The 118,439-nt window shown below is 42.8% G+C and overlaps 3 protein-coding genes across 8 annotated transcripts; 1 reads left to right on the top strand and 2 right to left on the bottom strand.

Annotated features, from left to right (window-relative positions):
* Window positions 1-467: 467 nt before the first annotated feature.
* Window positions 468-10,950, bottom strand: CNOT8 (CCR4-NOT transcription complex subunit 8). The gene is made up of 8 exons (XM_033140352.1): window positions 10,827-10,950; window positions 8,270-8,439; window positions 6,827-7,009; window positions 5,175-5,368; window positions 3,857-4,018; window positions 3,046-3,190; window positions 1,784-1,894; window positions 468-1,591 (listed from the first exon to the last, which is right to left on the bottom strand). Exons 3-8 carry the CDS (start codon window positions 6,941-6,943, stop codon window positions 1,442-1,444), a joined length of 879 nt encoding a protein of 292 aa, XP_032996243.1. The 5' UTR covers window positions 6,944-7,009; window positions 8,270-8,439; window positions 10,827-10,950; the 3' UTR covers window positions 468-1,441.
* Window positions 10,951-22,618: 11,668 nt separating this feature from the next.
* Window positions 22,619-40,726, top strand: FAXDC2 (fatty acid hydroxylase domain containing 2). Of its 2 annotated transcripts, XM_033140350.1 has the most exons (9): window positions 22,619-22,711; window positions 28,625-28,681; window positions 30,660-30,751; window positions 30,843-30,946; window positions 34,009-34,130; window positions 34,836-35,041; window positions 35,939-36,044; window positions 38,610-38,776; window positions 39,860-40,726. In XM_033140350.1, exons 2-9 carry the CDS (start codon window positions 28,628-28,630, stop codon window positions 40,014-40,016), a joined length of 1,008 nt encoding a protein of 335 aa, XP_032996241.1. In that variant the 5' UTR covers window positions 22,619-22,711; window positions 28,625-28,627; the 3' UTR covers window positions 40,017-40,726. The 2 variants fall into 2 exon arrangements, with proteins under 2 accessions (XP_032996241.1, XP_032996242.1); XM_033140351.1 differs by lacking the exons at window positions 22,619-22,711; window positions 28,625-28,681 and adding an exon at window positions 30,385-30,508 and having other exon boundaries at window positions 39,860-40,725.
* A 1,600-nt stretch (window positions 40,727-42,326) lies between these two features.
* Window positions 42,327-109,704, bottom strand: LARP1 (La ribonucleoprotein 1, translational regulator). 5 transcript variants are annotated; one of them, XM_033140348.1, is made up of 19 exons: window positions 109,107-109,704; window positions 75,976-76,037; window positions 70,720-70,785; window positions 64,170-64,344; window positions 63,670-63,810; window positions 63,361-63,504; window positions 62,379-62,541; window positions 60,873-61,017; window positions 60,179-60,353; window positions 57,837-58,006; window positions 56,146-56,499; window positions 53,254-53,377; window positions 52,245-52,450; window positions 52,001-52,107; window positions 51,558-51,709; window positions 50,227-50,371; window positions 49,874-49,983; window positions 49,197-49,324; window positions 42,327-47,577 (listed from the first exon to the last, which is right to left on the bottom strand). In XM_033140348.1, exons 1-19 carry the CDS (start codon window positions 109,594-109,596, stop codon window positions 47,332-47,334), a joined length of 3,303 nt encoding a protein of 1,100 aa, XP_032996239.1. In that variant the 5' UTR covers window positions 109,597-109,704; the 3' UTR covers window positions 42,327-47,331. The 5 variants fall into 5 exon arrangements, with proteins under 5 accessions (XP_032996239.1, XP_032996236.1, XP_032996237.1 ...); XM_033140345.1 differs by having other exon boundaries at window positions 63,352-63,504; window positions 109,107-109,703; XM_033140346.1 differs by having other exon boundaries at window positions 63,352-63,504; window positions 64,170-64,341; window positions 109,107-109,703.
* Window positions 109,705-118,439: the final 8,735 nt, after the last annotated feature.

Below are 118,439 nucleotides of genomic sequence, written 5' to 3'. Positions count from 1 at the left end.
GACCTCCCCTCAGTTACCATATTCTGTAAGAACAGTGGTACCTTGGTTCTCAGAGTCAATCCGCTCTGGAAGTCCATTTGACTTCCAGAATGTTCGCAAACCAATGCACGGCTTCTGATTGGCCCCAGAAACAATGCCAACATGGACGTTCAGCTTCCAAAAACATTTGCAAACCGGAACACTTCTGGGTTTGCGGCATTCGGGAACCAAGGTACCACTGTACATTATATTTGCCACAAGTCTTAGGAGCTGTAAGGAGACAGAAGCCACTAGCTGAGGGCGGGGTGGAAAACAAACCCAAAGATCCTGGTGCCCAAAAACTCACTTGAGTTAAAACTACTGAAAAGGGGGGGGGGGCTAGCTTATCTCACACAAATCAGTTGGCAGATTAAGGCATGCTGCCAGCTTTGCTTTTGATCTAGGAGACAGTTTTTAAATACAATTTCAAAAGAAGTGTGGAAAAAGTCTCATGCCTTAAGAAAATTCTTTATTTTACAAAATTAAGAACCAATCATATATACATGAGCATTTAACTGCAACTAGTGAATACTTTTACATAATGGGGAGTTACTAAGCTTGTTAAAAATACCACACTACCAAGATTTTCTCTCTCCCTCAAACAGATTTTGGTTTTCAAGATTGTATGAAATTTGCAAAACTTAAATGCACTTTTAGTCAGTAACCATTTAACAATTTTGGGTTGCTCTTTAAAGTACTATAAAAGGGTCATCTAAAAGCTGAACTACCCTTCATTAATAGGTACGTGTGATTTTATCCATTTACTGAACAACTTGGTAGAAGGGTAACTTGGAATTAATTTTCGGTCCACATTGTTATTGTAGTCTCAATCATGCAGGCAGTTTTGATTCTATGGTGGTTAAGATGAAGCATACTGCTATATGACACATGGCCCGGCAATCTAAAAGGAGAAGCTAGCTATAATACAAGCCAGCACAACCCTTACGGCTGCTACTAAGATGTAAGCATCTCATGCATTATGTCTCCACCACCAGGGCCTAATGGATCACTTTCACAGAATTACTTGCACAAAAGATAAAAGCTAGCAGAGGGCTTAGGAACACATCACCCTCACAGAGAGCAAAAAAAGTTTTAAAATAAGCTTTCAAAAGCTAAATCTGCAAGTGCATGAGAGAACTGCAGCACTGCTCAAAGTTCTGAAATGACCTGCACCTTGCAAATTCAGCAAGTTTTAAAAGAAAACAGAGGTATATACACTGTAGTTTGTATCTGTTTTTACTTAAGAGCATGACACTCTACCAGCCATTATGAAACTGCTGATTGGAATCAGCCAAGATTCATAGCAAAGATGCCTTTTGCCCTCTGTAAAAACGCTAGTTCTTCTGCCATGTTTGAGATGTAACACTTTAAAGGAGGAAGCTTGCTTCCATGGACCCATGTTCTGTTGAACAGCATTCTGTTGTCACTGCTGCAAATTGTTGATAATAGCCAGAATACTCATTTTCTCTTGAGCTGCTTCTACATCTTCACTCTGTTTCTGAGCCACTCCCGTACCAAGGCCATACAGTCTCCCACAGTACTTTGCATCATCAATTGTGTCCTCAAAGAACAACTGCAAAACGGAAAAAATACATGTCACAAGTTGTGTCATATGGTCATTTCAGCAGTGACAGACCAACTGCAGAAACCATGGAAAGGGAAATTGTGTCTAGTCAAAGGAAAGTTGGAGATGCCAAGGTGGTTAGAATTTGCTGGCAAGCCACTGCACACTCTCACTATTTGGTAGGAGGCAAGACACACCTACCTCTTTCATTCTGAAAAATGCCATCCCTGTGAGTAGCGAGTCTGATCCAGCTTGGTGCTGCCGTCCAATCCGCTGTAAATCTAGCTGGTCAGCAACTTCCTGAAGGCCTCCCTGCAAGAGAGAAGAAATCAGACCTAAACCACCTCACCTCCTTGCCTTCTCTGCCTATGACAATTTGAGAACTCACAGCATTTCACAATAATTTCAAATCAAAGGCAAAGGGTTAGACTTGTATTTATTAACAAGGTTAACCCTGGACAATAATTTATACTTATACCAGCAAGCTTTAGAAACTACAATACAAACACAGAGCTTTCGGCATATCTTAGTACGTGCCTCAGGACTGGCATTTCGAGAATTGCATCCAAACTCAATTTGATCAACCCTTGAGTCATAAATTTAAGTGAATAGTAATAAAAGTGCAGTTCACAAAATGTAAAACAAAACAAAAAATTCTAGTGGTTGTCAGAGGCCAGTCGCAAACGTATTTCAGAGTACCACATCAGAACACAGGAAGACTCCCTGTAACACTGATTGTGAAAACAGCTTGGTGAATGAGGCATATGTGCACAATGATTCACAAAGAAGAAGGAGTGAGTGCACACTTCTGCCATTTGTACTGAATGACACCACGGTACAATAGGTTGCCACTCACACAATGGTTTTTGATTTCAAGGAGTATGTGACACTGGTCATCAAATAGTAGGCCAGTAGCAGGGAACCTTTTTTCCTGTGGGCCATATTAACAGTGGCTGAGGCTGAGTCAGCTATTTTTCTCCATCATTGTTTCCCACACCCTATACCCATCTCTAAGAAAGCATAAAAGCAGGTTGGTTTTATCTACTTTCAGCTGTCCCCAACCCCCCACCAGCTCAGTCTCTCTTTCTGTCCCTTCTTCAGCTCTATTCAACCCTCCATTGCAGTTACTAGCCCACACTCCCTCTCAATGCTAGGAAGATTCCACAACCCCCCACCCCAATCTTGGCAAAGCTCATCTGCTCTGCTATCAGGGAGATTTGGTGGTCTGGTTAATAGGAAGGAAGTGGTGGGAAACTGAAGATGCTGGTCATGCACCCAGCCCAGCACTAAGATGGGAGTTGCAATTCAAACAAATTCTAATATTATTATACTATTTATTATTTTAAAAGCCATAAATCTACCAAATAATCCCTATTTCATTTCAGCTCACTTTGTTTACATCTATACAAAGCAGCAACCAATGTATCTCAATTTGGCAATTACAGTAAAATCAAGTATTGTACCTTCAGGTTTTTACAGCTCTTCATGAGGTACTTAACGTCATATATAGATGGAAAGAAAAGGTTCAAGATATGAAAGAACTCGTGTTCTTCTTCTGGAAGCCTTGAATCTGTCAGAAGTTTTACCATATAACCGAAGTCATAGCCACTGAGGAAGGAATGGTGCAAAGACAGATCAACCAATGGTTTAAATGCATTATTTTCAAACCTGGCTGGTACTACTAAAATGCTGTTACAAGGAGATATCCTAGAGGCAGTTACAACAGTACATGCTCAACGCTCAACTACTGCGGATTTCTGGCAGGGAAAGAAAATTTCACAAATAGCGTCTTTTTGGAATTCATAGTGAATCATGTACTTAATTCAATCAACCAGCAAGCACTTGAGTGCTGGTAGTTCTGAAAACTAAACACAAGACAACGCTTCACATAATTGTAGGATTGGAAGGGACTCTGAGGGTCATCTAGTTCAACCCCCTACAATGCAGGCTTTGTTCTGCAGGGGGCCGACTAATAAGCTTATATTTATTTGCAAAGGGCACAGAACAGTGATGCAGAAGACTACACTGTGGAGTCTTACTTTAGCACTAAGAATTTCATCACCCTTCCCATCTCTCATAATTACCTCCCTCAATAACCCGTTCAAGTTAAGGGGACTTTAGCAGAAGGGGAGGGCGGAAAGGCCCACCCCCCTTTGTCAAAGGCCCCCAACATAAGTTTTATGGGATATGCAAAACTCTACAATCAAGCATAAATTTTTCACAACGTAACGTAAAAGTGGCTAAATGTTAGAAGTGAAATGCTATTTGACAAACCTGTGAAATGAAAGCCACTTGACATTGTCACAGAGCACCACACCAGAGGTCATAAGTAGTTCAGCAAAATGCAAAGTATCAATCCCTTCCTCTTCATGCTTCTGAAACTGCAGTCCAGAGCTTGCAAGAAGGTCTATTGAATCTTGAGAATACATATCTTCCCTAGTGAGAAAGGCAAATAAATAATATACATCAGGTCTTCACTGTACCCAAATGGATGCCTAAATGAATCAATGGAACTAAATGAATCAATGGAATGAGGCTCAAGACAAATTCCAGATAAAAACAAGAACCACTAAAAACATAGGAAAAAGACAATCATTTGAAAGCAATTATATATTGATAGAATTAAAAGTATATACATATATAAAATCTGTGTAAAACATGGAAATAATTACCAACAGAAACAGCACGGCACTAGCCCTTTCAGTCAATTCCCAAAAGCCTCTTGGAGCAAGAACGTCTTAATCCCACCCCCCACCCCCACCATGCTTCAGAAAGACAGCAAGAAGGGAGCCAGTCTAGCTTCTCTTCGGAAGGAGTTCCAAAGTCTGGGAGGAGCCACCATGAAGGCCCTCTCCCATGGCTCCACCCAGCATGCCTGTGAGAGTGATGGGCCTCCCCCTAAGTTATCAAAACCCAGACAGGCTTGTATGAGGAACAGCTGTGCAAAGTGAGAGCACACTTGCAGACTCTCCAGTATAAACTCCTCACTGGGGAACAAGAGACGAAAGTCCACAAAGAAATAGGAGATTGGGAGTGTGTAAGTACAAAGGCCCCAGAATGTTTTGAGTAAATGCAGGGCCACTATGTGTACATTTACCATAAAAAATGCCAGCTTCTTGCCATATACTTGGGATAAAAAATGGAAGACATTTTTGTTTTGACAATATTTTCCAGCTGGATAAAAAAGTATCTCCTTTAGGTTTAAAAACAATAAACATTTGCCTTGAATTGTTTTTTGTGCTGCTTGTATGGCATATTTGTAAACTACCATGAGAAGCATGTAAAACGTAATTCGTAAATTAACAAGTTATAATGATACTTACAAGAAATACTTTTTCCTGATTAGGGTGAAGGGCCTGTTAAAGACTTAACGCCCAAACGATTTTGCAATAATCCTAGGTTTAAATGTTATTTTTAATAACATTTTGACAAAAAAAACCATCATTCTGTGCTGGCACACTGATTTGAAACATAACCCCTTCATATTGAGATGGGATTTTTTCCTAGCTGGCAAGAAGCTCTTCTATCTCTGTGGGAACAACCTTTCAGAGCAAAACTCTGTTTCACACACACCCCAACTTTGAAGACTTACGTAAGGTTGAACTTGAAGTTAAACTGCCATGTGTTGATCCCAGCAGGGTATTCGCCTTTCTCATTTGTGAAGGTCAGGCCTAGCTGGATGATTTTCAGCAGATCAACATTGCATCGGAGCAACTGATACTGATAGTCTATAGAGCTGCGAAATTCACCTATAGGTCGAACAACAACTCCAGGAAACTCTGTGTCCTAGAAAAACAAAGGGGAAGTCCAACCCAAACCTTAAGTTCTACTCACAGACATAACAAACATTGATACAATAAACACCACAGACTATCTTCTGAATTCTGCAGTTGCCTGCTTCGTAGCATCAGCGTCTCAAAAAGTTAGGCATGCACAAAATAATGCCTATAGCCAACTGCAGTTTCTCTCTCTCTTTGTGGCCCTTTTCATTCTTTGGGGAAACATCTGGCCCTCCCCAGCCATTCTAAGATGGGAGATGAAGTGAGAGAATGCCTGCAACACTACAACTGTATTACTCCTTCTCCGCCCCCCCCCGCCCCGATTCAGAGGCACATGGTGACTCAGATGCCCTTGGCAGCTGTTCTTCCAGCTTGTTGCATGCAGCCAGCCAGCTATGCTGCAAAGCCCAATCTGTACACTATCTGCAAAGTGAATCCTTCATGTGCCATTGCCCCTGAATTCAACGGAAGGAGTAGAGATAAAAGGTGACGAGGGACAGGGGACTGAGGGACAACAGGAATGCAACCCAAAAAAAGCAAACCTCAAACTGATTCTGCTCCCCTAACTCTAAGCCATGTTCCGGAACATGTGAACTGTTCCTGTCTGTGAAATACAATTATTCAGTTTGCTTTCACATAGGATTTGCAGAAACTAAAGAGGAAGGGACATGGCTCTTCCGCACATGAAATCTACATATTTGCAGATGCTGGAACTGAAGAACCCATTATCTTGGGTTGTGGTCACTCATATATAATCTATATAATCTACATAAACTACAACATTTTAATAACTATGCTATGGTGCACACTAAAGACATATTCACATACCATATCTTTTATCAATCTGGGCTGTCATATGAGTTGGCTGGGAAGGAGCTTCTCTTGGGTTTAACCCAGGGGTAGGCAACCTAAGGCCCATGGGCCGGAAGGCAGCCCAATCGCCTTCTAAATCTGGCCCACGGACAGTCCAGGAATCAGCGTATTTTTACAAGAGTAGAATGTGTCCTTTTATTTAAAATGCATCTCTGGGTTATTTGTGGGGCCTGCCTGGTGTTTTTACATAAGTAGAATGTGTGCTTTTATTTAAAATGCATCTCTGGGTTATCTGTGGGGCATAGAAATCTGTTCATTTCCCCCCCCCACCTCCCCCCAAAATAGTCCAGCCCACCACATGGTCTGAGGGACGGTGGAGCGTCCCACGGCTGAAAAAAGGTTGCTGACCCCTGGTTTAACCTCACTGCAAAAGGAACTTTGTACTTGCTTATAGCTTCATCCCCTACATCCCAAACCAATGCTCATCTAATATCTCAATCTGTATTAAGGACATTGAAAATCCTCCTAAATTTCCTCAGGTCTTATATCACATCTACCGATTAGCTGAACACACTAATTTAAGCTAAAATAACACATTTGTCTACATAAAAATCCTATATTTAGGAAGTTGAATACTGGAAAACATATTTACCATTGCAATGTAGCTGTAGCTAAGAACTATTTCCCGAATTTTTCTCATTTCTTCTTCTAGATTATTTGCCCATACTTCGCAGATCACCTGACTGTTTTCTGCAAGTGCTGCTGGCATCCTGAGGGTTTTGCACCACAATCACAAGAGCAGGGTGGGAGCGCCAAGATGTCAGGATAAATCACCCTAAATATGCAGGGAAAATGACACGTGCTTATTCCAGCATGATATTCATTTCAGAGAAAAACTTAAGGGACAGGGAATCCAATCCTATACATGGTTGCTTAGACATAAGTCACAGATGGCAGAGTTCCACTCAAGACTTCCCCTTTCTCTCACTGTGTACCCTCAAAATCTGCTCCAAGGGTCCCCCCAACCCCCAGAACAGATTCTGAGGAAAGCAATAGCAAAGCTATAGCCACTGTCTCGTGACCAAGAATATCAGTGGTTTATTACAGTATTTTGTATCTTCTTTAAGGGTATAAACACTAAAACTATTACATTTTTTACATTTGTGTTTTGGTGTTGCGAAAGAGGCATTTGTGTAATTCTTATACTGACTGGAAGACAGATTCGCTTTCACCAGCAACACCCCAGAGACTATGCATAAGGATTGTGCCCTGGAGCCTTGAATACTACAGTAACTAGAGATAGAAACAGGTGTAATAAAGTTTAAGGTCTTATATTTATATATATAATGTTCATAAATGTACCAAGCAAACACATACATAAATATATAAACCGCATGTCTGAAGAAGCACAGGAAGACAGTCCTGAAACCATTTTGACTCCCAAACTGTCCAAATGTTTCTCTGCAAGGAGGGAGGGGGTGAGGGAACCTTCCCATTGTCTCAGGAATTAAGTGATTACCATCTCAAAGGAATGGCCAGATTACCAGAAAAGGCAATCAGATAAGGCATTCAGGTAACATGCCAGACAGGAGATAAACACTGCACTCTTTCTGTTGTAGGCCGCCTTTTCTGTGGTGTAAGTATGATGTATCTGGGGCTGGTATTGGACTCCAGGGCAGGCAATTTAAAATGTCTATATAAGGGCAATCACACCTTTGTCCTTAGTCCTCCTCCTCTCTCCTGCATGTGGGGGGAGCACCGTGTTGCAACAGCTTTCATAAAGATCAGGCTTACTAGCTGCCTTGCTTCTCTTCTCTGGTTGGCCTGTTATTTTCGCCTACCGATGGAGAACCTACAAAGGACTCTATAAGGGCTCTTGTGTACCCCATAAGGGAGTAAGGGCAGATTTTGTTTACAACACAGGATGTATTCCTTCAAGGCTCCATATATTGGCCACAGGATGTACTTTTTGAGCAGGCATTGTACACAATTCTGCCACTGCATACACATTCTCCAATGCATCTTTGATATTACAATTTAAATAGATCCATTCCACACAATGCAGGAATTGGGCCTTAAGTGTTATGGCACTTACCCTTTGGAATTTCCTTCGCTTGAATAGTAGACAAGTTGTCTTTTCAGTTGTCTTTTCAACAGCCTTTTTAAGTTGATATTTTTTCCAGTTTGATTTTGTGTATATCAGTTAAGATATTTTTGAAGATATTTTTGCTGTTTTGCCTCTTGTTGTTTGCTGCCCAGGTTCCTCTGGAACAAAGGATAGGATATAAAATTAGTAAATAGATATGCATCTTGACCAGAGAATGTACAAATAGATGTTAAGATATGCACATTCCTAAAAGACTGGTGTTTACAGATTAAGTTTTTTAAAAAGAAGTTCAAAATGCACAAGGTATGCATTGCTGCTTCTGCCTCCTGAAAAAGTCCATTGAAAATCACTCTTCTTTCTTCCTATGCAAAGGCAAAAGACAGAGAACTTGGGAGAAAATATTTATGCTAGGTTCACAGAACAGGGTTATTCAATGCGGCCAAGTTTGTGGGTGGCACCAATTTTTTTTATAGTAGCGAGCACCAAAACAGATCACAAAGCATTTCAAAAGGATCTTTCTGAATGGAGTGAAACAACAACCTAAAATTGGCCTCCACAGTCACTTATGGACTCACTATTAAGCCCATATTCATGGAAGACAATCTTAACTCAGCTAAGAGTGATCGCCAAAGAAGGAGGATGCAAATGAAGTTCACGGTTAAGAGAAGTATGATGAACTTTGGTGCAAAAAAATATCAATTTCATATATATACCAATGGGGACTGAACTGGTAGTAACTAACCAGGAAAAAAATAATACAGGTTTATAAAAACTATACACGGTATAGAGAAAACAGAAATAAAAACACATTTCCCCCTCTCTCATGATAGAATGTTAAACTATGGAATTCACTACCACAAGACTGGTGATGATATTTACTTCCAGTCTCAAGGTCTAGTAGTAGCTTGGCTTCCTCTCTTATGGTGCTATATTTCACACTATTTTGTCTAACCTTTTGACAATGAAAATATAGGCTTCTCAGAATTGCTTGTTGTGAAACAAGGATTTTGTTTTAAGCCTGCTGCTCTCAGTGTCCCTAAAAACAACCAAGTGAACATTTTTTCACTATTTTATATGAATCTGCCAGCATCTTTTTCTAAACCCAAGTAACCTTCAGTAAAATTATCTGCCCTAAAAACCATGCCATTATTCTGAACATTCTTCTTGCATTTCCTTATTTATATTTGCTTTTCAGAGTAGCAGAAACAGTACTAAAAATGCATAAAAATCAACAGGATCATTTTTGTCTCACAAGTTTGAGAAAAACAATCTTTGCCTTCCTACAGATGCTTCAAACTGTGCTGTTTCCAAAATATCCTCTCTATTAAACCAAGTTATATCTTAGATATTAAGAAATTTCATTATGTATAATCATTTTTAACCCAACAGTCTTTAAAGAAAACCTCACACAACGATCTAAAAATTCTTAAACTATGTTCACTATTTCCAAGTGTATTGTATATTATTATGTTTGTTAATTATTCATCACCACAACACTCGAGTGTTACATCTAAAATAGGCAATACATCATTTTAATCAGACTGCTCCACCTCACCCAAGTAATACTGTTTACTGATCAATCTACTTCACAAATCCAACAGAGCAGGATTTCCTAATTTTGCTCTGAATCATCCCTCAAACCCCTTTAACAAGGCAATTCACCCAGACATTTCTCTGCTAGAATTAGTTCCCTATACTCCACCCTAGAAATGAAGAAATATATGTATTTTCTTGCAGCCTTTGCTCTTCCTGTTTGGTTCTCTCTTTGCCCAGGAACCCACCATCCCTCCAAGGCCCACCCGCATCCAACACCCTCCTCCATTCGTTTACCAGTACTTTTCTGCTATTTCAATCCCCCCAAGCAGAAGTACAGACTGGAGTAAAAAAAAACAAAAAACCCCATTTTCTGCTTAAATGCGAGGCCTCCTTCGATCTCCGCAACAGGGAAGGAAGCCGGGGGTTAGAAATGTACGGAAACAACGACGAAGAAACAAATCGGCTTAATAAGAGCACAATATTCTTACATGCGAGAGATTCTCGGCGAGTTTTGTCGCGACGAAATCTAGATCGACCTGGACGATGCGACTTCGCAGCAGAAGCCTCTCTCGTCCGTGATGCCTTCCAACGGAGAGGAGGGAATATTCTCTCTCACGAAAGAAGCATTTGCAGGACAACTTGCGTGCGTGTTTCTCCGCCCGCCCTCTGCGATGCAAGAAAAACCTCTCCGCGCGGAACTTCAGGCCCTCGCCTCTATGCGCCTTGCGCGGGAGGAGGTGGAAACGACGACGCCACAAACCTCTTGAGGTGCTGGAACCCCTGCTCTGTCTTCCCCACCTTGGGAGCTCTGGAGCCACGCAAGGGAGAACCGAGGGTTAAAACAAAACAAAAAAAACCACCACCACCCACCCACAACCAGGAAATCCGGTCTGCGAACAAAGGCGCTTTCCCGCCCGAGACCCTCGAGAGGCTCCTCCCCCTCCCCGACCTCTCTGCCCTCAACCTCCCCCTCCTGGCCTCAGGCCTAAATGCGAGCCCAACGCCTCACCAGGAGCGCGGGGAAACCGAGCGTCGGGCCGTTGCTCCTTTCCGCCGCTTTGGTCTTCCTCTGGTAGGGTCCCTTCTAGGCTACCAATATTCCATCGCTCGATGGTTCGCTGAGCTGGGCGTCTTTCTGTGTGTTTTTCTCCCTACACGCATGCGCTCTAAGCAAGCCTTCCTGGGACAGGAAGCATCCGGCTTTCCGTAAGAGACACCGGAAAGAGGAAAGAGCGCATTTTTTGCGCGTGAGCACAGCCGGCAGCGGCTCCTCCTCCTCGCTGCGTTCCCTGCGCGCCTGCGCCTGGGAGGCGTTGGGTAAACCAGATGTACAACGCGTGTCCTGTTGAAAGGGATGGCTGAGTTTTTTTTAATTATTATTTATTCGTTATGGAGCAGGATTCAACGGCGGCAGCGCCCGCCCAGAAAGGAGGAGAGGCAGCTGTGAAAGCGATCGAGCTGTTTTGTTTTGATTTTGGCAAGCTCTGCTTAAGCAACTGAGGCAACAATCCGAAAAGCACCCTGGTTTGGGAATAATAATAAGCCCCCTTGAACCCCGTTCCCATAAGATTTATTCCCGAGTGAGCATGCATGCTAATGCGCCATGACTGTAATGTTAAGCACACTTGAGACCTGGTTCTGGACCTTGAAGTAAATCCATTTCAGGTCACTTGGAGTCATTCCCAAGTAACTGCATTACAGTGCCATTTTGAAACCATAAGGACTTTGCTTCCAAGGTAAAGTGAGATCATTCTGCGAAATAGAGCCTGCAAGTTGAAAGTTTCCCCCTCTACGATTTGTTGTTTTTGTTTAGTTGTGTCTGACTCTTCGTGACCCCATGGACCAGAGCACGCCAGGCACGCCTTTCCTTCACTGCCTCTCTCAATATTATTATCATTATTATTAATATTTTACTATTTATGCTAAGTTCCAAGAAGCTATTACCTTGAGTTTTAATAGGTTATAAGGTTTTATTGATAACCATATTTGTTGTATTTTTGTTGGTGTGTGTCTTGGATGCTATGGCCAGTCGGCTACACAAATAAAGTTTGAATTTGAATGCACAATTTTACTCATCAGATATCATGCTGTTAAATAAGAATTTCAGCTATACAATAAAAATTCATAAATGCACACATATCTAAATATATGAGCCATGTGTCTGAAATGGTATAGGAGAGCAATCTTGAAGCCATTTTGACTCTCCCAATGACCTCAAATGTTCTTCTACAGTAAGAGAGGCAAATGGGGAAAGCCTTCCTATTGTCTTTTTGCTTGCAAATCCTGTGTTAAGGTTGTGTTTGCGTATGAATAGGGTATGACCTGGACTCAGGAACTAAAGTATTAACCATCACAAAAGAATGGCCAGACTGCCCAGGTAATGCAATCAGTGACCATTAGATATCCAGGCAGACAAGATTTTTACTGTAGACCAGTGTTTTTCAACCACTGTTCCGCGGCACACTAGTGTGCCGCGAGATGTTGCCTGGTGTGCCGTGGGAAAAATTGAAAAATTACTTTATATATAGTCAATATAGGCACAGAGTTAAATTTTTTAACATTTTCTAATGGTGGTGTGCCTCGTGATTTTTTTCATGAAACAAGTGTGCCTTTGCCCAAAAAAGGTTGAAAAACACTGCTGTAGACCGCCTCCTGTGATGCTTGTGGTGAGTGGGGACCCTGCTGCAACAGTTTATTTCCCTTTAATAAAGATCAGGCTTACTAGCTGCTTTGCTTCTCAATATACTCTGGTTGGCCTCTGTTATTTCCTCCTACCGATAGGGAACCCTCAAGGACTCTATGCGGGCTCCAGAATACCCCATAACAAAAAGGGAGCAGTTTTTTCTTATAACAATGCCCACACACACACAAATGCCGCCCAAAAACACATGGTAGCAGTAAAGGCTGTTGCCATAAGCTGTTTTCAGCACAGTCTCAAACCTGCCATAGTGGTATAAAAACATTTGGTTTTGTACTTGGGCTGATACATTGCTATCTTAGCCCAATCTGCAACAAAATTCATCACCCACATCTATTTTTGCTTCCTATTATTCCTTCTGTCTGCTTCTCTTAACCCTTAACTCATAAGGCTAGAAATGTTCAACTCCCAGTCACCACAGACTGTGGGAATTATCTCAGCAACATATGGAGAACCAAATGTTCCCCACCCTGAAGTAAATGACGTAACCCCTGATGTAGTGATGGCCACCACCTTGGATGGTTTTGTTATAAGAATTTTAAGGTCTCAAATATTAAATAAATAGTCATAAATGCACACACATATAAATATATGAACCACATGTCTGAAACAGTACAGGAAAAAAGTCCTGAAACCAATTTGACTCTCCCAATTTTTAAAATGATTTTCTTGTTTTACAAAGGTATATGCAATGTCTCTCTCGTATTTTTCCATGTCACATTTTTACACATCAGTTTCGTTTGCTGAGACATTTGACACTCCCAATTTGACCTCAAATGTTTCTCTGCAAGGACAAAGGAAATGGGAAAATCTCCTCATTGTCTCTTTGCTCACAAATCCTGTCTTAAGGGCATATCTGTGTATGAATAGGGTGAGCCTGTGACCTGGATTCAGGAACTAATGGCCAGACTGCCCAAGTAATGCAATCAGTGCCCATTATCATCATGGTGTATCTGAAGAAGTGTGCATGCAGGGGCGTAGCAAGGTAAATTGGTACCCGGGGGCAAAAAAAAATTTGCCACCCCCCCCCCAGTCATGGGAAGGTCAGGTGGTACCCGGTACGGAAAATTTCTTGTCAACCCCCCCATTGATTCCCCCCCCCCCCTGCAAAAATTGTTTTACGTTATTTCATATTTTCTTACAAAGGAATAATAACAAGTAATAATAAAAAACTTATTTATATCCCATCCTCCCCAGCCAAAATCGGGCTCAGGGTGGCTAACATCAGATATATAACATTGGTATAAAATCAAACAATAATTAAATTACCTCCTAAAAACATCTCAAAATCAAATTAAAGTCTAATTAGATGGCTTTCCACAGGGTTAGGGTTGGGAACAGTAAAGTGTACTCTGAACTGAAATTTCAGCCTTTATGACATAGGAAAACAGCCAAGTGAACAGCTATTTTGGTGGACGAGGGTCAAGATATTAACCGATATGGATGAAATTTCATATATAGCTATATAATCCCTAGTATAGTAAGATAAGACCTTCGGAGCAGGTATTTTCCAAAAAAAAATTAAAAAAAAATTGTTCCTTGATAATTTGTCACCCCCTCCATTATGGAACCCGGGGCGTACCGCCCCCTCGCCCCCCCTTGCTACGCCCCTGTGTGCCTGCACACGAAAGCTCATACCAAGAACAAACTTAGTTGGTCTCTAAGGTGCTACTGGAAGGATCTTTTTATTTTTTATTTTGTTTTCATTATCATCATGGGTACCCATCAGTCAAAGGGAATAGATATTATTAGTCAACCACAGAAGTTTGAAAATGTGGGCTCCAATTGTGAAAAGCGTCAACCAGTCAGACTCTTGTGGAGAAGAAAGCCTAGACAGCGCTTTCTTCTTGATGGGACTCTGTCAGCCCTCAGAAATAACCCTCCTGTTAGAGATCTTTATTTCTCTGGGAGTGAATAAGTTTTGTACTTAAGGTTTTAAAATGTTAAGAAACGTTTTTCCTGTGGTTAAATTGGCCTTAAAGCTAACATCCCAGCTAATATTAAATGTGCAGTTTAAAAATGTAAGCTTCCTTCAAAGTTTTTGTCCGAGGGAGCCATGTTTTCAGTCTGATCAACTCAAACATGGTAAATATTGAGGAATGTGTATACCTACCTGTTTTTTTCTACAGTAAGGGGGGCAGGATGAAAGAGAGAGTTGTAACTTTGAAAATGTTTTGCTTTGTAAACTCCATCTATAAGAACGTCCATGGTCCTTTTGAAGAGGAGTACTGTATCTTAATCCCAGTCTCCTTTGCCATAGTTTAGCCTCTTGGTATACTTAATGTTTCCTGCTGCAAAGTAGTTGAACACAAGATGCTTTTACAATTAATATGCAATGTCTGGCTTTCATCAGCCTTAAGTAGATCTCCTTAGAGTAAAAGGTTTTTTGAAAAATCTTAAAATTGTTTGTAAGGCAGAGCTTCCATGTTGCTGTGTCCATAATATTAACCCATACATAGTCTTCCCTTTTAAAATGTTTTTCCCCCCTCTTGTTTTGTGTCTCTGAGCTTTTTCCTTCCCCATCTTCTTACTTCTATGCTTTAACAGGTTAATTTACTCCCGAGTAAGCTTCCTTTAATGAGGAAACTGCAATGGATGGGGGGCAGTGTCACTAGGAACTCCGTTTGGTATGAAAGGTGCTCAGCCCTTCTCACTTTCCTATGTGTGGTTGTTGTAACTACAGTGGTGCCCCGCTAGACGAAAATAATTCGTGACAGCCGCGCTTTCGCTGGACGAAAAAAAAAAGACGAAAAATTTTCGTCTTGCGAGGCAACCCCATAGACGTTTTCGTCTTGCGGGGCAGCCTCCCGCTAGACGAATGCCTTCGTCTAGCGAGTTTTTCGTCTTGCGAGGCATTCATCTAGCGAGGCACCACTGTATTGAATTACTTCTATCCCTTACTGTAATTGAGTCAGAAGATGCAACACTAATTGTTCAATAAAGCCATGATTGGCTTTTCTTACCAGGCACTCAAGGAAGGTAAGGGGTCATTTAAAAAAAACAAACCAGATTTCTACTAAAGCCTCAGCGTTAATGGATCATGTTTCTTGTATTCAGAGTTTTCCCACTGAGTTTGTCTCTTGAGTAGTTTTTAAAAAAATGAATTTCAGTGAATTTTATCAGGTTTTGTTTTGCATGTATATGCCTATGCATTTTAGGAACAGCATTTCCTGACAGAGATTTTCACAGGAAATAATTTTCCCTTTCAAACAGGATTCATGAACCTCTAAGAAAATTTAGACCCACATAAGCAAAATGTTTAATAACTTGTCGATTGTGTCCAAATTAACAAAAACTTTGTCCCTTCGTTTCTTTCACAGCCAAACTAAGTGAAGACTAAGCAGAAAATAAAAGTAGTAATTATATGGGGAAAGTGATAATAATACAGTGGTACCCTGGGTTGCGTATGTAATTGGTTCCAGGTTACAATTTGTAACCCGAAAAGTACGCAACCCGAACAAGCACACGAAAAACCCGGAAGTAGCTGTTTGCGCATGCGCGAATATGTCTGCGCATGCATGAACTGCGCAGAACGCTTCTGTGCATCCGCGTGTGCTCTGGGCTGTGCTTCTGGGTTACCGGAGTTCGTAACCCGGAGCGTATGTAACCCGAGGTACGACTGAGTGGTACCTCAGGTTAAGAACTTAATTTGTTCTGGAGGTCTGTTCTTAACCTGAAACTGTTCTTAACCTGAGGTACCACTTTAGCTAATGTGGCCTCCCACTACCGCCGTTCCACCGCTATGCAATTTCTGTTCTCGTCCTGAAGCAAAGTTCTTAACCCAAGGTACTATTTCTGGGTTAGCGGAGTCTGTAACCTGAAGCATCTGTAACCCGAGGTACCATTGTAACTGCATTTTTTCATCATTTTTGGACCTTCTTGCTGAGTGAAAAGCATAGAATACTATTGAGAAAATGTTCGAGAAAATGCAACATGTGTTATTTTATGTGATATCCTGTGTCCAGCTATGTGCACTGCTACACTTGTGAATAGCCTAAAGACATGCAAGTCTCTTCAAATTTACACAAAGGCATCCATTTACAACATACCAGGTTATTATTTGTGGGGCAATTTTTTTTAGTAAAAATTATAGCCCCAGAGGGGGATTGTGATGGGAATTATAAGGTCTAAGATATAAAATAAATGTTCATAAATGTACCAGGCAAACACATACATAAATATATAAATCACATATCTGAAACAGTACAGGAAAAAAAGTCCTGAAACCATTTTGACTCTCCCAATTTGACCTCAAATGTTTCTCTGTAAGGCCAAAGGAAATGGGAAAACCTCCTCATTGTCTCTTTGCTCACAAATCCTGTCTTAAGGGCATATCTGTGTATGAATAGGGTGAGCCTGTGACTTGGATTCAGGAACTAAAGTATTTACCATCACAAAAGAATGGCCAGACTGCCCAAGTAATGCAATCAGTGGCCATTAATAGGTATCCTGGCAGACATGTTTTCTGCTGTAGATTGCCTATACTGTGATGTATTGGGAGGGTGGTCTTGAGCTACAGGGTGGGCAATTTCAAAAGTCTATATCATGGCTTGCACACCATTGTTCTGTGTTCCTCCTCCCTCCTGCGTGGGGCGGGGGGGGGGTGAGCACCCTGTTCCAACAGTTTAATAAATATCAAGCTGTTGGCCAAGCATTCAAAAGGAAGTGAGATAGTAGTAATGGGGGATTTCAACTACCCTGATATTTGTTGGATGTCAAACTCAGCCAAGAGCATAAGGTCGAACAGATTCCTCACTGGCCTTGCAGACAATTTCATTGTCCAGAAAGTGGGAGAAGCAACAAGAGGATCAGCCATTTTAGATCTGGTCCTAACCAATAGTGATGACCTGGGTAGTGGGGTAGAAGTGGCAGGATCATTAGGTGGGAGTGACCATGCTCTACTGGAGTTTATTATACAGCGGAAAGGAGCAACCAAGCATACTAAGACTCAAATTCTAGACTTTAAGAAAGCCGACTTCAGAAAACTTAGGGAAATGCTGGGTGAAATCCCATGGACAGAAATACTAAAAGGGAAGGGAGTTCATGATGGTTGGGAGCTTGTTAAAAGGGAGATATTAAAAGCACAACTTCAGGCAATACCAGTGAGACGGAAACATGGAAGGTGCCTAAAGAAGCCAGGGTGGCTATCTAAAGAACTTTTAATTGAGTTAAGATTTAAAAGGGATATGTACAAAAAAGGGGGAAACCACCAGAGAGGAATTCAAACAAATAGCCAGCACGTATAGAGACAAAGTCAGAAAAGCTAAAGCACAGAATGAACTCAGGCTTGCTAGAGAGGTTAAAAGCAACAAAAAGGGCTTTTATGGTTATGTCCGTAGCAAAAGGAAGAACAAGGAAACAGTGGGGTCACTTAAAGGAGAAGATGGTGAAATGCGAACAGGTGACAGAGAAAGGGCAGAACTCCTCAATGCCTTCTTTGCCTCAGTCTTCTCCAAGAAAGAAAACAATGCCCGACCTGAAGAATATGGAGCAGATGATTCAGCAGGGGAAACACAGCCCAGAATAAGTAAGGAGGTAGTACAAGAATACTTGGCTAGTTTAGATGTATTCAAGTCTCCAGGGCCAGATGAACTACATCCAAGAGTATTAAAAGAACTGGCAGAGGTGATTTCAGAACCACTGGCAGTAATCTTTGAGAATTCCTGGAGAACAGGCGAAGTGCCAGCAGACTGGAGGAGGGCAAATGTTGTCCCTATTTTCAAAAGGGGGGGAAGAGAGGACCCAAACAATTACCGCCCAGTCAGCCTGACATCAATACCAGGAAAGATTCTAGAGCAGATCATTAAGCAAACGGTCTGTGAGCACCTAGAAAGGAACGCTGTGATAACTAAAAGTCAGCATGGGTTTCTGAAAAATAAGTCATGTCAGACTAACCTGATCTCATTTTTTGACAGAATTACAAGCCTGGTAGATGAAGGGAATGCTGTGGATGTAGCATATCTTGATTTCAGCAAGGCCTTTGACAAGGTGCCCCATGATATTCTTGTAAAGAAGCTGGTAAAATGTGGGCTAGACAATGCTACCATTCAGTGGATTTGTAACTGGCTGACTGACCGAACCCAAAGGGTGCTCATCCATGGCTCCTCTTCATCCTGGAGAGAAGTGACTAGTGGGGTGCCACAGGGTTCTGTCTTGGGCCCAGTCTTATTCAACTTCTTCATCAATGATGGGCTTGAGGGCATCCTGATCAAGTTTGCAGATGACACCAAATTGGGAGGGGTGGCCAATACCCCAGAGGACAGGATCACACTTCAAAATGACCTTAACAGATTAGACAACTGGGCCAAAGCAAACAAGATGAATTTTAACAAGGAGAAATGTAAAGTACTACACTTGGGCAAAAAAAATGAAAGGCACAAATACAGGATGGGTGACACCTGGCTTGAGAGCAGTACATGTGAAAAGGATCTAGGAGTCTTGGTAGACCACAAACTTGACATGAGTCAACAGTGTGATGCAGCAGCTAAAAAAGCCAATGCAATTTTGGGCTGCATCAATAGGAGTATAGCGTCTAGATCAAGGAAGTATTAGTACCACTATATTCTGCTCTGGTCAGACCTCACCTGGAATACTGTGTCCAGTTCTGGGCACCACAGTTCATGAAGGATACTGACAAGCTGGAACGTGTCCAGAAGAGGGCAACCAAAATGGTCAAAGGCCTGGAAACGATGCCTTATGAGGAACGGCTTAGGGAGCTGGGTATGTTTAGCCTGGAGAAGAGAAGGTTAAGGGGTGATATGATAGCCATGTTCAAATATATAAAAGGATGTCATATATAAAAGGATGTCATATAGAGGAGGGAGAAAGGTTGTTTTCTGCTGCTCCAGAGAAGCGGACACGGAGCAATGGATTCAAACTACAAGAAAGAAGATTCCACCTAAACACTTCCTGACAGTGAGAGCTGTTCGGCAGTGGAATTTGCTACCAAGGAGTGTGGTGGAGTCTCCTTCTTTGGAGGTCTTTAAGCAGAGGCTTGACAGCCATCTGTCAGGAATACTTTGATGGTGTTTCCTGCTTGGCAGGGGGTTGGACTGGATGGCCCTTGTGGTCTCTTCCAACTCTATGATTCTATGATTCTAAGCTTACTAGCTGCTTTGCTTCTCAATATTCTCTGGTTGGCCTCTCTTATTTTCTCCTACCTACAGAGAACCTACATAAGAGCTCTGTATGGGCTCTTGGGTACCCCATAAGGGAAAAGGAGCAGTTTTTCCTTAGAATCTCTTTACTTAAGTAATCCAATCTGGTTTGATCAACATCCCCCTGTTTGTGTCCACTCTAGGCAAACAAGGAATGTTGTATTTGACTGTTCCAATGGATTACATCCCACACATAGCTCCAACTTGAATACTGCCCTGTGGCAGTGGCAGCCTCAGCAGCCCGGAGCCAGCCTGGTAGCGCAGTTGGCTCTGGCTGGCTTCAGAAGCTGCCCGCTGCCAAGGCACCTGCCATTTTTCCTCTACGGAAGTCCCCATATGATGTGTCTTGTGCAGCCGCCACTGCCGAAGGGGAACTGGGGACGTACAGTGGTACAGATCTCCTGCCCCCTTCCCCCTTTGTTTTGACTGATTGGGGGATGCTTGGGAGCTGCAGGCTGGTGGCCATTGCCTAGTTGTTGTTTTTTTTAAAAAAACTACGCATGTATGTTTCACAGGGTGGGAAAGAAGGGCCTGGCAGAGAAACCGCGTGCCTTCAAAGAAAAAAAAAAAAGTGTTCCCAGATTCATTTTAAAAAATCTGGTAACCATAGTTTATGACCCATTATTCGCAATTTTCCTTCACCCTTTATCTCCAAGATGTGGTATATTTTGCTTACTCCAGTTTTCTGGAGTCCCCCCCCCCCAAATAACTTCTGCCTTCAGCATTCTATTCCAAAACCAAAATAATTGATAATGTCCTTGTTCTGTAGGTGAGTTCAGCACACCCCATGGCTTTCTACTAGTACCACCGTTATGCTGATACCTCACTTCACTACTTCTTTTCTTCCTTCATCTGTTCTCAAATCTCTAAGTGCCCCTCTCATGCAAGTATTTCTCTCTCTAAATGATGTTTCATTGCTCCCTTGTGCTCAAAGGAAAAGGTCTTAACCATTCTGTCCACTCAATTTACTACAGCCCCACACAGATAGATGACACTGGTGTATGTTTCAATGGAATTAAACTGGCTTAAATCCAAGGATTCTTGGCCTATGTACCAGACAATAAATGAGGGTGTAGATTATAATTTCATCTCAACACACACACACACACACACACACACACTGACATTCCCTCCTTAAGCAAAATTTCAATGCCTTCTTTACATAGAATAGGAGATAGTTGTTCATGTGCTATTCTCGGTCAGTGAAAGAGTGGAGCATATGGGAAAGAGTCCATGATCTTGGTTCTAGTGACACCCATATCACATCATCTAATCACTACAGATAAACTTATTGATGTTAGTTAAGTCAAAGTCTTAGCAAGGAATCAGCAAGTATCACTTAGCATGAAGTGTCCCCCGCTCTTGAAAGTGATCCAAACAGAATGTTTTGTCCTGGGTGTGTGTGCCTCTGCCCTGAACGGCATCTGCACTATGATCTGCAATAATTGCAGCACACCTCCACTTAGGACAAAGGGACATGGGTGGCACTGTAGTCTAAACCACTGAGCCTCCACAGTCACTTATGGACTCATTTGGCAATCACTCATAGCCGAGTAAGATTGTCTTCCATAAACACGGTTTTAACAATGAGTCCGTAAGTGACGGTGGAGTTGGAGATGGCATTTATAAGTGGTCCATGTTTCACAACCATACAGTAAGGTTGGAAATACAATAGCTTTGTAAACAAGCATTTTTGGTTTCCCTGCAAATGTCCCGGTCCTCAAACACTCTGCACTTCAATCAGGAGAAAGCCGCACTCGCAGAGCTCAGACACACTAGACTAATCCTACACCAACAGAACTACAATTCCCACAGCTGCAGCAAGTGTGGTTGGTGATGATGGGAGTGTAGTTTAAGAGCTTCTGTAGGACTAAAGGTTCCCCATACCTGTGATACAACCTACTCTGCTCTGCATGCATCAAGAGGTCCCAAAGGCCCTATTGAATAGGTGTGTCTTAATGGTGAAAGTACTGGCAAACCTCTCAAGACAGGGAGTCCCATAAATAAGGCAGTACCATTCAGATCACTGCTCATTGCGTTCATCATTCTTCAGTGTATCTGAAGAAGTGTGCATGCACATGAAAGCTCATACCAAGAACAAACTCAGTTGGTCTCTAAGGTGCTACTGGAAGGAATTTTTTATTTTATTTTGTTTTGCTCATTACGTAATTATCCTATGGCAGTAAAAAGTACCACAAGAAGACTCCTCACAGCAGATCTCAATGGCCAATGGGTAAATATGGGGAACAGAGGGACAAAACTCTGTCAGATAATCCCTTTTTAGGCTTTATAAATCATCTTGAATTTCAAAACAAATAGGCACCCAGTGCAGATGAGGATCTATAGAAGGCATGCAGGAGAGATAGGAAAAGGAGATTGAATGAAGGAACCTTAGTGAAATTCCTGTGTAGGAACATGAGGCTCCCTAAGTAAAGCTGGAGCAGTGTTGTTTGTTTGATGCCATTGTCCCCCCTGATAAAAACAGTTCTGAGGTATGTAGATATATGTTTGCACACAGCTGAAGGAGAGGGGCTAATTTGCATGTGCTAATTTCACCAGGAAAAGAGTCAGTTTTCATCAGACAAAATTCTAGAAAGCATTCTAATTTTGCATGCTTTTTAAAGCTTTGTTTACTAAATACAAATAAAACAGAGTACCCCTTGTGAATACCCCCCATTATACCACTGCTATTTGACCTGAAATATTTGAGGGGGGACCTTACATTGTTTAAACTTAAGGGGGGAAGTTACTGAAAACTGTTGACACACTAATACACGAATCACATGTTGCTATAACCTCTTACATAAGCAGCCATTCATGTTTGCCAGCACTAATAATGGACGTACCGGGTATCTGTTACTTCATGTGTAATTACTCCATGCATGATGTTTAAGGAAAGAAGCCAATTAGCTGCTTGCTTGCAGGCTCGCCCCTCCTCCTTTTCCTTCAGCTCGCTGAATTCAGCAGCCAGCAACAACAACAGACAAGACAGAAGGCAGAAATAATTGCCGGTTCCTTTGGCGATCAGAAGTTGGTCAGGTAAATAGCCAGGAAGCAAGAGATTGGAACGGAGGAAGCGCAATTAAAACAGTTGCTTTCACTCTGGAGTACCTAAATTTATTTTAAGAATAGTAGCTGCATTGCCTTGAGAGAGAGAAACGGGGATAATTCAGCTTCTGCAGATTTGTAACTAGTGATAGGTGTGACGACTGCAGTCCTATACTTATTTTCTTGGGAGTAAGTAACACAGAACTCAGTGGGATTTGCTTTTGAGTAAACCCGACGTTTTCCAGTACAAACTGCCTACTCAGATCTCTCATTTATTTCACTGAGGCTTGTATTAGAGAATGACTATTATTCCCATGGCAGTTCCTTGTAAAGCAGTAAATTCTCAGAATTTCTGTCAGCTGAGCGTAGAGTCAGGGGGGGGGGAAGGACGCATAGTATATTTTTAATGCCAGTTTGTAATATTTCTTTGCAATTTGAAAGTCAGAATACTTATTCCAACTTAAACTAACAGTATTATAGTTACAGGTAGGTAGCCGTGTTGGTCTACTATAGTCAAAACAAAATAAAAAATAAAAAAAATTCCTTCCAGTAGCACCTTAGAGACCAACTAAGTTTGCTCTTGGTAAGAGTATCTGAAGAAGTGTGCATGCACACGAAAGCTCATACCAAGAACAAACTTAGTTGGTCTCTAAGGTGCTACTGGAAGGATTTATTTTTTTAACAGTATTATAGTGACTCTAGTTCTTTCTCGAAGGATGAAGCTAAGCTAGGAGGAGATTTTGTTTTGTCCCATATGCTTTTCAACACCTACCTGACATCCCTGGGGGAGGCCATTAGGAGGCATAGGCTGCAGTGACATCAGTATGCAAATGATACAGAAGTCCAGGGAGGCTGTTGGAAATCTCGAACAGTGTCCAGAGGCACTTTTGAGATGGATAAGGGGAACAAGCTTGAACTTCAATCCAGATAAAAAGGGTGTGCTGTTGGTTAGGAAAGCTGGCAGACTGGGTGGTTACACTGGCATTTGTTTCTCAACAATGTGGTGACAGCCAGCAAATTAAGAAGGCGATTAGATTACGGTAAATTGTGCAGATTAAATCCACTACTAATGCACCTGTATAGTGTCAAAGACCCTGATGTTGGGAAAGATTGAGGGCACAAGGAGAAGGGGACGACAGAGGACAAGGTGGTTGGACAGTGTTCTCGAAGCTACCAACATGAGTCTGACCAAACTGCGGGAAGCAGTGGAAGACAGGAGTGCCTGGCGTGCTCTGGTCCATGGGGTCACGAAGAGTCGGACACGACTAAACAACAACAATAGTGTCAAAAAGAGCATGTTGCAGAATAAACACCAGTCTGGAGGGGCCCCACGGCTGAATGGTCCAGTGGGAAAAGAAACCTTTAAATAGTTCATAAAACAGCACTGGAAAGGCAGGAGAGGCATTGCCACAAGTTGCAAATGATATGAGAGGCATTATTCCATGAATGTTTTTGACTCTGCTGCATGGAATGGAGGTGTTGGGTAGGAAGGTGCAATTGAAACTGCATTAACATACAATGTTATCATAACATACATCAGCGGGAACATATCGCTGTTTGAATACTGAGGAAATGTGATAGCCCAGAAATACTGCCTTAATGAAAGTTGCATGGATTTCCTGGAATTGTTCAAGTACAGGGACAAATGGAAAGATATTTAAAATGTTGGCTAGCAGTGAAGGAAGCAGCTAATGATGCTAGGGACAACAATACCTGCATATATAGATAATTACCAACCAAAATTAGAAAGCCCCCTGGTATCATGATGCCCAGGTACCAAAACTAGATGCCTATTTTTGTTTTAGGAAGCCTTTCCCTGAGATGTCTCCAGAAATGGGTTTATTATTTAGAATTTAGTGATGGAATTATTGTTTTTAGAGCATGTGTTTGGTCTCCTTCTGTTTCTATCTTGTCCACCACTTTGAAGGCTTCATGTCATGAAATGGTCTATAAATTTGTTAAATGACAAATGTATCAGACAGAGGAATAAGCAAAGAAGTATTTGCACTTATTTCCATTCTGTTACTGTTTGCTAGCGTGGGATAGTTTTTTTTTTATCCCTCTTATAAATAGAAAGGAGTTAGCTAAGTAGCCCCTGACTCCCAAACAGGAATTCATCATTGACTCTTAGAGAAATTAATGAAGGGATCAGGTAGAAAATGTAAACTTCCAGATATATTTATTTTTGCTAAGTATGCACATTCTTGAAGCAAACAGTGTAGCTAGTATTTCAGAGATAACATATCTATATTTACAGATAGCACAGCAATGCAATCTGCATTGATAAAGGCAGTATAATGGCCAAAGGGACATGGAAAATGAGGTAAAAGGTCTTTTTTAATCAAGGGGAGAAAAGCCTTACTTCAGCAGGAAGATTAGGGCTCATCTATGTAATTGAGCATGTTTTAGCAGATGTGTCCATACCAGAACAGTTTCTCCTTTCCCTTTTTAAAGTTTTCCTTCTAGTGAAAAGCCCTTTGGCTCAGAAAATATGAGTCAGCAAACAGAGCACAAAGTTCAGAAGAAAACAAGTCAGTAGTCACTTTATGGGCCTTTGGGATTCTCAGACAGTTTTTGGCAGAAACAGCGCAGAAACAAGGGAGGTTGCACTTTTCCCTGACCTTGTATTTCTGTCAGGATTACCAACACCTGACTTTCACCTGATCTGGGGGCATGTTAGATGTGGTCCTTTGAAAATCCCTGTTCTGTATTCTGAAAGTATACTAAAAATCAGACCAGACATCTATGCCTTCTAGGCCAACCACTTATTCTCCAGGGTGATCTTATGATGTTATAAATTTTAATGGGTCTACTCTGAGGAATACTTGATTGAACAACATCGTGTGTTTGTGTTATGAAATAATATATTCTGGAAATAATATATTCTCTTTGGTCCTTTGAAAATGCATCTGATTTTGCTCTCTGCTTTGTCCTTGAAATTCCGTTGACAGAGAGGGGACTGCAAAAGGTTCCGGATTCAGAGAGAGTATGACGCACGTTCACAAAATAAATTACTCCCATATCTTCAAAATGACATCCCTAGCGTCCACCATACATGCTCAAATGTTCATGTTGTCTAACCCACATTCTTAAGTACAGTCGTACCTTGGATCCTGAACGCCCTGGAACTCAGATGTTTTGGCTCCCGAACACCACAAACCCGGATGTGATTGTTCCGGTTTGCGAGCCTTCTTTTGGAACCCGAACGTCCAACAGGGCTTCAGCTTCTGATTGGCTGCAGGAGCTTTCTGCTGCCAATCAGAAGCTGCAATTTAGTTTTTGAACATTTTGGAAGTCGAATGGACTTCCGGAACGGATTCCATTCGACTTCCAAAGTATGGCTGTATATATGAAGAGACATAGGAGAACCTTGGGTGTGCATCGTTTTATGAATCACGAATGGACATCTGAGACAATAGCAGAAATGGGGAAATATGCATATGAATTTGTTCTTTGTGAAAGCTGCTATAGTTTTGCCTAGAAGGCGGTTGTGTAATGCTAAGGGATGGTTGTTTGTTGAGAGATGTCCAATGATTTTTCTCTCCCCAGTGGCACTGACACAGAGTATGTGTGAACAGTGTTAGAAACACAGATATATAAGCTAATCACCAAATGGCAACTTAAACCTAGGTTACAGTCGCCACAACAGAGTATCTAGGCATCTTTTTGGTGGTGGTGATGATCATCATCATCATCTCTCCCAAAATCTTGAAGCGGTTTACAACACATTAAAACATCAATGTGAGCAGCAGAGGGCTACAGTACTCATACCCTGCTTACTGGCTTCCCACAGGCACCTGCTAGGCAAAACACAGCTGGCAACATGGGTGTGAATGCCAGTTACAGAGCAGGAGTGGCTTTCCTTCAAAACTCTTGTGGAGCGTTGTGTAAGAAATGGATTTTGCAAGGGAATTTCATCAAGACATGTTCTGTTTATCAGGATGAGAATGGATTTGTGTACTCTTTGAAGGATGGCGTTGTTTTGATAATTACAGAGGCGTAGTGTGGGGGAGGTATTGGGGCCATGGCCTTGAGCCAACATTTTTGGTTTTTTATATATATAAATTTTTATTGAGAAAAAATTAAAATCAATACAAATTATCAAACAATACAATACCATAAATTTCCCCCCTCCCCCTCCGCCCCTCTAGGACTTCCCCAGCTCCATTAACTGTTTTAATGATTCAATATTGTTTCTGCGTGTTACACAATTTAAAATATTGTTCTCCTGATGTTCAAACTCCTAATTGTTAATAAAGTTTGTGCATGTTTATTCAAATCTTGCCAGATTGTTGTTTTTTCAAATAATTAATGAACAATTCCCAATCTTCCTTAAAGTCCTGATTGTCCTTTTCGCCCACTTTGTTTGTTAGTTTTGCCAGCTCCGCATAGTTCATCAATTTTTCTTGCCATTCTTCCTTCATTGGTGTTTATTCCTTCTTCCATCCTTGTGCTAGCAAAACTCTTGCCGCAGTTAGAGCATACATACATAAGTTCTTTATTTTCTTTGGTATATCTTGTCCTAAAACCCCTAATAGAAAGGCTTCTGGCTTTTTAACAAAGGTCATTTTAAACATTTTTTTCAATTCATTATAAATCATTTCCCAATATTTTTTCACTTCTCTACATTCCCAGCACATATGATAAAAGGTCCCTTCTTTTCCCCTTACATTTCCAGCATGTACTTGTCCCAGTTTTGTACATTTTCCCCATTTTGGCTGGTGTAATGTACCATCTATACATCATTTTCATATAATTTTCCTCCAAGAAAGAACAATCTGTAAATTTCAAATTCACTTTCCACAACTTTTCCCAGTCCTCAAATTGTATATTATGCCCAAAGTCCTGAGCCCATTTAATCATTACTGATTTAACCTCCTCCTCCTTCGATTCCCATTCTAACAAAATACTGTAAGCTTTTTTCAACAGCTTTACCTTTTCTTCTATCACTTCTTTTTGGAATCTCGAAATTGTATAATTGAACCCTTTTTGTTATCTTCTTTGTACATTTCATTTAATTGTCTATAATGTAACGAACTCTGGGCGTATCCTTTTGTCTCTTCATACTCTTTTAATTTCCACTGAGCCAACATTTTTGAAGGGGTGCAATCAGGTGCCCACATGACAGGCAAGGAACCCTGGCAGCTGAGGCGTGGCAGCGGGAAGATTGGTCTAGGATTGGTGAGGAGACTGTTGGAGGTGGGCTCAGTACGCACCCCAACCCCAGCTGCCCAGTCTACTGGGAGTGGGGTGCAACCGTCCCAGGCGCCAGCAATCCATGCTGTGCTGCTAGATGAGTACAGTGATACCTCTGGTTATGAACTTAATTCGTTCCAGAGGTATGTTCTTAACCTGAGGTACCCCTTTAGCTAATGGGGCCTCCCGCAGCCACCGCGCGATTTCTTTTCTCATCCTGAGGTAAAGTTCTTAACTTGAGGTACTCTTTCCGGGTTAGCAGTGTTTGTAACCCAAGGTACCACTGTATAGGCCAGGGGTCCCCGAAACTAAGGCCCTGGGGGGGCAGATGCGACCCAATCGCCTTCTAAATGCGGCCCGCGGACGGTCCGGGAATCAGCGTGTTTTTCCATGAGTAGAATGTGTCCTTTTATTTAAAATGTATCTCTGGGTTATTAGTGGGGCCTCCATGGTGCTTTTACATGAGTAGAATGTGTGCTTTTATTTAAAATGCATCTCTGGGTTATTTGTGGCGCATAGGAATTTGTTCATTTTTGTTTTCAAAATATAGTCCAGCCCCCCACAAGGTCTGAGGGACTGTGGACCGGCCCCCTGCTGAAAAAGTTTGCTGACCCCATGGCCTTCACTGGCACAATCTGATTATATGACATGAATCCTTATCTTCAGTCCCAGTTTCACTTTAATTTTGTGTATTGATTTGCATTTCAGATTATGAAGGGAGGTCCTACATTCTGGGAACCTAGCCCTCGAGGACATCAGAGAAAGGTAAAAGGTACCACTCCCACAGCTTTCAATGGTACAGTTTGAAAGTTGATAGGGAAAGATGCCAAATTCCAAAAGCAGAGAATTCAATCCATAGCTACAAAGGAGTGCGCTCCTGGTACTTCCTTTTGAATTTGCCGCATTATTTTTCTTTATTCATTTATATACTACTTATATTCCAAAATATAACTGGTTTACAACTACAAAATCAATACAGAATTAAAATACACAGTAACAGTTCCTTTGGGGCTTGCAGGCCTGGATCTGGGCAGGGAGAGCAAGATATATTTTATGAAATAAATAAAAACAATGGAAAGCTATCTAATGCATAATTGTATATATATATTTAAAAACCTCAAAGAGTTTTACAAACAGAATAAAACAATAACATTATGCACTAAATGGAGGTGACAGGGAATCCTCACATACAACACCTTACAGTAATCCAGTCTTGAACTATGCAATGCATAAACTTCTGTGGCCAAGTTTCCCAGTTCAGGAATGGTCATCGCTGTTGTAACAGTTTCAGTTAGTAAAAGGCACTTCTAGCCACTGAGGCTACCTCCAATGACAGAGTTGGATCCAGAAGCCCCCCCCCAACTGTGAACCTGCTCCTTCAGGGGCATTGCAACCCCATCCAGGGTAGGTAGGCAGTTGACCAATTTCGTGGACGTGGAAGCGATTTACCCACAATGCCTCTCTTTCCAGGATTCAAGCTCAGCTTGTTTTTCTTCCATTTCACCACTGTGTCCCAGCAATACTGCAGAAACTTGTCATTTGCATTCTGAGGGCACCTCCCAGCAAGATTCCTAATAACCATTCCCAGTGTCTTCATATAGATATTGAATAACAGTGCAGATAAGCTCAAGCCCTGTAGTAATCCATTTAATTATGCTGTGTGTGTGTGTGTGTGTGTGTGTGTGTGTGTGTGTGTGTCATTGATGAAATGGAAGCTAAACTAAACTCGGGTGTCACTTTCTCCGGTCAATAGAATTGGTGTTAAAGTCCACTGCTTATTCCAAATAATTTTCTCATCAACATTTCAGAACAATCCTGTGACACACCACCCCAATCTCCGCAGCAGTGCAAGATTCCAGGGGTCTAGGCACTTAACCCAGGGCATGAGTATCCTTAGGAAATGAGGCACCACGGGGACTGTGGTGCCTTTATAATATATGGTTTATTTGCACATACAGTATATACGTACCTGAGCCTACATTGAAGGTAAAGGGACCCCTGACCATTAGGTCCAGTCATGGACGACTATGGCGTTGCGGCGCTCATCTTGCTTTACTGGCCAAGGGAGCTGGCGTACAGCTTCCGGGAGAGGTTCAAAATATTACCCTCCAAGCAGGTTCTGTTTCTTCCATGGCTGCTGCTTGGATTCAAACTGTCATCCCACATTGCTTTGATTTCCCTTTCTAGAGCTTGGAAACTGCCTGCAAAGCACAACTGTTTTTCCTTTGGCTTACTGGCACTGTCTTTCTGGCTAAGGGCTCAGGGCGGGGCTCTAGGACTTTAAGTGCCTGGTTTAATGGCTCATCTTCCAGGTCATCACCAGGCTTTGCTTCCCTAATAATCAACATGAGCTGCATCCAGGGCACAGGTTAACTCTCCAACCCTTAATTAGTTCTAATTTTATTGCCTCACACCCTATAAACTCACAACAGTACTCTCTGCATACTGAGATAATACTTAATTGTTGCTTGGCGTTCATGGAAGGAAGTTGGGAGCAAACACCTAGAGAGCTTTCCCACTGTCTTTCCCCAAGGCAAAGAGCAGCAGCTTTTGGGAGAGTTGAAAGTGTTCTGGCCTGTCGGTGAGCAAGGTGTAAGTTGTGTCAACCTTTCCAAGGTTTTATATATAACTCCTTTAAAAGTATATTCATACTTGCTAGATTCCCATATTCTGTGCCTCTCATTCTCTCCATTTTTTGGCTTATTGACATTGAATATGTCCTTGTGTTTTCTTGTATTCTCAGGTATGGAAGTTCTGGGATTCGATGAAGATCGCTGCCTTTATACTGGGTCCTGCCCTGCTCGTGTTTGTTGCTTTCAGAAACTCAGTCACATGGTAAGTCCACCAGGTCCCTGGAGCTCAATAATGGTTTGGCCAAAAGGAAAGTGGCAACTACTATTGTCACAGGATCGCTTTTGTGTTTCAGGCACCTGCAGAAATTCTGGGGAGCCTCTGGCTTGTTCTGGCAGACTCAGTGGGAGAACTTGTACCACCTACTAGGGAGAAATGAATGGGCGATTTTCATAGTTTGTGAGTCACTTTGAACTGAAGTCAGTTATTGTCTGTGTTTTTAATGGCTCTTTCAATTCTGTTAGTATTTAATTCCATTTTAATTATGGTCTTTTCTATGTTTTTAGCTTGTTCTATTTTATCTGTGTAAGCTGCCTGAGTCTCAAATTGGGGGAAAAGGCAGGAATACTAATAATAGTAATAATGGGCTCATTTCTTACCTATGTATAAGGGTGGTTTCGAATATAAAAGCATTCTTGTAATACAATACCTTGTCATACCTGTTTACCATTGGGCATGTGCCCCATTGAATCCAAGTTAGGCAAAACTTCCCAATTGACCAATAATACGTACTGTCCCTATTCTTCCTTTCCTTCACATGTAGAATTATGTGAACTGACTTAATTTACAAGTGTGGGGCTGTGGTCAGGGACCTCTGAATCCATATTTATGTATAGCATGGGTAGGCAAACTAAGGGCCGGGGGCCGGATCCAGCCCATTCACCTTCTAAATCCAGCCCGCGGACAGTCCGGGAATCAGCTTGTTTTTACATGAGTAGAATGTGTGCTTTTATTTAAAATGCATCTCTGGGTTATTTGTGGGGGATAGGAATTAGTTCATTTCCGCCCCCCAAAAATATAGTCCGGCCCCCCACAAGGTCTGAGGGACAGTGGACCGGGCCCCTGCTGACCCCTGCAATGTATAGCATCTAGTCTCTATTCAGAATGTTCACAAAGCTTAAGTGACAATGATAGTTCAGCTATGTTGCTACGAGGTAAAGAGGACAAGAGTCAGCTTCTAGTACAAAAACTATTGCTGTGTTATTGATGTTGATGATATGGGTTGGGTTGGGGGACAACGGGCAGACAGGTGTGGAGGACTCCCTGGTCCCGAATGGGTAACTGTGCCCCTGAAGGACCAGGTGTGCAGCCTGGGACTTATTTTGGACTCACAGGTCAATTCTGTGTCCAGGACAGCTTTCTACCAGTTCTATCTGGTATGCAGGCTGAGACCCTACCAGCCCACAGACTGTCTCACCAGAGTGGTACATGCTCTAGTTATCTCCCGCTTGGAATACTGCAATGTGCTCTACGTGGGGCTACCTTTGAAGGCATACCTGTCAACCTTCCCTTTTTTAGGACGCGGGTGGCGCTGTGGGTTAAACCACAGAGCCTAGGACTTGCTGGTCAGAAGGTTGGCGGTTCTATCCCCGCGACGGGGTGAGCTCCCGTTGCTCGGTCCCTGCTCCTGCCAACCTAGCAGTTCGAAAGCATTTTAAAGTGCAAGTAGATAAATACAGTAGGTACCGCTCCGGTGGGAAGGTAAACGGCATTTCTGTGCGCTGCTCTGGTTCGCCAGAAGCGGCTTTGTCATGCTGGCCACATGACCTGGAAGCTGTATGCCCGCTCCCCCGGCCATTAACGCGAGATGAGTGCCGCAACCCCAGAGTCGGACATGACTGGACCTAATGGTCAGGGGTCCCTTTACCTTTACCTTCCCTTTTTTGCGGGAAATTTCCCTATCAGTACTATACTATAGACTATAGTACTGATAGGGGAATTTCCCGCAAAAAAGGGAAGGTTGACAGCTATGCTTTGAAGATGACCTGGAAACTACAACTAATCCAGAATACAGCAGCTAGACTAGTGACTGCGAGCAGCCGACAAGACCATATAACACTGGTTCTGAAAGACCTACATTGGCTTCCAGTATGTTTCCGAGCACAATTCAAAGTGTTGGTGCTGACCTTTAAAGCCCTAAACAGCCTCAGCCCAGTGTACCTGAAGGAGCATCTCCACCCCCATTGTTCAGGCCAGACACTGAGGTCCAGCATCGAGGGCCTTCTGCCATTTCCCTCACTGTGAGAAGTGAGGTTACTGGGAACCAGGCAGAGGGCCTTTTCAGTAGTGGTGCCTGCCCTATGGAACGCCCTCCCATCAGATGTCAAGGAAATGAACAACTACAGTGGTGCCCAGCTAGACGAAAAACTCGCTAGACGAACGGCATTCGTCTAGCGGAAGCTGCCCCGCAAGACGAAAAAGTCAATGGGGCTGCTTCGCAAGACGAAAAAAATCTGTCTTTTTTTTCGTTTAGCGGAGCGCGGCTGTCATTGCCGCTTCGCTAGATGAAAAAACCGCTAGACGAAAAAATTCGCAGAACGAATTATTTTCGTCTAGCGGAGCACCACTGTATCTGACTTTTAGAAGACATCTGAAGGCAGCCCTGTTTAGGGAAGTTTTTAATTTTTGATGTTTTGTTGCTGTATTATTATAATGGGTGGGCTAATAATAATAATAATGATGATGATGATGATGATGCATCTCACCAAGGAACCCTTTGCATCTCTTCCTGTGTAGCCCACTGGTATAATGCAAATAGCAGGGGAACCTGTGGCCCTCCAAAGCAGGGGTCGGCAAGGTTTAACTTGCCTGGGCCGGTTCACTCTAGCGGAGATCCCAGCGTGGGCCAGATCACGCGTCCGCCTGCGATTTCTGGTGTCTGCATATGCAATTTTTGGTGTCTGTGCATGCGCAGACGTGGTCTTCGGCACCGCGGAAGCGAGTACCCTCACTGCACTGTGCTGGTTTAGTGCAGCGCGGGGGGGGGGGGTCGCCGAGCGGGTGGCTCAGTTCAGAGGGGGCTCATGGGCCAGTTAAATGACCCCCGTGGGCCGCTTGTGGCCCATGGGCCTTAGGTTGCTGACCCTTGCTCCAGAGGATGTTGGACTACAACTCCTATCAGCCCCAGCCAGCATGGCCAATGCTCAGGGAGTTATACTCCAATAATATCTGTAGGGCCACAAGTTCCCCACTCCTGCTGTGAAACATCAGGCGTGAATGTAAGAGTATCTAGTAATTGCTCAAGTGCTCTCTGTTGACACAATTAGTCTCTCCCGTCCGCTTGTCCATTTAAGCAACAACTTTGACTGGTCTTCCCATGCTACTCATTTCCTGCTCTTTCTTATCCTTTTCTTTTTGAGCTGCTGTCCTCAGATTAGGAAGTTAAGGTTCCATCTCTCGTGTCTGAGGCCAAAAGAAGCCCTCCTGTCCCCATTCACTCTTTCCCTCTTCTTGTACTACAGACGCTGGAATAATTCCTTCCCTGTTTTTCTGGAGCTTCAATGGAATCTTGATGGTAGCAGATGCGACTGGGAAGCCGAGTTTCATCACCCGATACCGCATTCAGTTGGGAAAGAACGATCCTGTGGGTATTTTTTTGCACAAATATGGCAGCCCTGTTTGTTTGCTTGTTCTGAGTGGGAGCTGTTGATTCCTCCCCACCCCAGATAGCCTTTCTAGCCTCAGTCAGGGGATGCATCCAGCAGTTAAAAATACGCTGATTTGGGTAGATATCATTTTGTTATTTTTATCTGTTTCTCCAGAAAGAGTCTTCTTCCCTTCGCTAGCTCTGTGCAATAGCGTAGACTGAGGAGAGAAAGTGATTGGCCCAAGGTCACATTCATAGTGAGCTTCAACTCCCTGCATAGGCCTGATGGAATAAAAATGTTTTCAGCAGGCATTTAGAAATTGGAACGGAAGGGGGTGGCATTTTGAGTGGCCACTACTTATTCCAACATTTTCTTTATAGTGGTGGGTAAATTTATCGTCCCAATTGTCCTAACAGAAGATGCACTTTCAATAAAAGGGAACTGTTTCCAAGTCCTACAAAAAAGCATCAGTGTTTGTTCCTGTGCCTTTATCCTAATTGCTCCACAAGGCCCATGAAGCCTGAATATGCAATGACTGAAGATTTAGAACTTAAAGCCTTTTTATTTGGCAAGTAGAGAGGAAAAGCCACTTAAAGCTTCTAACTGTAGCCAAGGGTCTTCCAGGCTTGCAGGATGTTCATCCCAGCATAGGCAGTGCTGTTCCACATTTTGACCCAGGTTCATTTTGCCTCTCCCCCTAGGTGGACAGAAAAAAACTGCAGAATGCCATACTCACAGCCCTGTTCAACAGTTTATTCATCTCTCTGCCCATGATTATCCTCATGCTCCCTATCATGAAATGGAGGGGGGAGCCATGCAGTTTGCACTTGCCAACTTTCCATTGGTTTCTTTTCGAGCTGGCAATCTTTACGCTACTGGAGGAAATTCTCTTCTATTACTCTCACCGGTAAGGCGCACATTACATCGAGGTAACAGATTGGGCTCCCCTCCTTGGTTGGCTTTATAATGTGCAGTATCCTACTGGCTAGGACGTGGGTGGCGCTGTGGGTTAAACCACAGAGCCTATGGCTTGCTGATCAGAAGGTCAGCGGTTCGAATCCCTACGACGGGGTGAGGTCCCGTTGTTCGGTCCCAGCTCCTGCCCACCTAGCAGTTTGAAAGCACGTCAAAGTGCAAGTAGATAAATAGGTACCGCTCTGGCGGGAAGGTAAATGGCGTTTCCGTGTGCTGCTCTGGTTTCGCCAGAAGTGGCTTTGTCATGCTGGCCACATGACCCGGAAGCTGTACGCCAGCTCCCTTGGCCAGTAAAGCGAGATGAGCGCTGCAACCCCAGTGTCGTCCGCGACTGGACCTAATGGTCAGGGGTCCCTTTACCTTTACCTTTATCCTACTGGCTAGATTTAGACTGGCATTTTAAGATTGCAGTTTCCACTTCTTCAAAAAAGTGATTTTCTAGTTAAACATAGCTAACAGGATGTGATAGATTACCTGTAGATAGTTGTGGTGGTTGTTTTACTGAAGTGTAGTTGCCACAATTGCACATGCAGTGCGAAGTAATCATGCTGTTATCCCCATCCCCTTGTATTTACTTGAATCTAATGCTCACCTTTTTGGCCAAATTACATTGTGAAAATTAAGGTGCACATTAGATTCGATGGCACATTTACATTCACCAGTAATTTTTCTTTTTGGCTTTAAGGTTCTGAAAATTGAGGTGCGCATTAGATTTGATTGTGCATTAGACTCGAGTAAATATGGTAGCTGCCTTGCATGGTGCCTCAACACCAGCTGTTCTGCCCACAGATAAAATATGGCACATTTTTCTCTGCTTCTTCACCTGCAGGCTTTTTCATCACCCTCTCCTATACAAACACATTCATAAAAAGCATCATGAATGGACCGCTCCCATTGGTGTAGTTTCCATCTATGCTCATCCAATTGAGCATGTGGTAAGTGCCACAACTGGCAGCTGAAGAAAGTCTAATGACCCATTGAAACACCTGAGGTACATAGCTTAATAAAGTTTTGGATTAGGTTATAATGGTAAGACAACATCTTATTTACGGACAATATTGGCAAGTGACTATTCTGGGAAAACTGGTTGCCCATGATAAAATATTATTGAAAAAATAATTACCTCCTGCAAAAGAAAATTCAAGTAGGTTTTGAAATATTTTTAGTAGAAATATTGCAATTTTGTGTCAACTGAAAATTTCCTTGCATAATGAAGTAAAAAAAAATTGAGTTTTGTTGATTATTGATAGTAAAGGACCTCTTGACGGTTAAGTCCAGTCAACGGCAACTATGGGGTGTGGTGCTTATCTCTACTTTCAGGCCGAGGGAGGTGGCGGTTGTCCGCAGACAGATTTTCTGGGTCATGTAGCCAGCATGACTAAACTTCTTCTGGTGCCCGGAACACCATGACGAGTGCCAGAGCGCATGGAAGCGCCATTTACCTTCCCGCCACAGTGGTACCTATTTATCTACTTGTGCTGGTATGCTTTTGAATTGCTGGGTTGGCAGGAGCTGGGACAAACCAACAGGAGGTCACCCTGTCACCTGGATTCGAACTGCCGACCTTACGACCAGCAACCCCCAAAGGCTCAGTGGTTTAGACAATTGCTAAGTGATCAAATTTTAAAAAAAGAAAATGTTCCAATATACCTCTGCATAGGCATAAAATCTGTAAACTGTACAGAGACCACAGAAAAGAATGTTTTTACCTGTGGATCTTCTTCTCAGAGGCAGTCCCGTCTACTTCAGGAAGGTTCCTATGAGGTGCCAGTCAGACATTCCCTTTCACTAACCACAGTGAAAAGAGATGCAGGAGGATGACTCTCAAAATCACCTCTGCTTTATAACTGAAATAATATGGTCTAGGGTGTAGGACTCTACTTTAAGGCAGGGTGGAACTAAAGGTAAAGGACCCCTGACAGTTAAGTCCAGTCGCGAACGACTCTGGGGTTCCGGAGCTTATCTCACTTTACTGGCCAAGGGAGCCGGTGTTTGTCTGCAGGCAGTTTTTCTGGGTCATGTGGCTAACATGACTAAGCCACTTCTGGCGCAACGGAACACCGAAACCAGAGCAGCGCACGGAAACACCGTTTACCTTCCCGCTGGAGTGGTACCTATTTATCTACTTGCACTTTTTTGGCATGCTTTCGAACTGCTAGGTTGGCAGGAGCTGGGACCGAGCAACGGGAGCTCACCCTGTCGCAGGGATTCAAACCGCCGACCTTCTGATTGGCAAGCCCAAGAGGCTCAGTGGTTTAGACCACAGCGCTACCCGTGTCCCTAGGGTGGAGCTACTGTCCCTTAAAATATACGAACAAGTTTAAGTACTGCATTTCCCATTCTTTTCACAGGAGACCTTGGTTGTCTGCTTGGGGATATTAAAAATTAGTTTTATTGCAGCTGGGCAACATGACCCCTTTAGCCAGCAAGGATAGTAGTAGTAATTATTGAAAACCCTCTGCAGTGCACTTCTGCCAGGGAGCTAGAAGCTGCCTCAAGTATCTCAGGAAAAGTGGGAGGAACTGAATGACTCAGCTGGATGACCTAATGGGTGAAAGACCAGCAGGTAGCTGACTACAGATGGCCTTTGGGGGAACAGAAGACAGATAATGGAAATGTGTGGGGAGAGCTGAAGTGTGAGCATTCTTAAGGACCTCTCTAAGCCACTGCTCCTGGCTGGCCATATCCACAGGGAAGAAGGGGCCAAGTGAACTGGTCTGCCCATTTGAGTTGGAACAGCTTTCCTTATTGAGTAAGATTTCTAAAGTGACTCAGCTCACCCTAGTAGGATTAGGCAGCAACTTAGGTGATCTTATAAGAACCTGTCTCCTTTGACTGTTTAAAATAAATCTGAGGGGTTACAGGAATCATAGAATTAAAGAGTTGGAAGGCATAGCTGTCAACTTTTCCCTTTTTTTAAGGGAAATTCCCTTATTCCGAATAGGATTCCTCGTAAGAAAAGGGAAAAGTTGACAGCTATGGTTGGAAGGGGCCCTGAGGATCATCTAATCCAACACCCTGCATTGCAGGAATAAGCAGCTGTCCCATCTGGGGATCGAACCTGCAACCTTGGTGGTATCAGCACCACGCTCTAACCAACTGAGCTATCCATAATGATTTCCTTTTCCTCTGCTCCTCAAAAAGGCTCTCTCACAATAGGCTGAGAGAAGAATAGATGATACCGGTATGTCAGACAAAAGTAAGTAACACAAGCCAATCATGGTTCTAGGAATAAGATGGTGTAAAATAAGGCATACAAAAGGTACTACTAGTCTCCTGTTCCCGCTTATGGACTTCAATTGCTACCCACCCACCCTGGCATATCAATGAAGTATGAGGGAGACCAGGCCTACGGTTCTTCCTTCCATTAATTTGACACGGCTTCCTCTTTCACATTAAACAGTGGAGCGTCAATCTTTGAAGCTCACCAGCGCCGCCCTCTCTTTAGGAATATTTTCTGTGTACATTTTCACCATTATGAATCTGTACTTACATTCCAGGTTTCCAACATGCTGCCTGTGATGACCGGCCCAATCCTCATGGGATCTCATGTTACATCCATCATGGCGTGGAACTCCCTTTCCTTTCTGGCCACCACCATTTCTCACTGTGGCTACCATTTACCTTTCCTGCCCTCACCAGAGTTCCATGACTTCCATCATCTCAAGTAATTAGATTTTGTTCTTACAGGCCACGTTTCCCTCACTCAGAACTGGGGGGGGGGGGTTGATGCATACAGCTGCTGGAACGGACTTAGCTTAATTTAGCCAGCATTCTTAGGACCGTTCTCTAAGCCTTGGCTGAAGTTCAACACACAAGAAGATTCTAACTTTTCGCCACAGCATCTCTGTAATACCTATTCTAATGCTTTCCATACCTCCCTCCCTCCAAACCCACTATTATCCTAGCATATGAAAGTACAGTACTCAAAATCTTCAGGCATATCTTGTTTTTTTGGGGGGGGGGGGAATACTGTTCTGCGTTCAGTGCTCAGCTACTTATTGTGACTTTACGTAACTGGTCTCACGCTGCCAGAAATGGATTTGGTCTAGGCAAACTATATTGCTATCCTTGGGATGAAATATTCCCCAACAGACACTCTCATAAATATTACCTCTAAGGCAATCTGTGGCCCTCCAGATCACTGCCAATTTCCATCAGCACCAGCCAGCATGGCCAATGATCAGGGATGATAGAAATTGAGCTTCAACAACATTTAGAGGTCCACTGATTTCCTACTCTGGCTCTATGAGTCACATTACAGTTAAGGGTAGTGTTTCTACTTTCAGTAACAGCAGTGTTTCACTCTTGCAATATGCTCTTTACAACTAAAGCCATTCCCAGTGTTATTTGTGTTGGGGGTGGGGGAAGCAGCAATAGACAGTTTCCCTCCAAATGCAAATCGCTGTTTTGTGGGGTTGGGTTTTTTGTGGGGTGGGGGATGTTTAAAAAAACTTTGGGGTTTCTAAATAAATAAATAAAAACCTTCCATATAAAACATTCACAAACCTGACAAGTCACTCTTGCTCAAACACATCTATTTAAAACTAGAAAATTTAAACATGCAAGGCCCCCCACCTCATCCTGCTTTCAGATGACAGAGGGCTTCAAAGCAATATGGTACAGAATATGGAGGTTCAAAATGTAAACGATTAGGTCAGGGTGGAATGGGGCATTGTCTAATGGAAGGGAAATGCCTACATCATTCACCATTAAAAGTATGTAATTATTTCCTTTTATTTTTCACCAGATTCAATCAGTGCTATGGTGTCTTGGGTGTGCTGGACCGCCTGCATGGAACAGATCTGTTGTTCAAACAAACAAAGGCCTACGAGAGACACTCCCTTCTGTTGAGCCTCACCCCCCTCACTGAAAGCATTCCTGATTGTCCTAAGAAATCAGAGTGACCCTTAAGTGCAGATTATTTCCTTCGCAAGATAATCACAAGAATCAGGAGATACCAGATTTTCTCGCTAGGCACTCAACAATATTATTGTGGCAGGTTTCATGTTTTCATTGGCAAGAGACAGCTTGACCTATAACACAGCTTCTGAAAAGGATCAGGATAACACTCATGTTTGTAGAACACCATGGCAGAAGAGGAATGAATGGCAGCATCTACAGAAATGGTTGTGGTTGACCAAGGAAAGCAAACAGCTAAAAGTACTGTATAACAAAAGGGTGCTGAAGGTGAGAGAATATACTTTCTGGCCTACAGAAAACAACTCACTCTCATAGAATTCCAAGTTAGAATTTCAGCCTGACCCAACAAAGGACCAAGAGCAGGGACAATCAAGAGCGTTTACCATATTTTTTCGTGTATAAGATGATGTTTTTTGCTTTTAAAAAATTGGGTGTCATCTTGTACACAGATAGTGAATGCAGAGGGGGGGGAGACATGCGATTAATGGAAGCAGCAAGCAGGGGATTGGCAGTGTCGATTGGGCAGATGATTGGCAGCTGTGGCAAGTGGGTGGGCTGTTAGTGGCAGCGAGTGGGCAGACAATTGGCTGCAGCGAGGTGTGTGATCAGCAGTGGCTGTGGCAAGTGATTGGCAGTGGCGGGCAGGTGGGTGAGCAATTGGTGGAAGTGACCTCCCCCACACACCCCAAAAGCTAAACAACTTAATTTCTTAATTTTGGGTTAAAAAAATAGAAGTCGTCTTATAATGGGGGTGTCTTATACATGGAAAAATACGGTATTCCTAATCTCAGAAGCAGGGGGCTGAAATCTGCCATCTCCCAAGCTGAATGAGTAGTTCTACTGAACAGTCATCATGCTGTTGTATAGCAAGAGCCTCTTGTGCTGCATAACTGTAAAAAAGGGGGAAAGTAAAGTTTTATCACTCTATATGATCTATTAAAATTTCTATCTATGTTTAATTGGTTTTTTTCTATTTTTCCTTATGTTTGCAGCTGTTTCTATTTTATCTGTAGGGCACTTTGAATTCATCAGGGAAAAATGTGGGATATAAATAAATATAAGCCATGCCTCTCCAAGTAACAATTGAATATTTTTAAAGAACTAGCCAAAGAGAGCATTATGATGATCTTCTTTTATACTCACTAAAACTCATTAGAAAAAGTAGCTGTTTGGTGACCCTGGAATGGAAAGCAAACACAACCATTCTCGTTTTGCTTTCACATGGGCCTAGTCCTCAAGGAACAGCAGATGGGGCAATAAATATCACCATGCCACACTAGGCAGAAGGTATACAAGAGACTTGAGTCCTACAATAAAAACATGCCTAAACTTAAGAGCTTAATTATTCATTCCTGGAAAACGCTACAGTACAATGATCTATTCCAAATATTTAGCTGTCAGTGTGCAGTGATACTTATTTTTGTATGGAGGGCCATTTAGTCATTTCAGTCTATAATCAAAAGTGGCATACACCACAGGTTGCCTCTTAGCCTCCTTTTTCATTCTTTGAAGAATAGTTTAAATAACGTAGGTAACCAGGAATCTTGCTGGAGTACATAATACTGAAAGTGCAAAAGGACATTCATCTTGACAAGTAACATTTTTAGCACACTTATCCTGCTATTACAACATCATATCATGCATCTCCCAGTTCTCTGGTCCGCATGTGGTTGTCATTAGTAGAAATAGCCTCAAGGTAGAAACAAGAGTGTGCAAATTGCATGGTCTTTTGAGGTTTTTATTTTTATACATTTTTGTATTAAAAAGGAAAAAGCATAATTACCACAAATTACAAAGGACTAAAGCACTACTAGAATAATGAGTCACATCAGCCTAGAAAGCAGATACTCTGAATAATATTACTGTTTATAATACAGGCTCTCATTCAAGTATTTTACAATTTGTTTCCTCTTCCTTCCCCTGTCCCCCCTCCCCCTCCCCCAATGTGATGATGATCCTAGCACATGGGTTAAGATTTACATACTATTAACAGATGGGATTGTGTATGGTGGGCCATATTAACAAGATCTTTTCCTCCCAGGTGATATATGGTAACAGTTGGTTTAAAAGTTCTCTCAATAATAAATACAGCTGAAAGTGATTACAAACACTTCTGGGGTTTTGTTTTAGCAGAAGGGGCAAGGTTGGAGCATGTATACATACAAGCCTGCTCAGGCAGAGCAAGCAAACCAAACAAACTGATGGTTCATTTCCTACTGTGATGGCGTTATCAGACATCTATACAAAACAATCATTGCATCTTTTTGCAGGTTCCTCATCTGAAGGGTTGTTGGTTTTTTTAGCAGCTTAACACAACTCCACACTAAGGAAGCTCCAACCACCACTATTTAAAGCTCAGTGTTGACTTCTGAGTCACAGTTTCATAGGCTGGAAATCCCAACCACCACGGTAGTGCACCACTGCATGGACAAAGCCAACGATGACAGGAGGAGAATTCAGCCATTCCTGTTCCATAGCCACATGGCGATGCTACAGCAGGAAGGCTATGGTGGGCAAAAGCTTCTGCCAAGGACACTGAAATCCATTTTCCAAATGATATCAGTGACCCAGGCCACCCTGTTGTACCAAGATCTATATTCTGGGAAGGAGGACAAATAGATACAGGAACAATACCATTGAGGAAATAAACAAAAAAGAAGGGCAACAGAAGGCCAGACTTGGAAGAACAAAGTCTGTAAAACCAAAAAAGGATGGTTAAACCCATGCCCTTTCAATGCTTCCAACCATAGGGTGTCCTCATCACAGATACATCGGTCCTATGTTCAAGTGTCTTCAGAAAGTTAAAATGTAAACTAACAGAAATGTTATCCTTAGAATTTTTTAATTTAAAAAACCACTTTGTCCAAACCCATGTTGCTGAGATGAAATTTCCCGCCACCCCCCATAAAACCACTCATATATGAAATTTGATTAAAAAAAATAACTGAGGCATTTAACAATGTAGCTACCCATCCCTTCTAAAAACCTAGCTGATTTTTAAAAAGTTATTGACAAATCCATGTTTCAGAAGAGGATCCATATGGAGAGATAATAGAGCACGGCAGAGTTTGCTGCGTTAACAGATTTGATTGTTTTTGCTTAAAAGAAAAATGAGCAAGGCATGAAAGATGGCTCCCATCCCATTACTCTATTAAAAACAACAACACAAATGTTATGGCAGAGTACTGAGGTTACTGTGTCATGTGTTAACGGTACATTCAACTAACCAACTAGAAGCAAGATGGACAAGTACAGAACTGGAGCAACCCAACAGCTGCAAAAGTGGGAGGAGGAGCAGAAAGGGGCTAAGGGGGCTAAGAACAGACTGAGCACCAACACTTAATAAAGGTCACTTACTTTCACTGTCAGTCCTAAACCAGATTTCATACCCCCACCTTATTACCGTGCCCAGAGGTCAGCTACTCAGGATGACACTTCTTTAAAGATACCACTTACCTATAAGACTGAGTTCCCACTGGAAAACACTCTCTCTGTTTTAACCGAAGTCTCATACATTGGGCAATAGCTGGTGGCTTCCTAAACACAAAATGACTGGAACTACCATTGGATATGTTTGAGGTACAGGATACCGGTGTCCATTGACTTGGTCTGCTTTAAAAACCAATACATAACATTGAAACAAAATCATTACTATACTCTCTTCCCAAAGTGTTGGGAAAATATGAACCAGGGTGGTGAAAACATGAGTGTACCAATACCCACACAGAAAGCTGGATATCATCTTTATAGGAATAATGCTATGACTTTCTGGCACTGAACAGCCAAGGCACTGACAAACACATGCAGCCATCATCATGTCAAGATGATGCAGGAGACTGACCCATCAAGGTTCCAAAAGGCTACACTTCCTTCAAGTAAGCAAGTACCTTCAGCTTGTCTCTTGAACGGCAGGTAAGAACTTTGTGGTCCAATTTCATGATATATCCTGGGACATTCACAGAGGAATAAATATGTGATTCTTATATCCTTGTGCTAATCTCCTCTTTCCACAAACTAACTCTGCATCCTTAACTGATCTCCTATACCACACCAGAATGCCTTTCTACACCACCAACAGTTGTTTGCCTTCAGTTCTTCATCAGCAAAGACAAGCAGCTTATCACTGAAATGAAACAGACAAACCATTTTTAGAGCAAGACTTCAGCACTAATCGCCACTCAGATGAAAGTTCAAAGACCATTTCCTTTCAAAGATGAAACCTTTAAACAAAAATGCTCTGGTTAATCTCACTGTGCTGTGTCATCAAGCCTGAACACATACTCCTGTCTCACAAGCAGCAGTTCCCCAATACATGCTTTGCCTTATTCCAAACTGAATTGTGATGAAGATACAAAAGTTAGGGTTTCAGCCCATTACCAATTGAAATCCTGCCAAACAAGAAAACCAGCTTCATTGCACTATGTTGTACTAGCGAAATTAGAAGACAGCAACAGTTCTGACTGCCAATTCCATGTTAACATGGTTCTGCTATTGCAACGCACCCAGCGAAGCTCACAGTGGGTATTCTGCCACACCTGGTGAAATGCTCATGTCTTTTAATGGTACCACAATGAAAGGCTGAGGGTTTGATATAATACAGGATCACAATTTATGCAGCAAAAAACTAGAACCACAGGGCACAAGTTAACTGCATGGTCACCCAAGACTGCTCCATAACAAACTCCCATTAACAGCATGCTTGACACAGCTAAAATGAAATAACATTAGCTAGACACAACAGGCTCTCCTAAGGCAGTAAGGCCCATGTCCTCAATTATCTACATCTGTAGTACCAACATCCTAGAAGAGGAGTGACAGAAATCAACCAACTGCCCTACCATCACATCCCCTGCATTCCTAAAGTAAAAAAGTGTTGCTCCAAGCGGCTGGGAATAAAAACATCCTTACCTGACACAGGTCTCATTGCCACACTCTTTGCAGCATGTTAAAAATCTGAGAAACAGGCCTAGAGCGTAACCTCTAAAATGTGTGTTGATGACACACCTCTCTTCCTCTCCCCACCCCTAACAATGGTCTAGGATCCAAAGTAGCGTAAGGGTGCTCCTTCTCACCCTTTATGGCAATAAGTCTCCACACCCAGAAAAGGCTGTGGGATCCTCCAGAGCAGAGCATGTGAGCAGCTGCAGATAGGAAGGTATCAGCCTCCAGCATCATGGAAGTGCCTCCAGCATCATGCATTACTGGGGAAGAAGGGAGGAGACTGTTTGGAGCCAGGCCATTGTGTGTAGGACCACATAGAAATATTGCCACCACCATTCATCCCTCTTTAGAGTCACAGGGCAAGCTTGGGTGGCATAATGACCAAGCAATCTCAGATCTTCCACCTCCTCCTAAAATCTCTGGCTTGCAGAACAGGGACAGTACATTAGGGAATATAACAAAATGTAGGAAACAATAAAGCGTGTTGTCAGAAACAAGTTGTCTGTACATATATGCTTCAATCTTCTCTGAAGTTCACTTCTATAGCTCCAGTACCAGCTGCTTTTAAGATGTCAAGAGCCATGCAGTCACACACTGCCAATAGTCTCAGACTTAGTTCCAAGCAGTTAACCCAAGAGCAGTTAAGTCAATCATGGTGCTTTGTATAAAGTTCTATGACACAGGATGAGTGGACATGGTTCCAATACATGAAGTGATTTCATGATGCAAGACAGTCAAGGTGTTGGTAGCTAGAGAAGAGTCTAAACACAGCTGGGTCCTCCGTGGCTACATGGTCAACCCAGGGAAGGCAGGCAGGCAGGCTAGCATGCCAGTAATTCAAGAGTCTACAGAAAGGGAGGGCCTGCATAGGGAAGTTAACACTTAACAAGCCACCTCTTATTTGGAAACCACCACACACAAAAATCCCACCTTATTTGCTTTAAAGCTCATTTCTCTGTACACACATTCTTCAACCATATATATTAAAGAGCAAGGATGTGTGCCAGTGGATCTTCTCTGTGCAATTACCTATTCCTGGCACATCTGCCTGCCTACCGTGGGATAGGAAGAGTTCATGAGATCAACAGGCTAGTTCCTGGCCTGGCCTGGCCTGCCCTGGTGGGAGAGGGAGGAAAATGGCAGTGCACCTGGAGGTCTGAGTGAGGCAATAGCATGTGTAGTTGCTGTAGCAGGAAGGGCACTAGAAAAGTTGACACATTTACATCAGCACCAACTACACAATAGCAGAAGTCTTAGACTTTAGTGCTCCAGTACCCCCTTCTCCAGAGATAAACTGTCTAGGTGGCTTGAGACAACATTCACCTAGAAATCAACAGTACTGTTCCAGTCGATGCAAATCACAGCTGGGTCAGAGGGGAATCACCAGCCACTGCAGACAAGAGTCACTACTGGACAGGGAAACAGTAGGTATTATCACAGCCTGGCTGAGTCCCAAGCAGATGCCATGCTCCAAATTTGCTCAGAGAAGTCAGGGATGCCTCCAATTTCCCAACTCCACAATAAGGCAACTTATTATTTTCAAGGAAGGAAGCAAAGACAGACTTTTTTTAAAACAAGTTTTTTTGTGGGTTTTGTTTTTGTTTTGTAAGAGAAAGCTGTTTTAGCGAAGTCTCATCATGAGAGTAGCATTCCTATGTGAGGGGAGACACTGTGCGAGTTTATGTTCTACCCGTCACACAAAAGGAACTGGGCGAGCCCAATGCGAGGTGGGCCCATGTTCAGTTAGGGTCCTTTGGTTGACTTCCAGTAGTCAAGTCTGTGATGGAAAAGGTGAGCAGCATGGAAGGGAAGCCGTAACAGAAGTGATACTTGTGATGGTGGCAAGGGGACTCCTTGTGCATTGTCATATCCAGAATGACAGGCGCCTGGTGGACTTAGAAAGCCGAAGGCAAATTCCAAATGGAACCACACTGTCCGGCCCACCGCCTCCAGCTTCTTTCAAGTGGGCTGCATAGTTGATCGGTGGGATGAGGAGGAGCTGGATCATGTCGCCGCATGATGCAGAATTGTTTTGGTTTATCCAAACAAACTTCTATCAATAATTTAAAACTTGATATAGATATATATATATTTATATTTATAAAAATCTCCCCCTTTCCCAACCCTACCCCAGAAAGGCGCTAAGACGTGAAAATGTGAGGATCTGGCTCCAATCAGTAACTTAATCACAGCGAAGAAAAGGATGCTTTCAGCTTGCTTCGTCTTGTTTTCCCAGCCAACAAGAGAAATTGTGTGCGTTGTAGTCCCCACCTCTGGTAAGCAGCCTGGTTTTGGACGCCCACATTCCAACTCCCTCAAGTGTCCCTGCCCCCTTTCCATTGGAAGTTCTGGTGTGTCTTATTTTCCTATTGTTTGCGTTTCCACAGTCGCTGTAGAAACTGCATGTGGCTGGCTCAGGTTTTTGGCATCCTCCTGCACAGGCTGGCTAGATGAGGTGGGGACTTGGTTGGATGAGACAGAGACTTGATGGGATGGGGTCTGGTTGACAGGTTTGCTGGAAGACTGAGATGGGTATCGCTTCCTTCCTTCGACTCCCAATGCTGCTGGGTATCTCTTGTGGCCACCTTCTTCCCCTATAGGGGGCTGAAACAATAAATAAATAAATAATTATGTAGCACTTGGGCATCCCTCTCAAGCATGCTTCATTTAAAGTAAAGGTTCCCCAAATCCTGGTTGTTCACGAAGAACATAGTATCAGATAGCTGACGAGCAGCTGACGAGCAGGAATTGAACTAAAGGTAACACACAATGCGGATAGCAGCTATAGTAATGATGCAAAAGCACCATACGACTTGGGTTGGGGGTAAGTACAGGAGATGAAAGATTCTACCATACGGAGATAGAGCAGGATATAAAAGGGAGAGAAGGTAAGCAAGTGAGAAGGTAAGCAAGTGAGTGGCTCCAGTTGTGTCAGCTGAATACAAGGCTTTGAAGAACACCTCTTCGAGTAACAAGACTGTGTTCTTTTAGGAAGGCTTTTTTGAGATTCTAAAGCAACGTTTATATAAGGCAATGGACAATATGAAGACATTAGAGGTGGAATTTAAGAGGGGGGGGGAGAGGGAGGGAGTGTAAAAGAGAGGATGAATGTGAGAGGTGACTGAAATGCATTGGACTGTGCCTCTCAACAGAGCTGTAATCAGTCCCCATGCCAGTGGGTGCTGCTGCTACTGCATTTCAATTAATCTGACCAACTACTTCTAGCCACAGGCTTCAGAATTAAGTCGGGTTCAGATAGCATTGGCAAGTTATGGTTTGCCCTTGGGAACTGTGCTTTGGACTTATGCATTCTTTGCACTATGATTTTCTACCTCACTTACCAGTTTGCAGCAAGAAGATTTTGTTGTGGCGTCTGAATTGGACAAACTACAGTTAACATAAACCAGAGTTTGCCTTCAAGCCAGAATCATTAACCTACTTTTATTTCTGGTGTGGAGGTGAACTATGACCAAATCATAAGATGGTCACAATGCTAAAACTGGGCAAATGGAGGGGGGTGGGAGAGCACATGGGTCCAGAGATGATTTCTTAATCAGTAAGTCAGCAAAGAGATGGCTCAAGCAGTAATTTCTCCCCCTTCAGTGCAATACCACAGGGAGAGACTTAGGGTGCTGTTCAATGATGCACAATCGCCTGAAGATCACAACACTGAAAGCAAAATTTCATATAGGAATGAGCCAACAGAGATATCAAGTTATATGGAAGTCTGTTGCCTCAAACACAATGTTTTAGTAGTGTCTGCTCATTAAGGCTGGATGAGAATTTTGTTCCATTTTAAAGAGAAATGATCTCATTCACATCTCATAGACCAATATACTGATTAAAACACAATTATCCTTCGAATTTCACACTTCTTATTTTATAATGAGTTGTAAAATGTGTGCATTTAAATATGCATTCTGTGCTAAAGGATAGGCACAAGGAACTATTTGACACATTATTTAAATATAAAAATTGAGGGTTCAGAAAATGTTTATGAACTGACAAACTTTTAAGCAGATTTAAATAGGTGGCTTTGCTGAGATATTGCATTGTTTATAATATGTGAATATAAAAGTTGAGATTATATTTTTTTGTACACCTGAATATAAGATAAACTTTTGCTTCAAAGATACATTCACCATGGACCTCTGCAGGTCTACAAGATGCATCCATTACAAGTGTCTAGTAGAAAACTACAAGAAACAGTTACTTCTACTTACATCCACTCGGAAGTCTTCAAGGCGTCGGAATTTGCTGAGGTATTCTTGCAGTTTGCAATCTATGTCCAAGTTTTTGGCTTTGGAATATTTTAAGAAGGCCCAAAACTTTTCAAGCCCATAAAGCTGCCCTATTAAGACAAGGAACAAAACAGACACAAGTCAGTCCCTGTCATCAAAGAAGTTTCCAAAACCTCTCATTTAGCAACAGTGGAAGGGGAAAGGAGGAAAGCTGTAACTATCAAGTTTCGGTAAAAAGCTGGAATGAATAAACAACGGCAATCTAGCCAAATGTCAGAATAGAACTCTTCCGCAACTACAAATTTCTGCACATTAACAGTATCTAAACAGTGCCAGAAGCAGCGGTGCCGAAGGCAATGAAGAGGGTCAAGAAATGTGCCAGTCCTTTGCTGGAAGGGAGACTTCTCTAAAAGCAAGAAGGGTGATCATGTCCCCACGAGACAGGCTGCTCTAACATGTTCAAGATCCTTACTAAAAGTTTGGATACCACACAATATCCTCATAACCCCCATTATACTAGGGGTCTGGAATCACAGAAGAACGTTTTTAGTCAAAAGACAGGCTGAATGATTCAAGGCATCATTCTTCACAGATCACTACCACCACAATGGCACACAAGGAAGCCCCTGGAATACCAGCCAGTCAGACCCCCCACTTACCAGCTTCATAATCCTTTATAGTTTCTTCTTGGAAATCCTTAAATATGTCAAGTCGGAATTTCTTCTCCAGTCCATAGCTATAATATCTGAAAAGGCACTCCAGTCCATACCTGCAAGACCATGACATCCACCTCATCAACATTTGCCTCCAACCGTACCCTTTTCCTCCCCAAGAGCCTTCCATGCTACATTTCTCTTCCTGATTAAGTCCGGATAAATTACGCATCTCATGTTTCCTTCAGAAGACAAGGGCTCCCCCATATTCACCTATTTAAGCTAACCCACATTTCTCCTTTCCAACCTTTAATATGCAAGCCACCTTATGGTGGTGCTCTGAAGACACAAGGACCTACCTGTACCCTTCCTTTGCATCTTCCAAGGCCAACTGCTTGAACTCTTCGTACATTTTCTTGTTGAAATGATCACGAAGGAAAAACGACCAGAATCTGAAGAGCGTATTCATCTCCTGGGACTGACCAATGCCCAGTCGCTTCCGCTCTGTTCAAGGGGAAAGAGGCAAACCTCATAAGAACCAGCTTATGGTACACCCAAATTAAAACATTGTATCCTGTCCTGAAAGTGGGGATCACAAAATCCCCTGGTTCTCCATGATTCTATCATAGTATCTCCCCTTTAAAGCAAATAACCCACTGGTATTCTATTTGTTCCTTAGCACAGAGAATGCCCAGTCCTTTTCCATATTGGAGTCAAGTATATATAGACATTCCTTTAGTCTACGTCATCATCCTGCAAGCAGCAAAAACTAGCAACCTATGAAACTATCCTATGACTACTGGAAATAGAATGACTTTAAAATTAAGGGGAAACTAGATTTGTAAGGCTTCAAACATCATATAATATAACCAACTCAGTCACATTCTTGTCAGAGAACTGTGTAGAACACAGATGTCCTTCCTCCAGATTAGTAATCTGGAGTAATCTAGAGTCCATGCCTGCTGTAGATCATGCAGATGTGCTGCTCACAGATCACTAAACTTCTTCAGAAACGCTGAAAAGCAGCTAAATTCAGCACCGGACAGTGTGATGCAAAACAGACCCAAGAATGCAAGTTTTGGATGCTGTCTGATTATCTGCTCACATTCTGCTAGAGGAGCACCAGCTATTCCTGCTCTGGTGAGTCTATCATTCCCATTCAGGAAGCATACTATATCATAAACATACAGTTCTAGCATTTGCCTTACAGTCAACTTGCATCTTACGCATGGGTTACATTCTGGGGGTAGTGGGCATAGTCAGAACAACCCCTTGAAATCGCTCCTGCATAAGCAATCTTACCTTCTGGAGCCAGCATGCCGAACAGGACATCCTCCCTGCCCCCAGCCCTTCCGGGCTCTGGGAGGCTCTCACAAGATCTTGGACAGCCACACAAGATCTCACGAGAGCCTCCCAGAGCCTGGTAAGCAAGGCAGAGAGCTTAAAAGTTCCTTTCACATTGAGAAACCCTGAACAAAAAGCTTTCAAGCTCTCTGCCTTCCATGCATTTAATTTGTGTGATTTCAACTGGCTGGCCTCCAGCTGCATAAAGTTGAAACTGCATGAGTTATGTTACGAGTTGACTGTACAAAGAAAAATGATTACAGTCTTCAGCACCAGCTTGACTGCTATCAAGGCCTGCATAAAAGCCAAGTATCTAGACAACTTCAACTGTATCTATACAACTCACCATTAAGGCAGCGCCGGCGATACTTGTGGTAGACATGTTGTGTGAAGCCATTCTCCTTGAGGAGTTCATGGGAGGGGTGCTGGAACTTGGGCAACGATTGTGGAGTGCAGCCATAGCTGCCAATGGCTGGCGTGCCTTCTGAGGGGCTGGAACTGAGCAAGGAGAAAACACTTGAGTCACTCAGAAGCATTACTGAAGTATTCAGAAAGCTACAGAAATGACATAAGGTTCAACTATACTTCAAAAGGGGATTTTCTCTGGCTGCAAGCATGTTTCTGAGAAAATGCTGAAAACTAAGTCAATATAGAGAAGAGGGGGTGAAAAAACCAGAACTCTTGCAAAAAAAACAAACACCTGTTTTTATCTGGATCTAATTTTAATGCCCCCCTGCCACCTATTTTAAAACTTCACTGAGAATTATCAACTGCCTGCCTTTGTAGTACCTTATGGATGCAGTTCGAGGCCTATGCTCCCGGGAATCCATCACCCAACCGACATGACATTCCATTGGAGGATTTGAACTGTGCCGTGTCTTCCTCTTCCGGGGCGTCTGCAAGAAGCAAGGGCTCAGTTGAGATCATGAAGACTGGTGTTTCTTATGGTCTCCAAGTCAAGAAGAATCACAAATACATTGAGCATAATCACATGCATTTGGCATAGGCAAAGCTTTTGGTATGCAAGACTTACCTTGGCATCTATCAACCTGCCTTCCTTAACCACTGGGTAAAAACGGGGCGTCTGTGTTGGGTCTTTCAGTTGAGGTGTGCGAGGAGTCCTGGGGGTTCTGGCATTGCGATAGTTTGGGGATTCTGGCACAGTTGTTGGCAAAGATCGGGCAATGGTTGAAGGCTCTGGCACACCAAAGAGCTTATTTGCCAGAGCATCTGTAGGAACTAAAAAAACACACCAAAATCTCTATAGCTTCTCCTGCATATATGTAATTCTCCAACATCCACATAAACACACTGCTTTCTGACTCTTAATAACCTGTCACAAGGGAAAACAAATTATAGTCAGGGCTTTTTTTCCCAGCCGGAATTCACTGGAACTCAGTTCTGGCACCTCTCAGGTGGGAGCTATTGCCATTGTAAGAGAACAAGGGAGGAAGTTCATGGTGAGTTCCGGCACCTCTTTTTCTAGAAAAATAGCACTGATTGTAGTGAATAGGTTTCCGGAGGGCAGGGAGTGCTTTAAAAATAAAAAATAAAAGCACCACCAAAACGATGGATAAGGACTGTAAAGATAATAAACATACTAGAGTAATTTCCTATTTGTTGTTATTTTAACCAGCATATGAACCACTGAAAAATACACACACACATACACACACACAACCTGTACAATATATACATAGATACAACATTAAAACACTGTATCAACCAACACACACACACACACACACACACACACACACACGAATACAAACAGGTTTTTATATTTCATTCCAAATTAAATCTTTACAGTCCACCATGTTATCCTCAATAAATGTTCCCCTCAATTTTTGGTCAGCAACTGCAAATCTCACAATTCTGAAGTAATTCTAGTTGCTAGACTTAACACGTCCAAACTCTGAAAAAACAGAGCAGATAAGAGAATATGGAAATGTAACTTAAATGGTTGGAGGTATTATTGGGCAAGACCCTCCTGTAAGTGAAAAGATAACACCGAGCATTCGGCAAAGGGTTTGGTCTCCTACCTTGTTGGAACCTTGGTGGTCCTGGAGGAACTTCCTGATTTGGATCAACGGGAGGCTCAGGAGTCAAAGTGTCAAACTGTTCTCGGCTGATCATATTCACCTTCTTGAAGTTCTCTACTTCTTGCTGCGTTTGGGGGAGGGGGAACCAGAGAGAAATGAAACACTTATATCTGGAGGTGGTAGGATACATCATCATCATCATTATCATAAAAAATAAAATATAGTTTATTATTCCCTGTTTCGTGTTTCTTCCCTCCCCACCCACCACCCCAGGAAATGGCAAATCACAGGCTACATGTGTTAAAGAACATTGCACCAGTTTCAAGTGTGACAAAATCTACTAGTCAGTCCACTAGATGGTTGCAACCTTTAAAAAAAATATGGTGAAACAGCCACCCACATCACACAAAACTTCTTCTGATGCAAAGCTTTCTTCATCGGGAGGCAAAGCTTTCATTAACAATCCCAGTCATGGAGACAACCAGTCGGTCAGCTGAGACCCAACAATAAAAACAGGGTGCAGATTAGAAATAATTATATGTGGAACTCAGAAATACTAGAGGCCACTGTATATTGAGTTGACGGAAGAATATATAGAGAATATACATGCAACAACAGTTTTGTGCAGAGGTTGCATTTCTGTGGAGCACATGCAAGTCTGCTCTGTTATGCACCACCACTTTTTGAGACCACTTCTGAGTTGTAGCAACTTGTGTGTGCTTTGAACAAGCATAAAACAAGTCATTGCCTGTACAACTCAGAAATACAGACCCCCATGTGCAGAGTTTGGCAAGTATAACCAAGCCAAAATAGGTATGGAGATGGCAGACAGATTTTTATTTTCGTAAAAGGAGCGCACAGCCTAGCCCTCCCTCCGACTGTTATTTCTACTACTACTTTTTATTTCCAGCTCACTTCCAGTATCACACCTTATATTTAAAGTACACGGCTTTGCCTAAAGAATCCCAGAAACTTTAGTTTACCCCTCCCGCACAGCTCCAATTCCCGGCACCCACAACAAACTGGTTCTGAGGATTCTGCATGGGAGAAGCCATTTGTTTTAAATGTCTGGTGTGTATACACAGCCAGAGCCAGAACAGGGAAAGTGGAGCAAGAGCAACCAATTATGGGAAGTTCAGACAGAGAAAGAGAGATGGTTCTGCATATTTCTCTTCCTTGCTTTTCATTTATAAGAAGGCCTTCCACGCACAGGCCAGTGAGGCCTGTAGTTAACTTGCAATTTCAAATTACACCTTAGGAAACACCTTCTAGTAATCTGTAATTGCTCCACAAAGCCTCCTTACGCAGCCACACCTAACATAATTCCTCTCTGTGAAGCAAGAAGCAAAATGTATAGTATGCTTGGACCTGAACATCTTTTTGTAAAGTAAGCCCTTAGAGGTAGGAAATACAGAAGGATTCTCTGATTTGCTGCAGCCAGCACTGAACAGTTGCAGTCCCTTCAGCAGCAACTCTACCTTCCCATCTCAAACATCTGCCACCAGAACATCTAAGGCCAGCGTTAATAAGGACTGCGTATTTAAGTTGTAGGTCTGTGTTTAGTAGCTGATCTTTGCATGCTCTCAAATGTCACAAGAGCTCCCTCTGGGAAGCAGCTGAGCAATTACCTCTGGCAGCTCTTCATTTCTGAAAATAAGAGGCACCACAATCTGCTAGCTGGTAAGCCTGAAAGCCCTTCTTCCTTAACCCCGGATTACTTAGTGGAAAAGTGAATGGCATTTGGCATGTGCTCAGAGGCACTGCTTCACTGAGTGAATACAGATTCCAGAGCTAGAACGAGCAGGGTTCAAATAAAGTATTAACAAACATGTGGCATAAAACTGCAAGGGGTTAAGGAGAGCAGGTCCTCATCCAGTATGTGCCTATGGACTACACTCATAGAATTTTGCACCTAAAAAGTCAGCTTTGCCAAAATTCACCAGCCCAAGCAAGGGAGGATGAGACAACAGCACAAGACTCTTAAAAGCAATTGCTCCAGAGAGGAAGACAAGGCAGCACGTGAAAGCATTTATGAGGCATAATCGGTTGCAAGCACCATGGCAGCATACAAAGCTGAAAACCAGGGGCCAGTTTAAGCAATACTTCAGAAATGTTTGGGAGAGGAGAATATTACCTGTTTGGTACTACACGTACTCAGACGTATATAAACAGAGTATGCCAAAGCATGCTAGTTTGTCAGGGCCCAGAAAGCCTGCAATGCCGGCATGTTAACATGGCATGCACAAGTACTGTCAATTCAGATTCTAAACAACACACAGTCAAAACTGCACATGTATTATTTTTCAGCAAGTCCAGAATCATGCTTAAAACTAGGCCCAAGTAACAAAAAAGCAAGGCATGGGTGTGATGCAAGGTGGAAGGAAACAATCTACATAGTGTGAAGACTTAGCTTCTTACAAATAGGTGGTGGTACTTATTGTTTGGAATCCACAACCAGGGTTATCATATATTGAAAAAGATACAAGAAAAGAAACTGAACAATACTTTCATACTCAAGATACAAGCATTTGGAACATAGTTAATGACTGCTGGTTCCAATTCTATCTTCTTTCATCAGTCACTTCCACTCAAAGGAAGCAGAAAAAGGTAGTAGAGACAACTTGCATGTTAGTCATCTTCCCAGGGCAAACAGATGCTTGTCAGATCCACTGCTTGCAATGCTCCCAACTCAGTTACATATAGGTGGGTTGGCAAGTGATTTAATACTTTTTGCACAAGGCACAAGTAATATTATCTCATGAATTGTGAAAATGAAACCACCATTGAACTAAAAATATTATCGAGACACAGTACACACAACTCCTTTTCCTACCCCCCCTCAGAACACAACCATTTTTGTTTGCACTAAGGTGGTACATCCCTGGTTCTCACCTTTATCTGAGAGTACTCTGGCTCAAACTGCTCTGTCCACAGGTCCTGCTCATAGTAGTACAGCCCATCATTGATCACCTTAGCCAACTCTGAGCTCATCTTTGCCCTGGATGTGTGGTTGCCTGTTCTATCTCCCCCTGGATGCCGGCGCAGGTAAGGGGGTGTCTGTGTTACAATCAAAATCTTATTCACGTCTCTGTCATCAATTTCGTAGTCTGAATCCTCATCTGACCAATCTGTAAAGGTGTTTTTTCGGCCATCCATCTGTTCCATCTCCTCATCAAACATGAAGTCCAGCTCCTCAGGCTCATCCTGATCTTTCTGCTTCACTGGTGTTTTGGATTCTTCTGGTTTCTGGTATCAAAATAGATAATGCTGTTAAGACAGAAGCTGCTGGGACATTGATCACAGAAGACTTAGCTAAGGGATCCTATGCAGCAAAACAAGACAAGCAAAGGTTCAACCTCAAAACAAAGGTCAACGCATAACAAACCAAACACACACTGATCACATAAAGCCCAGCCCACCATATGACCATCTTCCACCCATCATGATCCTCCAAGCACAGCAACCCTTCCATTGATGCTCATCCTTCAAGCATAGCAAACCAGCCTTGGGGCCTTAAAGTAGAACCCTCACAGCTGTAACTCCAAGAGAGGTGAACCAGCATCTAAACCTCACAAAATTCAATAGTACAAGTTACAGAAAAAGGATGGATGGAATTATGATGAAGTTTGTGTGCAGGAATAACTCTTTTGGGAAAGAGCAGAAACACCATCTCCCTACCCAGCATGCTTGACACAACTAAGGGGAGAAAGTGCCACACAAACGTTCTAGAACAGGGGTCAGCAAACTACGACCCGGGGGCCGGATGTGGCCCACCAGGCTCGTAAATCCGGCCTGTGGACCCTGCTGCCCGCTCGGTCAGTCCCCGCGCTGAGCTAAACCGGCGCGGCACAGCATTTCCTTGAAAAGAAGCTGTGGATGCCTCTGGGTGGGCAGCGGCGCTGGCGCGGCTTCGGGTTGGCTGCAGGAATTTCCTGCAGCCAATCTGTTGCCTTGCCGCGCGTATGCTGAGGTAAACCTGGCGTGGCCATAGATGGAGAGACTAGCGGGCAGGCGCCAGGTCTGGGCCGCGCCATGGACATCGTGACGGGCGTGTCGCAGGGCTTCAGCCAGACCTTGGACCGCCTGCTGGTGCCACACCTGGCCCAGCTCTGCTGCTGGTGGCACGCTTGGCGGCTGCACTGGAGCAGCTGGAGGATGAGCTGCGCACTGCCTGCCCGGTGCTCCACATGCACGGCCTGCCAGCAGACCTGGCCTTGGATGATGGGCCACAGCATGTGGTGCACGCTGCCTGAGAGCTATGTGGGAACAGGCTGATAGAATGGCTGCTGCTTGTCAACAACACCGGTGAGCAGGCGGCGCTGAGACACGCTCCTGAGCACATGCAGAGTGCGTTCCTCCTCCAGGTCCAGAGACAGCTGCAGGACCGGCTTGCAGGGTTTTTATATTTTTCAAAATATAGTCCAGCCCCCCACAAGGTTTGAGGGATAGTGGACTGGCCCCCTGATGAAAAGGTTTGCTGACCCCTGTTCTAGAACCTCCTATGTCTTCTGCCCAGCATTAAATGTGTCCATTTGTAGGTCTGACATACATGAGGATGTCAGCTAATGCAATTCACCAACTACCTTGGGTCTGATTGGAGAAGGCCTAGGCCTCTTCTTCACTTCAATCCATGCTTCAGAGTCCAAGTCTGGCAGGCTGGCAGAAAGGCCTTTGGGCATTGTCTTCAGATTACTAACTTCCTCAGTCTTCATTGGCACAGGACTAGCAGAGCGGGGAGACCCAGGAGCAGATTCTGTAACATGGTATTTTAGTAAAAGATAAATATCTGTACATGCAGGCAACAGCCCTTTACAAAACACCCACAAGGTTTAGCCCGAAGCTGTGAATAACATGTGCTTTGCAACTGAGTAGGGATGGCAACTTTCCCCTCCCTTTACAGAGCTATCATGAACATCTGAGATGAGTGGAAGAGCTGTGGCCATTTACATATTTTCTACTTTATTTGTATTAAGCACTAATGAAAATTTGTTGGTTCTATTATATGATCCTTAGAATTTTTGCCTGAGCCATACATAGCTCTGACTAATTATGATATTCAGTGGCTTTCCTTTCACCAGCTGAGACTCCCATTTCTCTACAGGATATAATGCTTGAAATATATAAAATGTTTTCACCAGCTGCCTGAAGCACAACATGGAAGGGGACCTTCTAACCATCCTTGGGAGGGAGTTCCAAAATGAGAGTGCTACAAGAACAAATGCTTGTATCTCCACCTAGTGCACCTGCCTTGGTGGTGCAATACATGGAAGAGCCATGCTAAAGATTACTGTAACTGATGGGCAGGTTCATACAGAAGCTGTTGAAATATCCTGGCCCCAAGCTACTTAGGGTCTTACATTTATTAGCCAGCACCTTTATGTGGACCTAGAAATCAATTGAAAGGAAGTACAATTTTAATGGTCAGAAAAAATGAGCACCAGAAATTAAGTTAGACTAACCAATAACTATCAAGAGTGATGGTAACCAAGGGGGGCTTTTTCAATAAAAACCTTACAACTGTTTCCTTTAGAAACAGTTAGGGTTAGAAAATAGCTCTCATCCAGAGAAGCATTAACAGTCTCCGTAATCCAAACAGCTAGCCCTCCTCTAGCACTTTTACTCAGCGAAGATGTATATGGATTTAAAACAGAAGTGGTTGGTCTCAATCTTCAAAACAATTTGTCCACATCCTCAAGCTCAATATGCTCAAATTTAGTCACTAAAATAGCAGACGTCTTAGATCAGGTGTTCTCAACCTGTGGAGGTCCATTGAAACCCTAGGTGGTCGATGGATGAACTTCGGGGGGTGAACCAGGAACACACAAAAATTCCAATGCAATAAAATAAATTGTATGCAAAGTTTTGTGTGTATGTGTATTTTTCAGGGGAGGTGTTCCATAGTTTTCATCACAGGGGTACATAACCCCAGAAAGGTTCGGAACTACTCAGCTCAGATATAAGCAATTTTATTGGCAAATTATTTTGTCAACTGGCCACAGTGAGACGCCTAAGGCTCCTCCTCATTACCTTGGGGGACCAGTATTTAACATTCCTTCACCATTTAGAAGAGCCGTGCTGGCCAATACTGTGTTCATCAGGCATATACCAAGAACAAAACAGAACACAATGCCTGCTCAGCAACACACAACACACTCAATAATAATAATAATAATAATTTTTTATTTGTACCCCGCCCTCCCTGGCCAGTTAAGTGTGCAGCAACAAAAGTGTGAGGCTTTATCAATTTTGTTTCCAAGAAGCTCTCAAAGCCAGCACAAAGGGAATCAGGCATTATTTTTCTTTTAAGAATCTGTCTCCTAATGGATTAAGATCACCCATTATCTACATGACTGGATAGCAATACAGTCATACCTTGGAAGTCGAACGAAATCAGTTCTGTAAGTCCGTTCGGCTTCCAAAGCGCGGCTTCTGATTGGCTGCAGCCGTGGAAGCCGTCGGACATTCAGCTTCCAAAAGAACGTTCGAAAACTGGAACAGTCACTTCTGGGTTTCAATCGTTCAGGACCCAAAACATTTGAGAACTAGGCTGTTCGAAAACCAAGGTACAAATGTACACTCATTTCTGATATTATGCAGCAACAGATGTGCATGACTGAAGGCTGCAAGTGGTCTGGCTGCTATTTATGGCACATTTTAGTATTACTGGATCACAAGAGCATATAAGAGCACCGCTTAGACCTATCTGCTGCAGAACACCAACATAAAAAACAGGATGTACATATTACATGTTCAAGGAAGTCTTGATAGAACAGTGCAGTCAGCTTTGTGTGTACGTGTTAGTTAAGTAAAGCTGAAGTTTTGCTAACCATTATACAAGATACATAATGGTGTCCTGGTCTCAAATTCATCACCACAACACAAATAAAACTGCTTGGATAGAGCTTCTAAAACACTATCAACAGACCTGTTTCCTTTTGGAAGCTTTGCCTGGGCACAAACTCCGGGCAGTTGATGAGCTGAGAGAAGTCAGTTTGTGCATAGTCTGTCATGGGAGGGCCAGGTAAAGGCCATTTCTCTGGTTCTTCCTTTCTCCTGATTTTCTGGTCCACAATCTCTACCACTTTGCTGTCTTTCAATGCCTGAAAAACAATCACTGTCAGCATTAATACTAAAGTAAGATATCCTTCGTTCTCTCTTCCTCCCACATACCCTCTCCCTACTCCCCACAGAAACAGAGACACATATTTAATACTGCGTATAAAGGTTCACCTTCCTTTTTCTCCAGACCATTGTTTGTTTACAAAAAATGTTCTCCACCACCCTTGATTGTGCAGAAAAGAGAAATCCCAGAAGTATGCAAATAATATCAATGACGAACAGAACTGCAAGCCCTGTCGTACAGCTATTTAAAGCCTCAGTCTTCAAAATGCAACTGCATCCTGAAAACTGCAAGCATGCAGTTGGCAGAATGCATGAACTACCTTTTGCATAACTGCAAAGAACACAAGTCTGCTGAGACATTTGTCACACTGCTTTGATCATCTTGCTCAGAGATATATCAGGATAGGCCCAAGGGTTTGAACAGGGCACTTCATTCTTGATTGCCCAGCACTCCACTCACAAATGGCCCAAATAAGAAACACAGGGTAATTTTTTACCTTAATTATGAGGCCAACATCTGTAGTCAAGGCCTGCACCCGATGGAAACTGGCAATCAGAGTGATGGGAAGAAAGCCTTCTACGTCCATTTTCCGTCTCAGGAAAAAATCTCGTTCCAAGTTGTCAACACTGAAGTAGTACTCTCTGAACACAGTAAATAGACGACGATGAAACAAACACGTGCACACACACCAAGTAACACTTAACAGAATAAATACCTCTGACCTCCTGAAAATTACACCCCTCTTTCTGTTTACTAATACTTTACAAAAATAGGTAAATACCCTAGTTCTCTTTCAGCACTGGATGCTATGGGAGAAATTCCATGACCATAGCTCAAGACATATCCACATGAATAAGTATATATTTTTATACTGTATTTTCAATATTCATAGGCCCCCTTTCAGGATTATTTTTCCCAATATGAAATACAATAATTAAAACCATTTGAACAACAAACTGCAACATTTAACAACATAATCTAATCTATAATTTTAAAAGGTTCTAACAGAATATTTTAATATCAACAATAAAATATAAAACAAGCTGCAGAAAATCCCCAGAATACTAATAAAAATATTGATTCAGCCCTGCAGAATGTAATCATTTGGGCAGAAGAAAACTCATCATTTCCTCCTTTCTTCTTGAGTTTTAACTAAAACTAGCCCAAACTAAGCTAATTCTGCTTACACGAGTAAAAGCTGAATGACATTCTAATAATAAAAAAAAATCTGAAGGATGCAAATCCTGAAATCAGCTGTTCCAGGATTTGGTAAGTAGTCCAGCTTGCATGTCATGCTCTAACCAATGGGCTGCCAACTTCTGAAGTCTGTGGGAACCAAACACTTAGGGACATCTCTGTTTAGCTATGCAGTGCACAGGGAGTCCAGGCTACCCCTTGAAGGGGAAAGCAAAGCTACCAGTCTCCTCAGGACAGTCAATCTAAATTCTACCAGGTCTCATTGCATGAAAAAGGTGATTCATTCTCTTCTTCTGCACATCAGGACAGCATGCAGATACTGAAGGTGTAGGATGCAACTTCCAACAAAAGGCAAGCTTTCCTTTTCCAGGAAGCAGGCACTACTACCACTGATTCAACAGAGGCATAAACTGGCCTAAAGTACAATTATATGTTTCTAGAGAGGCAATTTATGTCAGAGGCCGCTCACTTTTCTTGCTAGAGTCTTAACTGTAAGTGTAGGGCATGGCTATGGAGACTGCCACCGTTGATTCAGGGGCCAGCAAAAATCTTGCATATTTCCAATTGGCCAACCTGTTATAAACAGTTGTGCCAGTCAGTGTACCCACTGGCACATATTCACAGGCTGTGATGATGGTGCAAGAATCCCCATTCTACCTACTTTTACTCAGGATGAAGACCATTGTCTTTGCAAACACAACTCCTAACTTTTAATCTACTACAAAAAGGTATAAAACTAGCTACAACTCTTCAAAAGGCAAATACTGTTTGGTTAGCTACTCCTAGAATCAAAACTGACACTTACATCTGCCGTTTGATATAGTCCTTGAGCAACTCTTGGTCAACACTGTACAGCTCAGTGCTACTGATGTTGTCAAAATAGTAAGTGATATTACTGGTGTATTTCTGAGTGCGTGAGCCATCAGAGCCATCAAATTTCCGGTAACCGTACTGATAATCAAAATGAGCTGCAAGGGGAAAGAAGCAAAAGGAAATTTCTTAAGACTTCAACTTTTCTAAGACCACTCTACACTGTTAATATCCACAGATTAGGAGAACCAGGCTTGCAGCAGCCTAATTTAGGAACTGGAAAAGGCATTGACATTTTCTTTTGGAAAGACCATTTTAAACAGAATTGCAATGCAAGATCCACAGAAAATGTGCATCTAGCACTGGTCAAGCAAAACAAAGTTGCACTATATAATAACAGAGGTTCACAACTGGCGACTTCTTGAATGACTATTATATTTGTAATACATATTTGAGAATCTACAAAAAGTCTGTTTACTTAGTGTAGTAGCTTTTTAGTTCAAAATACTCAGTTAACTAGTATGGTTGCATTTCCAGTGGCAATAAATTTACACAAAAATTACACAAACATGAACAATGCTCTTTAATAGTACAGTGGTACCTTGGGTTAAGAACTTAATTTGTTCCAGAGGTCCGTTCTTAACCTGAAACTTAACCTGAGGTACCACTTTAGTTAATGGGGCCTCCCGCTGCCGCGCAATTTCCGTTCTCATCCTGAAGCAAAGTTCTTAACCCGAGGTACTATTTCTGGGTTAGCGGAGTCTGTAACCTGAAGCGTCTGTAACCTGAGGTACCACTGTACATTTATTTTAGTGCATGTAATCAAACTGTGCTGAGTCACAGTCCAGCCAAAACAATGCAGTTGTCCCCTAGCCATTGATATTCCAAGTGGGAGAAGAAATTTGTTGTCTACCACATCCTGTATACAAAGCCACAATTATAAAAAAATATTATGGTCTTATACGTACAGCGAGTACCTCCTCTTCCTCGCCCTCTCCCTCTCCCCCGACCACGGCCTCTGCCTCGGAAGGAACCACGCACAGTTGCTCCCTCACTCTTAACACTAGAGGTTTCATCATGGTCAGGCCAGCTTCGTTCATGTTTGTTATCCAGATGCCAACCTGCAAGAGAATGTTAAGAGATGAGCATACCCCTAAGAGGTGTGAAATGCTTGGGAGATGCTGGTTGAATCATGGAGGGCTGGTGGATTCTATCTCCCTCATACACATTATGCAGATAATGACAGAGGCTTAGCCAGAAAACAAACCAGTTAAAAAATACATTACCAAAAATACCTTTTGAGTCACTTCGGTTGTTGGAAGGGTGCCGGTGCTGCTCATTTTGTCTGTTGTTGCGAGAAGCTGTTTTGTCTCTTGGTACCTCAGACTTCATGTCTATTTGCAGAGGGACCCATTTGTGTCTGCTGCCTGCAAGGCACCAAGGACCGGCTGTTACAAATCTTTATGAGGAAGTACAAAACATCTCACCCAGGAAAGCACAAGGAGAGAAGGCATATCATTCAGGTCTTCGTAACTGACCTTAACTAGCAAAAGTGTTAAGAATATAATAAAAGCTCTGCCGGATCATATCTTGGACATACCATATATCAGCCTTTACCAACATGGTGCCCTTCAGAAGTTTGGGACCACAACTCCCATCAGTCCCAGTTAGCACAGCTGAGCCTGATAAGAGTTGTAATCCAAAGCATCTGGAGGGCACCATCTTGATGAAGTCCCTGAGATCCCAGACCACTGTGCTTCAGCACTTTCAAATAGTTTCTTCTCACCCTTCTTCTTCTGAGCTGATTTCTGGTTGTCATCATCTCCATTCTTCTCCTCCCCCGATTCATCTGACCGGGCTTTCATGTTCTCTTTACCATCGCTCCCTTCCCCTTTCTCCTGCTCCTTCATGTTTTTCTTAATAGGAAGCTTCCGGAGAGATTGAGGCTTGTGTGGCAGCTGCTGAAAATGACAATCAGACATGCAAGCTGGAAATCAAAATGGCGGTTGAGCAAAGGTGGATCACAACTGACACAGCAGTTCATTTAGCTGCCTGATGTGCTCACAATCACACTTGCGTTCACAATCACTCTTATGAGCCCACCTGAAGAGTCTAGAAACCAAGAGAGAGCTCCAATTCATGAGCAATAACTTCTTGATAAAGCACGACTTCAAGCTAAAGCAGTTATTGCATAGTTATATAGAAGCAACCTGTTCCGAAGTTAAGAAGGTTACAAGAGCAAGACTTTAGTCAAATTAGAAGGCAAGTGTGTACTTCAGGCACATGCACTGCAGAATGAGTCCCAATGATTTCTGAATGATACAGAAACCAGACATGGTTAGGTTTGGTGAATGAAGAAAGGGCAGGACACCAGACCCAGAGAAGGGGCTGGCTGACAAGATGTAATGATGCTGGAAAGCTACTGCCAAAGGGGAGGGAAGCCCCAAAATAGAAGTATGCTTTAAGCACTTCTGCATCTGCACTGTGTCCCTCTTTGAGTGCTTTTCCACCCACCATAAAGCCACACAGAAGACAAGGCATTGGCTCCAGAAGCCTGGCTTGGTGCTAACCAGCCCACCTGCTTCATCCCCTTGTAAGAACAATCCCAGGTTTGCCTGAAGACTTGGTAAATTTACCTTCTCCGTTGTGGCCAGATTTTAGAATGGGCTCCAAGCTGATGTCCCAGAATAGCACCGCTGAGCTAGGGAGCATAGTGGGCAGGGAAACCCTAAAAGGAAATCATCTGCCTGGGATCTGTAATGAGCTATTCCTGGCTTTCTCCTAAGCAGAGATTTAGCACCCCCAAAAAGTGTTGCTCAAACTAAACTCTCAGCAATATGGTGGGAAACAACAGACTCTGTGCCGCAACATGAATTATCTTGTTTCAACACTTCATCACCCCTTCAAACATTCACCCATGCATACATCTTTAGGCATATTTGACCAAATACACTCATGGTAGGGAATATCACTTTAATTTATGACATGTTGGTAGACCACATGTAAGTAACAGTAAGAATATAGGCAGGTAAAATCGAACATAAACACATTTTTGCATATGTGTGCATGTGTGGGTGGGGTTTTTTGTTTTTGTAAAAGTAAGTATATTATTTTCTTCCGTCAATTTAATCTTTAAAAATATAGCACTTTTTTCTTTTAAAGGAGATGAACTTAAACATTTTTAGTAAGTTGCTCAAATAGCTCAATGCTGTAGGGTTTGCGACAATAAGGAAGCACTCAGCAGGAAGAGTGCAACCAAGAAGGGGATGGAATGTGACTCCTAGAAAATCCTAGCTTACTAATTGTTCTCTCTTTTTGAACTGTATCAGTGGTGGGTCAGTTTGTGCTCATACATACAATAGGAAGAATTGAAATTTATACACAATTTGCACCCTATTTTCTTCCTGGTGCTTCCATTTTGTTTTTAAACAAATTGCCAGGAATATTTATATGCCACCCAATAACCAAGTTATCGGGGCACCTTATGCAGCACCAAACTAAAGTTCAAGGAGAAAATGCAGAAAATTGGTCCACCTGCAAAACCAAACTGAAAATCATTTTCAAGGACTAAGAAGAACTAGATAAATAAATGCTGTGGAGAGAATGGGAAGTACCCCGGAAAAAGAAAATATACCCTTTAAGCTTTGTCATTTTATACAAAGCACGATGTTGCAATTCTACTATCACAACACCAGCCAAAGGACAGTTGGCTTTCTCCACTTAACAGAAGCAGAGAAAGTAGTAAATTCCCAGCAATTGAGAATCCCGTATTGAAAAGTGACACTTTGCCCACTGAACAAAGGGTTATTCTTTAACCTGTTTTGTAACTGATTTGCTGTATTTTTTTATTTAAAAAAACCCTTCAGTGAGTAGGCATAAATACCTCTACAACCTACAGAGCAATTGGAATGAATTCAAAATGTTCTTCTTTTAAGTTAAGAAATGATCAAAGTTCTATCTCAAAGCCTAGATTTTTTAGATGAACAAACACAGGTCATTTCTCTAACCATTAAAAAAACAAAACAACCATCAAGTTCAAGGCATTCAACCTCATCCTCAGTTACTACAGGATTTGAAAGAAGACAAAAACTAGGATGTGTACACAGGCCAAGTTTCACCTTGTATCACCTGTACACTTCAGGGGAAAAAAATCAGATTTGTTTCCATGTTATTTTTCTTGAATCCATGTCTCAGGTTCCAAGTCACTCCATATAAAATGAAGCTCTGTTGGCCAATTAACTATAATGGGAAATCTAAATATGGCAATATTTCCCCCCTTTTGACCAAGCTGATGTAATTTACAGATGCAAGAGCTCCTCCAGTGCAGATTAGGCCTGCCAAGTTGCAGATAAACAGGTCCACAGCCTTTTTTTGGTGGGGGGTGTACAAGGTAGTCATAATCCTTTAAGAGGGAGTAGGGATGTGTGTGTCTTGCTCTTTCTTATCTTAAAATAATTAAAAAGTGTTTGAGTGGTGTATATATTCTTCCATGTACATTTTTTTTTTAAAAAAAAGTTTGCAGCTTCACACTGGCCTTAGGCTTTACTACCCTGGCCTGAGTAACAAATATCCCACCCCATGTTTGATGGTGTGCCTCAGTTCTATCCTGTCCCTCATACTATCTAATGTCTGTAATAAAGCAACGGGGAAAAGCTATTCAGAGGTTTGGGCTGAATTGTCATTTGTTTGTGGATTAATATGATGCTCCACTTATTTTCCATCTATCCAACCTAGGGAGGCTGTGGAACTTCTGAGCCAATGCTTGAAGACCTTTTGAGGATGGATGAGGAAGAAGACCGAGCAGCAGCTTAATCCAAACAAAATGGAGGTCTTGTGGGTAGGAGTTACAGGTAGGTAGCCGTGTTGGTCTGCCATAGTCGAAACAAAATAAAAAAATTCTTTCCAGTAGCACCTTAGAGACCAACTGAGTTTGTTCTTGGTATGAGCTTTCGTGTGCATGCACACTTCTTCAGACACGAAAGCTCATACCAAGAACAAACTCAGTTGGTCTCTAAGGTGCTACTGGAAAGATTTTTTTTATTTTGTGGGTAGGAGATATGGCAATCTTGAATAGAGGTGTTCAACCTGTCCATGATGAGATTGCACTCCTCCTAAAGAATCAAGTTCCCAGTTTTAATTACTTGCTGAAGGGGAGGTTCAGGTCCTGATGCTACTCAGGAATACCTTTTACCAGCTTAGTCCGGTACACCAACTGTGGCCCTATATGGAGAGATCAGACTTGACCTCATTTATCCACCCATATGGTATATGGATGTGGTTGTCCAGGGGGTCAGAAGATCAGAACCCATTATACCAATTTTGTATTAGATGAACTGGTTACCAGTGCATTTCCAGCCCTAATAAAAAGTGTTAGCCACTACTTTAAAGCCCTGAATGGCTTAGGTTCAGGTTACATAAATGACTGCCTTTACTTAACAGGGACTGTTGGTTACTGAAATAATTTTATATGAGTATAAAGCCCACTTCCACAATGCTAATTCATTTTAAGCACAACAATGTAATCTGTTTTATATACTTCTACCTCTTTCCATCATCTATGGATACTGTATGTGTTTATCTATCTGTCTGTACATTAAATCACCATTTCAATTGAGCTTTCATAATTATGTGATTTATTGCGTCCAATAAACACTCTCAAACAGTAAATGAAGGGAACACCGATCTTTGGGGGCAATTAAGGTACCATTCCCCCAACCCCCCATTTTTCTCAATTTTCATTATTGGGTGTAAGGGGACATAGTTCTTACCACCATGTTACTTCCCATTCAATACACACACATAAAATAATCTGGAAGGGATCCCTTACTCTATATATACTTTAAAATAAAAAAAACTTCTCAGCTTTTATTTAACTGGCAGGATTTAAGGAAGACTAAATAGACACTGCATTTATAGAATGGTTCAAATGTTAATCCCAATGCACTGCATAAATTTAAGCCTAAAGTTATTCTGGGCTGTATCCCACTGAATTACTGCAACACAACTTCCCCTTCCTCTCCTCCCCCTACATCATACGTAAATCTGCTCTAGTGAGATGAGGGAACCGCCAAGAGTAGTTTTGGGGCTGTGGGAACACAAAGATAATAGGAGGTTCCACTGTGCAAGAAGTTGTTCCGCTCACACAATCACTTACCGTATTTTTCGCTCCATAAGACGCACTTTTTCCCTCCTGAAAAGGAAGGGAAAATGTTGCTGCGTCTTATGGAGCGAAGGCTTCGCTCCTGCGGCCTCCCCCCACCCTGATTTCGGGCACTGGGTGCTGCATCGGCGCGGGGAGCTGGGCGGTGGGGGAGGCAGCCGGGATCCCAGCTGCTTCCTCCACCACCCAGTGCCCGAAATCAGGATTTTTGGATCGACGCGGGGCGCTGGGTGGTGGAGAAAGCAGCCGGGATCCCAGCTGCTTCCTCCACCACTCAGCACCCCGCGCCGATCCAAAAAGCAGGCTTTCTGCATCGGCGCGGGGAGGTGGGCGGTGGGGAAAGCAGCCGGGATCCCAGCTGCTTCCTCCACCACCCAGCACCCCGCGCCGATCCAAAAAGCAGGCTTTCTGCATCGGCGCGGGGAGGTGGGCGGTGGGGAAAGCAGCCGGGATCCCAGCTGCTTCCTCCACCACCCAGCGCCCGAAATCAGGCTTTTTGGATCGACGCGGGGCGCTGGGTGGTGGAGAAAGCAGCCGGGATCCCAGCTGCTTCCTCCACCACCCAGCACCCCGCGCCGATCCAAAAAGCAGGCTTTCTGCATCGGCGCGGGGAGGTGGGCGGTGGGGAAAGCAGCCGGGATCCCAGCTGCTTCCTCCACCACCCAGCACCCCGCGCCGATCCAAAAAGCAGGCTTTCTGCATCGGCGCGGGGAGGTGGGCGGTGGGGAAAGCAGCCGGGATCCCAGCTGCTTCCTCCACCACCCAGCACCCCGCGCCGATCCAAAAAGCAGGCTTTCTGCATCGGCGCGGGGAGGTGGGCGGTGGGGAAAGCAGCCGGGATCCCAGCTGCTTCCTCCACCACCCAGCGCCCGAAATCAGGCTTTTTGGATCGACGCGGGGCGCTGGGTGGTGGAGAAAGCAGCCGGGATCCCAGCTGCTTCCTCCACCACCCAGCACCCCGCGCCGATCCAAAAAGCAGGCTTTCTGCATCGGCGCGGGGAGCTGGGCGGTGGGGAAAGCAGCCGGGATCCCAGCTGCTTTCTCCACCACCCAGCGCCCGAAATCAGGCTTTTTGGATCGACGCGGGGCGCTGGGTGGTGGAGGAAGCAGCCGGGATCCCAGCTGCTTCCTCCACCACCCAGCACCCCGCGCCGATCCAAAAAGCAGGCTTTCTGCATCGGCACGGGGAGCTGGGCGGTGGGGAAAGCAGCCGGGATCCCAGCTGCTTTCTCCACCACCCAGCGCCCGAAATCAGGCTTTTTGGAGCAGCGCTGGGTGCTGGGTGGTGGAGGAAGCAGCTGCTTTCTCCACCACCCCACACCCTGTGCTCATCCCACTTGCTTTGAAGGGAGCTGGGGACAAGGGGTGAACGCTCACCCCTTCTCCCCTGCTCCCTTTAAAAAAAACGGGGATGAGCCTTTTTGAAGGGGTGCATGGTGCCCCTTCAGAGAGGCTCATCCCCGCTTTTTTTAAAGGCAGCGGGGGAGAAGGGCTGAGCGTTCACCCCTTCTCCCCAGCTGTCTTTAAATCTTTAAACCTCCCCAACACCAGCGAAAGTGGGGTGGGAGGACAGGAAGCCCTACAGCATCGCTACTGGGCTTCCCCTTTCTCTGCCCCACTTTCGCTGGTGTCGGCAGGGTGGGAGAGGCAGGGGAGGCCCGTAGCATGTTCCTCTCCCAGTCCCTCCACCGCTGCTGCCTCCTTCGCTCCCCCTCCCAGCCTTTTAGAGGAGGAAAACCAGAAAAATATTTTTTCCCTGGTTTCCTCCTGTAAAAACGAGGTGCGCCCTATGGTCCGGAGCGTCCTATGGAGCGAAAAATACGGTAATTGGCTATAACTCTGACTCTAAAAAAACTTTTTTTAAAAACTTACTTCTAAACTAGACTAACTTTCACAGTGGTGCCTAGGCATAAGAAAGATATATACCAAGGCTGCAATTCAACACAGTTATCTAGAGTAGGTCTCATTTAACTTAATGGGACTTCCCGCTCAGTAGACATGAATAGGATTGTAATGCTACCATCATAGCAAGCCACTTTACTACAAAGAAATTCCCAAAGGCCTATGGAATGGTTTGCTTTTGCACAGAACACTATTCATTCAGGAACCCTAGTCATCCACAATCACGGCAAAGAACAGAAGCACCTTCCTTCTCAAGTCAGAATGGGTGTTTTACCTGGACACTCTTGTGAGCTATTTCTCCTGGCGTTGGCCAGTTTGTGGCATCCCCAAAGTCACCAACCTAGTAAGACAAGCAGAGATATCAAATCAACAGAGCATCATAGAGCAAGGAGTTCCCCTTTGTAAAACTGCCATATTTCTCCAGCAGGAGAATTTTTCATCTCCTTTAAAAATCCACACTAAGCACCTATTTCTGTCCTTTTTCATGGTGAACATTTCAGATTTCAAAGGCCATGACAGAGTACAGTAAAGGGACAGTGCCTAATCTTACATTCTCTAGACTACAACTCCCCCCATCCCTGACCATTGGCTATGTTGGCTGGGCTGATGGAAGCTGCAATCCAACTTTGGAAGGCAACCCATTCTCTAGAGCCCCATTAATCTTCGCCTTTGTTACCCTGTGACACCAATTGCCAGAGAGAGTAATTCTTAAGACTATTTATATCAAGTATTTTGTGCAATACAAATGTACACAAGCATTTAGAAATTAAAACTCTGCAAAACACCTTTTAAAAAGAGCAGGTGTGTCTGCTGTAGCATTGATGGGTACATTTAATCTGCCTTCTTTAAATTCTTGTTCTCTAGTCATCTGAACTGTTCCTGACACATTTCAATGCTGCAATTTCCACAGCCTTGTGGTGTATCACTGATTTGTTCCTCCTTAAAATGCAATAGAAGGAGGGGCTTCAACTCAGTTTCAGCAATTAAGGCATGACTAAATGTTGTCATTGCAAACACAGTGCCACCTAGTGAACATTGTTTACACTAGCAACACAGGTGCTACAAAAGGTTGGGAAGATAATTCTGGGGGTGTGGCTAGCCATTCACATAAAACACCTATTTTGAAACAACTGCATTGGTTGCTGATTATCTTCTGGGCCCAATTTAAGGTGCTTATGGCAAGATTCAAAGTTCTAAATGACTTGGACTCAAAATATCTGAAAATACACTTCATCTCATACCAACTGGCCTGGTCTTTAAAATCTTCTGGGGAAACCCTTTTGGGAGCTCCCACACCCAATGAGGTCTATGGTAACCAACATCTGTGGAATCACATCCCCTCTGAGTTGTGTCTCACCTCGACACAGTTTTCTTTCAAATGAAATAAAATAAAAAATTCCTTCCAGTAGCACCTTAGAGACCAACTAAGTTTGTTCTTGGTATGAGCTTTCGTGTGCATGCACACTTCTTCAGATACACAGATAAACGGAAGTCACCAGACCCTTAAAAATAGTGAGGGAGTGGGGAGGGGTATTACTCAGAAAGGTGGTGGGAATGGGTGATCAGCTTATAGGTGTGGAAAACCTGTTGACGACTGCAATTTTTACAGGTTCTTACAGGGAAAGGCAAGGGCTGAGATGGCTAAAGATAGCATTTTCATGTATAATGAGATAAGAATCCAATGTCTTTGTTCAGACCAGGTTTCTCCATGGTTTTAAGTTTGGTGATTAGTTGCAATTTTAAGTTTTAAGTTTAAGTTTTAAGACCAGGTTTCTCCATGGTTTTAAGTTTGGTGAGTAATTGCAATTCAAATGATAACTGAAGATGCACCTTTTCATCCTGGCCTTTGAGGAGAGATGAGGTGCACTGGGTATTGCTAGCACTTCATTTTTCTGTTGTTGCTGCTCCATAGCTTTATTGCTCTGTGACTGTAGTCTAGATCAGTGTTTTTCAACCACTGTTCCGCGGCACACTAGTGTGCCGCGAGATGTTGCCTGGTGTGCCGTGGGAAAAATTAAAAAATTAAAAAGATTTTTTTAAAAAAGTCAAATTTTCGCCGCGCGACCAACAGCCGAAATGGAGCTTGCGGCGCCAGCAGCCCCACCCACTGAGCAACCGCCGAGCCTTTCCTTTCCTCCCTCAGCTTGGAAACAACGGCAGCCGGCAGAGCCCAGGCGGGTTCTTACGGCGGAACCACCAACTGCAACCTGCCGGGTAGTTTCTCGCGCTGCGTGCGCAGGCGCACTGCGCCAACCCGTTGCTCGCCCTCGTCCTCTTCCCCCCACCCCCACGCATCGCCACGAGGAGGTGGGAGGGAACTCGAGTGAAAAGTCACACCCACTCCTAGGGGAGGGTGCACGCACTTAACAGTCAGGGACTGAGGCAGCGGAGGCGGGGCTAGTTTAAAAATAGTTGGGTTGCGCTGGATTCTGAGGGAGAAGCAGCAGCGCGGTTGCTGTTCTTGGGGAGCTGAACAGTCGAAAAGGGAAAAGGCAGCCAGGCTCAGGGAAGAGCTGTGCAGCTCCTTCTGATATGCCTATGTAGGCTATGTATTAAGTTGTTGGTGAGTACATAGTGTAAGCACGTCTCTTCTGGCTCTTTTTTTTTAATAAGTTAAAGCCTCATATGCCAAGTTACATTTCATTCGGGTTAAATTTTGTCTCACTGGCAATATGCTGGCCAGTCAGTGGATTCACAGTCTCTCTATATACCGGTAGCACCTTCTGCTCTGTCCGTCTTGATTCAAAGGGAAGAGCCTGGACTGTATCGCTAGCTGCCAAGAACCAGAAGAGACTTCCTGACATATGCCAAATATATCCTTAATTATATTGTACCTTTTTGTGGGTTTTAACTGGAACCTGGTGTGAGAGCCAATCCTGACTGAAAAGCAGTACATTAATAAGTTAATATTACGTAGTGCAATCCTATGTATTTTATTTAGAAGGGACTCTTATCTAGTTAATATCAGCTTTGTGTTCAGCCAAACAGGCCCTGGTTGCGCACTGAATAAAGTATGTTATAATTTTTCATATTTCTGTTTACTTACTATTTCATAATAAAGTCATTATAAAATACTTTCTTTGTGTTTATTTGATTCCTATTCAAGAGAATTACTTTATGTATAGTCAATATAGGCACAGAGTTAAATTTTTTAACATTTTCTAATGGTGGTGTGCCTCGTGATTTTTTTCATGAAACAAGTGTGCCTTTGCCCAAAAAAGGATGAAAAACACTGGTCTAGATTATATGGTTGTTGCTGTATTTTATGTTAATTTTGGTTTTCATATGCATTTTTCACACTTTTAAAACTCAGCGGAGGGCATATTTTTAAATGTTGCAAATAAACAAAAACAAAAACAAAATTAAATAAACAAACAGAGATAGTGATGTTTGGGGTTTAAATGACAATAATCTCATACATACAATAAGGAGAAATCTCAATCAATTTGGCCCGCATTTCTTGCCTTGTAAGGATACTTCAGTTGGGGCCTAAAAGCAGTTTCCCATATTTTAGAAAGCGCCGAAAGCAGATATGCAAGTGCCTCACACATATTCCTGTGTGTGCATTTCAGCAAATACACACAAGCTCAACCAATGCACATGCAAGGAGCATTTGCATCTTCTCCTGGAATAATTCCAGCTGCCCTGGAATAACTAAGCGGATCTCCAAGTCATTTGTGCATCTGTTTCTCCACACTGTCTGCAACATGCAACATCACCTTAAGATAAAACTGACTTATACAACAGAAAAAAGGGTTGACTTTATTCTTCTTATGTGGATGGGGATATGGGATGTGGAAAGAGAAGCAGGTTTGAGCAAGGACAGATGCTGCTCCCCAAGTAAGTTTGGGATGAAGGAATTCAGTCACCAGAAAAAGGAGGAATTAGCAAGCAATGATATCCTTAGAAGATAGGGGAAGTTGCATGACATTGTACAATGGATTAGTCTTACATGGGGAAGATTTTGCTATCCTTACACATGACACAGCAATTTTTGTTTTGCAAAATTGGCTGCATAAAGTTAACCATCACCAGCTCTCTCCCTTACTGAGCCAAGATTGCTTGCTGCATTACTGCCATTATGTTTTCAAACAGTAATATTTTTATTCATTAAACATCACAGTCTATGCCTAGGAATACCGTATGGCACATAAATGTTATAATTCAATGAACTTTGCCATGACTGACTGAGCTTAAATTAGCATAGCCTTTTGATTTGCAAGCACATCTTGAGCTTTGCCCTCTAGCAGAGCCTGTGACTGCAGATCAAATCAATGGCATATCCCGCTTCCAGCTGTTTTCATTTTCTAACCCCTGATATTCCATTGAGATTTCTTCTGATCTAGCCTGAATTATGTCACCTTAAGGACCTCTCTAAAGTTTGGAACAGAACCTGCATGTAATGTGTCAAGTCCCCTAGAAAACTACATATAAAGTAAGCAAAAAGGTTGCAGAGAGGCCAAATGAAGCTGGACAAGAACAACACAAGAGCACACTTTTAGGAAGGAAGGCATTTAATTACCAGTAATAATGAAACTTTATTGCCTACCACCCATAGCAAACACACAAGGGAAAATGTTGCAGTGCATCTCTGGTGTGTGTGCGCCTGAGGGGACAATTTAAGTAGTCACACCCCATCTTTTGCTTTAATGGGAAATTGGATAAATAAATGGTGGGATGAAGTTAAACATAGCTACTAGTGTTGTTGGCCTCCAGGACCAAAAATTGCATTCAACACCAGGAATGTGCTATTGCCCTCACATCCTGCTTGTGAACATACCATAAACATCTAGTTTGCCACTGTGCAGAACAGGATGGGTCTCTGGTCTGATTCAACAGGTCTGTTCTTATGATGCAGTCTCTAGTGCCCAGAAAAAAATAGCAGCATAAACCCAAGCCTACTTGGTACAGGTACAGTAGCTAAAACCAGACATGCAACTTCAACAAGAAAACATCAGTTTTTTCCTGATGTGCAGCATTGCAGACTGAAGCATTTTTACCACAGACTAAAACTGCTCTGTGGGCGCCAAGTGTAGCAGAAGGCAACCTATTGTACTGATAGTCAAGGAATAAACAGCAGAGAAGCCCAGATTGTTAAAGAAACCAGCCAATGATAGAGGGTGGGACGGATGTTGGCACCTCTTCCCAAAAAGAGTTAACAGGAGTTGTTTGTTACCAAACCAGTAACTGGCAAATTGAGTCAAAGCTGAAAATGTATTTGCAAAAGGCTTTCCAGATAAATCATCCATTCACCAGCAGCTGCACACAGATTAAGCCATGTACTTGCAGACCACTAAGTGCCACAAGCACAGAACAGGTGCACAAGTACTGATGGTGCACAAGCAAGGGAAGCCGAAGAACAGATGCACTAAAAAGGTGCTGATCATGAAAGTAAGAGCTGGAAACAAAAAATAAAGACCCCTAAACCTGTCTTCAAGTTTTATCAAGAAACCATAAGCAAGACAGCTCTGAGAACCACTATTAACTCACATAATAAAACTGAAACACAAATATGAACATTAGTACTTGCCTTGCTTCCTTTACGTTGCCTTGGATTTGCAGCTTTCACCACCTTGGCTGGGGTTGAATGCTCTAGTGAGAGGGAAGAAAAGCCAAAAAATTAATATGCTAAGTTGGTCACTGAAGCGGTTTTTAGTCCCTATTGTATCACTCCATGCAATCACACTTAACATTCATCTACCTTCCAAGGAACAACCAGGTCAGTCTCTTAAGAAAATCCAAGTCTCTCTTCCATAACTACTGGGAAGATCAGTAGATTGAAACATGATATTCAAGTTCAATATGTAGAGCCATGACTCTACTGAGATTTTTTCCCTTCTTAATAGATTGCTCTAAGCACTCTGTACCCAGAAAACGCTCGATGTTCCATCTGAGAGTAAATGGACAGCATTTATCTTCAAATAGTTCTCACCCACCCATGGGTAATACCTATGTTTTCAAGGCTGGCATGAAGACGAGTTATTACCAGCTAGAACTGGCTCCCAAGGCCAGGCTGTGAACCTGCTGTGTATCCATTCACTGCAAAGGAAATGGAAAATGCCAACTCTTGGGAGGAAGTAGGAGGTACTGCCTATTATCCAGGAGTAGGCAGTGCTTCCTACTTTCTCTCAATTCTTTCTTCAGAGGAGCCTGCCCCCTCGTGGAGGGTGTGGCAGAGCATCCCAGCAGCTGGACAATGTCAAATTGGGAGAATACCTTTATTTCACTAGTAAAATACCAGTAACCCATGAGACCAAGAATTTAAATCCCCTAAAGATGCTGAACACAACAGCAGCAGCAACAAAATGTATCAGAAGCAACTAACTATAAATCAAAATCTCAATATAAGCAGGGCAAAAGCTAGCTGCGTAGCAGCCAGAAAACAGCAAGTTGCAGAGTACTCTCCCAAACTCTGCTGCCAGCTTCTATTGCATTCCCTTAGTATGGTTTTCCCAGTATTTGGGTTGTGTATGGGTCTACAGAACTACATCCTTATGCAGGGAGCATACAGTTTTGCTTTGTTCATCCAACAGAAAAAAAGGTTGGTAAGAAGCTTACTGTGGCCCACCACTTTTTGTGGATCAGCAACCAATGCTGAGGAAATTTTTAGGCACAATGATACCAGAGTCTCTCCTGAACTTTGCTAGTAGCACAAAATCACCATTGCTGTATGAATCCTGGTATGCAACATGTGCTAATGAAGGATTAGCGTATAGACTGCCAACATTATCTACAATATGCACCTCATGGACAGAAGGCAAAATTTTTAAGTGAAAAAAGGAACACACTTCCAGGCTTTCCAAAAGCAGGGTGTCAGCTAAAAGATCTGAATTAGCATAGATACTTAACGCTACTAAAAATTACATTATTGAGCAGAAACGATTCTATTACTGTAGGCATGAAATGAGACCACAGCTGAGGAACATCACTCCTGTGTTTCTTAGTGACTGGTTATGGCCCTGGAACTGGAAGCAGGGAAGGCAAATTTGAGAAGTGCATGCAAGTGGGGAGGCTGGCACTGGCTTTTTGTTCAGTATCCTGATACCCTTTCAAGGCACTCAAATTAAAGCCAGCTCTATTGCTATTCAGCACATCCAACCATGCTGGGGGGTGTAGAGTGATTAAAATGTCCACATAGCAGATTTCAGCAACCCCTACCCCCATGTACACATGGGCTAGTCCCGCCAATTTTAACCTGCAACAAATACCAGTAAACTAAATCAGTAAAGACCAGTGCATGAAAAATAAATTACGATTTTGACTTTGTACCATACAAAAGTCTCTGGTTTCACATCAGGAACAGCTATATGCAGTACCGCTACTGGGAGAACCTTACTGTAGAGGGAGAAAGAATGCTAAAGCCCACAGCTGAACAATACCTTCACTAGAGCAATAAAAGTACTGCCCAACTATGGATTTTGGAGGGTTTGTTTCTTACAGACCAACACCGCTACTGTTGCTCATTTTTTCACTGCAGTGTTACTGTTCATTTAAAAGTTGTTTACAACATAAAGTTTGACACTGTAGTAATTCTCATGGCTTGGTTTTATACAAATTCAGCATATATAGCTTTTCCTTCCACGACGTGTTTATGGATTACAGAAAAGGAGCTCATGATTGAAGGAAAATCTGCTTTTTGACCCTAAAGAACTCAGAACTCTGAGAGCCAACGAAGGAGCAAACCCCCAATTAACATGCCACAAAGAGAAAGGAACAGCTAATTTCCCTTTAATTTCCCTTAACAATGAAAAGGCCAACAGTTCTGGTTCAAAACAAGAGAAAAAGCAGAAGGCACTCAGAACCAGCCACAGTCATTCTGTCAGACTATTTCACAAAAATGGAACAGGGCACTGACACACGAGACTCTGGATGATCCTAAATGATATTATAACTTGCAGGGATTTATTCACAACAAGCTGAGGCAGCAAAAATTCAAACATGATGGCATCGCTGGGTGGATGGAAAAAACATTCCAGTGGTTGGTTTCCAAGGGTGGCCACTTCCGACAACACTGCTGAGGATCACTTTCTAGGAAGCGTTAAAAAAAATGGGCAAGTTTTCCTAGTCTGTCAAGAACAATGTAGAGCTTCTTCCCAAAAGCAGGCTGAGCTTATGGGGCAATGACAGGAGCAATCAGCCATTCACCCTCAAAAGTCATATGAATTAAAGAGTCTTCTGCTAGAGTGCATACAATCTTTAATATCACCTTGGCTTAGTGAGATAAAGGCTGTGATAGTCACAAGGACCTATTGCTCCCTAGAGCTTTCTTTCCCCTTCCATCCATTCTAAACTTCCCCCAAGGGAGGGGAGAGGAAAGCCATAGCTTGAAAACCACTGGGCTAAACATAAAACTGCAACAACCAACAACAGTAGAAAAAGACTGCCATTCACTGCTCTGAACAGGTTTGAATTTGATAAGAACCCAAGTAAATAAGAAAGTCAAGTAACTTCTACCACACCAAAAGCCTAGCAACTTTTAATTAAGACTTACTTTTTAATTTAGGGAATGATATTGCATTCACTAATTTTGTATGGTTATGTAAATGTCACATAATATTAGCGATAAGCAAAATCCAGTGATTAGTACTGTATAATAGTATACCAACTCCTGTTTGGCATGCAACTCTCTGCTGAGATTCCAGGAACCAAATCCACCTAGTGTGGTAAAAGCCTCCCAGCAACCACTGTCAGGCACACACCACATTGGGAACTCATGCTTTAGCCAGTGTTTCCCAACTTGGGTCTCAAGCTGTTGTTGTTTTTTTTAATACAATTCCCATCATCCCTGACCACTGGTCTCACTAGCTAGAGAAAAGAGCACATTATTGCTGGAGAACTCATAACTTTCATAACCAGTTCGTGCACTTGATTTCATCACTTGATTTCTGAAGCAGAGAACAATTTGCATGTGTGAATGAGCAATTGCATATACAAGCGTAAAGACAGAACTTTTAATATTGTTTCAAATCGGTGCAGATAATCAGTGTTCAGTAATCAAGTGGTGCAAATTTCTGTGTGAGCCATTATGTGGGATTCTATTACCTAAAAAGAGTACACAGAGCTGTAACAATTCGTCTCCAGTTACATTCCCTCAGGGGGGAGCATGTTTAGGGACACATGCCAGCAATGAGTAGAGCCAGAATAAATTTTCAATGCTGCAGGATGACACCCTCTATTTGTGTTCCCATTTCCTCCATTTTTATATCTGGTTCACGCTTCACACTTTACCTCTTCCAACAGCACAGGGTGGAAATATGCACACCTGCATCATTCCATTCATTTTGACTCCATCCATTTCCATCCCTGCCCCCGCCATCATCTCTCTCTCTCTCTCTCTCTCTCTCTCTGTCTCCCGACTCCCCAAATCTTATAGCTCACTGCAAGCCACAATGCATAAAAGTAAGTGATTCCCAGAGAGGCTGATTGAAGACCAACATTGGACTGCAACAACTGTATCGTCAAATGAAAGTAGGCCAGCGGGTGGGGAAAACTGGTTCCCCACCACTACCTATAAATTATAGTTTATGTTCATTTATATTGTGCTTGTTTATAACAAAGCACTTAAAAACTTAGGGACTTCTTTACTACTGGTCCAATACTTTATCTTCACTACTTTTCTACTGGTCCAATAATTTCATGTTTTCATATCCAAACTGAGGAAGAGATGGTTCAGTTCCATCTTTTCCACCCATGCTCTCCTATAGTACCGGTAGAAGTTTTGTTCAATGGTGGACTCTATTTCATTTCATTATATTTATACACCACTTGATTGTATTAAAAAAAAAAAAAACCCACACACACCAAAAATCCAAAGTGGATTTTTTTTTACTATGTTTCTAGTTTCACTTTTAATTTAATTCTCAAAGCATGATGTGCTGTTGATGAAATGAGAGATTAGAGCATAAGGCAAAGGAGTAAAATTAGGCAGATGAGTGGAAGCTGTAGCTCCACCCTTAAGCCTCAAGGAAAAACAACTATCATCTGGCAGAAACCATTCCATCAGGCTGCAGCAGAGGAAGAAAAGGGAAGCAACCAAACTCCCACCAATTCTGCTGGAAGACCAATTCTATTTGGTTTCTCCTCTTGCTTCAACTGTTTCTCCCCCAGTTTCTCATTGTAAGAACTACGTAACATTATAAAGAACTGATACCTGAGTTTGCTTGCTTTCCTGTTCCCTCTTCATCGCTTCTTCCATTTGTATTGCATCTTTTGGACTGTAAGCGAGAGGGGGCAAGAGCTGTCTCACTTTTGACTGATACTTAAGGCTGCATTACTATAGTTCAGTCGGTAGAGCATGAGACTGAATCTCAAGGTCATGAGTTTGAGTCCCACATTTGGACAAAAAGATTACTGCATTGCAGGTGGTTGGACTAGATCAGGGGTAGGCAACCTAAGGCCCGTGGGCCGGATGCGGCCCAATCGCCTTCTCAATGCGGTCTGTGGACGGTCCAGGAATCAGCATGTTTTTTACATGAGTAGAATGTGTCCTTTTATCTAAAATGCATCTCTGGGTTATTTGCGGGGCCTTCCTGGTGTTTTTACATGAGTAGAATGTGTGCTTTTATTTAAAATACATCTCTGGATTATTTGTGGGCATAGGAATTCAATCTCCCCCCCCCCAAAAAAAAAATATATACTCCGGCCCACCACATGGTCTGAGGGACGGTGGACCGGCACACAGCTGAAAAGGGTTGCTGACCCCTGGACTAGATAACCCTTGTGATATTCTTTAAACTCTGTAATTCTATGACTCTACTAACCCAACCACACTCCACCCCACCCCTGCTAACAGCAGTGGGGCTTGATGGAGTAGCACAGCCACCTCCATAGCTCTGCTGCTTGCTCACACCAGCTAGGGCAGAAAAGGAGGGGTTAAGAAATGTCCCTCTGTCGCACCTGCTCCCAAGCTGACGTAGCAAAGAGGCCTGGATTGGGCCCGTTTCGGTGACAGGGCAACAGCAGAGCCTATTCAAAATCCTGCAGATTCTGCGCCAGGTTCAAATCACACCCTTTGGGGGGTTTCCACTGGCTATTGCTGCAGAATAGCTTGTGACTACTGTCCAGTTGCACTGGAGCCAGGCAAAGCCAAAGTAGATAGATATTTCCACCCCTTCCAGTACAGCAGATCATTGGTTTGAACTGTTCTGTAAGTCACCAATCTTTAAACAAACATAACCTAAAGATAAATAAAAAACTTTTTTAAAAGGTTGACATAATGGCATCCAGTAAAACACCTTACAGGGTATTAGTATCCTGCAACTGCTGTGTAGTGTTTTTTTTTTGCCATAGCTGTTTGCTTTAGATGTTGTGAAAGCCATATAGATAGCATTCCCAATGCTAGAATTCTCATGAATGTAATGTAATGGATTTCCGATTTGCAATGGTTAACAACTGTAAAAAAAGAAAAAAGAAAGCTTCTCTGCCACCCCATACCAGGATCAGTAGTAACTCCCCATGTAGATTTTTAGTGGTAAATGCAGATCATCCCAATACAGTAGGCAGCAGGCTCTCCCTTGAGTCATCCTTTTGCCTCTGGAATCCAGTTAACAGAACAGATTCTGAAAGTCTGAAGCCTGCTCACCTCTACTGTGAATTATTCTAACTTGCCATCAAAATAGCTCACAAAAAGTATCTATAGACCTTTTATCACCAGATGGCAGCATACTGTAAATGCAATACCAGCCCTTTCAGTCCTGCACTAACAAGGCAGACCTACTAAACAAACACCAGTTCCAGAAAGATACAGAGGGCTTATAAAAACCTGTCTGATGTTAGCAGCAAATGCATATTTAGCACACATGCATGGACAGACACACACACACAGAGAGCGAGAGAGCCTTTGAGCTAAAAGCGTGGAAAGGCAAATAATTTACATGCTCAAGGTCATTTGCTCAAAGGATTTCACTCCCATTCTAATTCAAAGGGCACCCCCCCACACACACACACACCTTTTTAAAATCAGCTAGGCCAGGTCACTATGTCTTTTCAAATCAGGCTAGAGATGGAAAGACAAGAGAGAAAAAAGTAACAGCTTTTTGACAAATGTACCTCCTCACTTGCAGCATATTAAACTGGAAAACAACAATTCAGCGGGAAATCCAAAGGTTGATTGATTGCCTTTTCAAAAACTGGTAAGTTAATCAATTAGCAGCTCTCTATATCTATAGGCTATATGCCGTATCAGAACCCTACATTTGCCACTGTAGTCTAATCTGGAAGCACACACTCAAGGTAAGAGAAGCTGTTAACATAGGAAAGAGGGAGGAGGGAATGCAAGAGTGGGCTGGTTTGTGTCACTTCCGGAAGAGAGCTGCAACCCAGCTGAATGCCACGTTAGTCCTTCCACCTGTGCCTGTCTATCATGACCATGGGCAGGGAATGTATGACATTTCTTGGGAAAAGCTACATATTTTTCAGCTGTCACAATGCGCCTCCATGAACACAAGCTGCCGGCTTCTAACAACTATCCTCACCTGGGGAACTTCACAGAGCTATGCTCAAGTTCACCCAATAGCTACAGCAGCTTAACGAGTCACCAGCAAAAAAGTAATCGAAAGGTATGAGGGTCAGACTTTTTTTATACTCAAAATGAATATCACTCTTACAAGCAACGTCTCTCTTAAGCCAAGAAGTTTCAGTGTCAAGAAGTAGTACCTCAAAACAGTGTTGCAGTATGGGAATAACTGCCACACAAGTTATTCAGGGAATGAATGCTAGTGAGCTTTCAAAGAGGGGACATCAGCCTAAAAGCACTGCAACCTTGTCCTGAGAGTGAAAGCAGGTTTTTCCAGAGCCTTAGCTCTGCCTCCCTGTGCATATACAGTCAGGCCTCTAATGAAAAGCTCGTTAACAGTTAATTATTACCTATTCAGATACATGATCTCAGCACAGACTAGCAGCCAAGGAAGGAGGGAAATGGTCACATGACCCAAATCTTGTTCTATGAAAGCAGTCAACTATATTTAGTGCTATAAATAATGCCTACATTCCCACCCTCAACCCTCCATGACAACCCAAAGAGGCCACCTATCTCTGTCCCTCGCCAAAGGAAAGCCAATCTCCTCTCTCTTGTCAGATATCTTTCATCCCCTTCTGCCAAGGTAACTGGCCTGTGCCCAACTCTGCAGAGAATGGTGCGCTCTGCATAGGAGTGACAGGCTGCAATCCAGCAATACAGGGCGATCTGTTCTACTTCTTGGCCCATGCAAATGAGAGCAACAAGTTCTGCAGCAGCCACCGTGACAAGGAGAGCAAAAAGCACAGAGGGGTTGGCAGCTGAATTCCAGAATCTAATTTAAAATGCTTGCAGTTCCCTTCAAAGCCCCAGAGACCACTCTCCCTTTTGCAATGTACGGTAGTAGCAGTGCCTTAGCTGCTTGTCCCGAGCACAGATTCTGTAGCAGAGGAGCTCAGTTTTGATGCAGGTTCATTTTCTTCAGACAGATAGCATTCCATACCAGACACAATCCTACTTGCTGCTGGAAAGTGAAAACCTAATACGCAAAGACAAGCAGTTCCCATTCAGGAGGGTACCTTAAAACTGTACAAAAATAAAGAACTCAAGCAGAAAAGCGTAACTTACATTAGTCACAGATAATTTTTTTAAATCCCATAACAGGGCAATCCAAAGATCAGCCATGCCTGGAAAGAAACAGAGTTGAAACCCCTGGATGCATTATTACAACCTTCTTTTTGAACAGTTGCCATTAGGGCATTTAAACGAGCAAAACATAGCTCTGAAGCATCCTAAAATGGCTTAGGTGTAAGCAATTATTAAAGACGCAAGACATGACTCACTCAAATATCTGAATGATATAACCAGTGTAGAAAACTATACTGTTCAATAATATATGTTTCTAATTTTAAACACTGCTTACTGGATTAACAAAAAAGTAAAACAGAAGAAAGCAGCAAAGCCTGAGAAGGTTGCGTTCTTTTGGCATGCGAAAGAGATCCTCTGCGCCTGTAGCTCAAGTACTACCTGTGTCCCAACTAGAACTAAGGTACAAATATATAATATAAATATACCATGAAATATAAAGCTATTATAATCCAACATGGATAGTTGACAAAACACAATCACTGCAAAGTTAACCTCTCAAGTGCCAGTATTTTTTTATACCCATCTTCCAGCTTTATAGTCCTGCCAAAAAGAAATCTGAAGTAAGGAAGCGTTTCAGAGCTTGTCACCACTTAGAAAGCCCTGTCTCGTATACTTGCCACCTGTCTTCTCACACTAATAGGACAGAAAGCAGGGTCCCTAGCTGAACTTAAAGACTGAGGTGGTTCATTATGCCTGGTTGTTTGGAATCAAAACCTGCTTTGAACTTGCTAATTCTGGTTGGCTAACTCCATGATTTGGGATTTGAGGTCTGTGAGCCTTAGGCTGCAATCTTAAACACCTGAGTAGACCTGCATTGGATTCTACTGTTAAATGTTCCACTGAAGAGTGTCAGAAACCCAGGATGAATGGCCTCTTTTCTTTCTGTTTTTAGATGAGTTTTATCATTTTTTAAATTTCACACAACTTTTAATGTTTCATGGTCTGCCGCTTTCAGACATCCAATTGCTTTTGCTGCTATTTTTAGTGCCTTGCTTATGTTTTTTATTGTTACATTTTGTGATTTTATTATGTAAACTCCTCTCCATAGATTTACACAAAGTAGCCCAATAATACACAAAATAATTTCAGAGCTACTTCTGTGCTTGCATTTTCTATCTACTCTGCATTAAGCTTTATGTTCACTCCACCCTCGTCTCTACTTTACACTCACAACAATTATGTGATGGTACCACAACCAGCTCAAGCATGGCTAAGCAGAAGAATCTGAACCTGGCTACCCCAGAGCTGGTTCTCTGTAAGTCACATCATGATTTGCAAACCCACCTCAACCCATGGCTTCTAATTCTACTTTGGTAGCCCACACATAATCTTCAGAAACCATGTTAGACTGTAGTTAAGCATTCTCAACTATGGCTGACCATGATGTCCAAACTGACCATAACTATGCATTAGGATGGTTTCTGTGTGATTTTCACAAACATTGCTTTCCTTTTTCACTTCTAAGAAAACCCAGTTTAGAGATGAGATGCCTTTGAAATGAGGAAATTGTGCGGAAGTCCCAAGTTATGATGCTGTTTTATTTATTATGGTAGACCTCCTTTCAATCACATTCCCTGGGCAGTATACAAAAAAATAAATAAATAAAATAGAATGTAGCAAGTATTTCTCAGGATGCATTTGGCTGAGTCTTGAGGTTAATCAGTTTAGGAGCATGTAAAGCAAAGCAAAATTAAGAATACATACTACAATTAAAAATTGAAAATAGATTTGAAATTTTAGCAATTTGTTTTGACCAGTTATCCTCCCCCCCCCTGAAATTATAAATAACACTGTTCAGATGCATTCATCCACAGTAAACCTTTATTTTCTGACAAGCTAGCACAGCCTGCAAGTTCAAATGAGCAGGAATCCTATTTACTGTACGGATCCCACAGAGAATTTGGAGAATCTGGAGATTAATAGTGGAATCTAGAAATACAAAACTGATTTTGAATTGACTCTGAAGCACCTGGCTTAATTCTCTGCTCACCTACATGTTCACTTAATTGTTCTGGGCAATTTCCACTCTTGCCTTCAACACCCAAATAGTAAAACACAGTTGATCAACCACTTTTGTCATCAAACCCAACGACAAAGCCTTCAATGCAGATCCAACCTCCATGCCTCATTGCAATTCTGCCTCAAGCATGCTGAGCGAGAAATCTGACTGCAACATGGCAGGCATATTGGATGCACTTTTATGCCAGAGGCAGCCTCTTCTGCTCCTGTGTGCAATAAAGAACTGCTGGCTGTCCCACAGGCTGGCCACCCAGGCTGCAAAAGATGACCTACCAGTTAAATACCAGGTAAATTATAACTAAACTATTATTCATTATTTATTCTTGAAGGAAGGGAACTCTCTCAGCTACATCCACTTGCCGTATTGATGCAGCACCTAAATTGGTCTGGGGCAAGGCGACTTACTATAGTGTACCACACTACAGGCCTAGAGTTCTCAACTGCACTGTGCTGTGGAGGATTTTTCAGTACCTCCCCACTCACATTCAGACCACTTCCTGCTGGGTTTAAGCCAGCAGCAACTACTACCCTCTGTAGGGGCAGCGAATCCATTAGGACAGTCCAGAAATCAACTTAATTCAGTGGTTTCCAAAATGTCCTCAAGGAGTTTCCTGTTGGCATGTCCAGCACACCAAGCCTTAGTCTCAATTGCTCAGGAAGTTAGCACAATTGTTCCACAGGGCAGAGCCTGGTCCCTGGTTTACCTAGTAACTTAGTTAAGGAAGCAGGCAGCAAGACTACTAGAATGCAGGTGGTAGAAGGCTCACATCGAATATGACTAGACACAGGTAAAAGTTCACTACTGAGCCTATTCTGTGGCCATAACAGCAAGGAAACACTTCTCTGCTAACCATCACATGCTTGGGAGTGGTGTCCAGCAGAGATATTCCAAGCAGCTCATGGCTTAGTACCACATGAAAGGATTCAAAAAACTTTCAGCGCCTGCTGTAACATGTTTGCTAAACATGTTGTCAAGACAAAATCGTTTACATTCACCTTCATCAGAGTCTAGATGCCACAATTATGGCAGTTCAGTCCGAGGATGTGTCAAAAGCACTGTCTGATGTAGCATTGTGGGATGAATTTCAGTTGATGCAGCTTGAAAATGCAAGACAAGGTGCTTGGGGCTATGTAGCCTACTTTTTGTTCACTTGATCTTTACCACTCATGGCTAATTACTAGAGATGGGGAAGATCTCCCAAGCTTTCCTCAGATTAGCATGGAAATTACCAGGGTTTTTAAAGAGAGAAATGGAAGAACTCTGATGAACCTGGACACAGACAGTCTAGCCAGTTATCCATACTTTGTTGCAATGTGTTATGAGGGACCTGAACAGACTTTGCAAGCTGCAGTTAGAATTCTAGCAGCTACTAATTTAAAAAACTAGGATCTCTAATTAGAAATATGATTTTTAAAATAATAATAATGACCTTTACTGGCTGTTCATCAACTTCCAATATCAAGTCAAGGTGCTGGTGCTCACTTTTAAACTCATCACAGCTTGGGATCCAGGTATCTAAAAGAACACCTACTCCCTACCACCCATATATCAATATTTAGTGACATTTTCCACCAATTGGAGAGGGAGATGGAAACTAGAGAAAGAACATTTATGGCTGTGTTACAGTGTCTTTGGAATTCCCTCCAATGAAATCCACTTGATTCCTTCTTTATCTTTTAAGTGCCATGCAAAAACTTTATCTGCCCAGGATTTATAAAAAAATATGTATCTGGTATTTTAAGTTTCCAATTCCTATAATTGACAGTACTTGACACTATTTGATGGTTTTAATATTGCTTTATATTTATTGTATCTTAATGCACAGAAATACCATTAGCTACCCTGGGAAGCATTGATGGTAATATGAAAATCTTTTTTAAAAAATATATCGAACCTGTGCTGTAGGTCACTTATCAAGGACAGTATACAAATAGCTAATATTTAATGATATGGTTTGAGGCCAGTAGTGTGTTTAGCATTTGGAATTGTGACCAGAGAGCATACAATCATGCTAACTGGGTTGTTCATTATACAAATTATAATTATTTGTCAATTTATGATAGCACCTCATGCATCAGATGAAGCAGGATTTACTCTATGAAAACTTTCTGGCCATTATTTTTGTAAGGCTTGCAATGTTTTATCTGCAACAAATAATATTTTATGAAAAGGGGGTAGAGAGCTTAATGCAAGTTTTAAAAACAGCCCATTATACTGATAGAGAGAGAACCTTGCACATTTTTGCTGAGTCAGCCTACATCGCTAATCATGGTTTAAAACCATGTGGCACTTTATAGTATTTGGCTTGTCTCTCTCCATACACCAGCTGCAGCTTTAGGAGCTATCTATGAGCCAAAACCACAATACAAGCTTAGTTTTGTTTGTTTACAAGAGAGTAAAGATTTCTAACAGCATTTATGTCCAAGCAAAAGTAACTGAATTTAGGTATAGCTCAAATAAACATCTCTTTATCTCCACTTTGAAAAAGCTAACATCTTTTGAAATGTATTTTAAAGCAGGGTTGGAGAAGCTGCAGCCTTCCAAATGTTGCTGGATTGCAACTTGCATCAGTCCCAACCAGCATGGCCAATGATCGGGGATTGGGGGAGCTGTAGTCCAACAACATCTGGAAGACCATTGCTTTCTCCACCTGTTTTAAGGAACCATCCACACCCCTTCTCCTTTTAACAGACTTTAACAACCATTTTCATACTGTGTCACTCCATACGTATTCATCAGCATCAGCAACCTACCCTCAAATTCACTAATGTTTGAGATGGATACTATTCAACCAGGCTAAACACAAAAAAACTGCATCAGAGCAGTTTGTCAGTGAGGCAGCTTTAATGTTACCAATATAACAAACATGAAATAAACTCTTAAATTTTGCAAAGACAGACAAAAGAAATGCTCAGAACAAATTGCTGCTTGCTTTCTAGCTCATGCAAGCAGTAGCAAACTCAAAAGGGACAATTAAGCTAGGGCGACCAGCAGGGTCCAGAGTTATTGCCCAGCAAGAAATAATCCCAATCCTTACTCTATCAAAGCCAAAGGATATCCAGCATACTCTCTAAGTACAGTGAGCAACATCCCTATAATGCATTCCCATGCCACTGGGGGAGGGGGGAAATCCACACGATCAGACCGATCATGTGGATCTTTTCCACCTGACCAGCTCTCTGCCACGAGAAAGATTAGCAAGCAAGTGAGCAAAATCCATGTGGTCAGCTTGCAATAGCTATGCACACTATGGCTGGACGATAACTGGTTTTCAATATTGTGATATATCACCAGCTAAACATCGTGATATTATCAATATATCAGGATATCTGAAATAAAGAAGGAACCATGCAGAGGTGAACAGGACAATGTCCTAGCAACTGTTACTACTTAAGGGTCTAAAACTGATATTATCCATCACCCCATGGTCACTTTCATTAGCAGGCAAGCCAAAAGGCATCCAAATAGACTTTTGGTTTTGGGCTTGCCTACCAAATTGTAGTATTCAGGATAATCCAGAGTATGGTGATGAGTCATAGTGTATAAAAATAATCTGGGACTGCCAGACTGCCAGCAGCCTGAAGGCGGCAGAATCCACATTATCACTGCCACAAGTCCTCGCAGGCCGCCACCTCCCGTTGCTGCAAAGTCTTGCAGGGTGCAGTTAGTGCCATCACTCCCTCGCAGGCTACCACCAGTACGTCTGCCATTTCCCATTGCTGCTGTGAGGCCTTGCAGGTTGCTGCCGTTACTTTCACCACTTTCTGTCACCACCACGAGGCCTTGCAGGCCGCCGCTACTGCCCCCACCTCCTGCCGCCCCCGCAAGGCCTCACAGGTATCACCTAGCCTTCACAAACGTTGTGATTTGCAATATATTGCCAGCTCAAATATTATTAAGTAATTATCATGATGTGAACAATTATGATATATCAATATACTGCCCAGCCCTAATGCACACTTTTATTCCAGAGATAATGGCTCCAACACAAGAGGGGAGGAGAGAGGGAGAGGGGGGGGGCATTAGACTTGGCATCAAGGTTACACAAGTATTCCAAGCTGACCTTCAAGGATGTGTACAAATAAAGCCACAAAAAACAGAGGTTAAGGCAAAGGCTTTCACAACTCTGCAATCCAAGATCCTTTTAACTACAGGTGCCTGGAATTTAACCCATGGCTTTCTGTACATGGTGCACATGTGCTACACAACCAAGTTCTAAACTTCTGAAGGCCACAGCTTTTATTCTGCAGAAAGCATGCAGGTATTTTAATATAAAAAATAAACGAACATGTATGTGTACGCACACTCTACATAGGATTTACTGAACAGACAGAAACCACTTTTGGAAAAGGGTTAAGGAATGTGTTCAAGGTGACAAAAACACAGTCTAAATGCATTTAAACTTCTGCTCTTGGTAATATGTGGCTACACAAGTAGCATTTGTGAAGGGTAATAAAACCTTTGAAAGCCTGCCTTAGGAAGTTCAAAAGAATATGGGCGAGGTGCTTGACATACAGCCAGAGGTCCTTTGGCAACAGAGCACAGAGAGCCCAAGCTTATCAGCACCTTTAAGCAAACATCAACTTCAAATGTCAGCCCACAGAATATCCCTGTTGTGTCCCCCCCCCCCTTCTTGAACAGAATATTCCAACCAGGACCTAGCACTTTTTAAATGACAGCCACCTATTTTAAAACATTATCTGCAAAGTAGTTATGTTAGGGGAGTTCTTACACTTGAACACCGAAAAGTGTGACCTCAATCATCCAGTTAAGCCAGTCAGCACCAGAGGTCAATCTCCAGGAACTTTGATGACATCCCTTTTATAGTTACACTGATTTTGGAATCTGCTGCCAAAGCACCTGCTTTATTTTACTTAAAAGGATGGCTGGTCCTGCCTAGGAAAAATGTATAAGATGATGGGAAAATGCAGATGGTGGCAAACATATCCAATATATTTTGTTTGTCTGTTTGTTTTTTAAAAAGTCAACAAAAGAGACACAAAAGTAACATTCAACAGGCCTCAAGTGACTACTTGAAGGACACACCTTCACTAGCTGAGCCCCTGCAAGTATAAGATTATAAATTTACTATACCAGTTACCAGCAACTAACACACTCCATCTAAACAAGATAGCACTTTCTTTGGGCTGCAACTATAACTGGAACAGAAGCAGTTAAGAACTGCTCCTGCAAAAGCATATGTAAAAAATTCAGGATGAGCCCATTTCAGAAAAGCAAAGAACCTCCATCACTTTTGTTTTAGTTGCCTCAAATGCAGCAACCTGATTGCCTCAAGTACACTGTCAGGACAATGGAAAATGTGGGAGCTTTGGCTTTGCATCTTTCTTTACACCAAACTTTTCAACAGTGAGTCACATCACTGATCTTTATATTATTCAACCTCCAACAATCGGGAAATTTGACTGCTATTGAAAGTCATTTTGTTAATTCAGGAACATAAAATGCATTATGTATACTTTGGTTTACTATAAGAATGGTCATGTCTGGTGTATTAAAAACAGTTTATTCAGACAATAATTATAAATTGATTTTATTATTTCAAGTTATTCTTACAAATGGAGCTAAAAACTACTGAACTGTAAAAGAACCTAGCAACTCTTTGATTTTGCCATTTTATGAGAAGTAGGCAAAAACAATAAAAGCCAAAATAATACATTTTATAGTAAGTTATTATTTATTCTGAAAATTATTATGTCCACCAGTGTTAAGCAGACACTCATTTCCTCAAAAAGAGCAGAGAAAAGAAGATGAGCGAAGAAAAAACTAAAAGAAAATCACACCCTTCAAGGGCAGCCCCATAAAGCATTATGTAGAGGTAGTCTAGACTTAAAGTGCTATTTAGCTCCTAGCTTTCATATGTCAGTTTCTAACACTGCTCTCTGCCTTTTTTGATTTATCTGCAAAAGCCTGGTACACAGTGTTAGAAACTGGGATAGGAATGCTAGGAGCCATGTGGCTCCTGGGACCTGGGTTGTGGGCACCAAAACAAATCGTCTAGGTGTCTTTTGGGGGGGAGGGTGGAAACCAGGCAGCCTTGCAGGAAAAAAATAAATCTACTGGGCGAATCAGATGCTCTGCAGTGTAGTGTGGCAGCAAAAGACGCATCTCATGCTACCCTGCCAAACACCTGATCCACCCAGCAGCACAGCAGCAGAAAAAATACTTGTTTATTGCTGCCAGGTGAATCAGGGGGTATGCAGGATAGCGTGGCTGCAAAAGATGCATCTTATGCTGCTGCACTGGCGGGCAAATCAGGCATTTGGCGGCATAGCATGGTAGCAAAAGACGTGTCTCTTTTGCTGCCTCTGTGCCTGGCAGACCAGCTGACTGCAACCAGGCAGGGGGAGATGCTAGGCACCAAGGGTGGCATCCGGACATCTCCATCCAGTTGCAAAATGCCGGTTGGCAGCCACAAATTGTGACTGGTGCCTGGCTAATTTTGAACACCGCTGGTGCAGTATCAATTTTAAACATATACAGATCAAAAGATGCCTCACAATCCCTTCTTATTTTGTGTTAGGCAATACAGTTTATAATCAAGTGATATGACATTCTTGCATGCTGCAATTCAAGTATAGGCTTGTGCAATTTGTTTTAAAACAGCAGTGCTTTTCAAGCAAACATTTAAAAACACAATGAAACAATAAACCATAAAGCTGCTACAGTTTTAACCTGACCCAACCTGCAACAAAGGCCAAACTGCTGAATTTGGCTAAGATTTGAAAATAAATATGAAAAGATTTATTCCAATAATTACTGCTGCGATAAAACATATACACCAGTCTTGCATTTAACCACTCATCTGGATGCCACTGGCGACTAGAGAGAGAACATTGAATCCTGCCTCCACAACCCTTTCACAAGTCCACTTGGCTTCCACCAGGGTGGATTTGATTTAAATCACGATTTAAATCACTAGTCAGTAAGGCTTGGTTTAAATCACAGTTTTCTACATAAAGACTAATTCTTGCTGGTATAACTTTAATATGCAAGTAGATGAAGATTTTTAGAATAACAACTTTTCATATTAGTTTTTTATCCCCAGTTTAATAGGTTAATCATTCATATTTGGACAACTCTTCTGTTGTACTTAGGAAGGAGAAAAATAATCATTACCTTAATAATAACAATTTAAATAGATTTATTAGATCCATTCCACTCCAAACAATCAGAAAAATATTGTTTCTATTCTATTCACTGAACTTCTTGAAACTTAGCACTGAAGGGGTTGATTCTGTATTCATAGGTTTGTAGAACAATAGGATTAAGGTCTTTTTCTCAACTCTGTTCATGTTATAACATTTTTGCTGTGAAGAAGAGGCATGTGATCTCTGCTGAGTCAAATTCAGTTTTGAGAACTGCAAAAGTAAACCAAGCATCTGTGATAATATCTTGTAGGCAGAGAAACTGCCCAATTACAAAAACCTCTGGAAGAGCATAAATGACATTGTGAATGGATTAATGGAATTTATTTACCAAAAAATTAAACATATACAGCCTTATTCTACTTAATTAAAAAACTAATCTTTATTTCATGACTGAATGACCTTTGGATGGTAATATACGGTATTTTCCTCAAAAAGCATTTTATTTTTAAAAAATCCAATTTAAATTTAAAAAATCCAATTTAAAATTTAAAAAATCCGATTTATTTTTTTAAAAAATCATAGATTTTTATCCACCCTAGCTTCCACCCAGGCCACAGAGGAAGAGAAGCGGAAGCACAACACTCAAGACATGGAGGAATGGAGCAGTCCATCAGCCAACTGTGCTTCTAAGGTGGACATACAGGAAGCAAAGCCCCTTCTTGCACTTCCAATTTGAAATCACGCAGTCTGTGGGGAAGCAGACAGGTAGCAATCCATGCCTCCTCCACCAACCTGCTGCATTTCCAGACCAGCCTGGGGAGAGGGGGATTTAACCAGCCTGGTTTTTAGGGAGATACCCCATTTGAGGTAAAACAGACAAATAAAAAGAAAATGCAAGCTAGTAACTTTTGGGAACATACTAAGAAGGCTAACATATATACAGGTATATATTACAAAAATAAAAGGTCACAGCTGCTTTTTCTCTCAGCGACTTATCTGTACCTGGAGAGAACGGGACATTCCCTATCGTAGCCCCCACCCTCCTGATAACTGTGCAAATTGGATAAGTAGCAAAATCCTTGCCTGATCCACAAGACCAAGTGCCCCACTGTCAGTGTGGAGAAAGTACAAGATGGATTAAGAATGAACAAGAGAAAAGTAATGCCCATTTACTGTATCAGTCCAGTGAAGCAGCTGGTGACCCAGCTCCTGTGCTCTGCCTTTAATCGCCAGTAAGCCTTAAGTGATACTGTGAGACACACAGAGCCATGCGGAGGGAGATAGAATGAGCCAGACATACTGCCTCACTGCCCTTCCACCAGCAAATGAAGGAAACCTGTCACCTGTAGGCACTACAGGATATACGGAGGCCAAAAGAATTGACACTCAGTTTAAGCTAAGCCTTTCAATGGCCATTCCAGTTAAAAAGAAGGCACTGCAATCAAACAAGGAAATATATTTTTCATTTGCACAACACCTGTCACTAACTACAGGGAGAACTTTCAATATTGTACAAATCAGTTATCTGTAAAGAAGAAAGAGGCAGCATTTTTGTACTGCAGCAGTCCTATTGAATGTTCTCATTATATACCCATGCATCACATAAATGTACCACTGGGAGGACAAACTGGGAAAAGACAGATTATGGTAAGGATATCCTACAGCACCTGAGCACCGTCCAGTTTTGATGCTGGTCACACATGAAGTGTTTGCAGTACTTTCCCCCCTCATATAACAAATGTTGAGAGAGAATTCAATGTCATCAATGACTGGGCCAGATGTTTTCCCCTCTCAACCTAACCTACTACTTCACAACAACTGTTTGGCTAAAGACAGCATTAAAACTTCTGCCAGTCAGTATCATTTTTAATCATGTGCTTTTTTATGCCTCTTCCAAAAGTGTTGAAAAATGTACAACTTCTCTCCAAAACATAAAAAGATACTTCTCAGGAGTTCTACCTACTACTAGAATGGCTGAATTATTAATATTCCCCAAGAGTGTGCCATTACTGTGACCACAGGAGATAACTTCTGAATGGTAATTTAGAGCAACCTTTTAATTTGGTCACGTGCAGCAAGTAAAAGTGACCTCCAGCCCCCTGTACTCCTCTCATTCCCCACCAAAAAAATAGGGGGGGGGAATACATACACACAAACCACAGATCTTGAGATAAAACAGAAGAACATTCCAACTGCCTCTGTATCTAACTGCACTCATACTCTTTCTCTCCTGGCAGGCACAAAGGGAAACAGTACCCACTGTGCTCATGGGTGTGACTTTTTTTTTATCCCATCCCAGCTGGCCTTGACTATTGCAGATGCCAGCTTCCAACAGGCTAAGTGGGAACAGGGTAAGCAATCACACCTGCAATACTTATTTTCAATGCTCTTTTTGAATAGCATTCTAGAATAGCAGCTCCTTCAAATTAAGGGCAAGAGTATTTTAATTGCTCCCTTAAGAGGCTCGTTTTTGTGCTGTTTTCCTAGTGGTATCACAGTCACTGGGTAAATTAGGTGGCAAGATTATTGCTTCCTTGTGAAATTAAAAAAATAAGGGAATCTTGTAGCTGAGCTGCTCTAATATTCAAACTTTTAAAAAGATGCTTAAGTATATTTTAGAGCACAGTATACAGAACTCCTTTATACAGGAAACAGTTTGATAACAATAGTAATTTCAAGTCATGATATTTGCAAAGAAAGCCCTGCTTAGCTTCTACACAGATTTGACAGAAATCTCTTTGCAATTGCAGTATCACTATAAAGAGTATAATACAAACCTGGCAGCACCTAAGTTCTGACAATTGTGCCGGTACCATGAAAAGAGGCAAAAGTTAAACTATGGTACGCAAAAGTTTGAATTTCAAATAATGTTTCATTGGGCAGATTTTTTCTTTCTGCTGAGTTTATTGTGAGTGAACAAACAATCAAAATAAGCCGTTTTCCATGGCCAATTACAGCTCAGTGGCAGAGCATCTGCTATGCATGCAGATGGTCCCAGGATTGGTCCCTATTAACTTTGGGTAGGGGCTGGGGAAAACTCCTCTCTGAAACCCTAGAGAACCACTGCCAGATTAAGGTAGATGGACCAGTGATTGACTCTGTAAGGCAGCTTCCTATGTTTCCAATTTTTGTCAGACCACCATAAATTCTAGACAAATACTATTCAATAAGGAGTATGACACCACTGTTGCATTTTTCCAAGTGAAAAAAAATGGTTATGGTGCTACCATTAAACTACAGTAGTAGCACCATAGCAACACTAGCAAGCCAAGTCCAATTTGACAGTTTAGGGCGGGGTATTATCAGTTACAATAGCAGGGTCAGAGGAGTTGGATGTGGAAGTTCCACATCTTGTCTCAACATGGAACTAATGGGAGAAGCTGTCTAGAAACTGAGCAAGCTGCCATCAGTATGCAGACATCCAACTCTATTTCCCCCTATTTCAGCCAGGTATGGTGGTGTTAATGATTGCTTGAAATCACTAATGCACTTGATAAGGGTGCATGGACTCAATCTTTACAAGATGGATAGTTATCATGAGTGAGCCTTGGGGGACAGAATGTGACTTTGCTATGCTAAAAGGACTTTGAGTTTTCAAAGTGATAGTGGGGGTTTGATTAAGGTCCAACACTAACCAACCTGACTTAGCATCTCTACAGCCCAGGACCTCCTTCACACTTTGGTCTACCCTACAAAGCTAGTACAGCCTACAGAGTCTAAAAGAGGTTTTAATTCCACCCAATCAATGACATTTTCTTCCTTCGCAGATTTAGGACTGCAAGAACTGACAGTTTTGCTCCCTGAATAATTAGAATGTCCATGCTACCATACCAGCTCAGCAACTTCCAGACACTTTATCACAAGCACAACATACTGCAGATGCTTAGAAAGCCCAACAGTTTACATTTGTTAAACGCATACAAAGTATCAGTCCTATAATGCTACAAGAACTCACTGTAGCATAAAGCACCCTCTCCTCACATCCTACAGAGGGCAGACTAAGTTGTCATATGCCATATGTCAGGCATAGGCAAACTTGACCCTCCAGATGTTTTGGGACTACAACTCCCATCATCCCTAGCTAACAGGACCAGTGGCCAGGGATGATGGGAATTGTAGTCTCAAAACATCTGGAGGGCTAAATTTGCCTATGCCTGCCATGTGAACTGGGCACTCCAATGTATTTCCACAGGAAGCAGCCATTCTGCTATACACCTCCTCACACAGACTGCACCACAAATATTAGTAAGACTGGGGCAATTTTGCAGCAAGATGTCAGCCCTTGTTCCTCTTCAGAAGTTGTGACATTCATAGACAAGGAAGTCCCACACCTAGCAAGATTGTCTTGCTCTTTCACCAGCAAATATTTCCAAAGAGACAAGCTTTCACCTGTGACAGAAATTGCAAGTGAAGCTCTGTTATGTCATTTAATGTGGACCTTGTTCTTAAAAGGAGAATGACTTAAGTTTTAGCCTTACTAGACTGCCTTATTACACTGAATGAATGAAATGTGGGCCCATTCTTTACCTAGACTATCTCAGTAACCCTTCCTTACAGCCAGTAAATTCATAACTAAGGAAAATTTTGGGGACATTCTTTGTTCTTACTACGCGCTAACAAGGGATTCTGTGCACAAATTCAAGAAGAGAGAGAGAGCAGCCTCTAAGAAGAGTAAAAGTCAAAGGTGGGGTGTTTTTTTGCACACAACTCTTTCTATCCTCCTAAGCAAGCAAGAGGCATTATCATAGATAAGAACAGGCTAAAGCACTCAAGGTGAAAGGTGGGGCCTTGAGAGAACCCTGCATTTCAAATACAAAAAGTTCCTCCACCCCCACCCCACCCCGCCATATACACCATGTGCCCATAGGGCACTTATGGAACTAATGAGCAACTTGAAATGCTCAGGATCGGTGTTAGAAATTAGCCAGGTGTGTTTTGCAACTGGCACAGGTCCAACTGTGACCACGTGGAGATCTCTGGATGCCAGGTTGACTGACATCTCCATCTGTCTGGCCCCTCCAGTTTTTCAAGCAGGTAAGCAGAAGAGCTTATTTATTGCATTTATAGCCCACCAAGGAGTACATGGTTCACACCCATGAGGTTGGTTAAGAGGCTGTGACTGGCCCAAGGTCACCAGTGCACTTCATGACTGAGTGGGGATTTGAACTCTGATCCAGGGCCGTAGCAAGGGGGGCGGGGAGGCCGGTAGCACCCTGCTGAGGGTGACACTTTGGGCGGTGGCCCCGCCCCCTGGGCTTTTTTAAAATTAATTTTTATTTTTTTAAGGGTATTTTCGGCACGGCTGGGGTAGAGCCGCAGGGGTGGCCAGCCAGGGGGGGTGTCACCCCCCCTCGCTGGCCGCCCCTGCAGCTCCACCCCGGCAGCGCAGAAAATAGTCCCCCCTTCAGCAGCGGAGCTCGGCATGGAGGCAAGGGGCGGGCCAGCGATAAGGGATGTCACCCCCTCCTCGCTGGCCCGCCCCTTGCCTCTATGCAGAGCTCTGCCGCTGGCTGGCTTGCGGAGCCCGGGCTCCCTTCGGGGTATTCCCAAAGCCGTTACCCGGCAGGGGCACCCCTTCGTGCCGCAGCTGCTCATGCCTGCGCGAGCAGCCGACGCACAAAGGGGTGGCGGGCGGTGGATTCGGGAGTCTGCAGGCTGCGTGCCCGGGCTCCCTTTGCGAAGCGCAAGTCGGGGCAGGGAGAGGCACCCCTCTCCATGCCCCGACTTGCACTCCGCAAAGGGGTGCCGGGCGGCGGATTCAGGAGTCTGTGGGCTGCATGCCCGCAGACTCCCGAATCCGCCGCCCGGCACCCCTTTGTCCGGTGGCTGCTCGCGCAGGCACGAGCAGCCGCGGCACAAAGGGGTGCCCCCGCCAGGTGGCAGCTTCGGGAGTACCCTGAAGCCGCCACCCGGCAACCCCCGGGGGCGGGGCATCGCGTGCGTCACGACGTCATGACGCACGCCCCTGCGATGCCCCGCCCCCAGGGGTGCCTCTTGGCTTCCCGGCACCGGCAGCCAAGGGGCTAGAAACGCCCCTGCTCTGACACTCTAACCACTACATTACACTGGCTTCCTAGAGTACTTCTGCTATGGGGCTGCTATATAAATTAAGGAGGTAAAGAAATATAGGATAAGCAAAATGTCACTTAGAGAAGGATCTGAAATATTTTTCTTGAAGGTTGAATTTGCTTTATGCTGGATTGTTTTATTTGATATTTTAATGTGTTTAATGTATTTGATATAAAGTGGTACAGAAATGAATTAATAATAAAAATCCCTTTCTGCAAGATTTAATTGAAAAATTAAATAAATAAACTTCAATGCAAAAAAAGCAACTAGACATTCTATTGTGGCAACCATAACGCAAGTTTTAGGTGCCATTTGAGAATTAGCTTATATATTTGAGTCTCTAACATTGAGTATGAGAGCCATTTGTTTTAGGTACAAGCCACATATAAAGTATTCCATATAAAGTAAGCAACGTTTATTCAGAGAACTTTATATGCAAGTGAACTAACTAACAAAACTAAAGTCTGAAGTAACTTGATTAAATATGAGGGCTTCACTGACCCTACTGAATACACAGAAAATAAGTAAGACAAAAATGTCTGCTATGGCTACAAGATGAATGACTCTTTCCCATTTAGAGTGCCAAACAATATTTCAAAAAGCAAAGTGTAAGAAAGGTCAACTGCAACTCAACTTCTGGGATGTTGCTCAAAACAATTAGTATAAGCTGTTAACAGATTAACACTGAATATCTATGCAACTGCACCCTCTTTACCATTATTGGCCTCCAATCCCTCTTCCATACTACCAAATCTTCACCAAGGATACTGCCCATATAGCTTAAAAACACCAGCTAGTCCTATGGATGCAAGAGCAAGCCTCTTGGGTTCTAAGACATGCAGTTCTAACCACCACCCACACAAGATCACCCTATTTAAACAGACTGCACACACTAGATGGGACAACTGGCAGCTGCTTTGGGAAGCCATCCTTCTTTGTTGAAATTATTTTAAATGTAGCCAATTGCCATATAAACTCACTAGCATATGTGGAGTCTCACACAAAGGGAACTATGACTGACACAACTAAATCCCCCAAATGATTCCAAGTTGAGTCCCCTCTTCCTGGTGAAAAATCCTATGCCTCCCTCCATGCACTTCAAAATATATTCCTATGCAAATAAACCAGTAATTCCACAATGCTAAGCTAATAAATTCATTCAACAGTGAAATTCACAGCTCCCAGGTCCTATCAGCTATTGTCTCTGCTCAGACCAGAGAAACTGCTGGTTAAACAACTGCACTGCAGGGCCACAATATAAAGCAGTTTTTCACTATTAATCCCTTCACTACTCGATAAAATGTGGGTCTCTATCATTTGCATGAATCCAATCACCAGGATTTCAGTTATTTCCCTGTTTTTAAAAGGTACATTATACCAGGATTACTAAGCCAGTGGTTTAATTATTGAATTATTTATGTACAAAACTGAGGAAGCCACAGCAAGCCAGAAAAATAAAAATTATGACCAAATTAACAAGCAAGCTTCCCTTAACTATAATGTAATATGCATCACAGTATACAACATAACTGGCCTGCTCTCCCCATCGTAAGACTTACCTATAAAACAAAGAAAACCATACATACAAGTAGCCCAAGAGACAAGAAGGAGCAAACTTGTGCCAAGACAAAATCTTGACTAGGAGCATTCAGAGTAGGGATATGTGTTGAAGTCAATTCTGCAAGGTCTCAGTCAGGTCTTCTACAAACTCACTCTAAAATTTCTATGATTCCTATGACACTTTTAGTCTGCAAGAAACATAAAATTATCTTCACCTCACATGCTTCCTCAAAATGCCACACCTTAATATTGTTGTCCCGCTGACTAGAACCAAGGCAGAGAGATATTTATTAGCATCTACACAAATCCAACTTGCATAGCACATGCTACATCTTCAATGAGTCACCAACTCCACTAATCCTGCCAAAGACCAATCAGAAAACACAGGGGTGAGTGGGAATGTAAAATCCAGTTTACTGGCCCATCCTGCTCCTACAAAGACATGGTGAAGTGAAAAGCTGATCCACAGCAATTGAAATTTCAACTCAAGGATTTTTAGGTAAACAACTATGGGAGATATCCAACTAATGTATCCCATCAGTGCAAGGATTTTCTCTTGTGCTATGGAACTTCTCTCCTCTCCCTGCATGATCCCTAAATCTGTTCTAGGGGTTCTCCTAACCCTTAAAGGAAATTTGGGGAGGGTGTGGAAAGAGGGGAAATTTCCATTGTGCAAATGTAAATGCATGCACTGACAGGATGTGTTAGTTGGATACACCCTATTTCAGTGATCACCCTACATCAGCAAAATGGAGATATTGGCCTATCTTACAGGTGTTACAAGAATTATTAAAAGGGGGCATATGATACACTTTTATTTAGCAACAAGTGCCATATAACTATTAATAAAATTCTCAACTTAAAATGCAAGAGACTGAATCGTGAGTCTCATACAGGTGCAGGTAATGAAGAATTCCTATTCTTACAGAAGACAATTACTATCTTTATGTCACTTTCACCTAGTGGAATAACTGCTTTAAAGAAAAATGTATCTTACACCATCTAATGTAAAAAATCTGTCAATTCTTACCATGTAAAATATCACCAACAGAACATGTAATTATCAGTTTGTTACATTCAACGTAATTTAAGTTTGAGACTTGAAGAGGGCTTGCAGAAGTCACAATCCACCCTGATTATCACTAAGATTCAATGTAAAAATGTTTTCTAAACTGGGAAAATCCTTCATTTCCCTCCTTTTAAAATAACATTAAGCACCCTTGCATACTGTTCTTGGGAAATATATTCATACATTAATCTTAAAATGACCATAAGATTAAAACCCTAAACATAGCTACTTTAGGAGGAAATCACACAGAAATGAATGTACTCACTTCCAAACAAACAAACATATTTATGCTTGGGATGCAAGTGCCCAGACAGTTCCAGCTAAAACAAACCAAATAACAGGGTAGCAAACTTGAATGAGAGGCAACTAGAGCCTTTACCGTTGGAAATCCTATAGATTTAGGATTATTCTAGGGAGGACCAGACAATGTGCCGTGAATCAGTTTTCACTCAAACATTACATTCCACAGCTTCTCTTGAACAAACAGTGCACAGAGCAAAGGTCTAGAATAAAACTGAAGGGCATAGTGAAGGGAATAAATGACCTTTGATGCACTTCAAAAGGAGAAATTCCACCCCAATGACTTCTGTCAAACATTAAGAAGAAAAACTATTCCTGAGTAGTAGATCATAATTAAACCAACTTTTAAAATAACATATCCTTTAACTTTCGGAGTAAGCAGCATGCAATTTGTTTTCAGCATGTACATTTGGTGATAAATTCCAACACTGCAATTCTGCCCTTACTCTAAAACTGTCTTTCCCTACCTGGTGCCCTCTAGATCAGACATCGGCAACCTTCGGCGCATGGGCCAGATGCAGCCCATGAAGGCCGTTTTACTGGCCCACGAGCCACCCGCTCAGCAAGCCTCCCACATGCAACGCTAAACCAGCACAGTGCAATGTGGCAACTTGCCAAGCGGTGCCGGAAATTGTGTCTGCGCATGTCCGGCCCACGGACACTCTCCATGGGCTTGATCCGGCCCATGGCCGGATAACCTTGCTGACGCCTGCTCTAGATCAGGCTTCCTCAACCTTGGCCCTCCAGATGTTTTTGGCCTACAACTCCCATGATCCCTAGCTAGCAGGACCAGTGGTCAGGGATGCTGGGAATTGTAGTCTCAAAAAATCTGGAGGGCCAAGGTTGAGGAAGCCTACTCTAGGTGTTTTAAGACCACAATTTCCCTCAGCCCCAGCCAGCATGGCCAATAGGGATAATGGATGTTGCAGCACTACGATTTCTAGAGAGTTAATCAAAGCCAACAATACTGCAGTGTGTCACAGAAAGGGGCAAAACATGCTGCTGATACGTTATCTAGTCCCATCCACAATGCTGTGACATGTTGCAGAAAAAAAGGTTGGAACCATACTGCTGTCAGCTCTCACAACTAGCAAAATTAGTTTCATGACTGAACTGAAGTAAGTGCACTTCAGCTCTCACTTTTCTGCAGCAGTCAGCTGAGTCACGTGTTATTTTAATAACCTTTTCAAACAGAAAACAATTAGGATGGAAACTTTTAAGATTAGGGTGAATAAAGGTGTGTCCCTGTGGAGGAACACCTTATCCTACTAAATCATACAGAAGGGGGTGGAGAATAGAACACTTGACTACTTTCTCAAGAAGTATAGTTCATGTATTAATTTATATGACCACAAGACACAAAAATGTGTTTGTTCAACATATGGAAAACCATAAGGTGATTTTAAAATTCATGGCTTATTGACTGAGCAACTGTGACATATCAGATTCATACACCAGGCAACCTCAGAGGCAACAAAGTGGCTCTTCTCAGAAATATAAAATCCAAAATTGTCCGGTTTCTTTTACATACCAGTTGCATTAGTAGTAAAGTGCACATAAACCTCCTCTGCAAGGTCTACTGTTTTCCAGACCAGAAGATCCAAATACTCTATTATTTATTTAGTCCTCCAGTTTATAGGCCAGCTTTCATCACATCAACATGATCCAAGGGTGATTTCCAACAAAGCACAAAATCTAACCACGATTTAAAAACAACCCAATAATAAAATAATTAATTGAGAAACAGCATGAGAATTAAACCAGAGTACTTACTGATTTACTGCAAATGCCTGGGAAAAGCAGGTTATTTCTACAAGTCAGCAGTTTCTGCTCTCTGAACTTTAGTGAGAAAGACATTCCAGATTTGGGGGACCACAACACAGAAGACCACCTCGCATGTCACCATATTGGGATGGAACAGCAATTAAAGCATTACTTACCGGTATCTGTGTTAAGTGAACCTGCAACTACCAGTACCTCACAAATCAAACAATGATTTATCACACTATCCTATCCCACTGATCACTCTCTCCATTCTGATCATTAGCATGTTTGTGAACAAGCTCTGTTCACTGACTACTGAATAACCATGCCTGCCACTTTAATCTGCTGCCACTTTAATCTGCTGTAACTTAATCTGTAGTGGCCAACCAAATGTAGAACTATGAAAGTTCCAGAGATTATAGACACACACATTTCCAGGACTTGTTGGGGAAAACCACAATACTCAATCACTTTCTGAATTTATGTTGCTTCTGTATTACCATAAAACAAAGCATGGATGTACAAAAAGCAATGGCTGCTTTCTCAACTTTTTCTCGAAAACCAGCAAGCTCCCAGACAGGCCTATATCCCATTATTGCACAGCTCAGAAATAAGACAACTTCCTCCTAGCTAATCAAACTCTGACATGCAGCACCTTTGCTTGTCCTAGCTGCATTCAGAAAATTGCTTTTTAAAATCAAAATACTTTCAATGTTTGAGAGTCACCAGTCTACTTACCACCAGCCTTAATAATAAGTCCCTTACTATGCTGTTTGGATGTTGATCCCATTGAAAACAGTGGGATTCTGCACAAACATGCACCGACCATACCAGGTTGTCAAAATAAACAATCTACGATTGTACCTTCCACAAACTTGTAACCCACCTACAAATGCTTTTCAGAATCCTCAATATGCACCCTTAGACTAAACTTAGCCCCTCAGATAAAATCTTGTTGATGCCATTCAGTGTAGCATCATTATTTAAAGACATTCCTGTAAGCAGCACAATTTAAAATATCATTATGTTTGGCATCACATTTGATGTTGCCCAATACTACAGGCAAAATTCAAACAGCAAGCTAAAAAGCTCAATTATACTTTTTGGGTGTCATATCCATTGTTCCTGGTAATCAAGAATTCTACATACACAAGGCTGATTCACACATAACAATGGTTTGGTATTCCATACATGAGCCTTGTGCTAGCACACTTCTCCTCCTATATGTGCTAAGTCAATGTGACTTTCTTTTTATCACAAACCATTATTTTTAATTATGTGGGAGCTGGAAAATTATGCTTTGCGCTTGTCTTGAAACCAGGATTACAAATCTGCTTTGAGGTTTGCAATCTGGGTTCAAATGAAGCAAAATTCTTGTGGCACCAAACCAGGAGTTGGTGTTATGGCTACACTGAAACATAGCCTCAGACATGGTCCGGAGGGCCATGATGCAGCAACCTTCCTGGAACTAAACCGGTCTGGACCAAGTCAGTGCCAAAACCAGAAGCTGCTGAAAATTATACATATATATTTATACACTAGCAGTTTGATACAAGTTATAGACTTATTTGCAAGTAGCATTTTTTCCCCATATCAGTTGTGGGCAAATATTTCCCAAATATAGAAAAACAGCTGCCACATCACCTTTGCCAATATTAAGCTTTAGAAATCATTACTACTGTGCAACGCACAAAGCTTTTTCTTAGCACAGAAGCTTCAGGACGCTTACACATATATTTTCAAGCAGAAAGTACTAAATAGAGAAAACTCCCATATTAATTTTTTTAATTTGTGCAACATACTATAAAAGAAAGCCACCTTAAACCAAAGCCTATCACATAGTTCTCAATCACTGCATGGTCCAATCTGGTATTGTCCAACTATGATGTTTATGTTGCAAATTATATATAAAAAAACAAGCAGCAGGAAAAAACAGTGCTACAAGAGCGGAATAATTTACCAAAGCTAGTATTGTACAAATTATGGCCACTGCTGCCAAGAAGCAGAAATCTTTGCAGCATTTGCTCTACCAGGGGCCTTTTTAGAGTGGATTACTGAAACACTATTGGTATGATCCACTTGCACCATGAGATAGCACTTGTGAACAAGTCAATTGGAGGGGGGAGATTTGCAAGTACTTCCACTATTCCTGTCCAGTCCTCCCTCTCCATGCATTGCAAGTTAGCTGTGCTTGCATCAGGTGATGATAGAATATCAGTATGGGGATATGTGAGGGGCTGTCCTGTCATACCACCTACTTGTGTGCGCACACAGGTAAGAGGAGAAGGGCATAAGAGAACAAAACTGTTAATCACTACTGGAATCTTCTGTTTGTAGGTAAAGTGCCCACCATACAAGTTCATTGTGCCCTATACATGTTTCTTTCACAGAAGTGACATTTCTTATTTAGGGACAAAGTCTATTTGTACCATTGTACTGTTATGGGCTTCCTCATAAAGTTTTACATATGTCTACCTACATAAAAGGTTCATCAAAAAATAACGTTTAAATAATTAATTTCAGTTATGGTATCTTACTAGCAAAAGTAAAGCAAAAAATTAATTTACCCAACTTGTTTTAAAACATGAAGTATCCCAAGTGTTCCAAGTACACTCAATATTATACAAAGCATGCTAGAAACTATCTATGTACTGGAACTTTAACCTCTGGAAGACTTGTTCGTAAATATGTGCCAACAAGCCAGTATTATCATACTTCTAAGCTGATACAGTTGAACAGACTGGACAGTATTATTAAAACTATTCTTATGACCTTGTATTTGTGATAATAAGCACTACCACTCCCTGATTTTGAAGGGAGAAAAATAGCATTTGAACCAGGTGCTGCACAGCAGTGCGTCTTACAGGAGTCAGTAAAACTTGATGATTCATCATATAATATAGTACGAGCATTCATGAGCAATCTAGTACCTGTATTACGTTTGGCAATAATCTAAACCATTTTGAAGACTTGGACTCAATAAAGCTAGTAGTTTAAAACTGCTCCTTTTGTTGTTGTTTCTTCAAAAAGCAGCTCAGATTTCACCTCCATAAGCTAAACATGAGTTTAGCTATCTCTCCTGTAATAAGTTAGGCCTGCCCTCCCTGCATATCATCCAGGAACATATGGAAGGGGCATATAAGAAATAGCTTTCTGGTAGTGGTCTGATTATGCAATACTCTCTTGAATTTCTCCAAGGCCATCTATATATGTCAAAAGGTGGAGAGAAAGTTGCTGTAACATTCCAAGCGACCGCCTTAGTGTAACAGGCAAGTCTCCAGCCTCTCTATTCCAATCTTCCCCCAGTTTCAAAGCTAGAAATAGAGAGCTAGAGCATGTCATCTGAATTCCAACTATGAACACACTGAGAATCCAGACCGAAGGTTTAAATGTCACAGTACTGGCCCAGTTCAGACGTCAAAGGGTGAAAAGGCCCAGCAGCATTAACCTACAAAGGAAATAAGCCCACGTGGACTTTTGGAAGACCTTTGTCCCACATCCACTACCATATGGATCCTCCAGTAGCATTGTAACACGTGTCCGCGAGTGTTTCGGGGTTACTGAAAGGGAGGCGGCGGTACTGCAGAGGACGGGGCCGCACATGGGAAGCCCAGCTTCCATGTGCGAGGCCTAGCTCATCTTTTCCTGCTACTTCATCCGCTTGACGGGGGGGGGGGCGGGGAGAGCGGGTTTCACTGTCACCCTCGGAAAAATACGCGCTGAGGCCCTGAAAGGGGGTGGGGGGGTGTTTCTTCGGAGCCGCCTGTCAAAAGAAAGGCGAGCGACGGCCCCCCCGGGGGGGGGATGTTGGACTGCTGAGGTGGGGGGAGTGAGAAGAAGAGAGGTGCAAACGGGAAGGCCCCGCGGCGAGCTCGGGAGAAATCACATGCTCTCCGCGACAGAAAAACCACGTTGCCTTTGCTGCAGCGGAATGCTGGGAAAGGGAGGAAGCGCCGAGCACGGCGGCGCACACACACCCACGCCCGGCCATTGGGTGGCGGGGCGCTGAGCGACGGGAGCTTTCAAACCGTCGCCAGAGGCACGTTTGCACCGGGGCCTAGAGCGGCGCGGCGAGGAACCTTCGGAAACGCACCGCCTCCCCAACCTCACAGCGCGGCCGCCGCCGCACGACGTACCGCCGGGCCGCGTCCAGCCTTTAGGGCCTTCCCTTTCCTATGCCTATTTGCATACAACATGCTCTCCTCAGGGGTCTCTCTCTCCACAGGAACCCCCAGCTGCCCCCCCCCCAGTATAAGACAAATAAACGTTCGACAGTTTTAAACAACAACAGCCAACCTGCATTTTTAAATCCTCTCCGGCTACTTTGAAAGGTCACCGTCACACACTCAACACACCCCAAATATGCCGGGCTTCCCTGCCGACTTTCGACCGGGGTTACGTCTGAGCCTCACGAGCTCCTCTCCCCCCTCAGCCAGCCAACCACCACGCCATTTCAAAAGCGAGGCTATTCGGGGAAAGGAAACGGCGTGTGGGGGGAGGGAAGAGATCGGTCATGAAACATTCACGATCCGATTAACGCTGCAACGGCGGGCTTGCCTTCGGTGGCCGCTCGCCGCGGGGTTTAAGTCTTAAAGGATTTATTCACTTCAATTCCCGCAGGAAAAGCCCGATTCCATGAAAACGCACGCGGGAAAGGGGGGAGGCACGCGGGGGTGGCACCCTTTCTCCCTCTCCCCCCTTCTTTTCTTTCCCTTCAATAAAGGTAGTTCCACCCATGCCCAGTGCGGGCGTGTTTCCCAGCGAGCAAGGCCTTGGACGTCTCACGCTCGATTTCGAAAGCCCCGTCCCACCATGCTTGCATCCACCCTCCATTTGCCTGCCATCGATCCCGCGCTCGCTCGCTCGCTCTCCCCCACCCTGCCTTTTATTATTATTTTTTATAACGAAGCGGATCAAGGAGCGGAGGGCGAGGTGAGGTACAAGCAGGGTGGATGCAGATGGACAAAGACGGGGTGGAGTTCCACCGTCGGGGGGGGGGAGGCGAGTGTGTGTGTGGAGAAAAGAAAATGTCACCATATTGCGGAGGGAAGATCGCCCTCCGCCAGTGACCGCGACGCTCTTCCTTAGCCGATTGCCCAAAACTAGACCACCATCACCGAAAACACCACCCCTCCCTCCCTCCCTCGGCCCCCCTGCTGCTACCCACCTGGGGGCGACTGTCCGTTGAGGGTGACCAGCGCCACCGGGGCGTTCTTAGTCCAAGGGTTCACCTTGGGCGGGGGGGCCTCGATGAATTCCTTGCGCCCAACGCCTCCCTGCTCGCCGCCCTCCTCGCCGCCGCTGCTGCTGCTGCCGGCCTCGCTGGGCAGCCGCGTCGAGTCGGTGCCGCCGCCGCCGCTCCTCTGGTGCAGCAGGTTCTCCTTCTCCTGGTTGTTACTGTCCTCCTTCTGCTGCTTGATGCTGGGGGGCTTGAGCAGCGCCCCGTTTCGGCGCAGATGCTGCTCCCCCACGTTGCCGCCGCCTTCCTTGCTGCAGCTGTCGGGGCCGCCCCCCTTGCCCTCGTCGGCGTTGGCCTTCTCTCCTTGGTGCAGGAGGTGCTGCTCCCCTTTCTCCTGAGGCTTCTTCATCACGAGCCCGTGCTCCTCGGAGGGCAGCAGGGGGTTCGCGGGCAGCAGAGCCTCCACCTGGGTAGCCATCTGCGCCCCCGCGGAGCCGCCTCGTGCCCCCGGCTCCAGGCTCTCCCCGGACAACACGCGCCCGCCCCAAACTTTGCCGACTTCCCCCTCCCACCCCCGAAAGCCGCCTCGCCTCGCCCGGAGCTCTCCCGCCTCCCCTCTATCTTTCTCTCTCTCTTTCTGTGCCCCCCAGCCCCTTCCTCAGTCAGATGCGCACCCCGGAGCCACGGGGTGGGGGCTCGAGCCGCCGGCTTCCTCCCCCCACCCTTGAAACCCAACCCCGGCGTGCCCCCTCCCCGTCTCCTCTAATGCCGCCGCAGCAATATGGAGAAGCAAGGAGACCACGCGACTGGCCGGGCGGGAGCGCGCGCCCTTCAGCCAGCTCCGCCTTAGAGAGGCCCCCGGGAGCGCGCACGCCGGTCCCGGCCGCGAGCGCGCCTAGGAAGTTGGGGAAGGCGAGCGAGCGGGCAGGTAGCCCGAGCTCGGGGCGGTGGGTGCGCCGGGGACGGGACGCGCGCGTGCCTGATGCAACTCGGCGAGGAAGAGGAGACGCTCCTTAAAGGGACCGAAGCAGGCGCGGTTGCCGACTTGGGGCCTCTCCGCGCAGGCGCCGCCTCCCTGCTTCCCGGCTCCGGCTAGCCCTCGGCAGGCAGAGCACGGCCTGCTCGGCTCCAGCGAAGCTCTAGCTAGCTAGTCCTTCCGGCTGTTTGCTTCTGGGAGTAACCAAATAACGTAGCCTGCCGAATGGCCGGATCCTATGGATATTTACTTTTGGGAGTAGATCCCGCTAAATGCAAAAGCGTGTGCATAGGATTGCATTTCTTTCTCTTCACGGTAGCAGTCTTCAGAACCATTTAAGGCTCTGAGCAGGTAGCTCAGGGGAATTTACTGGCTACCTCTTTCCTTTATCCTTCCCTAATTGGCACCTTCCCCTCTTCTGTACATTCTAACTTCGTCTAGTTTTGCTTTTTCCAACTGCAAAACTAGCTGGATCTGTCAACCTATGCTGGGAACTGTAGATCTGTAACAGGCAAACTACAATGTGCAGGGGAAGTCATGTGTTTTAATTGTTTGGTTTGTACACAGCCTGACATTCTTCATGGATGAATGAGGATTTGAGCCAGAGTCTCTCCAGTCCTAGTCTTAACACTAAATCATAATTCTAACTCTCCCTACTAGATCTTTGTCCATCAATGGAATTTAGGCAGATAACCTACTAGAGGTGGTGGAGGGGGAGAGATCCTCATAATCTGGTTTCCAGGATTACACCTATCCCATGAATGACAAGAACAATCTTTTAGTAAAAATCTGGAAGGAAAGTGATGAAAAAGGGGAAATGTGAATCAAGATGACCTTTTCCAAGGTGCAATACTACAAATTTACAATGCAATTTTGTCTCCGTGAATTTCTGGCCTCCATTTCACGACTGTTTTAATTCCCCAAACTCTTATTAGGTACTTAGTAGCATATAACAATGCCGGAACCACATTATTACTGGTAGTTTGCCAAATGGATCTTTGTGCTGTATTTGAGGGAAAGATTTTTGTTCTTTTTATATATATATAAAGGAGTAACATAATGTGAAATTTCTGCTTCACCCTGCAGTGGTACCACAAAGACATGGATTTACCACATCAGTAAGAACTAGGTGTAAATTAAACAGTTTACTTAAACCAGTTGACCACAGCCATTTCAAGCTGGAAACCTTTAATCCTAGTCTACAACATAGCTCCTACTTTTCACTTTTTAACAGTGTTTGTTTTTCTTTCTGTGTTAACGGCCAATTTGATAGATTATTACTTTCCCATTGAATGTCAATATGCTAGTCTAACCAGTTAGTTCCCTAAATAAGGGAGGCAATATGGATTCAACACACAATATTGCATTATGTCTCAGCATAAAGGTGAACCAAACATACAGATGCAGTTTTCAGTAGCTGCTTGGACCAAACCACCTTGTAACCTAAATGAAAACTCAGTGGGATGTGTAATGAAGGAGGAGCATCAACAGCAATTTTTGACAAGCAACACCTACATTCTGATACCTATCGAAACGGCTCATATTTCAAAATGCGATGGGGATAAAAACTAGACTGTTGAAGACATCCATCAGAAGATAACTACAAAACTATGAAAAATGCCTGCAGCATTTACAAATTATTCTAGCTGCTTTCTGAGTACAATTCTGGCACTTCATTTATAAGTTACCTGTCATGTACACACCATCTCTAGTCTGGTAACAAGAATAATCTGTCAGTTGCAATAATTAGGCCCCATAGAAACCCACCTTTGGGAAGAAAAGGATGTCATCAAATGACTATTTCCTGATGTGGAGTAACTGACAAGCATCACACAAACTTGCTTTACATGTGCTACCAGCAACAATAGTAAATGAAACATTTGTATACTATGGGTCAGTATTTACACAACTGTAAAAACAAGGTTGCTGATTAATTAGCTACATATTACCGGTAAAACTTTAACATTCAGAGAGGTCGAAACAAAATAGGAAATTCTTTCCAGTAGCACCTTAGAGACCAACTGAGTTAGTTCTTGGTATGAGCTTTCGTGTGCATGCACACTTCTTCAGATACACTGAAACAGAAGTCACCAGATCCTTAAATATAGTGAGGGAGTGGGGAGGGGTATTACTCAAAAGGATGGTGGGAATGGGTGATCAGCTGATAGGTGTGGAAAACCTGTTGACCGCTGCAATTAGTCTTGCAGGGAAAGGCAAGGGGTGAGATGGCTAAATATAGCTTTTGTTATGTATAATGAGATAAGAATCCAATGTCTTTGTTCAAACCAGGTTTCTCCATGGTTTTAAGTTTGGTGATTAGTTGCAATTCAGCCACTTCTCTTTCCAGTCTATTTCTGAAATTTCTTTGTATTAAGACAGCTACTTTGAGATCTTTTATAGAATGTCCTGGGAGATTGAAGTGTTCTCCTACTGGTTTCTCTGTCTTGTGATTCCTGATATCAGATTTATGTCCATTTATCCTTTGGCGTAGGGTTTGGCCTGTTTGTCCAATATAGACCCTTATCAGACAGTTAAAAAGCCAATGGGAATCAGCATGTCTTCCTAAAACCAGCTACATACAACCTTGTAATCTGGGAAATAATTCCGCAGCATCAAAACCACCATTGTGAAGGCCCTGCTCCCAGCAGCCAAAGGTCTCATTTACTAATGGAATACAAAGCAGACCCTTATTTGAACTACACATTTGGTGTGGAATTGACACAGGAGAGGTGGTCTCTTAAGGCGTATGAGTCCCAGACCCTGAAGGGCTCTAAAGGTTTAAACCAGAAGCAAACTGGCAGCATGTGTGGATGATATACGTGAAATATGTTCATATCTCCCCAAATTCATATTGTTTTGGCTGAAAACGCACTAGCAGACAATGCAGATAATATAATGCAAGCTAAACATATTCACACCTCCTAGTATTCAAATGAGCCAGGCAGCTGCATTTTCTATCCACTGCAGCCTTCAAGAGCACAAAGTGCATTCAAGCAGTCGAGCCTAGAAGTTGATCACATAGTCAGATCCCCTGTCCAAGAAGAGGCAGAACCTACATGATAAAATGCATCTGGTGAGATGCGTCTCTGGCCACCATAACTATCTGCTTATCAGGAATCTGGGAGTTGAGAAAAGTTCCATACCTGCTCTAAGAGGAAGAGCAGTTTTTCAGGGTCTGAGGATGACTCGCCCACATTATTTGTATTCTGTTTCAACCTGATTGCCTCATCCATCTGACAAAGCACTGGTTCGAGGCAGAAATGGCAGATCCCAGGTGCCTGATCACAGAAATGTAGAACTGGTTGTCATCAGCATACTGTTGACACCTCACTCCAAATCCTCAGATTAGCGTTATGACTTGATATGTATATAGATGGGAGTGGGAAGACCTTTTTCAGCCAAGCACCAGTTCCCTGATGGACAATCTTCTGGTGGGTGGGGCCAGAGTCAAAAGTGGGTGGAGCAAAGTATGGCCACTACTGTTGTACAGTAAACTACTTTTCAGTCACACATAAGTGAGATACTTATACACACACCTATCACCATTCAGGCAAGCAAAAGGCATTTTAGGACACACTTCAACCAGGGAAAACCAATAATTGGAAAAGTGTGCCAGTGGTGAGGGGTGTGGTCTGGGGATAGAGGGTGTGGCCTGTGAGAGTTCCCAGGGCCAGATGAAGAAGTCTAGAGGGCCATATTCAGCCCTCCATCCAAGCCTGAGGATTCTCACTCATATTATAGATATCATATAGCCTCTGTGACTATAAGGAGCTCTGCAGACAAAAGGGAATTAAACCACCTGAGAGACAACACTAATATTACAAACAGATGATATTCTTATGTCTTTCCATTGTAGAACAATCAGAAGTAGCCTTGAATGCTCTTATTTAGACCTATGAATTTATTTTGGTTTTTTTAAGCTAATTTGGATGAGGGGAAACAGAAGTAATAGGTAACAAAAAAAATAATAATCCAGATATTTATTTATTTATTTATTTATTTAGGTAAGTTCAGCCAGACAGAACGACCTGTTCAATTTTTAGGTGTATATTTAACAAAAGAAGATAAGGATCTGTACCAGAACAACTTGATCACTGTACAATAGTGTGAAAAGGAGGGGGGGACCACCCTAAAGCAACATTTTGATATGGTCAGCTCTGAATCTATATTTTATAGGATGAATTCAAATATCCATTTCATCTAACCTGAACTTTATGCTATCAGATGCTGATGCTAATGCTGATGATTTATAGGGGTGGGGGTGGGATATGAGTATCTGCATGTATTTCGCTCCCTCCCCTCCCCTGCACACAGACATGCAATGCAAGTAAACCAGTTTTGGATTGTAGTTTTCAGCCGAAAACTTGACAGAGGGGATGCGTTAAAGTACCATTTTTTAAAAAAATAGATTTTATTCTCTCTCCTTCCTCTTCCCTTCTGTGAATGTTCTATTTCAGATGCCAGAGTCTGGTCAATTTTTGTCTTGAGATTTCCCAGTGCTCTGTTACCTGAACTGAGTACACATTGCAGTTGCCTATCCTCAAGAAAATAGAAGCCCTGGGCCCATATTTTAATGCTTGTGTGCTACTGAGACATATCTGTAAATATAAAGGAGCAAGTTTGGACTAGACCTATAGAACCCCTTTCAGCCCAATAGTCATATTCCCTTAGGGGCAACCTTCCAGGGCCTATATTGTGGGGTCTCAGCTACTCCATCCTATTCCTCTCCCTTTGGTTTTCCATTCCTTCCTCCTAAAGTTCATCAGCATTCTATGGCCATTGAGCCTACTCAGTCCAGTCTTGGTTTTGGATAATACCCCCCTTATTTTTCTTACTTAAATATTGTTGTACTTCTTCGAACCTTGCGATTCCCCCAAGCTTCACTCTTGAGGAGACGTTTACTTCTGATGAGTCCTTGCCTGTGGCCAGGCTCCTGTTTGGATTGGCCAGGTTTCCTTTTGGCACTTAAGGCCCTTCCCTTCCCTTCCCTTCCCTTCCCTTCCCTTGGGACCCACTGAGCGTCAAGGTCAGAGCCTGAATTCATCCTGGGTGCAGATGGCCCCTCCTCAGCATCATCACAGGATCCTGGCCCTCAGACAGAGAGCCTGGCACAGGGCTTGGTGTAAGGGTGTGTCCTCTGATGAGGAGTCCCCTGGCTAAGGCACGACAGTCTCCCATCACCCCTAACCATTGGCCATCTGACAGGGGCTGATAGGAGCTGGAGTCCAACAACACCTGGAGGTCACAAGTCACACACAAGGTAAACATTGTACAGTATAATATGCACAAACATTTCAACCAACTCATGCATGCCATATAACAACAATAGGAATAAATCAAGAATTACAAATGAACAGTACCTTGTAATTTAGTTGATTGTATGTTAGCACAATGGCTCTGTCACCAATTTGCATCTCCACACTTAATAGGCCAATAATAAAAGGGAAAGTCAAATGAGTTGAGTCCAAGTTCAAAGAATCAGTGGTCCCCATGAACTAGTTTGACAGGCTGATCAGGACATGTCTGCATTTCTCCTAACCTCTTACGACCATATTTCCCTTCAAGTTCCTCATACAATTATTACTGTCGATTCAGCTGACTTCATCCTTGCAGAAACCTCATGGAATGCAGCTAAACGTACAGATCAAGGTTATTAAACTTCTCTGTTGCTGTGGCTTCTTACTTGGTTTTGTATTCTTTAGCTCTTTTTAAAGGCTAGTTTAAAAACTTTTTTATATATACCAAGCCCTTTTGAGAATTCTCAGGGAGGGGGGATAGCATATAGTATTAATGACTATACAAACAAAAACAGAAATACAGGAAAAGAAAGAGCAATTTGTTAGAGCAACCTGCATATCTTTTAGCTCCATAGACAAAAAGAAGAGAGTGAACACAATGCATTTCAAAGAGCTCTATCAGAGCTTTCTTCCTAATGACTGGAAACTTGTTTCAAGTGCCACTGGCATGAAACCATAAAGGTAAGGCAAGGTGTAGAGATGTACACCACAAAAATAAAGGTGAGCCAATGGCGGAATCCAGTGCTTCACAACTACATACTGTACATGCACTCTTACTCTTGAGAGTAAGATTTCTTCAAGGTCGTGGAACTTACTTCACAGCATCTAGCTACCCATCTTCCTACAATTTTTGAGTGTCCGGACAAGTGTATGCATGTTTACTTGGGAGTAAATCCCATGGGGTTGGTTCTAGACTACTTAGTTGCATTCAGTTTCTCAAAAGTAAGTCTTGCTGAATTCAATGGAGCTTACTCTCAGAGATGGAAAAGTTGTTCATTTCGGTTCCCTCATTTCCTCATTTCCCCCCATCTTAAAATCAGCTCTTCACATTTCTGGATTTTTTCTAAACAAAAATCTTCATGAAAATGCATCAGCACTTTAATGTGAATTTCTGCTAGCAAACACATTTTTTGTATGCTCTTTTGACTCATGTACTGTACAAAAAGTCCCCAACTATATTACAATATAATGCACATTTGTATGTTGTTTTCATTAATATATTCATTTTTATGTGCACTTTCCTATAACACATGCATTTTGTAGACACTGGTGGATTGGAGAACTGCATTGCAAAATTTGAATAAATGTGCATTTTGAAGGACAGGTGTGTTTCAGTTCTCAAATTGTTTTGGAAAGTTTAAATTGGTAGATTTTCCTTTAAATGTTAATGGAATCACATTTCTCCATCATTCCTACTTCCAGGTAAGAGTGTATACAACTGCAGACTTAGGGTTGTATCCAACTTAGGTAGATCAGACTCACTGAAATTAATGGGCCTAAATTTGTAATGCTCATTATTTTCAGTGGATTTATTATGAGTTGGACTAATATTAGATACAACTCATAGAATTTAAGTGGGTTTGACTCCCAGGTAAGTTTGCAGAGGATTGCATCCTTACTGCAGGTGCTATTGTCTAAAGCATCACTGTTTGTTTGTTTTTAAGGGGGGATGTTTACTAATCGCAAACACTGTCCAGGTTGTACTTATTTGCAAGAAGGCGGCACTGACAAAAGATAAAGGCAGACTGTAGTATAAACACTCTGGGAGCTTAGCAACCTACATACTAACTCAACCTCTTTTCTGCTAGGTTTGCTTCCCACATTCTCCTCTCCATGCACGTTTCTTGGCTGAAACTTTCTGAACAAGTGTCTTGTACATAATCCTCATATAGAAGATAAGTGATACAGAAGCCGCTAGAATGGAGGTTAAATATGCAAATCGGATCAGTTAACCAAACATTGCCCTGAGGTAATGTGACTAGCTACTAGAGAGATGGCCTTCTCAGTCGCAGTGTCCCAGCTGTGGAAGATTTCCCTCAGAGGTTTGCCTGGTTGTGGGCCACGGATGTATGTTACCACAGCACAAAAACCCAGGGGTCCGTCAGGGTTCAGCCCTGGAACCTGAAGTCTCCTTGGGGGAGCTTCAGTCCATAAGCAAACCTTCAAACTGATGGTGACCTTGAAGGACCATTGGACCTGGACATCCCTGTCCTGGGACTAGAGGTTGGAGCAGGGCTTGTAGCCCATCCAGTTGAACCTCTCGCTTAATGCAAGAAATCAAGAGCTACAGTCTACAACAGCTGATGGCTGCTAACTCTTGAAAATCCTCAGCTACAACTAAACAGCGCGTATTTCCAACAGACAAAAATGAGTGGTGAACAGTAGTGGCAGATTCACAATAATCCTACCCACCTTTGTGCCTTTTAATAACAGTCTTGCAAAAATTGTCTAAAAGGATGGCCTTCAGTTTCTTTAACAAATCCCATGAAGGATTCTAAATATTAAAAATGGTGCATCTCACTATTGGATTTTTTTTAAATCTAATATTGCAACACAAGGCAGTAAACTGGACTTTCACTTGGAAGAACCCTATATTCCCCAGATCCTTGACACCTGCTCCATTATTAAAATAATCTTGATTAATGTTACACTTCTAGCAAAATAGATGAACTCTGAAAGTGACCTCCTTGTTCAACAATGATGCTCCTAGACACTTGATCTAATCTTTCTGGTAAACTGACACCCTCTTACTGAGAATATTCTCTTTTGTTCCAGAAGTTTTGATGTACTAATAATTAACCCACACAACCTGGCACAGTCCATGTTCTTTGTATTTTGTTCCAATCATTTTGCCTAATGAAGAAGGGTGAGAAGTTGACTTTGTGTCCACGGATTGTTTGGTCCAATGCAAGATATCATCTCAACCTAGTTATATTGACTATACAAGTCTGTCAAGCTCATCTGCCCTATGAATTCGGACCACATTGTTCCAGTCAACAGAACACATTAACAACGGCTGAAGCATCCTTGCTTCTATTGTGCTTTACG

The sequence above is a fragment of the Lacerta agilis genome, chromosome 2 (assembly GCF_009819535.1).
Source record: "Lacerta agilis isolate rLacAgi1 chromosome 2, rLacAgi1.pri, whole genome shotgun sequence".
NCBI classification, from domain to species: Eukaryota; Metazoa; Chordata; class Lepidosauria; order Squamata; family Lacertidae; genus Lacerta; species Lacerta agilis.
The sequence above is the reverse complement of the archived record's forward strand: the minus strand, read 5'-3'. Positions and strand labels throughout refer to the sequence as shown.

Bases quoted from the DNA above. Each gene is read 5' to 3' on its own strand.
- CNOT8 (XM_033140352.1), bottom strand. From the start codon at position 6,943: ATGCCAGCAGCACTTGCAGAAAACAGTCAGGTGATCTGCGAAGTATGG. The intron at 4,019-5,174 runs GTAAGTCTTCAA...CTTTCTCACTAG, and splicing joins AACTTCAAGTTCAACCTTAC to GGAAGATATGTATTCTCAAG. The intron at 1,895-3,045 runs GTACAATACTTG...TCTCTCTTGCAG, and splicing joins AGAGCTGTAAAAACCTGAAG to GGAGGCCTTCAGGAAGTTGC.
- FAXDC2 (XM_033140350.1), top strand. From the start codon at position 28,628: ATGAAGGGAGGTCCTACATTCTGGGAACCTAGCCCTCGAGGACATCAG. The intron at 28,682-30,659 runs GTAAAAGGTACC...TTGTATTCTCAG, and splicing joins CTCGAGGACATCAGAGAAAG to GTATGGAAGTTCTGGGATTC. The intron at 36,045-38,609 runs GTAAGTGCCACA...CTTACATTCCAG, and splicing joins CTCATCCAATTGAGCATGTG to GTTTCCAACATGCTGCCTGT.
- LARP1 (XM_033140345.1), bottom strand. From the start codon at position 109,596: ATGGCTACCCAGGTGGAGGCTCTGCTGCCCGCGAACCCCCTGCTGCCC. The intron at 56,500-57,836 runs GTAGTTGGTGAA...TTTTGATACCAG, and splicing joins CTTCTCCAATCAGACCCAAG to AAACCAGAAGAATCCAAAAC. The intron at 52,451-53,253 runs GTAGGAGACCAA...GTGTTTTTTTAG, and splicing joins ACCACCAAGGTTCCAACAAG to TTCCTACAGATGCTCTGGCA.